The 113,875-nt window shown below is 37.4% G+C and overlaps 2 protein-coding genes across 2 annotated transcripts; one reads left to right on the top strand and one right to left on the bottom strand.

Annotated features, from left to right (window-relative positions):
- Nucleotides 1–1,109: 1,109 nt before the first annotated feature.
- Nucleotides 1,110–4,327, top strand: Fabp2 (fatty acid binding protein 2). Its single transcript, XM_003476843.2, has 4 exons — nucleotides 1,110–1,269; nucleotides 2,522–2,694; nucleotides 3,616–3,723; nucleotides 4,031–4,327. Exons 1-4 carry the CDS (start codon nucleotides 1,203–1,205, stop codon nucleotides 4,079–4,081), a joined length of 399 nt encoding a protein of 132 aa, XP_003476891.2. The 5' UTR covers nucleotides 1,110–1,202; the 3' UTR covers nucleotides 4,082–4,327.
- On the bottom strand, nucleotides 4,162–108,070 carry Usp53 (ubiquitin specific peptidase 53). The gene is made up of 17 exons (XM_063260711.1): nucleotides 107,821–108,070; nucleotides 87,510–88,210; nucleotides 80,201–80,293; nucleotides 76,216–76,350; nucleotides 74,411–74,524; nucleotides 74,250–74,332; nucleotides 71,723–71,828; nucleotides 70,909–71,055; nucleotides 69,963–70,112; nucleotides 65,001–65,163; nucleotides 64,372–64,524; nucleotides 62,802–62,948; nucleotides 61,084–61,813; nucleotides 60,066–60,142; nucleotides 35,652–35,742; nucleotides 32,757–33,755; nucleotides 4,162–9,230 (listed from the first exon to the last, which is right to left on the bottom strand). The coding sequence occupies exons 2-17, from the start codon at nucleotides 87,651–87,653 to the stop codon at nucleotides 9,209–9,211; spliced, it is 3,354 nt and encodes a 1,117-aa protein (XP_063116781.1). The 5' UTR covers nucleotides 87,654–88,210; nucleotides 107,821–108,070; the 3' UTR covers nucleotides 4,162–9,208.
- Nucleotides 108,071–113,875: the final 5,805 nt, after the last annotated feature.

The raw sequence follows: 113,875 nt of genomic DNA, 5'->3' as shown, positions 1-113,875 counted from the left end.
CCAAAAAAAAAAAAAAAAAAAAATCCTCATAAGTACCTATTGTGCCTTGCACTCTGTCCAGTGTCAGGATTTTTAGCAAGCTACTGGCAACCCTAAATGCAATGGGTTTAGCTCAGCAGCATAAGCGCCTGCCTTGCAAGTGTGCAGTTGTGAGTTCGATCCCTGGTACCGATAAAAAGGAAAAAGACAAAAAGAAAAAAACATTTTCAGAGAAGTCCCACACGTCCTCCATCATATGTGGAGGCTACCACAATTAACCCGAATGTAAAATAACTGAATATTGGGGCAGGGAGAATGGAGGGTAGTTGGAGCCCGCTGGGTTTGATTAGGTGTGTTGTACACGTATCACATGAACCCACTAATATGTACAGCTAAAGGTTGTTAGTCAAAAATATAATATTAAAAAGAATGAAGTATTGATAGATAATATGAAAAACATGTTCAATGAAAGAATGCAAGCATAAAAGGTTACCTACTATGTTACACTCTCTGTATGAAATATCCAGGATTGATAGATAGATTCATAAAGACAGAAATAAAAAATCGCTGCTTTATACGTATGGGGGCTTTTTTTTTGTGGGGCAGAATGATGAACCATTTAAGAATACAACCCTGGTGATAGTTGTATAATACTGTGAATAAATGTAAAAGCAGTGAATTTTACACTTTAAAAGAATATGTTGAATCTTATGTTCACTTTATCTCAATAAAAATAATATAGAAAACAAATGAAAATAAAATTTCAGTCTCAGTAATCATTAAATTTAGCTTTTCAACTGTTTTTATCATAATGTCTGACCTTACAAGGCAATGAAACAAAGAAAAGGAACAGGTCTTTACAACCTTGTTCCCCACATGCTATTTGATATCTGCTGCAAATTATGACAGCCCCAATACAAAGTGCACTTTGAACCCACAGGTAGAAAAACTATTTCTAATTCTTGAAATAAATATTTCCATACATTGTAGTTTAAGACACACTGGATATGCTCCTCAAATTTTAGTGCAGGTGACTTTCAGAACATATAAAAATTATGCAAAGAGACACTAACGTGGTTTAGTGTAGAGGGGTTAGGCGGTCTCTTGAACTTTGAACGTCCACATCGCAGAATAGAGGTGGTTCTAAGATAAGAAGTAGAATAAATTCTCTCCTGAAGGCAGGACTGCATTGCTGCTTCCGCGAGCCTGCCTCAGGTGCAGTCATGACATTTAATGGTAGTTGGAAAGTGGACCGAAATGAGAACTATGACAAGTTCATGGAAAAAATGGGTAAGGACTGATTTCATTCTTTCATTGGTGGCTCGTTCTTTGCTCTCTCACAGACATTTTTCTGTCTTAGGGAATGTAATTTCTCATAGACATTTTTTGGCTTAGAAAATTGTCTAGCTCCTGATGCAGTGAGGCCCCAGAAGCACAAAGGGAGCCCCTTTCTGCATTAGTCAGAATACATTGTCTGACTCATGCAAGGAAAAATTCTTTGAGTACCATCCTCTGAGACATACACACAAAATCTAGATGTATTTCTGTCACTCTTTAGCTGTGGATTGTACCTTATCGTTGAAAATTGATATTTTTATTTGTTCAGAGTAAGAACATGATATAATAATGATAATGTCCAAATTCTAAATTGTAGAATTCTAGGAGATGAAGAGGCAAAAATCATAAAATAATGGAAAAGTATTCTATCCAGATGCTTTATATAGATTAAATTCTATTTTCCCATGACTTATAAAACCTTACAAGTAAACTCATAAAGTCATGTATTGTCTTTTGGGAGTTTAACTATTTTATGAATTTATAACAATATTCTGGAAGCGTACACACAGTACAAGGACAGACAAACTAGTGTCACTCTTCCTAAGTAAATTCTGCATCAATTTAAGCTAATAGTTTAAGATCTCAAGTTTAAATTCATAGGAGTTTTATATCCATATACTAGTGAAGTTGATCGTAAACTGTGATCATTTTTTCTATTTTTTGTGTGTATGCATCTATCAGTGATGCCACAAAAAGCAGAGGGAATTATACATTCAAAATTTAGAAGCAGAGATACAGCTGTAGCTCAGTGGTGAAGCACTTACCTCACAGGCGCAAGGCCCTGGGTTCAATCTTCAGAACTAAAAAAATGAAAAAACAACTCTAAGCAGTAATAGAAAGAAAAGTGATATTTTTAAAAATTAAACTTGTGTTTCCTTATAAATATATGAATATACCTTTTGACATTTCTGGAATTTGATTTATTTAACACTGAAAGTTTATTAATCTTATTTAAAATATTCATGTCTAAGGTCCTATAATTCTGCACTTAATTTAACTTTTGCTATTTCTGGAATCTCTTACATTGATGGAACTTGAACTTTTTCTACAGAAATACTGTTAGTGCTGTTGTGCCTAGGAGATGCTTTCAGGTTTTTTTCTGCCCTCAAATTAAAAATAAAAAAGCAAATAAAATAGGATTTAGAAAGACCAACATTTGCTAGGGCATTTTGATTTTATTTTCTTTAATTTCTTCCTTTTGCAGGGATTAACGTGGTGAAAAGGAAGCTTGCCGCTCATGACAATTTGAAACTGACCATCACACAAGAAGGAAATAAATTCACAGTGAAAGAATCAAGTGTTTTTCGAACTATTGAAGTTGTTTTCGAACTTGGTGTCACTTTTAACTACAGCTTAGCAGATGGAACTGAACTCAGTGTAAGAAGCTTTTTGTTTGTTTTGTTTTTATTCTTGATAAGCAATGTATATTTGACTCTTCTATCCACTTGTAAAACAATCTCTGCTTTACCTCATTGGGTGGTTTAATTAATGTAGGTCTTTTTTATTTATTGAAGGACTTGGTGAAGTCTGCCCACATTTTATATTGCAAGGATATTTAAATAAAACATTTTTATTCTTCACACATACCTGTGAAGAATCTAGATTAAAAACTTAAGTTTGAGTGATTACATATAGAGCTATTTGTCAAGAAATTCAAAGCTTAGAGTTTTCAACTTTATTACATACCTGTCAGAGATAAAGGCTGTTAGAGTTACGTAATTAACTCTAATTTTTTAGAGTTAAACATAATAGCTCTTGAGTAAATATGTATTAAAATAATTTAAAAAATATTTAACCAAATGGAAATATCTAACACTACATTGTAGTTCATTGAGAATGTACCGTTTTATATTTAAGGTAAAAATTTTTAGGTACTCATCATTTTCAACCAATTACTAAAACTTTTCTTAACCTCAGAGTTTTTCTACTTATATATGTTTGTAATGACTATTTATCAGTTTAATGTTTTATCAGTTTGTCATTTATTGCCTTCAGCCTGCAAAAACTCTTAATGGAGGTAAGCATAATGGTTAATGACACAAATACTGTAGAGCCCGAAAGCATATGTACAGTCCTGGCTGTGTGACTTTGGGTGAAAGACTCTGTCCTTGAACAGTTTCTTCAGCTGTGAGATGGAGACAATAGTATCTATTTCACAGAGTTTCTATGAACATTAAATGAAAAAGTAGTTCTATAGAACTCAAAACAGTGCCTTTAACTTGTAAAATCCTAATAAATGCCTTATTGTTAATTATTACTATCACCATCATCATCATCATCATCATTGTTATTATTTAGGGGAGCTGGAACCTTGAAGGAGATAAACTCGTTGGAAAATTCAAACGTGTGGACAATGGAAAAGAACTGACTACTGTCCGAGAAATTATAGATAATGAACTAATCCACGTGAGTTATTGCAAAAGATTTATAACCATTTTCCAAAGACAAAAAAGATTACATAACAATGAGTTTGAGTTATATCATTAATAAATAAATTTATTTCTTTTCTTTAAATGATTTAAAAGTAGAGATTTTTTAGATGTCTATTAAAAAGTATTTATAACAAATGCATCAATGCCTATTTTAACTACAAATGTAACTACAGCCAAAGTGTGTTATTGGGTATATCCTGTATGCACTCATTCAATGCTATGAAATATTAGTTTTCTTAATTCAGATATTTCTTAATAGTAAATTCTTTTATGGTTTTTAGACTTACACTTATGAAGGAGTTCAAGCCAAGAGGATCTTTAAAAGGGAATGAGCATGATTCTTGGAGCACAGAACAGAATACTCACTGGATGGAAGATCAATGTTGTGGAAAAACTTTTTCTATCCCCTTCCAGTACAAAGTTACTGACATATTTCCAGTTTTGCCAAAGCAAAAGAAGCAAAAGATAATTAGGATTTAATCTTTTTATATTAAAATATACATTTATTGGTGTTTGAAAAGAATCTGAAATTTTTTGGAAAACAAAACAATAAACATTGTTCCCACATTGCTTTATAAGTAGCCTGTCCTTGAAAACGTAACTGTGATGTATGCATTGATGTTTTCATTTTTGTTTTTACATTTAGGAAATTAAAAACATAGGCTCCATAGGTATCTTTAAATCTTGTACTCTTTATGAATAATTTCCTGGAAAGATTTATTATTATAAAATTAACACCATCAGAAAATTTAGAAATAAGAAAAGCAAATACAAAACAAATATTGTCATAAACCCACAATCTGCAAAAACCTGGACTGTAATTTTTGACACTGTTAGTGATTTCTAGACCTAGCTAGAAATCAAGATTACCTGAAAAACAACAACAAATTTGCATTCCTAATCTCTACTGTCAATCCATTAGGTCAAAATCTCTGAAAACAGAACTAGAGATTTTAGAAGACTCCCTGGTGGTTCTGATGCAGCCTGTGCACTAATCAGTCTTTGAAAAGGAACCACAGGGCCATCAGACAACAAAATGCATGTGTGTGTGTGTGTGTGTGTGTGTGTATGCGCGTGCGCATGGGCGTTTGTGGTACTCGGTATTGAACACAGCATTTTCAACATGCTTGGCAAGCACTTTGCTACTTGGCCAGGCCCCAGCATGTTACTTTTTATTGTCATTGATACCCTCCATTTTTTTCTCCCATAAACACATACACTACCAAATTTGCCAGGACCCAAAACTTTCCTTTCACTCACATTCTCATGTAATCTACTATTTTATGTGCTTTAAGCAATTTTATGTTAGCAGCATATATATTATGGGGTTAAGAATTAAGCATTTGCAAATCTATGGACTTTTGCTTTAACAGATTCTTTTTCTTACTAATACAGACAATAGCTGACATTTACACAGTTATTACTGTATGCTATATATTGCTCTAAGAGGTATACACATATGACAGACACCTTACAATGTGGGAAAATATTGGAGCACACAATGGAAATGAGTAAGCTAGAGAATAATCTTTTACAAAAAATCTATTGTTTTATAACTTCATAAACATCTTCACATAAAAAATATTTAGGTTTTCACATGCTGTTTTGCATAAATGTTCAAAGTGCTTTTATTTCTTTTGCACCTCACTGGCTCATTTTAATGGTTTATTAATACATGTTTGCAATATATAATGTACACATTCCTTGCATGGAGTTGGCCCATATACATAACACATCTTAATTCTTTTTCTTGCTCCCTTTTCCTGTCCTCCCTTCTCCCCTCATCTCTTGATCCCCTTTCCATCTAAGAAAGACTTATCTCTCTACTTCCAATTATCTTTTATTTTGCTCTTTATTTATAATTTGTGCTTCTCATATAAGAAAAACCATGTGATATTTAAGCTTGTGTGCCTCATTTATTTCACTTACTATTATGTTCTAATCTCACTTGTCCACATATGTAAAAGAAGGAAAGGCCAGTATCACCTTCTTTGAAAGCTTTGACAAATGCACAAAGAATTTTATTGCCTTGTCTAGTGCTGTATAGAGTCCATATTGAACAAGACGGATGTGTAAGTCTTGACTTTTAGTCTATTATATTGTGATTTATGCTATTACTTGCCTATAATAAACAACAAATATCTTTGGAAAAAATTTCCTTAGTTCCTTGGTAGTACCCAAGAATAACACTCCAAATGAATGAAATTAAACTATAAAATAACGGCATGTCAGTGGTTAGAAACTTTTCTATTCTAGCTTCACCATAAGCTTTCTTTTTTCATAACTTGTGTCCTTTCTGATATTAAATTTCTGCTATTTATTAGTATTGTTCTATTACTTGCTAAGTCATGCCCATTTCAATAATCTCAATTCAGGATAAATGACTTTGTCAGTGCACCACACACCATGCCTGATCCCAGCACAGCCTGTCTCCAAAGTTGGGCAACCTTCAACCTGCGCAAAAGAATAACAGCTACTAACTGAACCCAATGGACCTCTTTTTAGGGAGTTTGAATTTGAAAAAAGCATAGCAAGTGGCTGGTAGAAAAAAAAGTGTTTAAGGAGGGCAAAAAGGACAGACAGTAGTAGAAGTGACGAGCGTATGAAACTATGGAAACACAGAAATCATAAAGAAAGTAGATTAGAGGAGCAATTAGAAGCAAGTGCAGGAGGAAGAGCTGAATCGCTTACACATGCAATGTAGTATCTGGGATTTGCTTCAAGTCACTTTTCCCCATTCTTGGCTTGGGGAAAAGTGCAAAGCGCTACGCGTGGAACACAGCTGGTCACAAGCTGACAGCATCACAGGCCGACAAGTGCTAGCACATTGGAAAGTGCCAGACACACGGTAACAGCTGAAAGGTTCACAGGTACCTAGTAAAAACATGGGGATTCATTTATTCTTCTCCTATCTTTGTATGTATTAGATATTTTTCATGACAAATAATTAAAATAGATCACATAAAGAATTACAATGTACACACAAAACTCTACAACCGAACTGCTTCATATTATTTTCACTGTTACCATCTTAGACTGAGACAGGATTATTTTTCACCTGGCTTATGACCAATAGTTCCCAACTTCTATCTTTTGTGCTCTGCCTTCTTTGTCTCCTTTTCTTTTCTCTCTCTTCTTGTGTGTGTGGGGTACCGGGAATCAAATTCATGACCTCACGCCTGCCAGGCAGTAGTCTCTTTTTCAATACAGCAGCCAGAAAGATTCTTTAGATATCGTTTCTGATTTTCATTCAGAAAAAAGGCAAGTGGTGTGGTTTGTAAAGGAGTATCTGAAAGCAGAGCATCGTAAGTGAAGGGGACACCCCGGCGCAAGGCCCTAAGACAGGGACAAGCCTGGAAAATTGGGAGAACCCGGAAAGTGCCCCCAGATCACTCACAGCTGACCAGAACCAAGACCAATGTTCAAGAAATACAAGTTAATTTCAATCTTGTAGAACTCAGAAGTGATATTATGTAAAGATAGTGAGTGCTGGAATCCCCCACCTCCCTAAACTCATCTTTCCACTCTACTAATCAAAACTTGTTACGACTTAATTTTCTTGTTTGAAAAATGGAGAAAATAGTATTGCTTTTCTGCTGCCAACGACTTATATATAAAACATCTAGCATGGTGTCTAGCATATAGCCGGTACTCACTACATGTAAGTAATGCAAACGTGTCATTTTCTTGCAGAGAAAACAGAACAAAATATGTCTTAAGTAGATGGGAAAATTTTTTTCTTAAAACTCCTCAACAAAGGAATGCAAATTAGTAGAGCCACTATGGAAAACAGTATAAAGTTTCTCTAAAACCTAAAATATAATTAATATATGATGCGGCTGCACCACTCCTAAGTGGATACCTGAATGAATCAAAGTCAATATGCTACAGAGATACCCAGATACCTACTGTTTCACATAGCACCAGTCACAATAACTAAGTTTATGGAGTCAGTCTCCATATCCATCAACACATGAGTATTAAGCAGTCATAATAAACAAAATACTGCAGTAATTTTTTACCTAACCCTTGAGGAAAAAAGACAACATGAAAGAAGGGAGACATTAAGGAAAAAGGAAGCTAGGAGGATGGCAAAAAAGGGTAGGAGAGTGTTGTAAGAAGGGTGGATACTGTAAAAACATATAGATGTGACAATAAAACCTATTCATCTGTACAAATAACACTAACATTAATTTTTTTTTTTTTGGTATAGAATCAAAGTCAAGTCATTGAGATTGCCAGGCAGGGACTTCTGTCACTGAGCTATATCCCCAGCCCCTAACATTAAATATTAAAAGCAAAGTGAGGCTTGGCCTGGCACATGAAAATTCTTAGTTCCAGGCCAGCCTGTGACACTGGGGGATTTCTGGAGAGCCACTTAATCTCTTTGGAATGTAGCTGAGTCATCTTTAAAATGAGTGAATTGGGCTAGATCTCTAAATTTCCTTCCAAAGATAAGATTCTACAATGTATGGATGACATTCTGTGATTCTTTTTTTTCCTGAGCAGCTCTTTCAGAGTGTGCCACAGGGGAGAAGGCATTGGAATGATGGAGGTTGGCATGGGGAGAAGGAAATTGCAATCATGTATGAGTACACAATAACAACTTGTGCAGGCTAATGAGCTGCTGACACCCTCTCAAAATTCTCCATAACTTTTAACAGAGGTTCTTGGATTTTCATTTTACACTGGCCTAGGAAATGATTTCATCAGTAATATCCTGGGAGTTATTAATAATATAAAAGATATTTTCCTATGAGTAGCTACAGAGACCTGAACACCTGAAGATATGTAAATGAGTTGGCAAGAGTTTTTTGGAATAAAGTGGAAGTGAAAGGAGGTTTTATGGAGACAAAAGGGACCAAGAAGATACATAAATACTGTTATAGTTTGTGTCTGTATGTCCTCCCAAAGTCTCATGCAGTCACGGGGAGAATGCTTTAATAGGCAGCTGAAACTAGCTTGTGATTGATTCTTTGTCTAGTGCTGATATTATGGGTGTGAGTGCTACACCCACCCAAGGGTGCATAGCCTATATATAATGCAAGGGAGGGAAGAAGGCTTGCTCTTTTGCTCCTCCCATTTTTGCTCTTATTGTTTTTCATGTCTTCTGCTGCCATGAAGTATTGCCCCTCAATCATGTCTCTCTAGCTTGAAGCGAGCTGATTTTGGACTGAAACCTCCACAAACTGTGAGCTAAATAATCTTTCCTTCCTTCATTTGAGCATCAGGTATTTCGTTTCAGCAAAGAAAGGAAAGTAAGTAACACAGACTTGGTACCAGAGGAGTGGGTAGGCAAGGGGGAAGGAGGCCTGCTCTCTCACCCCTTTTTTGCTCTTGCTGCTCTTCATGTCTTCTGCTGGCATGAAGTGTTACCTCTCAGTCAGGTCACTGTGCCAGCTGATTATGGATTGAAATATCTACAAACTGAGAACTAATTAGTCTTCCCTTCCTTCATGTTAGGCATCAGGTATTTTGTCTCTGCAATGAGAGAAAAGTAGAGAAGCCAGATATTTTAAACAACTATGAAATGTTTCTTTACTTTCTGCACTTACTTGCTTTCTTTAAACTGTAATGTACAAATGCCACCTGCTGGACACAGATATGAGTTCTTTCAAATGTTTCCAGTGCGGTCTTAGAATTTTAGTATCTAGACAATGTTCTCCAAAAGTGCAGCACACCATATTTTGCAGTTTGAAATGGCAATTATTAAATGCCTCTTTAGTTCTAAATTCCATACAGAAAACTAACATAAGAATTTTTTCTTTCCCCCTGAACCTCTAATACTGCTTTCATTTACTAAATAAAAACTAAGTGTTTTACAAAAATACTATCAGTCATCAAATATGCAATACTCAGTTCTACTGGGATAGATATTTGAGTCATTAAGAATTTTTCCCAAGTGGATCAAAATTCTTAGGACCACTTTGATTCTAAATGAGAACAACATTACATCTTTAAAACTGGATGGTCATCAGGGATACAGTGTACTTTCATTCCATGTGTGCTGATACACAGGGTGATGCATATCTTTAGTCCCGGTGACCAACTGCTAGACCTGTTGGTGGGACAAATATGACCTGGAGAACTGATTGGAAAAGAACAGAAAGTGATAGTAGGATATGAAAAACATTAGGAGGTTTGGAGCCAATTATCAGTCATGGACAAAAAGTAGAGCTTCTCTCATCTACGTCCCTACTGAGGATTCCATTGGACTAAAACGGTACCGGAAGTCCTATCTGCCGTGTAATCTGGATTATCAAAGATAAAAGAGAATTTAAATTTGTGCTTGTTTAGTATTTAGTGTTTAGAACTGCTGGGAAGGTGGAAGAACAGTGAAAATTTGAAGGGGAATAAGCAGTTTTTCCCTGTGTCTCAGCCTAGTTTCAAGGCCACATTCTTGGGTAACCTAACTGGTTCTTTTCAAACATTTCTGGCACATGCACTACACTCTGAGGAAATATCTGAGCAGTACTCTGGAAGGCAGGAAGAGAAACTGATTGAGATGTGATATGGATATGTAGCAATTCCCTAAGGTGAGTCATAATTAATATGAACCAAAATCATATACTAAAAACCCAAAGAACAATATTCTTTTTTAAACTTTAAAAATTAGGTGAAAGAATATATGCTTGGTATTAGTTTTTAATTTTACTTTAATTTTTCACAATATATGTTTTTAATAAGGATGTTGAAGGACATAGCTGTGACCCGGAACTTTCTGTATTTGATATGCCATTAGTAAAGAAAAATATCAGTGAGAGTAAAGTTTACTTAAGAGGCCAATTCAGAACTTTTGTCCTGTGTATTCTTTAAACCCACTGTGTGCACCTCTGTCAAGCTATCAGTGGCTATCAAGCCATTCTTCTGTCTTGTTGTGTAACTTTGTTAGTGTGTTTCAGGAATGAGGTTAGTGTTACATCTGTATTTCCCATGGGAACCTTCTAACAAACATTAGACATTAATAACTGCAGTTAAATGAACAGACAATTGAGCGCACTGGAGAGTCCTTGCATCAGAAAGCTGGCCTCCCCTATCCTATACTGTGAGAATATCTTATACAGAGAAGTTCTATGAGGGACTCAGTCCTACTTGTTTGTACACAGAAAATCTTGATTTGAACCAGATCAACCTACCCATACCTAATTAAGCATCATCCATGGGCAAGTAATTTCTATACTTGAGAGCAGTTTATGGTATGAAAACTTTGTTCAAAACCAACAATTCTAATTAATTATAACTAGCTAGGGTATGTCTGTTGGAGTTTGATTTCAATACACAGAAAAAAGTTGTTAGCTAGTAATAATGGGCAGAACTTAAAAGACATGGACGGAAAAGCAGGCAACAAAACCCATGAAACGAAAGTGTTCATGCTCAGTACAGTAATGACAAAACAAAACAAAACACAACCATTCACAACAATAATCAGTTACTAGTGTAGACAGCAATTGTAAGAGTATGTCAGTAATCCAAGCTTTCCCTACAGCCAACATTTTATATGGCATTACACCACCTGAAGCCATGCTTTTCTGCAGGAGGTTCAAGACCAAGCTAAGATGAGACCTGAATTAAATACAATCAGTTTCTTACTTTCTCTCAAGGTCAGTTAGGGCTCCTCAGGAATTATCCTAGAACCATGCCCTGCACCCCCCTGCTATTCCATCAGTGTCAGCCATCACGGTGAGTCAGGGCCATTGTTTGACTCAGTTGCTTTCTATGAAAGCTTGGGAGACTTTTTTCTCCTGGTGACTCTCCTTTAGGAACACCATACATTGAAGATCACTTTCCTCTGAGGTCTCATAATCTTGATCAGAAGACCAAGGACTCACTGAGTATCTTAGAATGACACAAGCAGAGGTTCTTTTATGTCCTGGGTCCCCACTCACCTTGAAGGGCTGGGGTCAAAATATTGGTTATCCTTTTAGCCTGTCTGCCTCCCTAATTTTTGGTCTCTAAACCTCAGTTTTTGAACATCGAGGAGAAAAGACTGATAGCAATACAACATATTACAGGCAGTAAGCTTAACATTACTATCTTATCTAAATATGATGCACCTTAGAATATTAAATGAAACTTATTTTCTACTATCCATAGATAGTTTAGCATTTGAATACCTACAAAGCGTTAACAGTTACATATTTTACTCAGTAAATCAAGATTCAAAACCATACATATTATTGTATCATGACAATCATGACATTCTTGCAATAATCCAAATTCCCACTTTGACATAAAATATCTCTTTTAGTCAGTAACCCTTATCTAATATACAAGAAGATTCTATTCAACTTATTGATCTTTAGTGGAATGTGAATCCCATGAGTCTCTGGTACCAGCAGAGGTCTGAATATGAAACAAAAGTCTATTACCGTAAGTAATCCCCACTTCACAATGTGGGAGACCTATGCATCTGGAACCATGAATATATCCAGTAAGCATCAAGTTGATAGCAGTCAACTGCCATAGCTATATGAAACCTTTACACAGGCATCTTTAAACCAAAAACACTTACTGTATTATTTCTTTTGATAATGACCAATGTAAACATATAATAACAATAACATATTTTATAACTTTCCTGGGGTATCTCCTACAAGACCATGAAGATCACTGGGGCCTCTGATCAGTGAACAAGAACTGGTCAAAAAATGTTACCAGGCAGCTGCTTCCTATTAATCCCCTGGAGTGCTGTCCAACAATCCCAACCCCAAGAGATTTTGTTTATTCATCCTAATAATATTATTTTTCTTTTCTAAATAATGAGACTGTCAAGTCCATGATAAATAACAACATATTACACTTATATATCCAGTCTTTGCATCATTTGGACTAGCTGGCAACCAAGGTGAAAGCATGCTTTGTAAATCTATAATCCAAATGAATTTTTTATCAAATGATCCAAAAATGTATAAGAAAAAAGGGAAAAATTGTTGAGCTCAAAATAAAAGGAACAGCTGTTCACAGAGCAGGCAAATAGACAGATGATCTGTACAGATTCAAACAAAACAAACATAGAATCAAGCACACAGCCCGTCAGGATCTGTGAGAACTCTCCAAGTTCCCCAGGGGCCATTTATGTACTTGTACCACATCCCTTTGCTAAACTAGCTCACCTCCTACACTTGTGCTCTCAGTACTGCAACACGCCCTCAAGGAATTTCCCAGGTGTTCTGCGCCACTTGGGCACTCCTGTACAGGCATTTTTGCTTTCTGCTCTATGTGTGAAGGATCACTAGCTCAGCAACTCCCAGCAACTGCTTACAAACAGACTGGACAAATGAACAACAGATACACAGACAGACTGACAAACACCTTACAAAATCAGAGTGCACTCATATACATCATTAACCAAACAATTAAAATAACTTCTTGCAAATTTAGAATCTACAACTATAAATAGACCTGTTGGATTTGTTATAGGCCAGTCAGCAGAGATCTTGTATAAAAGGATCTTGGAAAGGTTGGTAGGGGTTATGCAAGCAAAGGAAAAATAAAATGAGATATACATCAAGGGTCAGTAAAATGGTGGCCGCCTAGCCAGTGTAAGCAAGTAGCTTTCATTTAAAGTACTACCAGGCAAGTGGGGTAAATGTAATCATTCAACAGTAAATACTTGTTGCTCTGGATGGCAACAAGAGCTCCTGTGAACAAGGGGGCTAAATGAAAAATTATTAAGGTAAGAGAGCAGTCCTTTGGGACTGGATCCACCATAGCTGTGCTCTGAAGGGCCTGCATTAGAAGGAGGGTCAGAGATCACATGAGCAGGATCTGTGTGACCCCGTAAAGCATTGAATAGAGAAGCTAAAACCTGAAAAGGAAATGTTGTCAATAGTTAAAGAGAGGCTTGGGCATTCATCTCCCAGAGGCAGCAGCCACCACAATAGAGCCAAATTCGTGATTTCCATGAGCAACATCATGAGCTTTAGAGGAGATATAAGATGAGAAAATTAGTTGAGCTACAGATTCAGAAACATTTAGTTCAATGGGCAAGAGAGACCACATTTGAAGCAACAATATCCCAGTATAATCAGCATCAATGACATCAGGAATCACAAAAGTGCCTCTTCTTGATGCCTGTGAATGGGGAAGAACTAGGCCAGTTGTCCCAGGAGGTAAAGGACTAGGAAAAGTAGTAGGAACCTTATAAACAGTACCAGGCATTTCCAAATTGATAGGTTCAGCTAATAGTAAATCTTCGCTAGAGTTCCCCTTGGTGGCATGAATGGTTTGTTGGAAGGAGGTGACATGAAGGGAGTTCCCTGTTGTTCCTGGGTCAGAAATGTAACTGCCATCTTGTTTCCCAATGATTGACTGTGTTCATTATTATTTTTATTTTTATTCTTATTTTGAGGGTTTTGACTGCATTGGCTGGCCCAATGATATCACTTTTTGCAAATGGAATGGGACATGGGATATCTGGTCTGTTATTTTTAGATTTTGCCTTACAATCTTTGCATACATGTCCTGATTTTCTGCAATTAAAACAAGTAGCAGGGAGCCATAAAATAGCAGCCAACAATTGCATTTTATGTGCTTGAGTTGCTATATTTTGGCAAGCCAAAATCATTTGCGCCAAGGTAGTAGCAGGTTTCATATAAATATCTGTTAAACCATTTTTGAAATCTTGGTTTGCATTTTCACATGCCAATGACTTTAACAAAATAGAGGCTGCTGCTGTATTGCCCACCTGGCATTCAACAGCTTTATTTAACCTCTATAACGGTAAGGCAATAGTCAGTGGCTTCCTGCTTAATAGGACTAAAGGAACTTGAGTGTCAGTTGCCTCAGGGATTCTTTCCCAAGCATTTAAATACATTTGAGCCATTTGAGAATAAGCTTAGGGGCAACACAGCCTGCTTTAGGCTGTGCTTCAGACAGGGAATTCCCCATCACTTACCCAGGGAAGGGATTTTCTGAAGAAAATGAGGTAAAATGAGGTAGAAGAGTGGGGGCCATGTTTCACCATAAGAACACAGTGAAGGTAAGTTACCCTCCACAGCAGACATCTGCATGGTCACATCCCTGTGCAGGCACAGCTGTTGGGGTCTATGCCTACGTCCCCAATCTCCTAAACAAGTGCAAGGTGAAGGCCCAAAGGAATGAGACAAGTGGAATGATCTTTAGGGCTCCAGGAGCCCTAAAAAGGCTCTGTAGGTTTCATAACTCTGATAGCTGACTGACCAACTATCCCTAGGCAACCCGTATTTATTCAAAACAAGGAAGGAGTTGAGTGGAAAACACAAGAAACCTGAGCAGGATTTTGGGAGGGGTTTAAGGACCCCTCACTGAGCAACAGACAATGCTAATTAAGGAAAACTATCCAGAAAGTCTCCAGGTGACCTCAGCTATGGCCTATCTTGCCCCCTTGCAGCATCTCCTCATTCTCAGTTCAGCCATACCTGGGCCATGCCACAGCCCCACATGTGTATTCAGCTTCAATGACTCCAAGTCTGAATTTAGGGCTCTGGGAAGGAGCTGCTGAACTAACTCCAGAGGAAAGTTCTGTAGTAACCTGGCTAAGGTGCCACTATCCTGTTCTGTAAGTGTCGTTACCCTGACCTGTGTTTCAAATCTCATTTCTTGTGAAGTATCCCCTTCCAGAACAGCAATTTTGTCCCTGAACCAACTGACCCTTGGTTGTAAAACATTTGTGACCACTGATTGTAAAACACTAGGTTCCAGGACCAACTGGCTCTGGTTGTGAAACATTTTTGCAGAGATTAACTCCCTTTTTGTATAAGCTCCCTCCCCTTTTCCTGTGCTTTATTGTCTTTACCTTTAAAAAATGCCATGTAACCTAACCTGGTCACACAGTTCTGCAGATTCCAATGCAGGCTGTGTTGCTGGGTACCAGCTAAAATAAAGCACTTCTTTTTAAAGATGTCTTGCCCTGTTTTCTTGAACATCTTGGGGCCTCGTTTTTTGCAGCACAACAGTCCTAGTCCAGTTTATTGGGCTGTGTGTTTTATGGATAGAGTTAGTGGGATGGGCTTAGGTGGAAGTGGGCATGAAACTGGGGAAGCCAGGATGGCTGAGCATGTGCCTATGGCAATGGCTAATGCCTGGACTTAGATGGCTGGAAATCAGCCATTCCCAAGACTTGGGCACTCAGAGTTTATCAAAAGGGGATTAGATCTATCAAACAAAAACCAGATAGAAGAAAATTGAGAAAAGTTTTTTTAATGTGAAGTTAATAAATTCTTGTTTCCAGTGTATAAAAATATACCTTGATACTAAAGTTTTCTTGGCTCCTAACTGGCTGAGAATATGTATTCCTTTAACCAAATATAAGCTGAATATCTGCATTGTGTTGGATATAACATGATTTTTAGCAGCGAACAAGACAGATCTATTTTAGTCTCATGAAGCTCCAAATCTGTCTTAGAAGCTTTATAAATGTAAAGGTGGAAAACTTATACTGAACAAGTAAAAATAATTGTGATGTTACACAAGAGTAGTATAAACTGTCATAGTATTAGATTTTGTTATATAACTATAAATTTTTACCCATAGTTCAATCTGGAAAATTAATAGTTACCACACTGTATCATTTTCTAGATAATACGTGATGTTATTGGTATTACTGATTGTATTATTTTCACCAAGGTGATACAGTTGCTGTGATCAGTTGTTGTTACTTGTGTCCCAATACTGAGGTTGCCTGGGATCATAAACAATGTCACAGTCTAGCATCAAAAATCAGGTTAGGCCAAATAGGCAGCAACTTCTCATCTCTAATAAACTAAAGAGACAAGCTCTTGGGGCAAACTCAAACCCAAACTCAAACCCACTTAGCGGACATCTCTGAAAAGTAGTCATTTCCTAAAGAGGACTCAGTACTAGTAACATAAATATGCGGTCAGAAAAAGACTTGTTAGATGTAGCACTTCCTGCTTCTGTAATGGCTGTATCTCCATAAAAAATGAGACAAGAAAGGCAAGGAATGCAGTACTGACTACCTCAGACACTTAAAAGTTCCTCACTTGACCCTGAGTGTTCTGCTCAGCTAGCAGAAGTTCTAACTCTGATAAAGGCCGTAAGTTTACAATTCAGTGAAGAACAAAAAGTCAATATTTATACAAATTCAAAATTCAAAACTGGTTGACCCAGCTACAAAAGAAGCTGCTCAAGGTTCCCATTTCAGATCCTCCTGATCTGGGAAGGATCCTTTGACTGTAGTCAACCAAAATATTTCTCAGTCAAAAATCAAATCAGCCCTCTCCCATAGGTCAGTTTTTTCCACCAGGATGGTTACAATTAGATAATGGTAAATTGTTCCTTCCTGGTTCTAGTCAATAAAAAATTATTAAGTCTTTACATCAAAATTTAAAACGCGGGAAGAGCAAGACACTAAAATTATTCATTAAAAAAGAGACTTTCTAAGACAACCAACAGATAGTTAAAACATGTGAGCTCTGCTAAAAGAATAATCTTCTTAACCAGACTGCAGCCCCCCAGGTATACAGAAACACAGAAAATACCCTAGAGAAGTTTAGCAGTTTTATCTTACTCATATGTCAAACAGTAAGGGACTCCAGTGCCTATTGGTCTATGTAAATACTTTGATTAACTGGACTGAGGCACTTCCTTATAAAAAAACAAAACAAAACAAAACAAAACAGAAGAGGTGGTAATGATTTTGGTCTCAAGAATCACCTTCATATTTGAACTTCTATGAGATTTCAGAGTGATAATGGGCCTTCTTTTAAAACAACAGTCACACAGGGTATCTCCAAGGCACTGTGTACTATCACCTTCATTGGGCATGGAGACCACAACCATTAAGAATGGCAAAAATATTAAATGAGATCTGAAGAAATACCTTCACACGATGGCTCAAGAAACCCCCTATAGTGGGCTCACCTACTATTTTTAGCTCTTCTCAAAGTAAGAAATACACCTCCAATTCAATTCAAACAGGGATCAAGCTGTTTAAAATGCTTTATAGATGCCCATTTTTCACTAATAATTTTCTCTTTGATAGAGAAACAGTTGCCTTCCTAAAAGAGGTCACCTCACTGGCTAAATTCCATCAGACTCCTCAATAGCTAACAAAAGTTCAACCTAAAGCAAAAGGAAATTTTATATTCCACCCTAAAGATTAAGTACTGGTAAAATCTCTTCCCCCATTGTCTCTTTCTCTAGGACCAATTTGAAAAGGAAATGCTGTCAAGGTAGCAGACCTGGACTCTCGGATACACCACTTTTGATGCAAGCCATGGAAACCAGACTGTTGCTGAGTACAAGTAACCATTCAAATACTCCTATGAACTCAGAGAAGACTTAAAGTTCTTGTTCAAAAAGAAAGCAAAGTCTTCTGAAAATAATCTATGAAGTTATGCTTATGTCTTTTACTAATTACTTTACCACTTAAGGAGAGTATAATTACTTTCTAGTGTGGGCAGAAGAATATGCAGTTATTACCACAAATGTTTTACTAGATATGTGTCCTGCTCCCCTGGTCAAATCATTAGGACTTCTTTGGTGGGTATCCTCACTTCAAGGATATGATTAACATAAGCTACAAGAGCTGGGGACATAGCTCAGTGGCATAACCTCCTGCCTAGCAAGTCTGTGTCATGAGTTCTATTCTTGGTACCAAAAGAAAAAGAGAAAAGAAAAGCTACAAGTTTACATTGACAAGATATAAAAAAGCTCAGTGGTTCATAGGTTAGCCCACCATTACAAGGTAGCTGAGTAGCTAATAAATTCCACAGTCAATGATTATAGAAATAATCAATTTTTTTCTAAAAATGTCACTAAAGCCTTTGTACAAACTCTAGTAAAACCCCTACTAAGTAAGGGTCCTATCATGAGAGCTACCCATCATAGGTATCAAATGGCTACGTTCAGATATGAAATGATTATATGTGGTTAACTCCCACTATAAGACAACTTAATAAAAAGTCTTCCTTATGCTAGAAACAACAAGAAAACCACTCCTATCCATTGGCTTAATTCTAATTCTACTAAATACTTAAGATGGATACTCCCAAAGCAGTGGATACTCACCAAAACTTTACAAGTCAAGACTGGCTTATAATGGACTAGTTTAATCAACCTAAAATTAGATAAAAGCCCTTAAAGACACACATTGTCCCTGTGAAACCAATTTGTGGCCCAGCTATACCCTGGATGGATAGAAAGATGCACAGTGGGATTTGTGTGATTACAAGGCAAAAAGTCAAAAATATCAAGAAACCTACAAACATCCCATCCATGACATCAATGGTCTAAGTACATTTCACTAATATGATCATTTGGCTTCTATCTTTGTCCCATCCCTAGGATTAGGAGATGTCATTCAACACATCAAGGCCTTGGCTGACTACATTCAATGGGCCTTAAACTACATGTTAATTGGTCTCTCTCTCCTACAGAAGTAAAATTAATAAGGCAAGCTATCCTCCAAAATCAGCTGGTATTAAACATTCTAATACTAGCACAAGAAGGTGTTATACAATGTTGTTTGAAACTTCCTGGTCTTTCTATTAATATCTTGATGGTTATTCAAGATTCTAAATGACAGGTTATTGCTGTGTCAGACTCTAAAATTCCCTAGACCTTCTCCTTCCCCTCTTGTGGCAAGCTACTATTGGATTCTTTTGGTGGAAACGTCTGCTAGTTATATTAGTGATAGTGTTGTTGATATTATTTGGCCCACTGTGGGGCACAGGCGCTCAACACACCCCGCCCGGGACGATAAGACCACATCAGCTTCCGCAATGCGTTACGTCCCTCTCTAAACTAGCCACCCCGTGCGCACCTCGTGCTCACTCCGTATTCGCCCCATGCTGACTCTGTGGCAACCCCTGATTGGCCACAGCTGGGTATAGTAGCCAGAGCCTGCGTCCCATTCCCGCCCTGCTTCCTCGTGGCAGCCTGTGATTGGTCACGGCCGAATATATAAACCAGAGACCACGTAAATAAAGCGGCAGTTCCTGTTACCCACAAGAGCATCCTCTGTCTCATTGGGGGGCTGCGCTGGTCAGCCCACACATAAAAATATCTTTGACATTGTTTCCTCCAGACTGAAAGCTATACACTAACCCAAAACAAGAATGCCTGGCATCTATTGAGGGTCTTTAGATAGACCCTGTAGAGAGTATTCCTGACTGCCAATCACAACTATACCCCCTTTCAACCAAAAATACATAGACTGGTCATCACCCCTAACCCCCTCACAACAGTTAGGGAAAACACTTCAGAGAGGGAAATATTATAAACAACTAAGTTATGTAAAAATATTATAGGTAGTCAGACAGGATTAGGCCTTCAGGGAATCAGTAAAAAAGATGAAAACACATTACAACTGTGGTTACAGACGCATCTGTCAAAGAGCAGGTCTCAAGGTGAAAACAAAATGGCCAGGCCTGCATGTCTCCCAAATGTGGAAGACAACACCAGTGACTCCCTTTCAATCCAAAATAATTTCTGTGACTTTGATTACTTGGAGACTCATTTCCTTATACTGATACGTAAAAAGCTGGCTAGGGTATTTCCTTCTCTCTTCAGTTGGCTCTAAGCATTGCAAATAAGGCTAGCCGAGGTGCTAATATGCAATCTCTATAGCCAACAGACAGTCCTGTTTCCTTGCATAGTGTTCTCCAGTACAATACAGTTATATACAGGACTGAGCATGCAAGATGTTAGAGCCAATAGCTCCAGGAATGTCAACCAGGTACAAGCCTCAAGAGGAAGAGGCTATGACTCCCCAGCGCACAGGAGTTTGCATATCACAAACTGAATCACAGGAGTTTGCATATCACAAACTGAATCGAGAGCCTCCCACAACAATTCCATTACTACCCTAATTGGATTATGTAAATTGAGCCTTCCACATATCTTTATCTCAGCAATTTACAGAGATGCAATTCTTGCACCTGGCCAGCCAGTTCAAGTTACTCACATAATTCCCGCCATCCTCACTGTCACTCATCCCTGAGCCACCCCCTTTCTTCACAAGATAATAAATTCTGGGAGAGGCCCAGGAGCAGGGCCTTTGTCCGCATGTCCTCACGGGGGTTGGATTTAGGACCCCCGGGCTGCCCTTGACTTGGAATATGTCTTGGTGTTTTTACTCTTGCTGTGGGTTGTATTGGTGGTGGTAGATTGAAATTAACTTGCTGGGATTCCAATAACATCTCAAAGGGATTACAAATATAAGCTTTTGGATTGTGAGGAAACCTAGAAAAAGGATTACAGTACTTGGATGACTGAACTCTCTTTGGGTTTACAATACCAAAGAGATAATCAATAAATTAGATGATACTGTGAATGATATCACACAATCCAATAAGTCTAGCTAGACATCAATCACCCAAGTGGGAGGACCTTTTGATTCATTCCTTCCTAGAAAGGTCCTTGTTCTTTCCATTTTGTACATGACTTGTTTCCCCATTAGAGCAATATTACCTAAGTGACTGTACTTGTAATCTCATTGGTTGATCATTTGCTCTGTGAAGTGGGGTCCATAGCAATCCACTTTGGGGTTTCCCGCTGTCTCTCAGGAGTTCTCTGTCAATAACTTTTTCCTACTCTTAACCTCCATTGTTCCTTAAAATTCATTCTTTGATATTAGGAAACATGAACTTGGCGTGTCTGACATCTAACAAGTTAATAGTTACATTATTTGCCCTATGTATATTTATCACTTGGTTGTGGTAATGATTTTAATATACAGTTGGATTTGGTTTGCCCTTATATTTTAATAATTTTTGTTTCTATATTCATAAATATTAGACTAATTTCCTTGCTTTTTTGTGGCAAAAGCACATAATACATATCATATGAACTCCTTTCAAATGTACCGCTTAATAATTACAAATATATTTAGACCTTCGTGAAACAGATCAGAACTCTTTGAACTTATAAAACTGTACTTCTATATCCTTTAAATGACTCTCCCTTTTTCTACTCTATCCAGCTTCTGGTTAGCACTATTCTGCTTTCTGTTCCTATGACTATGACTTTAAATACTTCATATAAATGGAATTACGGATTATTTTTTGTCACTGGTTTATTTCACTTAATGTCCTCACAGTTCATCTATGCTGTAGCATGTGACAGGATTTATCTCCTCATAAAGTTAACATTCTCTGGTTTACATATAGGAAAATTTCCCTATCCACTCAACTGTCAGAAGTGGGTTGCTTCCATCTTGATTGCTGTGAAATAGTTCTCCTGTAAAACATGAGTACGAAAACGTCTGTAATTTGGTGATGGCACTATCTGGCTTTGGTATTAGGGTGCTGGAGTCCCAAAGTTAGGAGATTTTACTTCACTTGTATTTTTGGAGAGAGTTTGACAAAGACTGGTATAAATTCTTCATAAAATGTTTGATAGAATTCACTAAAACTTTGTCTGGTCTTGGGATTTTGTTGGAAGATTTTGATTATTAATCCAGTATCTTTACTTATTGTCCTGTTGAGATTTTTTATCTAAGTTACCTAATTTGTTGGTATGTAATTATTCATATTATTCTCATAATTTTTCAATTTCTGTAAGATGAATAGTGATCTATCTACTTAGTTCTGTATTTTAGTTCTATTTCTGTATTTGGTCATCTTTTCAAAGAATCAGCCTCTGGTTTCACTGATTTTTTTTGGTCACTTTCATTTACATTAATGCACATTTTTACTATGTATTCTCTTCTGATAGCTCATAGCTTTCTTTCCTTTTCCTACATCCTCAAAGTGTGAAGTTAGGTACTTAATTTGATACCCTCTTTTCAAATATTTTTAGCTATAAGCACTCTACACACTGTCTTCACTGCAATTAAAAAATTTTCCTATATTTCATTTTTATATATCTTTATTTTTTTAAGGATATCTTCTGTGACCTACTGGTTGTTTAAGAGTATGTTAAATTTCCAAATCTTTCCAGTGTTTTTTGTGAGATTCCTTCCACTTCCATTTGACTATGGTCAAAGAAGATCCTGTGTATGATTTCAATAGCTTTAAACTTAACTTGTAGGTAGCCCAATATGGTTTATCTTGGAGACCATCCCAGATATACTTGAGAACATGTATTCTACAGCTCTTAGATGGAAAGTTTCATAGATGTTAGTTAGGTCCAGATCCTCTATTTTCTTACTGATTTTGTCTAAATATTTTCATTATTAAAGGGAGGGTAGTGAGGTGTTAATTTTTTTGCTAAAGTCTATTTCACTCTATTTCTGATACTTCATGTATTTTGCTTCAGCATTTGCTTGGCTCTTGGAAACCTATGATTGTTTTCCTTAGTTCTAACAAAAGCACTTCAGATGTTTTTTGCTTATTTTCCATTTTCTGTAGAAAGATGGGAACATAGGAGTTGCTATTCCACAACTTTGAAAGTGGGTCACCCAATATGACTTTTTAACAATTCTCTAGAACAGAAAACAAAACAAACACAAAATGGGGCATATTTATAGATATGAAGAAAAAAACTGAGCTTTACAGTAGACACATGATGCTCCATTTTCTATATCTGTCTTTTCTCTTCCATGTTGACCCTTGAGTAATCCTGAGGAATTACAGAGCCTCAAAAAGTGCGATTTGAAAAAGACTGCTGTAAGTCATTAAAATTCCTTGGTATTTATGCCCATAATGTCTGTGATGATGTCAGAAATACTTAAATAATTATCTCTTGCTTATTTTTGGACTTGTTTTTAAAAAGCTTGTAACTTCTAGGTAATGTGTTTTCAGTAACAGTTGGTAAATACGGATACACAGGAAGAATAAAATTATCTGTGATCTCATCTCCCAGGGATATTTGCTGATATTTCTCACATCTGTAAAGTAACTGTCATTCTGACCAATATTTTCTTTGTCTCAATTACTACAATGGTATCCATTTAGTTACTTTAGGTCACATCCATGTTTCTATCTGTTTGGAAGTATTAAGTAATAGGTCATGTCTTTTGTTATATGTGTTATTATAAAACAGGTCGTGTCTTGTATTAAACTTTGAATTCAATCCTCAGTGACTATAATCCAACACAATTTCACAGAACAAATAACAGGTTGGTTGCCTAGTTGATATGTATAATAAGAGTTCAAGGCTGCAAGTTTCAACATCTTCTCATCCACACCTACCTGGTAAACTTTGCTCAATTTAAACTTTAAAAAGCAACAAGATGGCTTCTTTCAGGTCAAGTCTGTATATGTATGGTAGAGGGTGAGGATGGGTAGTTTTCTCATAACTTGTTCTGCTCAGCCTTCCAAAGTTTCAAATTACTGAGCACAATCACAGCGGTCAGTGACAGAGCTTGAAAACTTCATTGCTGTTTCAGATATATTCAGTCAGTACCTGTAATCAGTTGGATAGCTACTGTATCTCTTATCTTTTATGGCTCCTCAAACAATACTTCACTCATCTTAGGTAATCAAAAATATTTTACTGAAATTAAGAAAGGGAGTAGGTAAAATGGAATAGATTAACACATATCTATTTTTTTCACGTATCTATTATTAGTAGGTGGGAAAATCTCAACAACTATCCATGCCAAGAGTGGTAGATCCATAGTCTTAGATTCTGGGGGCTTTATTACAATATTGTGTTCTAAAAGATAATTTGATAAGCATTTTTTGACTAGGATTTTGATAATGGTAATAAAATATAATAGAATAAATATTGCTATTCTTCAATTCTCAAGACACTGAGGGATTGTAATGGCAGCCAAGATGGTAAAAAAAAAAAAAAAAAAGCTTCCTGAAAGAATACTTAATATCATAATGAGGAGAACTAACATATAATGTAACATATAGATGCTACCAGCTATTATGCCAAGAAAGTTCCAGTGCTTTTTGAATTGATGATAATGACAACCAGTCTAATATATAGGTGACTGTTATGAAATGTACAAAGAATAACCGGTGCTAAAGAAAGGTAAAAAACTGTGAAATAACTATTTCACTCTTGTGATTTTGAGAAATTAGCCCTTTTTTTCCAAGAAGAAAGCATGAGAAAGGTTAAACATTAAGTTTTTGCAACTAGAAATTTTAGAAATACCAACAACAAAGAAATCAGCGTGAATTGTAGTGAAGAGAACTATGAAGATGGCCCTTAAGCTGGGTGCCAAAGGACGAGTCGGATGTATGGGCAGATAAAACATCACAATTTAATCAGAACAACATGCAATAAGCAGAGAAATCGAGAAGGTTAGTGCAAGCATAAACAAAGCAACATAGGTGGTATTTGGAATGTCAAGATAAAGAAGATATAAGCCACAACTTGATTTTGATAGTATAGACATTCCTCATTTAATAACCAAGTTCGGCTCCTACTCCTCTAAGTCATTAAATAAGAAACTGTGTATATTGTGTATAGTACAATATACATTCAAAACAAAGAAATCTCTAACTTGATGTCTTTGCTTTTATTTGCATAACTCTTGCATGCAGCAGTGTATAACATAAAACTGCAGTACCTATAATCAGCAAAAACCACAATACTGTATAAACAAGGCGTAAAACCACAATACTGTATAAACAAGAAAAAGGCACAGAGGCTCTATCACCAATATATACACAACTGTACAAAACAAAAATGTTGGATCTTAAGTCTGACTGGCAGGTCATGAATCCAAATAGTGTGCCTAGATCATAAATCAAAACAGTTGTTACTCAGGTGGGTTAAGTGGAAACATCTGTGCAACTTTCAAAGCAAACTACCAAGGGATGCAAAGTAGTTATGGATAGAAAAAAAAAAAAAAAGGATCAAAAGAAGAAATAACTGTACCAATCAACAGAGTTCTGGTTAGGACAGGTACCCAGTTTGAAAAGATAAAGGCACGAAAAAGATGACCTACCACAAACATTTTTCTTTTGGATCAAAATTAACTTCTCTATGACTGGAAAGGGTACTCCATAAAATTAATGTCTAGGATGAAGATAACGATGCTTGCTTGCTTTTGTCGTGCCGAGGATCAAAGCTATGGCTGCTCTGTCACTGAGTTACAACCCCAACTCATTTTATTTTTCATTTTGAGGCAGGATTTTGGTAAGCTCCCCACGCTGGCCTCTGAACTTATCCTCAGGCCTTTGCTCCATGAGACGCTGGATTTAAAGGGCATTCCCTTCTCTATCCCCTGCTCCCTTTTCGCAAACAAGTCCCTCCCTAAAACTTTCTTCTTGAAATCTCTATTTTATGACTGAGAGACTTCAAACGCAAGTATTTTCAGGGGCCAAGCAGCAAAGCTAGTGATAAGGAAATAACAGATGGCAAAGACAGTGCTGAGCTAGAAAATGGTATTCTAATTAAGATTTTTAAAAACCGAAGGGCAAACAATTTATCATTTAAGCCAAACTGCTGCCAGATTATCATCTTGAGACTTCCGCATCTTCCGGACAGGCAGATTCATTTGCATATCCTGTCATTCCTATCCTATGACTTACAACACAGAAACGCCAACCTCATTTCCCATTTCCTCACTATTACTTATGGGTGGGGACCTGGGAGAAGTGTGCTGTGAGGAGTTCCACCCTCTCTAGTTTCTGCTACAGCTGTTTCTTCCTTGGAACAGCATCCTCTTTTTCTCAGCCAGTCCGGGTTATGGAGGAAGTCCCCGCGCGACACCACCCTTTGCTCAAACCCACGCAACTAGCACTTCCGGCCCGGGGCGGAAGTGGGCGGGCCCTCGCGGGCCGTGCTGGGCGGGGCGAGGGCCGTGGGCCGCAGGCGACGCCTGCGCGCTGGGCGGGGCGCATACGGGCCAGTTTCTTGGGCTCGGGGTGCAGCTGTCTTTGCAGTCGCTGTAGTTCAGGTTCCAGTGCTGCCGTCGCGGGCGCGCGCGCCTGAAGTGCTCGCGGGTGCTGGGGCGCAGCGAAATGGAGGCGGAAGGCCCCCAGGGTCCCCGGGAGCGGCGGGGTGAGGCGGTGGCTCAGAGGCCGGAGCAGAACCATGTGCAGCCGCAGCCCACGACCAACAGGCTTCCCAAACACACCTACTGGCTGGACCTCTGGCTCTTCATCTTTCTCGACATAGTGTTGTTTTTCTTCGTGTATCTTTTGCCCTGGTGAGTAACTGAATGCAGAGTCGAAGAGGTGGAAGGCTCGGAAACCCTTGAGTTGGGTTCTTCTGTGGGAGGCGGTGAGCACACAGCGTCCCAGGAGTTGATGTGGCCCTGATCACGTAGCTGCGGAGGGCAGAGCCAGGTAGAGGGCTGGGGAGCACTGCCTGCCAAGTTGTCCTCGGCATCTTCAGGGAGCCTCCAGGGGGCCGTGGAAATACTTGGCTGCATAAAAACAGCAGGGTTTGGGTTGCTGCGCCTCCTGGAAGTCGCCGGAGACCTATCTCCTGGCAGCTTTATTTTACCTACTGTTGGGATCCAATAGTAACCGCACAGTCAGGGTGTAGTTGAAGTTAAATGAGATAGTGATTCATCTAGAGGCGGTATGTAGCAGTTGTAAATAGTCATCTCAGGACGTGGTCATTTCATAACTATGAGAAGTTTATCAAACTTGAAATCGAAATCTGAACTTAAGTTCGTAGGCAGATGTTTGCCTTTCAGTGTTTCGGTATCTCTAAACTTCAACTTTGCCCAATTACTATGCCTGGAAACCCAGGACTCTTCTGCCTACCACTTACACACACACACACACCGAAGAATCCCACCTGATGAGATGAAATTCTACAGTGTGCTCATGTAAGATCTGTGCCCCCATTGTTGTTGCCACATTCTGAAAAGGGATAAAGAGCCAAAAGAAAGGGGAAAGAAGAGGAACAGGAAGAGGGACACAGGATAGAGATAAAGGGCAATTATTTCTTCTCTTTGAATTAAGAGAGACCAGGAGAGAAGCCCAAAGACAGAAAGACCCTCTGACAGAAAAGCTGTGCAGCCTGTTTCGATATTAAGCTCTCTTGGACTTTGGAATTGATATCCATGTACTGGAAGTTAACTCCTCCCAAACATCGTTCTCTTAAGTTAATTTTTTTTTTTTTTTGATAGGCAATTCCTGTCTTTTGCCCACAAAACTGTCCTACATTTTGTCAAAACTTGAGAGTATCTTACACTTCATTATTTCTGGTTTCTTGGATGGTATGGCAAATCAGGAGAAAAAGCTGAATGAGAGAATGGTGAAAGGGATGAGCATTTCTGTAAAATTCTCTTCCAAGACCACTGGTAAAGGGAGTTTCAATTTCTGCCACCCCACTTTGATAGGGACAGTGATTTTTCTTTTTCATGTTCTTCAAGTTAGAAAATAGAAGACTTGACAAAATAGTCGAGGCTTTTTTTTTTTTCTCTCATTATGTAAGTCATTTAGAAATAGAAAAATCAAAGGTTTCAGAGCTTGGTATAAAGTGTTAAAATAGGGAGATAAAAGGAAAGGAAATGTTGCTGATAAATACTCTTTTCTTGCAGACTGGTTTGCTATCTCAGGAAGTTGCCTCCTGGAATGAATTCTACAAATTTCTTGAATAAAGAAGATATGATTGTGCCATAGCAGATTTTCCAACTTCTAAAGGGACTGTCCTCACATTTAACATTTTAATGTATTGGAAAACGAGTAAATAGTGATCACATTTAGAATGGGGTCTGTTGGTTCATGTATAAAACTTTCCAAACATCTGTTGGCTTTACAAAAACTGGATGTAAAAGTATTTGTACTTAGATGTGTAGTATATTAAAAAATATGTTAATGTCTGTAACATTTTAAAGGTTGGCCAGTTTTTGATACAATATGGTGTACAAAGAGATGAAGTACTTACACATTCAAAAGCAGCTTAAAGGGATTTTGAAAGATGACAGGAAATGTTTTTAGATTGCATAAAGACTATAAATAACAAAAGCTATACAAAAAAATATGAGCCCACAGTGTATTGGCTCTGAAAGTTTAATTTTTAGATCAAGGCTTAGGAAATCATGTGTGGGTTATAGCTTGATACACAGACCTAGAGAAAACAGGAATCAGAATGTATGCTACCCCTTAATTCCTTTTAAACTCCTGAGTGCCCTAAAATAAGATTATTTCAAACCTGTTTCTTATTACTATTGTATTAAGTATGTGTGTAGCTGGAACATATTTTTATAATGCCTGCAACTTTGTTAAATATTTGAAAAATGTCAGCTCTGATACTTGCTCATTCAGCAGATACTGGAGCTCTGTTGCCCAAGCATTATTTTAGACACAGCAGGGAACATTCTTCCTACTTTCTCATTTGTTTTTTTCTAAAACTCTTACCTTATTCAGTAAGAACTTACATACCATCCCATTATGTACTCATGTGCTGAAAACATGTACCAGCTAAAAAAGTATTTTAAAAAATTTACATTCCAAGATGATCAGATGGTATTTTAACAGAAAAGCCACACACAAAGCAACTACTATAGAACCACTTGGGAAGCCAGTCCCTTTAGCACTAAAGGCTTTATATAACGAATATTAGAAATTGACTCCTTACTAAAACCAGTGCCGTTTGATATACATGAACTGTCTGAAATATTTAGGGGTTATTCCCTTCCCTATAAGACATGAGATCAAGTAAACTTTATAGTCTCATGATTCAAAATGGGTCTTACTACTAGAATCAAGCCTGGGATTGATTTTGGAGGATTTTATGGCCATAAAGCTAATTATATATTGTGGATGTTTCATGTACCTGAAGAGACTTTCTTGAAGGTGTGGTTGAACCTTCTAGTATTTCACTAAATAATTATGTGACTTATTTTTGTGCTACTTACTAATTATGTTGCCTAATAAATGTTTACTTATATAACTGAATTTGGTTTTATTGTGTATTATTGTTTGGTGATGAGTTTAGTATGACTAATAGTTTTCACGTATCTGTTAGGTCACAAAGACATCTGGTTCTCAGGCCTTCAGGTTTGGACTGGAACCACACTGCCAACTTTCCTGGTGTTGAGCCTATAATGGGAGCTCATAGGACCTATGAGCTTCAAAAATCACATGAGCCAGTCCTTCATACTACCTTTCTATATGAGTAATGTACAAAAATAGTGGAGTATGAGGGTTGAAACTCCCACATTAAACTATGTACCCTCTGAACTGCCATTTCTAGTGAACTGCTTACAGTGCCTGGTGCCTACATTTTAGAAAGGTGTAAATGGGACATGCAGAAAATTTGCAAATTTGGTAAAACAAAAACAGACATCATGAGTAACCAGTATGATTTTAATCTGATAAAATCTTTTAGAAATGTGTAAATGGAACACCCAGAAAATTTGCAAACTTGCTACAACAAAAACAGACATTGAGAGTACCCAGTATGATTTTAATCTGGTAAAACCTTTTTATCAGTTTCACATACTTGATTTCATACAAGTAAAATGACTTGTGATAATTAAATGAGTTGGGTTACAGCTATAAGGACAGTTTGGAGGGGCCTGTTAATTTGAAAGTCGGGATGTAAAGAGCTCCTAACAGCGAGGCTCTGAACAGCACAGGAACACATCTGGAGAGAGACCTGCATAATATTTACAGTAGTAAATACTACTGAATACAGAGTATTCAGTATCGATGATCCTTTGGACAAGGTCAAGCCAGGGCCACTGGGCCAAATCTGGCTTATTGGCTGTTTGAGTAGGAAGGCCTTTGATCTAAGTGGAGGTTTTACATTTTAAAATGACTGGAAAATATCAAAAGGCTTTCAGGACACGTGAAAATCATACGCAATTCAGATTCCAATGGGCATAAAGTTTTATTGGACATTAGGCATGTTTCTTTACCTACCATTGGTGGCTACTTTCAAAGACAAAGACAGAACTCTCGTGTTGCAGACATGGTCCACAAAGCCTAAGTCATTACTACCTCACTGTTAATGGAAAGTTTGTCTATTTCTCCAGCAGTTGAGCATTAGATTTTACTAGAGTTTTAATTTAGGAATATCTTGTGGAATTCTAAATACTTTGAACTTTCAATTGACTCACATTTCCTATAAAAATGAGAGGGAAATACAGTTCATGAATGCAAAGAAACATCCAACCATATTAAAATTCAGAACCAAAAGAAGGATTTCACATGAAAATATATTCTAAGTATTTTAAACATTGTAACAATTGTTGGTTACATTATTTAAAAAATTATAAGTTCATAATACATCTATAAAAGTAGGCACCCTAGAAGTAAAAATTTTATATGTGAATGATTAGTAAACATATATATTGAATCTGTAGGAGTGCTGAGTCAACAGAAAAATGGTCATCTCTAGTTTGGTACTAAAGTACATGATTCAGGAGCCTTTAATTAGATAGTACTTTTAGAAATTTGAAGAGATAATGACACTGGTTTAAGTACAGCAAATTATATGTTTCAAATAATATAGTTCCAACTGAACACTTGGACAAAATAGAAATTAAAATACAGAGGTTTTGGGAAACTATAAAAAATACTTGAAGCCAGTTTTTCTAGTATTTTACAATGTTATAAAAGCAGTAATTAAAAACATTGATATTTCAAATACAACTTTACAAACTACATTATTTACAAGACCACTACTTTAAAAACTTAAAAAATAAGCTTTCTTAAAAGATAAAATTTAGTGTTATTCAAGTATTTCTACCTTAAGAGAACAGTAATGATCACCAAGTCTTAGCTGGAGAAGGCTAGCAGATAGTTTTTTACAGGGGGGATAAAATTTGACCAAGGTTTCATAAATGGTAAGGTTAAACTTTTATAACCAATTATTTTCTATTTACTTAAAAGTATTCTTTTTAACCACTTACATTTTAGAATATTTTAATGCAATTTAAGGAACTGGTCAAAATACTAAATTTACTAGTTTAGTGATTCATGAAGTTCTATTTCTGAAGTCTACAAAGGAATGTAAAGAAAACTACAAAATTCTCAATTCTTTGGAGTAGGGATTATAAACCTTCTAAATTACAATTATTTTATCAGCATAGTACAAAATAAAATGATAACTAATGAAATAAGGCCATTAAAGTAAGTCATTTTCACTTATAAGTTCACCAGAATAATGCAAATTCCTTCAGTTTTTAAATACAGCCTTCTCCATGAAGGTAGTTGGTATAAAATTACCATTTGAGAAAAAGTGGGAAAGATGCCCAAATTAAACATTTCATCAAAATTCAAACCTCTATCGAAAGGCAGAACTTTATCCCAGAAACCCGTAATGGTTCCAGAAGATAAAATAAACTGACAACCTAACGAGCACAGAAGATTAGAGCAGAGAAATGCGGGCAGTTAACAGTGAGTCTCACTAGAGGGCCCGAGATTAATGCCTAACACTGAGTTTTAGCAGCCCAAAGTCATTCAAAATAAAACCTTTCACATTTCATATAAAGTAGGAAAAAATGTAACAAGATAAATAAATATACTAAAGTTAAGCTTACACGGTTGAAGTATTTATGAATACATAAAATACTCAAAGGCCTAGTTTATGTTAATTAGATATTCTGAAGATAAAAGTTCTAAGAACAAAGTTAGTTCTACCTGACCCCGACATTTTAATTTAAAAATTGTTATTAAGGCATTTTCCCCTAAGTGCTATCAAATTCATGGGTCAATTTTTTAGACACTTGAAGGGATCATACGTGGTAGACTATCACAGAAGTCAGGAACAAATGGGTGATGCCCTCTGCTGGTCACCCATTAGAAAGTGCTCTTCAAAAAGCCAATACTGCTTTAACTAGACACATGATCACCTGGCATTTTTCAAATAGCATAGTTTAACAATATATACACAAGTTCTGGTTGGCTTAATACTTATGGGTCTATTAGTTACTTAATAGGGGGTGGTTTTTATTTGAAAGTTACACATGGCAAATGAATTATATATTCTGATTTTGCACTTTTCATGGCATGCAAAAATACTCAAAGGAAATTTCTAAACCATCCATGAAATGAATTAAGTAAAACAAGTGTGTAAGACAGACAAGTGTGCATGCTCACACACTCCCACACACAAAATTAAAGTGATTAATTTTAGATTAATCAATTTTTAAAAGCCATGGGTTTTAATTTTAGGTATCACTAGGTTTGCCCAATGGATACACTACACTCTAAGAGCCTGTAGGGTAAGCTTGCTGATTTTATCACCTACCTATGACAGTGTAGGCTGGGTTTATGTCCTTGTTCAGCAGGGCGGCTTGAACCGAGACTGCTATGTAACACAGGTCCAACCTGTCTTTCACTCTGCGCTAGTGAATTATTAGAGCTGTCACTGCTTTCTGGAAAACAGAGTTTGGGCCTCTGATGGTATTTCAATCTGTACGTGTCAGTCATACAGTTATCAACCGAAAAATAGGTAGTTAGTGAAACTGGCTCATCTGGGCTCACTGAACCGGAGCCTCGTTCTGGCTGGCAAAGTGCATCAACAGCGGCGCCTGAGCTTCCCGGAAACTTGCTACTTGAAGCTGAAGAGCTGGCGGGGTAGTTTTGTGGGATGCCAACAGGCTGTTTAACTTGAATTGTTCCTTTACATCTTTCACCACTCACGTGTGTACTTGCTTCTAAGTTTGGTTCTGAAGGCGTCCTTAAGTTATGCTTTGGAAGACCGGAAGAAGTGGTTTTAATAAACACATCTGGCAGTTTGACATCAGATACAGAGTCACTTTGCTCTGGCTGTGGCATACTGAGTGTAGCGTATTTCTTTGGTGGCAAGGGAGGTGGCAGATTTGGGCAAATAAAATTTGGCATCTGACAACCTTCCGATCTGCAAGCTGAGTGAATTATATGTTCCCTGGATAGAGAGTTCACAGAGTGACTTCGTTCCATCATATGTTGCTGTGGGGGGAGGGGAGAAGGTGAAGTTTCTGGCTTTAACCCAACAGTTCTCAAATGTGAAGAGCACGATGGAGATGGTGAGATTATTTCATTTCTGTCCATGCGCGCTGCAGGTGCAGAACTGTCATCACTATGAAAAGGCAAACCTGGTCTCTCAGAATTTTCTTTAGTAAGCCGTTCAGAAAATCTGCATCCATTTGGTCTTTCAAATTTCTGTTCATCTGATTGGTAGACATGGTCTCCTGCAGTGTGTTCCTTGAGTACTTGTAGGCTGGATGAAGGAAATAACTTTCCACCGATTTCATGGATATCTGGCCTGAAAGATGAAAATAAAAGACAAAGATAAAACACCATATAGAGACATGTGAAACTGGAGGAAAACAGACCTTTTTAGTTTGATTTTCCCAATATATGGGAGAGGCGGTGGTAGTGGTGGAGGAGGAAGAGAAAGAGGAGGAGGAGGAGGAGGAGGAGAAAGAAGATTTGTTAAGATTATATTAACTTCCTTTTTTAAAATTTTATTTTAAAAAGAAAAAACGAAATTTTAATAATTAGAGGGTAACAATGTATGTACATTGGGTATTGTTATCTTCAAATCAGTTAGAGTACAAGACACTTATATTTAATCATCTGAACAATACTAGCACAAACCTTTCTCCTCAATGAACTCAGAGAAATTATTATAAATATCTTAACTATCTTTTATATATAGTTTCTTTCAGCTTCTCACACTAGTGAGACAATTTAATGCTTCCATGTGTCTGATTTATTTCACTTAAGACTAGTATTCATTTTCCTATAAAAGTCTCAAGTTCATCCTTCTTTATGGCTGAGTAGTATTCCATTGTACAAAGATAACCACATCTTTTTTATCCATTCCTCAGTTGATGGGCATTTACATTGTTTCCAAGATTTAACTATTACAAATTGTGCTGCTATGAACATGGGTACACATGTATCTCTTGTGATATGTTTTTAATTCTTCTGGGAATATGACCAGAAAGGGAATAGCTGGGTCAAATGAGACCTCCAATTCTAGTTTCTTAAGGAATCTCCACACTGATTTCCATAGTGATTGTGCCAATCTGCACTGCCACCAACTGTGGAGAAGGTTCCTTTTTTCCACAGCCCCTCCAGCATTTGTTATTGGTTGATTTCTTAAAAACAGTATTCTTTCTGGGGTGAGGTTGAATCTTAGTGTTGCTTTAATAGACTAACTTCTAAGATGAAGATAAATGATAGTATGTTACAAATTATATTTCTCATACGAGCACCCTATTTTTCTACTACAAATCACATGAACTTCAATTAGAGCATAATGGTTTGGCTAGATAAGTAAAATCTAATAAATTGGCTAGATCAATAAAATCTGACCCCCACTGCTTCAAGTACATTACTTAATCTACAGCTCAATTTTTAAAAAGTAAAATACAGTAGTCCCCCCATTACCCATGGTATTAGTTATGCATGGTCTACTGAAGTCTGAAAATGTTAAACGGAATTTTTTGGTTGTGGTACTGGGAAATATACCTTTAGTCTTCACACTGAGCTACATTCCTATCCCGTTTTTTAGTTTTTGAGGCAAGGTCTAAACTGTTAAGTTGCTCAGGCTAGGATTGAACTTGTGATCTTCCTGCCTTAGCCTGCCAGAGTTGCTGTGATTACAGGCTTGCACCTGAGCCCAGATATTAAGCAGAAAGTTCCTAAGATGAACATTTCATGAGTTTTGAATTGTACACCACTATTCTAAGTATGAAGAAATCTCATTTGTTCTTCCTAGGATGTAAATCATTCCTCTGCCCAGGTTATCTACATTGCTTCCAATATCCACCAATTTAGTCTCTGTGATTAGAACCACTGTTATTGTAATTATATCACAGTATCTACAAGAAATCATATTTCACTTAACAGTGGCCCTAAGGCATCAGCATAGTGATGCTGGCAACTCCAATATCCCTTCCGCCTGTACCTCCTACCTGCCTCGTAAGAATGCTGTGAGTATTAGAACAATCCAGTACTGACCTGCACCTGCAGGGACTTTGCAGGCCCTTTACTCTGAGGTCCACATTCTACGAATGATTCCCAAGAAACAGATACAAAATACCATAGACCTACTAATTTTTATATTTATGCCCCCCCCTATAGAGAGTTCCTATAATACATAATACATTTAGGAAAAATGGTTTCAAAATTTCCAAATATCTACGATTACCTTTTAGGATTTTTTATATGTAGATGTGGCTCTGAATGGAGCTCATGAAATTTATAGCCTGCTTCCAAGTCCTTAAATTCTTTTCCATAACCTGGGACAGGGAGAAGGGGAAAAGAGGAGGAAAACAAAATTATTGAAATGATGTTACATGATTAGATAACTTACATTTACATGAAGTTTTCCATATACATGTAATTCTTACCCAATTAAAAAAAATGAATTCTTCAAGACTTAACTAAAAATAACATGTCCATAAGCTCAGTGGTTCTCACTTTATCTCACTCGAGGGTTCAGGACAGTGCTGTTCCTACTGGGTCACACAGCACTACACATTTCCCCATAGCTGGAGGGAAATCTTGTTGGGAGCCGCAGCCCCGAGCCCGGTCGCCTCACTTGGCGGACGTGAGGCCTGTAGTAAAGAGTAAAGCCTGAGGTAGATTACCCCTCCCATCGAGCACGTTAGTTTCCTGCTTACCGCGTAAGCAACCCGCTCAACAATATAGTCTGCCTGGCAACTGATGATGTTAGCCAATCAGCTTGCCTTGCTTACTTTAACATGATTGGACACTATATCCGTATATATACTGGTGCCACCCCTGGGGGGGAAGAAGAAGCCCGGAAGTAGAAGCCCAGAAGGAGCCGCGGGGAGCGGACCAAAGGAGGCTTCGGCTGGGAGCGATCCCAGGGCAGGCTGTACGGAGAAGGAAAATAAAAGAAAAGGTTGTCCACTGCCAGACTTTGTCGTGTGTCCTTCCTGCCGGCCAGGAGCGACATCGACATTTGGTGGCCCGTACGGGGACTGATCACCCCCGAGACGTGACAGCGGACAACGCTCCAGTACAGAGCTGCAAGACAGGTGAGTTGGGGATAAGCCTGGGCTCTGGGTGGCGCGCACCTACAGGGCTTTTAGACTCCCCTCAGGCTCACGCGTAAGTGGCGGATTCCTTGGGCCTCACGCGGTGAGTAACATATTAAAAAATGGGAAACATGCTAGGTAGCAACACTAAGAGCGAGGGTGGTTGTGGAGAAAGCTCTCAAGAGCTTACAAAAGTACGCAGGGTATTTGAGCAGGCCCAGTCAGGGAGCTCCCGAGAGGGGCCCGTCAAGGGGAACAAAGATGCTAAGGAGGAGGACGGGGCTCTAGCCTCGGAGTCGTCTGACTCCGAGGACGAGGGAAAGTTGAATGGCAAGGAGGCCAAAGAGACCAGCTGTCAGGAGCCTAAGTCGCTCGATAAGGAGTCGCAGGGTTCTTTCCCAGCGTTGCGCCGTGAATTGCGCTCCGCTCAACTTGGTCTGTGGAGGAGTAGAGAGCTCCTGAGCGCTCCCCGGCGCGAGAGGGAGGCGAAGCCTTCCGCCCCACCTTGGGGGCTGTTCCCGGAGGCGATCCCTCGCCGCGAGGCGGCCGCCCGGGAGCTCCCTTCCCCTTTCGCCAGAACAGGAAGTGATGCACGGGCCCCCATTTTCCGCCCAATCACGGCCGCCGTCTTATGCTCCGCCGCCGGCGGGTCGGTATTTTTACAGGCGGCTTTGGCAGGGGGGACGCTTGTCTCATGAGGTACATCCACCTGGGATAGATAGTGGCCCCTACGGGATATTTCCTGTACAAGTAGCTATGGGCCAGGGACGCAATGTATGGGAGCCTTTTGAGATAAAGCAGATTAGAGAACTTAAAAATGCAGTTACAACCTTTGGGCCGACTGCGCCTTACACCATTGCCATGCTGGAGAATCTGTCTTCTGGGCCCCTCACCCCCGCGGACTGGATTCAGCTGGCAAAGGCGTGTCTGCCCTCGGGTAGTTACCTGGATTGGCGAGCCTGGTACGCAGAGTTCTCTGCAGAGCAGGCTGAGAGAAACGCCAGTCGGGGAAACCGGGGGTGGAACAAGGAAATGCTTATGGGAGAAGGTCGGCACGCTGATGATCAGACTCAGTTCCCCGGCGCTGTCTATGAACAAATCAACGCCATAGGGCTCCGCGCCTGGAAGCAGGTAAGTGGTGCCGGAACAGCCTCCTTGTGTCTTTCAAAAATAATTCAGGGTACCACAGAGCCATTTGTTGACTTTGTGGCCCGAATGCAAGATGCTGCCGATAAGATATTTTCTGATCCGGGAGTGGCTCGACCGCTGGTAAGGCAGCTGATTTTCGAGCAATGTACAAAGGAGTGCAAGGCAGCGATAGCTCCTCATAAGAACAAGGACCTCAACGCCTGGATTAGGATATGTAGAGAGATAGGGGGGCCGCTCTCCAACTCGGGAGTGGCTGCTCTCCTGGCCGCGGCTGTACAGCAGAGGGGACCTCGCGGGTTAGAAGGGGAATGTAAGGCTAAAGGGTGTTTTGCCTGCGGGGAGCCAGGACACATTAAACGTCATTGCCCAAACAATGCAGATGCTAGGCCTCGCCCTAGGAATGAAGAACCATATGTTTGTGGGCGATGCAAGAAGGGATCACACAAAGCTGAGGAGTGTAGGTCGGTCTTTGATGCTCAGGGCAACCGTATTTGTGGACGAGATGCTAGAGGGCCAAAAAACGGCCAGAGGGGGCCCCCTTCACAGGCGGGCCCCCGCCCCAGAGACAGGACAGCTCAGGATGGCAGCCTTCAACAAGGGCCACCCCTGGGTCAGCAGGTGTGGACCTCAGTGTCGCCTCCAGACTTATATTAGTGCCTGATATGGGTGTTCGAGTGGTTGAAACCACCTTTAAGGGACCGTTACCCGAAAATTCCGTGGGTCTGGTGATCGGGAGATCCTCCACGGCCCTTCGGGGTCTCATAGTAGTCCCGGGGGTCATAGACTCAGACTACACAGGACACATTAAAATTATGGTTCAATCTCTTGTAGGTACTATGGTAATCAATAAAGGAGACAAGATAGCGCAGCTCTTGCTGCTCCCCAGTCTCCACAAGAGATTTCCCTCAAAGCAGAAAATTAGAGAAAGTCAAGGTTTCGGTTCCTCAGGGGAAGTCTTCGAGGGACTCCATATGACACTTGATAAAAGGCCCATGCTCTCACTTAAGGTCAATGGCAAGAATATAACAGGGCTCCTAGATACAGGAGCTGACCGTTCCATTATCTCCAAAAAGGTTTGGCCTTCCAACTGGCCCACCAACACTGCAGATAACACGCTGCAGGGCCTGGGGATGGTGTCAGCTCCTCAGGTTAGTGCTTCAACCCTGCTCTGGTGCGATGAGGAGGGTCATCAGGGCCATTTCCAACCATTTGTGTTGCAGTTGCCAGTGTCTCTATGGGGAAGGGACATCCTCACTCAGATGGATGTCACGCTTACGTCAAACTGCTCCCCCCAGGCTAAGGATATACTCAGGAACCAGGGATATACCCCCGGCAAAGGCTTGGGCAATGCCCTACAGGGTCGGACATCCCCAATACCAGTAGAGAACAAAAAAGGTAGGCAAGGGCTGGGTTTTTCTTAGGGGCCGCTGAAGAAGCTCTCCTACCCACTTCGATCAAAATCACCTGGAGGTCAAATGATCCGGTTTGGGTACCTCAGTGGCCCCTGCCTAAGGAGAAGCTATTAGCCTTGTCAGAAATAGTCAGTACACAACTTAGATTAGGACATATTAAGCCGTCAACCTCCCCATGGAACACCCCCATTTTTATAATTAAGAAAAAGTCTGGCAAGTGGAGGCTGCTCCATGATCTAAGGGCGGTCAACGCGCAGATGCAGTCCCTGGGGGCGGTCCAGAGGGGGCTGCCAGCTCTCTCAGCCATCCCTCAATCCTGGCCAGTTTATGTTATAGATCTTAGAGACTCTTTCTTCTCAATTCCCCTGCACCCAGAGGACACTCATAGGTTCGCCTTTACTTTACCCACCATTAACCAAGAAAGCCCTGATCTCAGATACGAGTGGGTAACGTTGCCCCAAGGTATGGCCAACAGTCCCACTATGTGTCAGATTTACCTTGATTCCCTACTGGCCCCCCTACGAAAATCCTTTCCCAAGATAAGATGTGTGCATTACATGGACGACCTTTTGCTCAGCGGCAGGGACCCAGACATGCTAAATAATATGCTCGGCCAGTTGGTCGAGGCCCTGAGACAAGCTAATCTGCATGTTGCCCCCGACAAGATTCAGGGAGGAGAAATGGTGACCTACTTAGGCGCGAGAATCTCCCCTATGCTAGTCTCTCCGCAGAAGGTCACCATTAGGATGGATGGCGTTAGGACCCTAAATGACATGCAAAAGCTATTGGGAGACATTAATTGGATTAGGCCATATTTACATATACCAAATTCAGATCTCAAACCCCTGTTCGACCTTCTAAAGGGAGACCCAGATATAGCCTCCCACAGGAGGCTCACTCCTGAGGCAAGAGCTGCCTTACAGAGAGTGGAAAAAGCCTTAGGTGGGGCTACCTTACACAGAATTAAACCAGGGCGACCCTTTGATGTCTGTTTGCTACAGACTAGTCTACAGCCCACAGCGGTGATTTGGCAGAAAGGACCATTACTGTGGATACACCCTAAGGTCTCACCTGCAAAAGTCATGGAGCATTACCCGGAGGCAGTCGCTTCATTGGCCCTTGAGGCGCATGATAGAGCTGTCCAACATTTTGGCTCAGGACCACAAGCCATCCGAGTACCCTATACCGCCAGCCAGATCAAGACCCTGGCTGCCTGCATAGATACATGGGCCATTCTGAGATGTGTTTTCCATGGGGATATAAACAATCAATACCCTAAAGACCCTATCTTGTCATTTGTCACTCAGCACCCTATAATTTTTCCAAAGGTTACTGCCTCTGAGCCATTAGTCCCAGCAACTACAATATATACAGATGGCTCCAAGACGGGGATAGGCGCCTATGTGATCCTAGGCAAGCCCCCGGTTACCATACAATTTGAACCAGATCAGCCTCAGGTGGTGGAACTGCAGATCGTTAAAATGATTCTTGAACGGTTCTCAGAAGCCATTAATATTGTCTCCGATTCTAGGTATGTGGTCAATGCTATGCAAGTGCTTGAGACTGCCGGTTTAATTAGATCCACTTCCACAGTGGCTGGGCTGTTCCTGTCTATCCAGACATTGCTTCAGAACAGACACCATAAGGTCTTCACCACCCACATAAGAGCACATACATCCCTGCCAGGGCCTATGGCACAGGGGAATGCGGCTGCTGACACTGCCACTCGCCCGTTATGGATTTTTACCTTACTAACACCAATCGAGCGAGCCCGTGCCTTCCATGATAAGTTTCATGTCAATGCCAGGACACTAGCAAACCATTTCCATGTTTCCAGAGCAGATGCACGAGATATCGTGCGACTATGTGACTCCTGTGCCACATACAAACCTGCCATACCGATGGGAGTAAACCCTCGAGGTTTGATCCCTGGTGATGTTTGGCAGATGGACATCACACATATACAGGAGTTTGGGACTCTTAAATATGTTCATGTTTCCACAGACACCTGTTCTCACGTCATATTCGCAACAGCAGAAACAGGTGAAAAAGTGTCTAATGTGATCAATCATTGCCTGGCGGCTTGGGCCGCATGGGGCAAACCAAAAATATTAAAAACTGATAATGGACCAGCCTATATAGGCAAAGCCTTCAATGAGTTCTGCAAAATGATGGAGGTTCAATTAAAACATGGTATCCCATACAATCCCCAAGGTCAAGGAATCATTGAGAGGGCTCATAGAAGCCTCAAAGAAATTTTACAAAAACAAAAAGGGGGAGTAGGCCAAGGCCTGGCCCCAAAGGCACGATTATCCATGGCACTATTCACACACAATTTTTTAAATTTAAATAATGATAATTGCTCCCCAGCCGTGGAGCACTGCAACCCTTCCCCCAACCATAAAGGGTGGGTGAAGTGGAAAGATGTCCTGACAGGACAATGGATGGGCCCGGATCCAGTGGTCAGCTGGAACCGAGGCGCGGTTTGTGTTTTCCCACAGGAACCGGGACGAGAACCACTGTGGATACCGGAGAGACTGACACGGGCAACAAAGCCCTCGACTGAAGATCAGACCTGCCCTACCGGAGATCCATCACAGACCAACCAACAAGATGAATAGAAATAGCGATAGCCCGAAATGGACAAGAAGATCCTCAGGCATATGCATGGCTCGCTCGCCTAGCCTACGACCGAGTCTAGGGACGGTGAGCTTCCCACACTCCTCCTCTAAAAAATTATGACATAGCTGGGTAGGAGAGTCAATGACGGGTAAGAGCGTACTCCCCCGGTGCGACTCAACCTAAGCCAGGCCCTACCCCATCCTGCACGTAAGCCGCTGGACTGTTAGATGCTGCCCAGGTCTAAATTTCTCTCCGAGGGGATTTCTTTACGGAGAGGAAATGAGTGCAAGCTTGTGTGCATCCAGGTTCCGTCCAGTTTGTGCCTGGCCCTAGAAAAAGGACGAGGGCCTCAGGGCCTTGGCAGACCATGGGACGGCCGACCAGGGTCTAAGCCAAGGACCTACGGTGGGCCTACGCATAGGGCATAAGCCTCTGCACCCAGTCCAGGAAGGGCTACGATGCGCACATTCATAAAAAATAAAAAAGGGGGAGATGTTGGGAGCCGCAGCCCCGAGCCCGGTCGCCTCACTTGGCGGACGTGAGGCCTGTAGTAAAGAGTAAAGCCTGAGGTAGATTACCCCTCCCATCGAGCACGTTAGTTTCCTGCTTACCGCGTAAGCAACCCGCTCAACAATATAGTCTGCCTGGCAACTGATGATGTTAGCCAATCAGCTTGCCTTGCTTACTTTAACATGATTGGACACTATATCCGTATATATACTGGTGCCACCCCTGGGGGGGAAGAAGAAGCCCGGAAGTAGAAGCCCAGAAGGAGCCGCGGGGAGCGGACCAAAGGAGGCTTCGGCTGGGAGCGATCCCAGGGCAGGCTGTACGGAGAAGGAAAATAAAAGAAAAGGTTATCCACTGCCAGACTTTGTCGTGTGTCCTTCCTGCCGGCCAGGAGCGACATCGACAAAATCTAACTAAAAAGAGTTAGACTCTTGAGGGAGTGTAATGATAGGAAAATCCTACATTTGAAGATAGATGGCTTGGGTTAAGTTTAGATTCACTTATGAGCTGGTAACTTTGTCAGGTCCTTAACCACTCACAATCTGTTCACTCATTTATGAATGAGGTCATTTACTTACCTCACAGCATTATGGGAAACATCAATTGAATTAAAATTGAGTGAGCATGTATCATAACAGCATACAAGATGTATCACTATTATTTAGGTACCTTTTATTAACACCTTACTCAATTTGTAAACAGTTGATCTTTTATTGAAGATTATGAAGGAATTATCATCTCCATTTTATAGATGAAGAATCAGAGGCTTAGAAAAGTTAGAGAGTTTATTCAAAATAACATATTAACAAACGAGAACTAGACCTGTAAACGTCTAAGGTCAGTGCTTTTGTTTTTATTTGTGTATGTCCGAGGTACATGATGTTTATATTCATCTTAGGGAGTGGCTTTACGTATCCAACATATCTTGTTTCCTCTTATTCCGCTTTCTATCCCCACCCATCTTCCTCCACTCTAGATTTCCTTTCCCCATTTCCATTATTCTTATTAGTTCATGTTTACAAAATACAATGTCTGCACTCACTGAAAGTAGTTGGTACATGTATATGATAAATTTTAAGCCTTTTTATGTTCCCTTCTCTGTCTTCAAATGGCTTCCTTCCCATTTGCAAAAGATAAATTTCCCTGTTTCTTATCAGTTTTTTATTTTACTACTTATTTGTACCTTGGATTAATGCGAGAAACTATTAGGTATTTAAGCTTGTGTGTCTGATTTATTTCACGTAACATCATTAGGTTTTCAAGGTGTATCCACTTTCCTATATGTATCTTGAACTTACCTTTTTTATAACTAATACCTTATTATGTAGATAACACACTTTCTTTATCCATTTGTCTGCTGATGGACATGCAGACCACTTACAGGATTTAGCTTTTACCAATTGTGCTGCTATAAACACTGGTACGTACCTGTGTCTGTGTACTATCATGTCTTTAGCTCTTTTGGGAAAATACACAGAAGTGAAATTACTGAGTCAAATGGAATTTCTAGTTTTAGTTTTTTTAAAGAAGTTTCCATCTGAGTTTCCATAATGATTTTACTAGTTTACATTCTAATAAACAATGTAGAAGAGTCACTTTTTCACCACAGCCATGACACCATTTATTATTAATTTACTCAACTTTTTTTGTTGTTGTTGTAAGATGAAATCTAAGTACCATTTCAATTTGCAGTTCTCCAATGACCAGGCATGATGAAATTTTTAAAATATGTTTACCAGCCATTTGTAATTCTTATTCTGAGAAGTGCCTGTCCATCTCACTTATCTATTTCTTGGCACTTGGGGCAGTGTCTAGTGATTCTCAGTTCCTTATATATTTTAGCTACTAGTCCTCTGTCTGAGGAATAGCTGGCAAAGATTTTTTCCCATTCTGTAGCTTTCTACTTCATTCTGTTGGTTGTTTCCTTTGCTGTGTAGCCTTTTAATTTGATGTAAATTCACTTGTTGATTGTTCATTATTTCTTGTCCAAACGGCATTCTGTTTTGAAAATCCTTGCCTACTCCAATGACTTCAAGTTTCTCCTATTTTTTCTTCCATTAGGTTCAATGTTTCCCCTTCTAATATTGTTAGTTACTTTTCTCTCATTGCTGAAATAGAATATTCTACACCCCAAATGAAGGAAGCTCACAGTTTATGGAGTTTTCAGTCTATAATTGCTAGTTCCAAGGCAGGTGGCACAGCACTGGGGTAACAGCTAAAAACCCCAATAATAGCCATACCACAGCCTCAACATTCAACTGCCTTGAAATTGCTTCTGCCAGATTAGTTACACTGCCATATTTAATCTTATTCTCAGGCAAAGTCTCTGGACATGAGCAAAATGCAGGCAAACTGTTTGCCAAGCCATAACACACATCATCTGGACTCCAACAACCAATGCAGTCCTTCCCAGCAGAAACCTCTTGAGCCTGGACTTTACTGGTTTTCTGGTCTTCTGAGCTCAACAGAATCTCCCATACAAAGCAGTCTAAGGTGTTCCAGCTCTGCTCTTTCAAGTGACAACTCCTAACATTTCTAAACTCTCCACATAGGTCATTCTCAAAGGTCCTGAGCCACTTGGCCACATACAGTCACAGCAACAACATCCCTTCTCCGGTACCAAATTCTGTGTTACTTACTTTTCTGTCACTGCTGGGACAAAATATCCTACACCCAAAATGAGAGAAGGAAAGGTTTATTTAGCTCACAATTTGTGGAGGTTTCAGTTCATAATCAGCCGGCTTCAAGGCAGGGTGGCACAGCACAGAGGCCACAGCTCAAGGGGGCAGAAGACAGCCACCTTGGGTGGAGAGAAGACTCCTTCTGTCCCTTATATTTTGGATGCAGGTCACCCTAGGGAGGGTGTATTCACACCCATTCACACCCATAATCCTAGCATTGGATCATAAATAGACCACAAGTTCTATAAGCCTGCCACCATGACTGCATAAGGCTTCGGGAAGATACCAGACACAAACCATAACATATATTTAGGGCTTTGATCCATTTTGATTTTAGCTTAGTATATGATGAAAGACATGGATTCAGTTTCAGTCTTCTGTGTATGCAAATTAGTTTTCCCAGCACCATTTGCTAAAAAGGTTGTTTTCCTTCATATTTTTTGATCCCTTTATCAACAATGAAATAAATAAATATGTCTGCAATTCTTTCAGCATCTTCTCTTCTGTTTCATTGATCCACATGTCTGTTTTTGTACCAACACTGTACTTCTATTTTTGTACCGAAATTTGCTGGTTTTTAATCACTGTATCCTTGGAATATAGCTTGAAATCATATATTGAGGTTTCCTGTTCTGCTCATTCTGCTCAGGATTGTTTTGGTATTTTAATTTTTTTCTGGTTCCATATGAATTCTAGGGTTGTTTTTTCTAGCTTTGTGAGGAATCCTGTAGGTGTTGGAAGAATACCTACTTTGATATTAGTTTTTCCTATTCAGGAAGAGGAGGTATCTTTCCTCTTTTTGATGTCCTCTTAAATCTCCTTTTTCAGAGTATCATAGTTTTCTTTGTAGAGGTCTTTCATTCCTTGGTTAATTCTTAGGTATTTAAATTTTTTTAGATGCTACTGTGAATGGTAGTGTTTCCTAATTTCTTTCTCAGTGAGTTCATAACTGGTGTACAGGAACACTATTATTTTGTGTCAACTTTGTAACCTGATACATGCTCAATTTGCTTACGAATTCTAGGGCTTTTAGTGGTATTTTTTTTTCTTTTGGTCTTTGGTATTCTAGGTGGAGGAAACTTTTTTTTCTCATTCCTGTTTATTGTTTTGAGTACTATGTTGAACAAAACTGCCAGTGGGCATCTTTGACTTGTTCCTCATTTTAGAGGAAAAGCATTCAGTTTTTCTCCTTTTAATATGATGTTGGCAGTACGTTTGTCATAAATGGCTCTCATCAGACTCAGGTAAGGTCATTTTTATATCTGTTAGGATTTTATCATGAATAGGTGTGTTGAACTCTCAAATACTTTCTCTGTATCTACTGGTATAACCAACTGTGATTATGTAAGTTTTGTCCTTTTATGCGGTATATTACATTTATTGATTTGCATATGCTGAAATATCCTTGCACTCCCAAGATAAATCCTCCTTGGTTATGATGTATGATCCTTTAGATGATTTGTTGCATCCTATTTGCCAGTACTTTATTAAGCACTTTTACACCTGTGTTCTTTGAGGAGATTGGTCTGTAGTTTTCTTTTTTGAATGGGTCTTTGGTTTTGCGGTCACAGTGATTCTGGTTTCCAGAAAGGAGTTTGGAAGCATGCTATCCCTGTCCATTTCATTGAAGAGTTTGAGGAGGTCTGCTGTTACTGTCTTAAAGTGTTTTGTAGAACTCAGCACTGAATCCCTAAGATCCTAGGCACTTTTCTTGGTTGGTAAGTTTTTTCCTGCCTCAGTTTCATTGCTTGTTACTAGACTGTTCAGAATTTTTGTATCTTCTTGATTTAATTCTGATAATTTAATTCTGGTAATTAGTTGTCCCTATTAATTGTTCCGCCTCAAATATTTTCAACTTGTTGGCATACAACTTTTTTTCCTGCCTTAGATTTGGGTAGTTTCTCAATTATCTTGAGGCTCATTATTAGGTTATTTGGCTTGTTCTATTTTTCTAATGTGAGCATTGACGGCAATAAGTTTCCCTCTTAGGACTGCTTTCAGTATTTCACGTAGCTTTCGGTGTGTTGTACTGACCTTTTCATTTGACTCCAAAAATTGTTTAATTTTCTTGATTTATTTTGTGAGCCACTGAGAGTTCAGGAGTGCTGTTAAGTTTCCAGTTGTTTATAAGTTTTCTGTACTTTCTTCTGTGATTGATTTCTAGTTTCAGTGCACAATAGCCTGATAATAAACACAGGGTGATTTCAATGCTTCTGTGTTTATTTAAGTAGGCTTTGTGGACTGGTATGTGCTCTCTATTTTTCAGAAAGTTCCATGTGCTGCTGAGAAGAATGCATATTCTCTTGCAGTAAGGCAAACACTTTGTAGACATTCATTAGTTCAAAGGTGTGGTTCAACTCTGGTATTTTTTAATTTTTTGCTTGGTAGATCAGTCTCTTTGTGAAAGTCAGGTACTGAGGTTACTCATTATAAACATATTTGTATTTACTTGATCTTTCATATCCTGCATTATTTGTTTTATGAAGATAGGTGCCCCGGCAATGGGTGCATATATATTAACACACGTTCTAACTGCCGGATTGTTCCCTTAAGTAGTATATTGTACCTTTCTTTGCCTTGTCACCAGTTTCAGCTTCAAGTTTACTTTCTTTGAGAGCAAACTTGCTACCCCTGATGGCTCTGGGGAGTCCTGAGGTATGAAATACTGTTTTTCATAGTTAAAGTTTTGGTCTATGAAATTTTTTGATTAGCTTCTAAAATGGAAGACTGTTGGGCTCCATTTATTGATCCAGTTTGCCAATTTGTGGCTTAAAATGGAAGCCACTGGGTGACAGTACTGAAAAGTGTTTATTTCTAACATTTTATTCTTTTTCTGATTACTCTTTTTGTTTACCTACTGCTTTGTTTGATGTATTCATGCCATCTGAACTTTTGGCTTTGTTGTCTCTGTCTAGGATATTGAGTATTTTCTGGAGTGCTGCTTTGACATATTTCATGTATCTCTTGTTATTCTTTTTTCATGAAATTACCTTTACTCTCCATCTACTTTGAAAGAAAGTTTTTCAAGATATGCTAAACTGAGCTGGAAGTTGTCTGCTTTTAGGGCTTAAAATACTACATTCTAGGTTTTCCTAGCCTTTAAAGTTTGTGTTGAGAAGTTTGCTACGTTCCTGACAGGCTTATCTTAGATTTGATGTTTCAATTCTGATCTTCTAATGTTCAGTCTTTTTGTTGAACATCTGGAGTTTTGATTAAAATATGTAGTGAGGAACTTCTGTCTTCATCTGGGTTGGTATTTTGTAATCCTCACTTATCTACCTGTTGAAGTCTTTCTTCAGACTTGGAAAGTTTCCCATTATGATTTCCAAGAGCAGATGCCTTATTCTGTGTGTGCTGTTATTCTTAAGAGGTATATAAGTGACTAAGACCTCAGAATAATGCATACAAACCAAAAAATTGAATTTACAAAGTCAGAAAAAGAAGTAAAACATAACACAATAGTATGGCTATGGAAAGCTGAGCTGAAGCAAAAACTACGGAGACCATAAGAGGAAGATAAAATAAAACACTATCAAAGTTCTGATGGGAGCCCAGGTTAAAAACTCCAATGAATCTATGCTATTCTCATGTGACCACTATGTCAAAAACCCTGAAAGTTCACACAATCTCTTCTCGCTTTAGTTGTAGACGCAGCCGTAATTTCCCCTTTCTTCTTGAACTAAAAACCTGACTTAATTGTCAAGGGTTTCCGTCTCCAATCAGTCTCTGGGTTTGCTGTGGAGACTCCTCCCTGTCAGAGCCTGCACTGTGGAGTCAGGGGGTGTTGGCCAGCAGACAGGGCCTGCGGGAGTTGATGGGCACCTTTGTGCTTTGCTGAGGGTCCACAGGATGTGCAGGCTTGCTCCAAAGCTGGGGTCCACGGAGACATAGGGTATGGTTGTGCTCGGGGAGTGCAGGTACCTTTACTAGCAGCTGGGGGACGAGGGTCCGCAGGTGTCCAGGGCAGTGCCGTCCACAGAGTTCATAGGCCTAGTCTGGTTTTTCATCCTCCCTTGCCTGTGATGAGCATGGGAAAGATGCCCGGGACTGCAGCATCCTGGGCGCTCGCTGGAGAGGCGATGGGAAGAAGGGGACGGCGGATGCCGAGGCTGCCCTGGGAGTGCAGCCTGTCCTCTGTCCCGCTCTGTCCTTTCAGACATTTGGGCTGCTCCCGGAGCAGCGCAAGCTGAGCTGGTGCCAACAATCCAGATACATGGCTTCATCTACATTTATCCTCTTTCTGACTTGTTTCAGGCTGTGGTCCTTCCTCCACTACAACGTACCTACAGCTTCTGTGCATCCTCTGGGAGCCCAACACAACTCTGGTCCACCATGTCGGATCGCACGGGTGCTCTTCATTGAAAGCCATACTGGCTCCTTGTGACTGAAGCTTAAATCATCAAAGGCACCAAGTAGCTTTTCAATTTAATTTTAATAAAGTCTTACCAAAAAAATCACACTAATTTACAATCTGACCCTTGTTGTTTCCAAGCTTAGTACATTATAAGATTTCAGATTCAAATTAATCATCCCACCACTACTTTTTGAACTACAACTAGTTAGGATTAGCGTCTACAGAAGATACCGTATCTGTTATTTCCTTCTAAAAAATTATTCTGCGACAGTTAACTGGAGGGCTTTAAACAATATTAATTTTCAGAGAGAAGCATTACCTGCATTTTGGTATATCTGTATAAAATTTTACTTTAAAAAACTCTAATAAAAATTACTATTATCTTCCAATTGTAACATTTCTAAATAAATTCTATTAGGGTAAAAATGAAAAAAAAAAGGACTTCTTTTTTTTTTTTTTTACAGTTTTCCTAGGAACATCTAGTTTTTTATATTCCCTTATTGATAAGGAATGTTTTATATGTAAGAATCTGAAAATCTATAGGGAGCTATTTCCTTTGCTAAGCCAGAGGGAGATGAGGTTATCATCCACTGATTAGAAAATTTGCAAGCACCAAGGTATAAACAAAACACAGAAGTAAATTTGGAGTTTAGCAAATACTCTGTAAACACTATATCACCCACTTACCTTAGAAATTAAAACTAAAAAAGTGTAAAATTTAGTCTTCATATTATATTTAATGTTACAGTAGTTCACCTTAGCAGTTCTCAAACCATGGCCATTGACTCTCCAATGTCTCAAGATGCCTCCTGGGCCAGTGAGGTCAGACTAACTTTCTAATGCTAAATATTACTGCCTTTTTGAGGATGTTAACATTTATACCAACCGAGCAAAAACAATGATAGATAAATCATTCTGTCTGCATAAAACAAACTAATGACATCAAACTCTACTATTAATAATTGTATTCTTCACTGATAAACAACTGTGTTTCCAAAAAAGCCAGTTTTGTAATATCTGATGCAATAAAAATGATGTACTCCATTAAGTTAGTTTATGTAATTTTTTATGTTGGTGTGAGAAAAAGGAAAGTGTATATAAATCTTCACAGGACATACCCAAGTATGATACAGTATTTACAGGAATGTTTAAATTTGTGAACAGGTTTGGTCATGGAATACCATGTTTATCAGATAACAGACAAATTGTGAGTATTCAGAGTTGGATACTGGAGAAATTTTGGAGACTAAAAAGAGTAAGCCAAGCAGTTTAAGGGAAAAAAAAAAAAAACTGCAAATATTTATTGTCAGTGGCACGTTCTAACCTTTAAGTCAAAGAAAAAATTCTGGGGGAAAAGAGAAGGAAGGGATGAAAACAGGAATTAAAATGTGTTAGATTTACATATCAACTCCACAAAAGGAATTTATAAACATTATGCAGTGCAAACATGTACTAATAAAAAAATGAACTTAAACAAACAAAAAAAGAATTTTGGAAAACTTGTACCCAGCAATGTGACTTTTGCAACCTCCCAATACTTAAAAAGACCTGTTGATATTTGCCATGATGTTTTAAAGACAGTATATAATAAAATATTTTAACATTTTCAAATAACTACATATGAATGTTATAAAATACACATGGGTAAAATTCACTCAAAGTGTTAGTGGGATCAATTTAATGTAATGGAGTATGAAAAGTTACCCTATAGTGGTTTCAAAACAATTAACCTTAAAGAAAACTATTACTTCTTGGAGTTGTGGTAGAAGAAAAGAATGTTGGTAGTTTCTAGAAAAAGCTACAAAATATTCCTCCATTTTCCAACTGCGTATCTGTATGAGGCTAGATTTTCTTTATACATGAGAAAACATGTATAACATACAGTTGGAATGTAACACTAGGGATAAGAATTCAGTCATCTAGTCATTAGAGAACTGGAAAGTATAAATCAATGCCATTCATCCAATTGATTTTTATTGCCATTGTTTTAGAAATAATTATTTCTTGGTAAAACATCTTGTATACTATTACGGAATAGATATACTGTTCTCTATGTGAATACACACAACTATACACACACTCAAACTTTAGGGAGGGTATAGTTAAGTGTGGATGGAACCCAGAACCTTGCACATGCCAAGCAAGCGGTCCACTACTGGACTACATTTTCACTTTAAAATTTTTTCATCCTGATACAAGGTCTACCTGTGCTGCCCAGTCTGGTGCTGAACTTGCCATCTTTCTGCCCCATCTTCCAGACTAGCTGAGATTACAGTTATGAATAAGAATTTAAAATTTTTCAGTTTTGATGACTAATATGTCAACTGCTTGCAGCTGTTATCTATAGAAATCCATAGAAATAAAAGCTCTGAACTCATCCATTTTCTTATAAGCATAGAAAGACCAGGAAAATTTGAAATCTGCTGTTGTAGCTGACTGACAATAGTCCTTTCTTTTAAATCTCAGTCACAACTATTCTGTGAAACAATTTCCATTTTTATACTTGGAAAAACCGAGGCTCATAGGAATTAAGTGACCCAACCACACTGCTAGTAAGAAGCAGCACTCAAATGAATCCAAGGCCAACTTGCATAGTTTGTATTTCTGCCACTAAATGTGAGCTCTTTTGCATATGCAATTAATATACAAAGTCATTATACTGTCTCATTTTATGAAAATAGACTATTCCTGTGAACACCAAGTAACATTCTCTAACAAGGCTAATTCCATTCCAAAAGACAATGAAATTGGGTGCATGTCTGACTCATGATTCGCCATTAGGTGGCCTTGAAGCCTTATAAAGTTTTCACTCATTAATTAGAAAGGCTTTATTCTGGGCTTCTTGATATGGAAATATTGGAAGCTAGAGTATATGAAGTTTTATCCAAATATTTCAAGGAAAAAGACAGACACTATGGTAACTACTATTAAGTCGGGTTATATGGTGGTGAAGTACTAGGTTGCTGAAATAGTCATGCTTTGACCTCTATTGTTATATTGTTATGTCCTGTTTTATCTCAATCTCCCCCTTATTCTTTTAAAAAAAAATTATTTAGTCATTTCTTATGTTTGTCTTACTTAAGGGAAAAAATTTTAAAAATTAGGATATATAAATAGTAACTCTTTTGGATTTCCTATTAACTTGTTTTGAAGTCCTGTAATACTCCCACGATCTTGTTTTGACTGATTAGACTCTGTTCCATTCTGTATGATAGTATCAAGTTTGAGGATATAGGCAACTACTTTGAAGGCAATAAGATTCACTAAGATGCCCATTCTGGTTTGACTATTGTCTTCTTTGGAAGTCCTGTAATGTTTACAATGCCTAAGTTTTATTGGTCTTGTTCTCTACTGTTTTGTCCAACTTTATAATATCTAATGAGATAGACAATTCTTTTTAAGGAAACAAGAGACAACGTTGATAACCATTGTTGATAACCTTGTACTCTGTTCTACACCATGTGCTATGTCTATCCTTAGTTTTGACTGACAGCTTTGTTTTGCCATATTTGACTGTATTCTCTCCCCCCCAAAAAAGTAGTAAGCACTAAGGAGTAATAAAATCCAAAATGTGTAAATTTTGTTGTAAAAAAGAGAGGGGAAAAAAAAATAAAAAGAGCTCTAACGGATATAACAGCAAGTGTGTTTAGGGGTGTTAAATAGCTGACTATATCAATGTTTTTGGATCATTGTACACAGCTGTTTGCAGTCTCCCTGTTTGAATGTCCACCTTGTATTCTTTGATACTGTGATTTGAGCAACTATTTTCAAGATGATAATATGTAATCTATTAACAGGTGATTTCTTACTGTTATGTTTTTTTTTTTTGTAGTTCTGTATTACGTGTACCCTTACACCGCTTTGTTTTGTTTTGTGTTTTTCTCTTTTTCCTCTTAAATAAAATTAAAAAAAAAACACAAGACAATGAAATGTACAACATTAGCATGAATTGTTAATCTCCTGTATTTCTGTACACTTTTAGCAAGTTTTTCTGTATTCTCCCATATTTTTAGTTTACCTTTTTATCATGTTATCTCACTTCCTTTTATTCTCTTGCTTTTAATGTACTATATAGCATATCTATGAATTAAAGAGTATAACTAAACAAAAGAAAATAAAAACTAAGGTTTTTAAAGGAATGACTTATTTTTTAAAACAGTAACAAGTGCTTAAGTGCTGTTTTAATCCCTAAACTGAAATTTTAGGTAATTAAAAACATGGTTACTCAAACTTAAAATGGAATCTATAGTTTATTAAAACTTGTATTATTTTATGAAAATGTCAGTGTTTGATTAACATCAGGCTGTGTAAGTTAAGTGTTAGAAGGAGTTTACAAAAAGGTAAGAAGTTAACTATATTGGTTTAAACGTCCCATATATTTATTTAAAAAATGATATTAGCCCTTTGTGCCTAATAAATGTACACAACTATAATTTGTTTGGTATAGTAAAATTTTTAAAAGAGAAAGAAAAAATTTAATTCTAAAAAAAGTCATTCTTTACTTTTACTAAAGTTAGGACAGCAGGAGGCAGCAGAGGCTTTATAAACATGGCTGAAATTTTAATGTCACTATGGCAGACATTCAACCAAGTGGTTTGAGTTCAGAATTCCAACTTAAAAATAGATGTGTTATTTTTCTCCGCTGCTGACATAGACATTGATGTGTTTTCACAGGGAATTTTGGCCCCAGGTTTTTTGTAAATCTAAGCCCAGTTTTAACACTTAACACAGAAGAAACCTCAATGTTGTGGCAAAAACTTTTCCTTAATTTTGAAATTACATGACAAAAGCTACAGCTAAACAGGCAAGAAATCAAAGTGTATATTTTATCTGCAAAGTTAACCCTGAGTTTCAAACAGATTCATAAAGTAACAAAACCCAACTGCAGTCTAGACAATGTAATTTTCACTCTTGCTGTGTAAGATTATAGAATGATAGTTATAATTTTTATTTATATAATTACAAATCCTAAGCATTACAAACCAGTAGTTTAATCACAGACTCAATTTAAAAAGTAATATACTTTAATAAAACTTGATGTTTCAGAAAAATCACGAAAACTCTGGTTAAAATTCAGCATCTCTGGTTAAATTTACCGTATAATAAAAACAGCTGAGAGATAATTTAATCTATAGCAATCTACTGGATAGGTATGGTTTAGAATTTTATAAAATAAAAAGGCAGGAATCAGTACTTCTTTTTATTGGGATTATAATTTAAAGGAGAAGCAAATATTGTTATCTTGCTATAAAATTTCAATATTGCAAGTTTATAGTTACAAAAATACAACAGCCTTCCACTGATGTTGGGTCACAGTGATAGAGAAGGAATTAAAAGCATTAACAACTGCCTTTCAATAGTTTTTAAAACTCTTACAGAAAAAAATTTAAATGCACAGTAACAAAATCAACTAGTGAATTATCTTGTGTTAATATATTTATTTTAAAAGAAAATAATCTGTAGTTTGTAAAAAACATTATCAAACTTAGGCACATAGGTAAACTCTTCCCAAAAATGTTGTATTAATTCTTGCATTTATTTTATTTAAGGAAGAAGAAAATACTGACTTTTTTAATAAGAAGAAATAAGAGAACTGACAATGTTTTTCACTGCCTTTATTTTTATTTGTTATTTCTAAGAAGAGGACACTCACCATGATCTAATCTTGATTTTTAGGGTCAAGTGACATGAAGTCAATTATGGCAGACTCAACAAGTAAGAGGCAAATATCTGATGGTTCCTTTGTGATTTGTTATTCCTAACCTGTACATATCCTAAATCATATATTCATCTCAGTGAATAACCTTACCTCATAGTGAAAAAAGTCCACTTGGTATGAATTATTTCAACTAAAGCAACTGATAAAAAATAACCCACACTGCTGTCTTTTAATTCAAAGCCTCTGTATTCGTTACTCCCTTACCTACTACCTCAAGGAACTTAATCTATCAATTATTGTTCTGTTGTGCTGGTCACATCTTTTTCTTCCGCACTTCGTCACTTCTTTGGCTTCTAAAATATAAGTAATCCAAGAATTTCCATTTAAGAAAAAAAAAAAAACCCCGCAAAACCAATCCAAGCACGTCACTTTATTTTTCCTTTAGGTACAGCCTCTTTTGTTGTTCAGAATGATGATTTTAACAAAATCTACTTTTCGCTTTTTATTTCCTTTTAATTCTACTATAACCTTTTATTTTTTCACTTTCATTTGAAAGTAACAGTGCGGAATCATAACAATACCTAAATTCCTTTAGCCAGAAGCGCCTGCTACTCACATTTTAGCTTTCTTTTTCCTGAAGCATTTTCAAGTTACAACACGGCCTTTCTAACTTCTGCAGATGCACTTCCACCGTGTTTCTACTTCTCCTGTCTTCAGCTCCGCTTAGCTACACTGGTGACTCCGCAGCCGGGCTGCTGCTTCTCAGTCCCCACCCGGCTCCGCGCGTGGCCCGCTTCCCTTCCAGCCTCCACCCCGGTTTCCGGCTAACTTCTGCTCCGGATTCTTCACGGCCTTCTGCAGCCACTGCTCCCGTCTCTGACTCAGCTCTCTTCCTCAGCAAAGCCCAGCTGCCCTGCTTCGTCTACTCTCCCCTACGATGTGCGCTCTTCCTGAATGGTCTTGGCCATGTATGTGGCTTTCGATTCCCAGATATGCTGATGTTTACACCAAATAAACACCTTTTCTAACCTCTGTATTTATGTTCCTAGCTGCTTAATACAATCTATTACCTAAATGCTGAAATCAATGAATTCGTAACCACTCATGTTCTCCCTCCACCCCGTAAACCTGCTCCTTCTCCCTAGAGCCCCATTTTGGTGGAGGTTGTGCAACCCCCAAATATGGCCATCACTGCTTTCTTTCTCTTCCTCATTCTCCGCATACATGCTTGTCATCTCTCAAATCCTCTTTCTCAGCACAGGGACCGCCTCGGTTCATGTTTTCACTTTTTCTTCCTAAGGCTATGATAATAATGATCTAATTTTTCTTCCACTGCTCAGACTTTACCCTCTACACTGCTACCAGTCTTCTAAGATGCAAATTACAATCTGCCACTCTCCTTGTCCTTCTGTACCTTCTCGTTTCTGTAGGACTAAAAATAGCGCAAAGTTTCATCATGATTTATCCTTCTTGCTATCACTGCAAGATTTCTGTGTGTACACTAGCGTTACATATACCAAGCTACTTATGTTATTCAAATACATGATACATTCTTTCTGATCAGGCTTTTGTATCACTTCATCAGTCATATATATCATTTCTTCTTTTTGTAAATTTAAGACATTTGACATTCCTTCACTAGAAATTCTTTTTTTTTTTAATACCAGAAATCAAGCTCATGACCTCGAATTTGCCAAGCAGGTGCTATACCACTGAGCTATATTCCTGGCCCCTGGAAATTCATTTTAAAAGACTCTCTAAAACATTTAAAATGATACTGTGGTACTTTCTCTTTTTTTTTTTTTTTAACTTTTATTTTATCGGTACCAGGGATGGAACTCACTCGACTGCCTGCTTGCAAGGCAAGCGCTTATGCCGCTGAGCTAAATCCCCAGCCGCCCCTCCTTTTTGATACTGTGGTACTTTCAACAATGTTCTCAAATAATAAATACCTCTACTCAGTGTAGGGATAGTTTTAGCAGCTGAATCATAATGCCATAAGCAGAAAAGCCTGCATTAATATTTCTGTTAATGAAAACAACAGAATGATCACAATGACATTAATACAGATTTTGGGTCTTAGTATCAATACTTGTTCAGATTAACATTGAAAACTGACTTAAATGTCAAACAAAGTAAGAACAAATTATAAGGCTCTTTAAATTTTAAAGTCTTCTAGTCTCTGATAGAAAATTATTCTATAGATCAATAATGTTAGAAGCTTCAGTTTGTAAATAATAGAAGAAAATCAAGAAAATTACATACAGTGACAAAGAATTAAATTTTTCCTTATGGATAGAAAAAACCACATGGGGCAAGTTTTTAGCTTGGGGAAAAATCTTACATCATTTATCATATATTGTCAGTTCTAGGTTAGGGGAAGGAAACACACAAAGAAATATTACAAATTTCTTCATTAACAAAGGTTCTCAAAGCAAGGAGGAGCACAGACAACTATGGTAGTCTTTGAAGTTTATTTTAAAAAATAACTTCAAAACAGTGCAATTTATGTAGTTAAATGACAAGTGGTTATATAAGTCACTATAAGGTATCTATAAAAAATTAGAAAAGAAGAGTTGGGAAAGATATGGGGCAATTGGAACCCTCGCACACTGCTGGTGAGACTGCCACATGGTGCTGCTATGTGGAAAACACAGAGGTTCCCCAAGACATTAATTACAGAAGTATCACTAGATCTAGCAATTGCATTTGTGGGTGCTCAAAAAAATTTAATATAGGGACTGAAATAGGTATTTTCAAACTGATGGTCACAGCAGCACTAGGCACAATAGCCAAAACAGCTCGAATGTCCATCACCAGATAAACAGGTGAACAAGATGCAGTATATCATATGATAGGAATTGAAGTTCTGATGTATGTTACAAACACAGTCAATATGCTGAATGTAATATAAGCCAGACAGAAAAGGACAATACTGTATAATTCTAACTATATGAGGCATCTAGAGGAGACCCACTTAGAGACAGAAACAAAAATGACTGTTGCCCGGGGCTGGGGGAAGGGAAGAATGAGAATGAGTTGGTTAATGGGTGAGAGGTGGACAGTGGTGACAGGTGCCCAGCAATGTAACAGTACTTCATGTCACTGAACTGTACCCTTAAAAAAATCAGAATGGCAAATTTTGTTATGTCCATTTTACCACAATGAAAGAAAATTTTAATTGGTGCTTTACATACATACTCTTTCATATTTATGGGGAAAACTACAAAACTCTTAGAGCAATGTACTCTTGGCTGCTAAAACCTCTATGACCTTGTGTTTTTCTAACTATCAGGAAACAAGCACCGTTTACTTAACTTGCAGGTATTGTTCTAACTCAGTGACTTTTGCTGTGATTGCTAGCCAAGCCTTTACTGTTTCCTGTAATATTTGGTTACTGACTTTTATCAGATTTGTTAAGTAGGCGAAACATTTTAATATGGGAAAGGAAAGTTATTTCCTTACATAAGTGTTTCCTTCTGATATTATATATTTGATGAAAACAAAATAATTGAACAATTAATTATATTAATCATGTCTATAACTTGAAAAATAATCTCTCTAAAAACTAAGGATGATAAAGACTACAAACTTTAAAGTTTGTTGTTCATGGCTGATTCTTCTTGTGAAAATTACATTCTTCTCCCTCTGAATTCTAAAACTTGAAAACACTGCCTGTGATTACATCAGTAACTCCCCTGTTATTGCTCCCCGCCCCAAATTCCTCAGGTATATCTTTCCAATACCAATCCTGTATCCTACATACATTCAAACTTATTTTTTGCTTATAAGCTGCTATGTGTTGCTAACAGATCACTTCATATAATGCCACATGATCACATATTATTTCTGCACTGAGTTTTTCCAGAATGCTGCTTGCCAACCTTTCTTAACTGCACCAACCCCTATGTCAAACATTAGACACACCCTTCTATTCACCTACAAGGTTGCACTTTTCTACTCTCCCTGAAATTAGGCCTGCTCAAAAGACTTGCCTTGGCTAAGAGGACATAAAGGTAAGTGCCCTGTGTCATTTCTGGTTTGAAGTTTTAAGAGCTTACAAATAATTCCCCATGTTGTACCCTCCTTCAACTCCCAGCCCAACTCCATTACTAGTGTGGGGCCCAGTGATGCCTAGGAGACACTCCATACTCTCCTCCACTAGACGCAATCAGGAGCAAGGAATAAACTTACGAAAGGACAGAGGAATCCTAGAGTTGCTGCCACTGTGTGACCTAGAACCTAGACCCCTCTACAACAGTTTCCTTTTGCTCACGGCCTGAAGTCTTCATTCTCATCCATAGAAAGCCTTCAAGGGCAAACTCCACTACTTCATTCCCTCTTACTCATAAACTCACCAGCAACAGGACAATTGGATTTTGTTCTATTTTGTTTCTATCTTCTTGAGACAAGGTTTCACTACACAATTCAGGCTGGCCTTGAACTCACAGTGATCTACCCGACTCAGCCTCCCAATGCTGGGATTACAGGTGTGTGCCACCAAACCCAACAACGGGAATATTCTTCTTTATTCGTAACTCAGGGGAAAATGGACCATTCTTTGTGTACCTATTTCACGTATCTGTTATTTTAAAAATGGAGAGGGGAGATAAAGTAAAAAAAGACCAATCTATAAACCTTTTTCTCTGCAAACATAAGGACATGCCACTTTTTAGTAAAAGTACAATGTTAAAAAGCAGGATATGCATCAAAAGTAATGTATTGAAAAGTCTCTCCTTATTGGAAAACAAACGCACATTGCTGTGGCGGGGTGGTGGTAGATATTCAAAGATTATCATCTATGTAGAAAAAGCAAGCATTCTAATACTTTTAATACAAACATTATGTATATGATTCTAATGTTTGTCATTAGATTGGTAACATTAAAGACATACCTAAAAAGTACACTGAAACAGGCTACAAACTTCAAAAGCATATTTTGCCAATCAAAGGTATAAAAAATACATCATGGATAGAATATAGTAGTTTTATTGCTTTCTTTTCATACTTTATCACAGTATGATATATTGTCTTAATAAAAATAATTCATTTTTTATATTTAAAGTTATTTAAAAAATTTTATTGCCATATAGTGCGTTTTCTTAGGTATCTCATAACAAAAAACAATAAATCACTGCAATTATTACAGTATAGTTAAGTAACACTTTTACCTTCTAAGTGGTTTTTGCTCTGATGGGAGGTACAGTCCACATGTTCTACATGTATGCTCCCTGTCTTAACTTGGTCACTAGAAAAACAGAACACACCAAACACATCAATTATTATGGATTAGATTGAGAAAAAGAAAGGAAAAACCTTTTTAAAATTGTATGTCACACAATATCCTACAGGCTTGTTGTATTTTAATTTACATCCCACATCCTTTAAAATTAGTTAACAATCAAATTAATTTGCCCAATAATTAAAATGCAAGTCCATTTGCTTACAAAGTCCTGCTCTTGCTACTCTTGCTGGCTACTTCTTACCAATAAATGTCATAAAATTACCCTGCCAAGGAAAACATATCCTTACTTTTTTATGGAAACGATTACTTCAATAAAAATAACCAGCTAATTTTTACAAATCTAGTTTTTTATTTATGAATGTGGTCAAGCACTAGCTAGTATGTTTTAAAAGATTAAAAGTATAATTAAAAAGCGGTAAGCATTCAGCCACTAACCTAGAAGCAAATTTTAGAAGTTATAAAAAGAAGTCCAAATATATTATCACTTAATCAAAAATTCATTAACTGAACGCAAATTTAGTTATTTGGCTAAATTTTTAAAAAATATTTGTTAACAGGACAATATCTCTTCTAGGGAACTGGATTGTGATGGCTGAAAACAGCCCCAGTTCACAGTTAAAATGTTAGCAATGAGACAAAGAATTTCATGTAGATTGAAGAATTAAACAATCAGCTTACTGTGATGCCAATGTAAATCTACACTTTAAAATTTGAAGTACAAATCAATAATTGACAGCAATAGAAACAATGGCCATGTATTTCCATACTCTCCAAATTTCCTAAAAATAAACGTTATTTTTGGAGTCAGGAAATAACTAAAAACTGAAATATCTTAGATTTCTTCAATAATCTTTCCATTATACTTAGTTGATTGCAAACTTTGAAAATTCAAATAATTAGTAAGAAGGGAATATGAGGAGAAAATCATTCAACTTGTGCAATACCTGACAGATTGCAGTTCTTTAGCACCACTGACATCGGCTACTGCACCACTGCCATCAGTAACAGGTGAGTCCAGACCAACAGACCCATTACTGATATGATCACTGCTTTCGTATCCAGACTCGGTCCTTTGCATCTGCCCGTTTTCAGCATAAATTTTACTCTCTGTGATGTCTTTATTTTTCTCTGCTCCTTTTCCATTGGAGTCCAGGGAACTTCTGCTTCCTATTTCCTGCTTCATTTCATCTTCAAATATAGTCATTAAACCTTTCTGCTTTGGATTCTCTTTTGGCCCATTATTAAAATTCTGCTCTTTGCTCCCTTTCGGTTTGTGGTTGCCATTTGATTTATGTCGCGGACTATGTTGTCTTTTTTCACTTTCACTAAAAACACTATCGACATTTAATGTTTCCCTCATAGGTCTCCAACCTCGGTTCCGGTTTTTACTGTTGCTGTTGCAGCCGCTTCCTTTATCCCTAGAATCTTGGCTGCTGTCTGTATCGTATCCAGTGCCAATGTCACTCTTAACTTTGCCTGTTATTTTCTCTCCTGGAACAAGAATTTGAGATTTGCCTGAAGCTATTTGTTCAGAAGTTCGACCCTGATGGGAAATTCGGTCGTGTTTATAGGGTCCTCTTCCTTGACTGTGATACAGATGTGGATTCTCATATTGTCTAAAGCCATTTGGGGCAGGAGGTGATCCAGACTTGAAATGTGAGAGGTTTTCATCAACTAAATTTAAATAACAACAATGATATGAGGATTAAAGACACAAATGAACTACCCATTAAAGCAAAGTTATAATCACAAGCTAAATAACTTGAGAAGCCAGACATCACAGGTAAATAACAAAAATTAAATGATATACTACTGCTTTGAGATTTGAAATGTGTTTTACCAGTCACATTTATACTTAATTAGAGGCACTAGAGAAGGCTTTTGGGGGAAAAAAAAAATAACCTCTAAGGTAGATCATATGACAAAACAATTTTTTAAAACTAAGCATTGTAAATCATAATTAATAAAATCATAAAATATTTTCCACCTCTTACACTGGTAAAGATTTAAAAGTGTATAGAACCAAATGCTGCTGAATGAAAAAATATGCAATCACCATTTGTGGGAGTGCAGACTGGTTTAATCTTTCAGGAGGGCAAGTAAGTTCTATTATGTCAAACCAGAAATAAGTGTATCTGGCCAGCAAGCCCTCTGCACGCATTGTGTCCTCTGACTAGGCACACGAATGGACAACGGCATAGGTGCAAGGACGCCATCAGCTAGTCCATGTTTAAAGTCTGTCGGTATCAATTAAATTATGCGGTGCCATAAAAGAGGAGTTTAGAGCCATAAAAAGACTTATAAAGAAAACTACAGTAAACAGAGGGAAGGTCAGCGGCTGCGTCAGTTTTACAACTTCCCTTATTATTTGAGTACCACATATAAATGAACTGCATTTATAACCAAAAGTCAAGTTAAAACATCAAACACCAACACTCGTGTCCAGATTAGAATTAAGTAATAACAAGGAAAAGTCTGCACTTTTAGACTTAGTATAGATACATTAAAGAAATCTGAAAAAATATAAACAATATAGTAAGTACGTAATATACAGAATATAAGTAAATGCACAGATATTGTATTAAAATATATTAGTTATAAAACTCACTTTAAATTGAGACTTCTAGCACTCCCTTTAAAATGAACACTATTAAGCTCTTACCTTTGTTTTGACCTGCATCTTTCCTTTGTCCCTTTTCTAAATCTCTCCTTTGTGAAGAAAGTAAGTTTTTCTGTTCAATGGCTTTCATAGCGCATTCTCTGAAAATTTCTTTTATCTTTTCCCTTTGATCATTGTGGCTTAATTTAACTGTAAAAGAAATCATTCTTCAGATGATATAGATCAGTTTTCAAATTGTTCAACAAAAGTAACAATTGAACTAAAAATGTTGATTCTATTTTTTTAAAAAAATAAACTTGAACTCATCTTTATGCGTAAATAAAAATTCAACTAATTTACCCAGATACATGCTATCTTTAAAGAAAGAAAAAAAAACCTCAATTTCTTGTATAGTCTCTGAAGCAAGATTAGAGAATAGAAGAAGCTTCCAATTAAGACAATAATAGATCAAACTAACAGAGTTAGCACTGGGCAGCACTGTGTTTTACTGATAAAATTCTCTGAGGTAGGTACAATTGCTATTTCTACTTCAGATAAGGAAGATGAGGTCAGGTTCATGTAGTTTGTAAATATAGACCTGGAAATATGAACCTAAAATATATTTTCAAAGAGCATACACACTGTTTCTAGGCTAAAGTAGGCATCTACTGAAAAAAAAATGTTTAATCTAAGAGTATCAACAATATAGAAGAAACAGATACAGTTTTATTAAGAATTTTTTTCTTGGAGATGTTAAGGACTGAACTCTAAGCAAGCTAGGCAAGTGCTCCATGACCAAGGCTACACTCCCAGACTTCATTAAAGTTTTTTCAGTCTTTGCTACAGCTTTTTGTTGATAATTACTAATTTTGCCTAACACTCTTGAGTAAATGACTTACATTGACAGACATTTCATTAATATAATTTAGAAGCTGCTTATAAAATCATATTGAGTACTCAAGAATTTTATATACTTTTATTATTAAATGTTTATTCATTGTCTTAAAGAATTTTATTTTTAAACCATAATTATACATAGAACTGTGATGACACATTTTAGACCCTGTGAAAACTACAGTCATAAGAGGCCCACCGTGAGAAGTTAGTAAAAGTGAGGGTAAGAATAAATTACAGTTAGAGTAACTTTGAACTACAGTTACATTCACTAGTGATAATTTTAATTTTGACAGGAAAGCCACATTATTAACTCATGTGCTTATTTTTCAAATTGATTATTAAATCCTTGCACAAAAGGTCACATTACAGCCTTCTTTAGCAACCACTGAGGTTGCTTCAGGCCTCCTGCAGCTCTGAGTGCTGGAGAAACGCAACACCTTGTCTAGTCCAATTGGTCTCATAAAACTATAGCTGTCAGACAAATACAGACACCAAAAGTCATAAATCGAGTTTTTTTCTTTTTCTGGCCAAGGAAAGCTAGTTTAGTACTCTTCTTTTGTATAGTTATAACCAGGAATTACAGATTCAGTAACTGAGGAAAGAGTGGAATCAAAAATGCAAACATGTGGGGACTAGGGATTTAGCTCAGCGCATAAGCACCTGCCTTGCAAGCAGGCGGTCATGAGTTCGATCCCCCGTACCAATAAAAAGTTAAAAAAAAGATTCAAACACGTACCTGGTCCTCTACCACCACTTGTCTGAATGTGGTTCCGATTAAATGATGAAATATTTGTGGTTGGAAGTTTCTGATTATCTCTCTGTTTTGCCTGATCATTAAATTCATTTTCTTTTGAATTATCAAATCTATAAATCACAGGCTTTTCGCATCCTTAAAAAGATAAACAAAATGTATTATTCCCTTCCTTCCCATTAAAGGAGGTATTTCAATCATTTTTAAAAGATATTTTTAATAATGCCAACAAAATTACTTAAAACTTAGGGGAATGAAATGCCTTAAGGATTTCTAGAAGCTTTGTGATGTATCAAAAAGTGGCCCAGCTGCTTTGTACTGGTACTGTTTACGAAATCATTTTACATCTCAATATTTGCCACTACCAAGAGCTATCAGCGCTCTGCATGCCTGTCTGCTGATTACAGTGGGTAACTCCTAAGGGTGCTTCTGAGGCTCTGACAGCAAAAGCTTCCTCTCAAAAGAACTACAAGGAGCACTGTCATTTTCTTGACCCTACTTTTCTGAAACTCAATTTTCAAATTATTCTCAGAATTCCCTTTATACTAATGTAAGTATTCCTCGGTGATTTTGACCATCGAAAGACACCAAAAAATATTTATAAAAAGAATTACCCATATTTTGTGCAACAGATTTGTGATGTGGCCAGTTGACAACCTGCCTGAGTGCGTCTTCAGTAGAAACTGCCGTGCCATCTGGGTTTGCATAGAACAGAAGCAGTGGCTGGAAATGGCACCGAATGCACTTAGAGACCACATCTTTCCACCGCGTGCCAACCTTTTAAAAAACACAATGAACAGAAACAAAACTTTACAATCCATGTGCTACATAAAAAGAGAGGGACTTTCTATTTTATTTTGTATTTTAAAAATTTTAAAGATATTCGGATGTTGGCAGTTCAAACATATAATTAACTTTGTATAGTAACTAGTCTAAAAAATCTTTTTAAGATCTTCATTTAAAAAATAATGGGAAAAAATGGCAGACTTTTTATATCAAGATTTAATCATCAGGGCAGGGGATACAGCTCAGTGGTAGAATGTTTGTCTAGCATGTGCAATGCCATGGGGTTCAATACACAGTACTAAAAAAATAAAAAAAGGTTTAATTATCAAAGTTTTAAAAGCCTTCCCTGTACATGGTTGACTGACTTTTCAAAGAGTCCCATGCAATTCAATGGAGAAATATTTTAAAAGTCTGTTCAACAAATGATACTGAAAAAACTGGGTACCCATCTGAGAAAAACTCTCACCCCATTACCCATAGAACATAAAGAATAACTCAGAATAGATCACGTCAAAATTATAAAACTTACAAAAGAAAACTAAAGAAAACCTACAACCATGGGAAGTCGTAGATTTCTTAAAATAGCAAACAAACTGTGAAAGGAAAAAAATCATAAAATGCCCTCAATCAAAATTAGTAACTTTCTTCTTGGAAGGATAAACCATAAGAAATTAAAAAAACAATACCATACATTTAATAAAGGACTAGTGCACAAAATAAAGAGTTCCCACAACTCATTAATAACATAATTCATTTTGTTTGGTTTTTTTTTTTGGTCTTTTTCCTTTTTATCGGTACCAGGGATCAAACTCACGACTGCCTGCTTCCAAGGCAGGCACTTATGCCACTGAGCTAAACCTCCAGCCCCCATAATTCATTTTGAAATCTGGCAAAAACATTTAGACAGACTTCACCAAAAAAACCTCAGGCATGGCCAATAAGCACTTGAAAAAAAGCTCCATTTTATATAATGGAGTATTACTCTGCCATAAAGAAGTATAAACTGGAGATTTTTATAGGTAAATGGATGAAGCTCGAGGCCATACTCCTAAGTGAAATGTTACACCTATACGTGTAAAATCATCTTGCCTCACTAGTGAGAAACTGAACGAGTAAGTAAGATCCAAAATATACAATAGACACTGTGAACTAGGAAGACACTGCTCAAAAAAAAAAAAAAAAAAAAAAAAAAAAAAAAAAAGACAGTGATGGGGAAAGGGGAAAGAAAAAGAAAAAAATATATTTATACACATGATAGTTAAGATACAGCTAGTGTCAGTTCACTGAAAAGAAAGGTTTGGGCTAATATTGTTTGGACAAGATATTTTGCCTGTATCTTGGTCTCTACTTACTAGGATGATGACAATACACAATGTATCAATTATTATAGCTCTCCTACTAACCTGTTTTGAAACTTTGTTATTTTCATTGTTTTCACTTTAAAAGAAAAAAAGCTCAAAACTGTATCATTCCCAAGAGAAATCCAAGGTGAGATGACAGTACACACCCACTAGAAGTCTGGGAAGTAAAAAGACGAACCACACCGAGTGCTGCTGAGGCCTCAGAAATTCTCATGGACTGCCAACAGGAATATGAATTGGTACAACTACTTTGAAAATCAACTGGGTAGTTTCTAACAAAGTTTAATATATACCACACACAAAAAACCCCCAGATCATCTAGAAGCAATGGGGAAAAATACACTCAAAGATTGCTTATTCCTCAACAAGTGAATAGATAAATTGTTATAACAGCCATTAAATGAAACATAACAATAAAAATGAACTGATACAAGCAACCTGAATGACTTGTAAGGACATTTTATGCTGAGAGAAAGAAGTCAGATTCAGAGTCCACCAAAAAATGTATACATCAGGAGGAACAATTTGCATAAATATTTTACACTAAATTTATTTAGATATCCTGAGATTAATATAAGTCACTGTTGGCCTCTACAATTACAAGAGGTGCTCAAAGTGGAGGCCATCAGCTTCCAGGCATAATTAGTGTGGTGAACTACTGAGTACATATACATTTTGTGGGTGAACTCTGTCTATGGTGAGTGAGATCTGTGGTTTCCCGGGCCGGAGGTGAAGTGGAGAGCTACCAGCAAACATGCATGAGAGAATTTTATGAAACTGCTCGATAGCAGTGAGAGTGAATCCTTTAGACACTGAGTGCCAAACTGCAACCCAAAACCCACTTATCATGAAGGGCAAACAAAACAATTAAACCTAAATACTGAAGTTTCAGTTTAGAAAAACCAATTCGTACATTAACACTTCTGTCTTAAAAGAAAAACACAGTAACATTTGTGAATAGGTTCACCACCACCGCCGTTCTATATACTCATCATGGTGGTTATGGGGGTGTGTACCTCTACTGCAAGTCAAATTATAAAATTAAAATGGACGCATTTTAATTTCTGAAAATTATACTTCTATAAAATTGATTTAAAAATTAAAGACAACAAATGAACAAATCACAAAGAATCCCACCATACTGGTTCTTGCAGGGAAAAAAATCCTCAAGCACTTCAAACTACAAATACTATTTATAAAGCCTCTTCATCTGAGATTCTAATAAATTTGAAGAGATGATTTGAAAACAAAACAATGAAAAGACCTCACAGGGTGATCAGTACACCCAGTTTTTCCCTATATTTTGACAGTTAAAACTATGTAAATACAAAGTATGAGCTCTGAAACATTGCTACTTATATTAATAAACAGTGACTTATATTAATCTCAGGATATCTAAAGGAATCAAGATAGAACTTCTTAATAATTCTATACCAAAGCACTAGGTAATGCAAAGTGTTGATTTTCAAATAAAAACAAGAACATTTTATCATCAGCTTTACGGAGACATAATTTACATAAAATAATCTAGCTCAGTGTACCAGTCAGTGTGCTTCGACAAATGTGTATGATCATGAAATCTGCAAGCCCAAGTCTCCCCGTTGCCCCTTTGCAGTCCCTGAAACACTGATCTACTTTCCAACTTTATTTCCTTGTTTAGATTCCATACAAATGGATTCCTAGTATACAGTCCTTTACGACTGGCTTCTTTCACATAGCATACTGCTTTCATTTCTCCACATCAGCACATTCGTGACTGACAATTTACTCATTCGCTTGCTGCTGGACATCTGAGCTTGTTTCTAGCTTTTTCTATGGACACTGAAGTACAAGTTTGGTGTGAACACATGCTTTTATAGGAGTGGAATATCTGGGTTATAGAGTAATTGTGTACTTAAATTTATGAGGAACTGACAGACTATTTTCTCAAATGACTGTTCAGTCTCAGGCCCAGGCGGCTCAGGTGACAATCTACTTTGCCACATCCTTGCCAATTCACGGTATGTCAGTGTCTTAATTTACCTATTATAAATGGGTAAATACTGCAGACTCGTGGTGAACTATTATTTGCATTTATCGTGTAGCTAACAATATGTTGAATATAATTTCAAGAGTCATTCATATGACTTCTTTGATGCAATGTGAAAATCTTTTGCTAATTTTTAAAAATTAAACTGTAGATTTTAATAATGAGCTGCAAGATTTTTAAACATATTCTGGACACAGTCTTTACTAGATCTATGTCTAACAAATATTTTCTTCTAGTCTACGGCTTGTTTCATTCTCCTAATAGTGTCTTACTAAAAAGCAAGTTTTATGCTTCATGTTTTTCATGAAAGTTTAGTTTTTCAGCCATTTTATGGTTCACATTTACTGAATGCTAAGAACTCTCTCTACAAAATAATAGTGCTGACAAATGGTCCTTCAATGCATTAAAATTAAATAAAATTTCTTACCATTTCCTTACAACATACTAAGGAACACCTATTTTTATATACATTTACTGCTTCATAACACAGTTCTCAAAGCCAGAAAGTTGAAATAATATTTCTACAATCAACAGTTTTTAACTATGTTCAGTCTGAATCTCCTGAACAATTTAAAAAACTTTAATTACTTGTCTCTATTTAAGTTAATTCAGAATTCAAGACCCAGGTACACTGTGCTTATTAAGAAGTTCCACAGGTGATTCTTCCCCATGAAGAAATATTGCTCAGCCTGCTATGCAGTTTGATGCAAATACTTGTAAAGGCAGCTACTAAAGAGGCTGCAGCAGGAAACAAGTTCAGTGCCACTCTGGGCAACTTAGTGAGAGTTTCTGCCTAAAAATAAAAAAAACTTCAAAAGCTGAAGATAGAGCTCAGTATCCAATAGTAGAGTGCTTGCCTAGCATGCATGAGACCCTGGATTCAAATTCTCAGTACCACTGAAAGAAACAAACAAGTGACAGAAGAAAAGACAGAAAGAAATATTTTCACTACTTGACAGTATTATAATGTTTACATACATTATTTATCAAAAAATATAAATTATGAACCATATACACATCTAAATCGCCCTGCTACATGCAAACTTTGAAAATGGGTCAAAAGAAAAGCAGTACATTTCCATTACAAGTTATACAAAGCAACTATAAATCATCTAAACAGAAACACATGTAGTAATTATACATCAGACAATAGCATCATTGACATAAAAATTACTAATAATTACATATTTGTGTATTAACATTTATTAGTCAAATTTTCACTATTCTAGAAACTGGTTTAAAAGTTGGCTTCAGAATAAGTCAACTTTCAATAAAAGTTTGAATTGAACGCTATCATCGTTATATTCATTCATTATCTGTTATGTATCATCATTTTGTTATTATTTATTACTACAAAGTAGAAAGTCACAATAATGCTAGGAAGTGAAACACTTACTTACCTCTTTCACATTTGCATCATCAAAAAACACCCACTTGGAACTCTTAGTGTGAAAAGCAAAGGCACAGTAATGTCTGCTGCTGTAGCAGATCATACCAACAAGGTGGAGTTCACTGTTTTTGGCATTTTCATCAGTAACTCTATAGAAAAGCTGCTTAAAAAATAATAATGTATGTTTAATACTATGTCTTATGAAACAAAGGACAATTTGATCAATATTTTACTCATGAAAAAAATTTGCATGCATATTACCCCAATGTTCTACAGTATTATGATACTATTACTAAAGGCACCACTGACTGCATCATTGACAGAATTACTACTTTTAATTAGTCTATAGAAGCTTTAAGTCCCATAAAATGAATTCACTACAATCAGTTCAATAACACACTATTTCCAGTAACATTTGACTAATATACTAAAAATACAAGATAAATTACATATTCTTGGTAATTCTTGAGTCACACATCTGGACAGCCTAGAAAGGTATCTAAATTAAAATTTTCTGAAATTTGAATTGTAATGTGAACCAAAATATATTAAGAAAATAATAAGCATACTGAGATCAATGCAATTTTGAGTTGCAATTTTAAATAAGCATTGAGATCAATGTTGTAATAAGCATATTGAGATCAATGTAATTTTAAATCTTAAACCATTTTTTGGATTAATATTTATCATATAAATACAATATCATCATCATCATTCCAGATTGAAAGAGCTTAAGACAGTTTAGTTTGTGGTCAAAAGCCATTACTTTATGTCAGAAAAGCATTCCAGTTAACCTGATTTGATTAAATTTATTTGTATTAAAGTACATCTGGATATTATTACTTCCTTTAAAAAAATTTAGGTTCTGAAAGGCAAAGTTAAATGTAATATGATACATACAGAAATTTTAGAGAAACTTAAAATAAAAGGAAAAAAAATAAAAAGAGTTACAATACCCCAGGAAGATAAAGGTAAGTCCCAAGATTCCGAACAACATCTTCAGTTAAGTCAGAATGCTCAGCATCCCAGACTAAACCAATGGTAACAATCTCCGGGCAATTCATTAAAACACGACGAATTTTTATTTTTTGACCACAATTACTCTACAGGAAAACAGAAAAAGCATGCATTGAAAAATCAAAATAGACATATCACAGACAAAAGTTACAGTTTATATTACATAATGATAGTCTTAACGTATCTGAAGTCTTTCAGTTTGTTAAAATTTACTTCTAACTAGCTATTTGTCTTAATCATTGATTAAGCAAGAAGTTATTTTAAGTTCTTTTTTTTTGTCTCTCTTTTGGTACCAGTGATTGAATTCATCACTTTGCACTTATCAGGCAGGTGCCTATGCCACTAAACTAATCCCCAGCCCCAAGAAGTTATTCTAAATCAAAGTATTCTTTGCTATTTTTGTTAGATTATTCTTCTAAGAAAAACAGAGAGCCCTTGAAATTATTAACACTAGAAAAGAATATAATTTATCCTGGTTATTCAAAGGAAAAAAATCTTTATTTAAATGATACATTTTAGAACTTCAAAAATTTTAGTCAACATACGGTACTTTAAATCCTTCACAACCTAAGAGATTTTAAAGAAATATTGTGAAAATAAATAGCTCAAATGGTATAAAGCTATTTAAAACAAATTTAAATGATAAATTCTTAAAATTAACTTTATATAGAATGTTTACATGATAATTTTTGAATACCTAGTTTCAAATTTACAAATACAGAAATATACCAATATTCTTCAAATCGCACTTACTGGACATTTCCTATAATCATCTACTGTATTTGCTGCTTGGAGTAATTCTGCAAACATTTCAGGTTTCAAGCGTTCATGTCTTTCCATCATTCTTTCAACTTCACTGCTACAAAAGAGAAAAGCAGGCTCAAATTCAGTCTATGGACTTAATCTAATAAACCTAATAGATCTAAAGATTTATTAAATCTAACATCTAATAAATTACATATAATAGATATGAAAAATTGTCAATATGGGTGAGAATTACTTCTGTTTAAAATATGACTTTGCCCAAAAAAAACCTGACCATAAAGTTTCTATAAAGTGAAAAATATTAAATTTGGCAATCCTATTATAAAAAAATTAGGACAAGTATAGAATAAAACAACATGAAATTTCATACTTTTGTCTGGGACTACATGAAGATAAGATGCTTTATCTGGCAGTAATTCTAAGACAATGCTTCCTTTGTTGTAAAACTTAGTAAGTAAGGACTTTCAACTCTGTCCTAACAAGAATGACAAAACTATAGGAAAGATTCATCTCTTGCCCAAAATACCAAGAAGCAAAGTTATGAATTTCTTCTAGGAGATGGCCTTACGTTGACAAAATGCACAAGAAATAGCCAAGGTTAAGTCAAATAAGTGCCTTCATTTTTAGTATGGATTCTAGTTATTTTATTGGAGACTACAGTTTTAATACATTATGGGATAAGTGTATCACTAATTAGCCACCCTTCCTACATCATATTTTTACATATCAAGGTTTTAATACAGTAATTTTAAGCAACTATTTAAATAGTTAACTTTTTAAAAGGAATGTCAAAGCTGAAACATTTCTACTAATTTCCATTTTAAATGTTCTGGTTCTGTTTAGTAGTAATGCAACTTTCATGGATATAGTTTATAGTTTAATGGCTTAAGCAATTTAGAAGTACTCAATAACTAAAACTAAACTAAAAACTCTTCATAAGCATACTACAAAAGCAATAAATCTGATAAATTCATTTAAACTGCATACAATGGTTTTATAAAACTCACAATTTAAGAATAGTGGCTACCTAGACAAATTCTGAAGTCAAATAGGTCTGAATTCAATTGTAATCCATCTACTTGCCAGATTAACCTCATTAAACCCATTTCTTCTTCAATGAAAGTTTTTTGTTAACATTAAAACCAACAATTTACCTACAGCCCGGAATACAGTAAACATTCAATAAATGATATGCAATACTAAGTACCAGTAAAAAAAGTTTAAATTTTACAGTTTTTAATTTAAGGTCTGTCCTTGCTTAAAAACTATCCTTTTGCACAATTGACTATACTTGATGGGAGCTTAGAATGAATGTTTCTGTAAACCAGTGTTTAGAAATTTCATTTGTAAGAAAAGTGCTTATACTAAAATAACCAAACAAGAAATAGTGCTATATTCAAGAAATACAAAATTTTAGTAATATGAAATGGATGAACATGTGACATTCACTTTGTGCATGGACAAAAACACTGACATCATGTCACCTAACTCATGTACTGATACATTCTGTTAATTATCAATGCATGTTATGTGTTTTGTATAAAAATTTCTGGTAACATTTACAATCTTCATTTTTCTTTTAAACCAGGAATGACCCTCCGCTATATTACAGGCATCTTCTTCATTTTTTCCTCCATCAATGAGTTATACTCTCAAGTCCCAGGAAAGTACTCTATCTCTATTATGTAAATCCAGGGATCCTTCCTGGATCCTTCACTAGCTAGAGCTTCACAGACAGAGAGCTGATAAAGGGGAGGGGCAAGCAGGACAGCATGACATATTTTAACTTAAGCCGAGTGTTGAGGCCTCAAATATGATCATCTAAGTGAGGATTATGTTCACAGTTTTCTTTTTTTCTGCTTACCCCAGCTTTTATCATCATGAAGGGATGTAGCAGAGCAGACAGGAAGCATAGCTACTACAAAGAGAGCCACTTAAAAACAGAGAAATCATTTTGCAGTTCAATTTACCACTGGTTGTCATTTTAACCCCCTTCAGAGTTCAAACTAATTTGTATATATATCTCTAAATCGTTCAATTACAGGTTGAGCATCCTTGATCTGAAAATCAAAAATTTCAAATGAAATTTTTTGAGTTGCCAGCATAAAGCCACAAATAGAAAAATCACAAACCTGACCTCACTGTGATGGGGCTGCAATCAAAATGCAGGCAAACTAAACACACTAACAGTACCTTCAGGCTATGTATATAAGATGTACTCATACATGAGACCTAAATGAATTCCATTGCTAGACTCTGGCTCTGTCCCCATCTATCTCATTAGGCATAAATGTAAATATTCCAAAATCTGAAACCTGAAATAATTCAAGTCCAATCGCTCTGGATAAGGGATACTCAACCTGTAGTAAGTCTAGATTACAAATAGTATGCAAGTGAGATAAGTATCTCTATCTCTTATGCTATTTGGAGGATAATACATATATGTTATTGTTTCACAGAATAAATGTTCAGTGTGCTTAAATGTGCTGTTAAATATGCTTTCATAGTTCCTTACCATAGGGCTGTTGTAGAAATGTACCGCACAAATTCTGTAAACGGTAGTGGATCTGATGACGCTCCACAGCTACGACACATACACTACAGGTAAAAACATATGTTTAATCTAACAATCACAAAACACAAATATAATATCTAATAAAATAAGTAAACCATCACCTGTTCATACAGAGTCATAGCGAACTTCCGGTGAGTGATACATGACTTAGAGGTGCACATGTCTGCATTTCCGCTTGGCACTATGTGAAAATGAATCCTCTCCAAGATGTTTTCCTGATTTAAAAATAAAACAGACAACTGAGTTGCTAATGTTGCAAAGAACACTTCAAAACACAACTCTCTCCAGCCGAAAAATTTTCAAAATGTAAGTTTAGGAGTGGCATACATGTTGTTAGCCTTTCAGCTTGCTTCTCCAGTCAGCAGTTCAAATGTTCACCTATTCACTGTTAGTAGTATCAGCTAAAAATAAATGCTTAACAAAGTGTAACATAATCGTAACAAAAATTTTAAAAATTCTTTTAAAAACCAACTCACAGTGACTGACATCTAGAATTTAATTTTAGAAAACATAGTTTTCTATGTTCCTAACATTTTCATGTTAAGAAAAAGCAAGTAACTTTTGCTGGATTTCCAGACATTGTATGGATTATCATTAGCATGTATTGACACACTAAGTAAAATCACAAAGTGAATATATTGTACAAGATATATGTTTATGTAGTGAATCAACTGTAAGTAGAAAAATATGAAAAATGTGTTTCATGGTTGGGTGTATTGTTATTGGTACATTTTAATCGTGCAGAAGCATGCTTGGCATTGTATTGGTCAAGAAGTTTCTATTGAAGCCCAGAAACCATAAGATGCTTATTTAGAGCAAGATAAAAACACGTTTATGCCAAATAAATTCCACAAATAGTACAGTCTACAAAAATTCAGGAAATTGATTAAAGTGGTTTCCTCGTATCTTTTGTGATAAGTTTAATTTGATCTTTGACATATAGGATGAAATAGTTATGAACATCTCAGAAACTTGAACAAAGGCTGTTAAACAGAAATAAAACAGAGGTAGGGAGAAACAGAACGGAACTATCACCCTAAAAAAATTCAGAGAGAATGCTGAGATAATTTTGAGATTAACTGAAAAAGGCCTAAAACATCAGAAGAAAAAGTCTAGATGTGAATTAAGAGCAAACATTAACCTGAAGAAATTTATATTAATTTGGTAGTCTTAGAATAAGAAAAAGTGGAGGTAGGGAAATAATACAAAAAGAAAACCTTTAAAAGGATTTATGCAGGAAGAATTTACAGAGTTTGCAGAATAAAAAAAGGAACAATAAAAAGAAGTGGTTACATCTTAAATGTAGGTGATATTACCAACACATTTAATAATCAACACATATATTTCAGACGCTGTATCAGGTCTGTCCCTACTTATTAATGCTGTGGTAACAAGAGCCATGATTGTCAGCATAGTGAGTAGGTTACAGAAATATTGACCCTGATAGCTGCCTTGTAAGACCCTCTTCTGGTCCACAAATCATTCCAGTAAATGCAAAATATTGCTACATGTTGTACATGTAAGTCCTGTGGAGACAGAACACTAACTTAAATGATAATATATATACTTTGCAGTATTTTTTCTCCAGTAAATAAATATATTGTTGTAGGCTACCACTCAGTGAAAACTGAAGCAATGCAAATAATCAGCCAAAAGTACAACACAAAGCACAGATGAATTTAAACTGAACACAGAAGAATGGGTAAGCGACGCAAATAATCAAAAGCAAAAGTACAACATAAAGCATAGATAGATTTAAACCGAACCCAGAAGAATGGGTAAGCTATGGATCCACTGACCAGGTCTGACACTTTAACATTTTTATAAATTTTTGTTTTATTTGTCTCAAAATATACATATTTAAGAATTAAAAAAACATAATGTGAAGATTATCAGAAATACTTACAAAGCATTCTGCAGCATCATCCATAAGGCCAAGCTGAAATCGCTGCTCATCTTTGAAGCTCTCTGCAAGAGCGTGCCTCATGTTATCCGAGGGAAGCGCTTTTTCCCGACTGTGCTGAAACTGTGCAAATATTGTCTGGGAATCAAACGTGCAACAAACAGTAAGTTTAATGCCAACAACTTTAAGCAGATCTTTAAATAATTTCATTTCAACAGCAAGTTCAAAACTCGTACTTTAGAAACCAAGACAGAACAGTCTTTTGCTCTAAAACTCCACACAAAACTCTATTATTTGTCAGTGAATATAGAAACGGTTGTAGCAGCTTCTTAAGTATTACAGTGCATGTAAGTCAGACATAAAGGGTTGTCAGAGCTGCTCTCAGAGGGCTGAGGTGACCCCAAGGCCTCTGGGTAGGCCTGAAGTGACGTCCATTTCTGAACTGTTCTCCAGATGAGTCTGATAAAAGTTGTTTAAGGAACAAAGTTTAAGATTAAAATCATGCTAACCAAAATAAACATACAATCACATAAAAATGAGAGGAATTTGCTCGTCTCTTTTTTAAAAAGTCTAACTTTTTTAAAAAAGTTAGGATTGTTTGTATCTTTTCCTGGTAAATTAAATAAACTTCAGAAAATGACAAATTGATTTTTTAAAAAGTTCAGATAATATTAACGGAATGACAATTTCTATGATTATACTAAAGATGCTTTTTAAAAAATATATATGTACCTTTTACAAGGAGTCAGGAGAATCAAATAATTATTTTTGATTTTTTTTTGAGAATTCCACTCACCCCAGTTGTCTATTTTCCTCTATTAGTGAAGCTTTTAACCTAACCCTAAGAAACCATGGAAACATTATTCAAGATGATGCGATGAGGAGGTGTTTACCTCAGTTTCATTTTCCTCACCAAATTCAAGTGTAAAAGAAACTTTGAGTTGCCTGTGATGGCACATATCCATAATCCCAGTGTCTCTGCGAGGCTGAGACAGGAGAAACACAAGTTTTAGGCTAGCCTGGGAAACTTAGTGAGATACTGTCTCAAATAAAACAAAAGGAGTACAGCACACGCCTAGCATGTGTGGGGCTCTGGGCTCAACTCCTACCATAAAGACAAACAAAGCTTTCTAATAAGTTATTTTTATGATGATCAGGGGAAGAGAATAGGAGACAAAAAGGGAAATTTTTGAACAAAAACATTCCAAATAAGAATTGTTCATGTTCTGTATCTCAAGGGGTTGTACTATCTCGGGAAAAACACAAAAGTTTTCTTAAAGCCAACTTATTGTATGCTAGAAATAGCACTAATGCTGTTTCAAGAATCTGTTCTCTACTGTAAAAACTTTTTTTTTTTTTTTTGTCTTTTTGAGGCAGGGTCTCACTATGTAGGACAGGCTGGCCTTCAGCTAATGTTGTAGCCCAGGCTAGTCTCAAATTTGCAATAATTTTCCTGCCTCAGCCTCCCAAGTGCTGTGATTACATGTGTGCACCAGCATGGCTGGCTTACCATAAAAACTTTTAATTTATAAGTAAGAATTAAAAAATAAAATGCCAGCTGGGTACAAATACCTAATCCCAGCACTAGGGGGGCTGGAGCAGGAGGATCACCGAGAGTTCAAATTTGAGTTGGACACACACATACACAAAAACAGAAACAAATAAAACATCCAATGCAAAAAAAAGCCAAATAAAGCTGGTTACAAATGATAGGATTCACTATCCTTTTTTTTTAAAGTTAAGGGACTATAATGTTAGCCATTAGAATAGCTAAAATGATGATTATGAAGATAAAAGGACGCACATTTTACCTCTTATTTAAATAATTAACTTGTCTAGGCAATGTTTAAGATATCAAACCTATTACACAAGATTGTTATGCATTCAACACCTATTCCTCACTTGCCTAGTGTAGGCCAGGCATTGTTTGACACTGGAAAACAGTAACCCTGCCCTCAAGGAGCTTACATTCTAGTATAGTAATGCAAATGCAAATAAATAATTATATAACATGCCAGAATGTGATAAGATAAAGACAAGTGAAGAATCCAGTATGAGAGAAAAAGCATTAGAAAGGGGATCTGAATGCTGGTGGAAGGACAGAGAGATGCAGCTTACCTTTTACCTAGTCAGGAAAGGCTTCAGTGATACAAAAAAAGAAGAGGCATAAAAGAGCCAGCATGTTATGGCCCTGAGAACAGTAGGAAGAAAAGTACTGTAGGCAAAAGGAGTAACAGTGAAAAGACCTGCAGACAGGAGCCAGCCCTGAGAAGAGACCAGTTTGGAGCAGGGTATGTACCGAGGCGCTTGGGGGAGGGCGCGATGCAGGCTATGAAAGGGTAAGGCCGCGGCTAAGGGACTGAACCATCCTGGATTTCACCACTGGACAAATCACTCAAAATTTACCATGCAGTAAATCAAAAGTGATCCTGTAATTAGGCCTAGGTTCATTCTTCATCTTCTGACAGTAACACTATTCTACCATGTTCAGAAAAAGAACTTAAAATTTTCCACTTTTGGTAATCCATTCAAACAGACTTCCCAGGAACATAAATTAAGGCATACAAATTTTTAAAAATTTTCCTATGTATTATGAGAACATTCATTAACAAAATTCAAGAATATAGAGGAATAAAAACATCTTTTAAACACGCTAATTAAATCTTAACTTCTCAGGCCAAAGACTTTAATGACAAAAAGGAGGGGAATGTAGACTACACTCCCCGTTTCTGCCCTTGTCTCCCTTAGCTCAGCAGACAAGGGTCTAGTTCAAACAGATTATATCACCTTCCAATTGAAAATAACCCTACAACTTCCCAAGTTACTGAGAGGAAAAGCCAAGATTATTACAAAAGCCTATAAAGCCATATACAATCTGAACTCCTGTTCTGGTTATTTACCTCCTTGTACAAAACCACCCCAGAACTTAGTTACAGGAAAAAACCACTCATCGGTCTTGATTATGGCTCATTCCTGTTCTACCTGCGGTCATCTGAGAAGTTGTGAATGCTGGGACCTGGGCTAGCAGCTGATGCTAACGGCCGGCCAGGACTGCTGCAGGAGCTACGTCCAGAATGGCGTGTGTCTTTCCACAGGGCTGGGTGGCTTCCTCACAGCCTGGTGGCTCCCTTCCAAGTACAAGCCCCCTCAAGGGTCAGAGCGGGTGAGGACTCTATTACCTTTCCAAATCCAACCCGACCTCAGACGTCTTGCAAAATCAGTTCTGCCACACTCTATTTGATAGGAATCAGTCACTGAGGCCCACATTGTAAAGTAGCTCATGTATAAAAAACTACTTTACATGGGAAAAAAATATAAAATTACCTACGGACACCTTTTCAATCTATCACACTCCCGTTATCACTGTTCCTCTCCTGCGCAGCTGTCGGCACTCACGTTTCTTCGCCATTTCTTTTGTGCTCACCCTCTCACAGGTTGTTTCCGTCTGCCTGGAAGCTCCCACAGCCTTCTGCTCACTCCATCACCTCTTCCAATCTTGAGTCAAGTGTCAGTTTTGCAAAAAGGCTTTTGTAGCCATTCAACACACCCTGGTCTCTTTCTCTGACTTATTTTTCTCTTACCATTGAACAAACTCCAAATGGTGCTTATTTATTGTCTCTTCCCTACCAGAATACAAACTCTGTGGAGATTTTGACTTGTTTTGTTCACTGCAGTAACCCCCGCATCAACAGCTATAGCTACACCTCAGTGGTAGCTCACAAGCATTTGCTAAAGAATTTTTTCAAAATAATAAAAGGGCAACGTTCCCAACAGTTTCATACTTCTTAACTGGTTATTTTATAACTGTTCTAATAAAAAAGTGGAAAATAAAAACAAAAACCTAAGACACACTTTTAGGAATTAACTATAAAACTATGAATTACTTGACAATGAATTTAACTACAAATGAATTAATCAAATATATCAAGTATCAAAATTATATTTTTGCAGAAGCAATACTAATTCCTGACAACTATGGAAAGTTTACCTTCAATGCACAAAATATGCAGGCTTCTCCCTGACAAACATGTCCGGTCAGAACCCGAAGGCTTCGTCGGAATATATCCAATTGCCATAAAACCTAAATTGAAGGAGAAGAAAGACAGTGAGGTTTTTGTCACTGTGATACATTTAGGTATTCTAAAAACTGAAAAAAATTAATAAAATACTTTCTTTCAGTCTCTTGTACATAATCAGATACACAAAATCATTAGAAACAGTAGCAAGTATAAAATGACTACATATATGACATGCATATAGAAAAGATGGGTTCAGAAGAAATTCTTACTGACTCACTTGAAAAACCATTACAGGCCTCGAGCAAGAAAAACTAACTCCTCAGTTAAAGATCTGACATGAAGAGGAAACGCAGGACGCTAAATATGGACTTGGAAGAGACACAAAAGAGGAAGTGATTCGAATACCTGGACAAACTAAAATCTAGGGAGGAAATACAACCAGACTTAAAAGGTAGGTTATACTAAATAGAGGTCAGCAGGTTATAGCAAGAAAAACAGGTGATCAGATATGTGCGGTCCCTAAACAATGAGAGTTCATATCTATGCAGTAATGAGGGCACAGCATGACACGCTGCAGGAGTTAAGGAATAACCTGAAAACACGTGCTGCAATTAGTCCTAAATCACCTGCTACTAAAAGGCAAGGATAAAGAAAAACAAAACAAACACTCAATAACTGTTGAAACCAATCAGTCCAATCCCTAAAAACCATTCTGGAAAATGTGAACTCTATACACTGCAATCAGATAGTCCTCCCTGACACAATTCTTGCATGGATTAAACAATACATAATAGTATGTGAAGTGTTTAGAGCAGAAACTGGCATATAGTTGACATACAATGAATACCTACTGCTACAATAAACAAATGACATCTTCAAGTTTTCCTGTAGTTATTTTTCTCAAATACATAACTTAAGAATTTCATTTATGGGCTGAGGATTTAGCTCAGCGGCATAAGTACCTGCCTTGCAAGCAGGCGGTTGTGAGTTCGATCCCCGATACTGATAAAAAGAAAATTTCATTCATAAGCTCTCATTTCTTCTAACTAAAAACAAGATTTTAGTAAAAGGTGAGTAAAAATAAATTGATCTTCAAGTTTTCTGTATGTTTAACTTCTCAAAAACCGAAGGGCATTTCAGAATTTCTCTTAAACACTTCTTTTTTTCAAGCATAACATCTACTTATTTTTCATACATCATTCTGTTTTGCAAAGCATTCAGTAGTGCTTAGAAATTGTTGTACATCATCTCATCGTACCATAAAAAATTTCACATCGAAATTCATTTTCCCAGCAAAAACGAAGGTAAATGACAACTGGACCGCTCAGCACGGAGGCCGATGGTGCCTCTCTGGAGAGGGGCTGCCTGGTCTGGCTGGCTTTACTCTTCACTCTCTTGGACAACACAGACAAAGCACTTGTTGAGACTACATTCCCAACATCTTGCCCACCACTTACAGTTGCAGGGTTCAAATAAATATAATGAGTAGTGTTCACACAGACGTCTACTGCATATAACTTTGTTCTAAACCTGAGAATTCAATGCTTTATCGAGTCAAACCTACTTAATTGTACTGCTTTCCAGATACGAGTTCAAAATATTCAGCTAGCAGGCTGCCTTTTATAACTTTTATAGTTAGAGAAGTCTTTCAAATATAACTAACGTTTTCTGGGAGTAACAAAATTTGGAAGTCACACTGGAGCAAACTACAGAAAAAATATTTTATGTGACTTTTAAATACTTTTCTGTATATCACTCATCACAATAATGTAAAACCTATTTTAGCAAATCTCTATTGCAAAATAATTTTTAATTATGGTTAATTCTTATCCTATTTCATTTGAAAGTATTGATTACATTCTACTCACCTATTTAAAACATTAAAGTCTATGCTAGCTGTTGGGTGAATTTATTAGTTTATGCATACTGGTTAATTAGTTTATACATACTGCAAATCAATACATCTGTGCAAAAACATTTAATAAAGATATAAATCTCTCACCATGTTCCTCACTTCAAAATAATATGAAGTAACTTAAAAGTAAATAATAAGAAGGCATTTAAATTTTCTTTAATTAATGATAGATCCATATTATTTTAACAAGATTTACTTTTACTAATTTCATACAGGATATATTCCATAATATTGTTCTTAGCAGTTACTTTTAAAAACTCACCAAATTGCATATTAACGTTTGTATTCTAAATTTTAACATGAAATCAAGCTTTTGTGACATAAAGCCTATTTGAATTGTTTTGTCCTGAGGATTGGCTTTGCAAATCAGTTTATACAGATATCTTAACCAGAGGCCAGAAGATGCCCCTAGAACTACTTTGCAGAAGGACTGCACAGAGATAATTTTATGGATCTACACAGGGACTCCTTTGAATATTCCAGCAAGCAGTTTGAGAGAACTACTGAAGGGCAGGAAATGAAATGTCTAAAAAGATTAGAGGAAATAATGCCCAGAGCTCACACAGACCTATTTCTAGCAGCCAAAGTGGAAAACTAAAATTCACAGAGCAGTGGTTAAAAAGTCTCAAGAGAAGAGAAATTAACCACAGAATAAGCACAACTTGTCCTGCCTAACAACATAATAAAATGATCTAACTTTTTCCAAATAAATTAACCTTGTTTTAAAACAAAGTTAAGACTGTTTTTAAGACTATAACAATCTCTGTAAGGCAACAAGTTAAAATCTGTCATTCAATTAAAAAAATTATCAAGCATTACAGAAAAAAATATTGCAACTTTGTGTCATACTAATAAGAAGCTAGAGATAAGACTCAGTAGAAGCATGAATGTTAAGTCTTACATCAAAATTCTACAGATGAAAACTACAATATATAAGATAAAGAATACAATGGATGGTATTGCACATTGCAAAGAAAAATATTAATGAACTGAAGACAGAAATAGAAGCCACACAAAATGAAGCAGAACCAAAGACTGAAAGAAAATAAAGAAAGCATTAGTGAGCTATAGTACAATATTAAATAGCCAACTATACATGAAACTGGTGTCTTCCAAAAATGAGGAAAGACAAGCTACTTGGAGAAATAACAGTTAAATTTGATTAAAATTCTAAGCTTACAGAACCAGTATGCTTAACAAACCCAAACCAAAAAGACATGAAGAAAAACTATGTCAAGACACATCATAATTAAATTACTTTAAACAAAATTTTACTTCAAAAATAATCTTAAAAACAGGCACAGAAAAATAACATTATACACAGAAGAACAAAGATCACAGTGATAGATTTTTATTAGAAATAATGAAATCTAAAACACAGGCAAAATCTTTTAAGTATGGGAAAAGACAACTGTCAGTTTAGCTCCTCTGAATGTGTTAAAATACCATTCAAAAACAAATGTGCAATACAGATTTTTTCTGGAAATACAAATGCTGAAAGAATTCATCATCAATAGGCCAGAAGAAAGAGAAGATAAGCGAAAGAAAAGCATACAATGTGGAAGCACGTATCTATACACAACAGTGATTAGCACATACAGAATTATATAGAAAAGTACAGCCTTCAGAGTAAAGCTCAATGCAATGCTTATTAAATTAAAAACAAAAACGAGTATATCATCATAGGAATTTTCTACTTTTTTCACCATGCAAGTTTCCTTACTTAGAATTTTCTCTTGTTACAATATGCTTTTTATTACAGACAGTATTTTGAGAGCTAAAGAAAGTATCATGGTTTATGTCTGTGGCCCCTAGGCCTCATGAGTTTGCATTGTGCATTTGTGATGGTTCATTGTCTAGTGATTGGCTTGATGTGTCAGTGCTACACCCACTTAGGGGTGGAGCCAGGATGTAAGGTAATGGCAGGAAGAAGGTGTGTCTTGCTCTTTGCTGGTTCCTACTTGCTGTTTGCAGCTGCCATAAACTGCTGCTCAGCCATGCCTGCCTGCCTTGGAGCCAACTGAATATGAATTGAAACCTCCAAAAACTGTAAGAAATAAACCTTTCCTTTCCCAACGTTGGGCTACAGGTATTTTGTCTCAGTGATGAGTAAAAAGTAACTAAGACAGAATTTGGTACCAGGAGTGGGGTCGTTTGCTGTGACTATACCTGGCCATGTCTTTTGAGAGGCTTTGGAAATGGCTTGTGGGCAGAGTTTGGAAAGGTTCAGACATGTCGCCTGGATGCATAGAGCTGGAGCAGCTTAGGCTATTCTGTAGAGGAGATTCTGGTCAGAGCTCAGGAGACCAGAAGGCTGATAGCCTCATGATAAAGATCAGGTTTGGGAGGTTTCTGCTGGGAAAAAGGACTGCATTGGTTGTTGGACTCCCCATGATTTGTGTTACGGCTTGGCAGAAAGTTTGTCTGCACTTTGCTCATGCCCAGGGACTTTGCCTGAGACTGAAACAAAGGGCAATGGACTGATTAATCTTGAAAAAGAAATTAAAAAGCAATCAAATGTTGAGTCTGTGGCATGGGTATTGTTGGAGGGTTTTAGCCGGCTTTATGTTGCAAATCAAGAGCAAAGAGCCCAGCAGGATAATTTGCAATACTGTGAGTTTGCCCAGAAGGAAAATGCCAGGAGGCTGTGGAATGTAAAGACAGAGTTGAGATTTTGATTGCTGAGGAGAAACAGAGAGATAAGAAAGATGGCCCTGGGGCACCCTAGGAAGCGGGTCCCCACCCTTTGCAGCCTCACTGCCAAGGTGAAAGAATTTGCTCAGAGGAGAAAGCTGCAGAGCACTATGCTCCATGACAGAGGCCATGTGAGGTTCCAGAATGGCGACAGAGGCCACTTGAATTTCCAGAATGGCGGCAACACAGACAAGCTTTTCATCACAATCAGGTAAACAGAGCCCTGCAATCCAGGCAACTGACCCCTACAGCCAAGAGAGAGAAAAGCCTGGCTACTGCTTCAGCTGGCAGCAGACCTTGGCGGCATCCACAAGGCGCTGATTTTAGGTGCAAGGAAAATGCACAAATTCTGAGGGTAAGATGGCTTCCACCTCGATTGCAAAGGGCCTGGGAGGCCAAGCAGTGTGCCCCTGAGAGGGCAATTTGTGAAGATGTAAAGGTGAAGCCGAAGGTGCAGTGGAGACCCCAGAAGTTTGGAAAAGCCAGGAACGTGGGTGATCTAAGGAAAGCTGCAAAAAGTGAGCAGAGAGGATTTAAGAGAGAAGCTGCAGGGGCTGATATCCCTGGAAGTGCCATGGGGGTGGAATCACCCAAGCCTTTTGGATCTTGCTACCAGATTGCTTCAGATACTGAGCACGGAACTCTAGGACTTAATGTTTGTCCTGCTAGATGCTGGACTTGCCTTGTTTCCAATGCTTTATATTCCCGTTTGTAACTTTTGGAATGGTAATGTTTACCTCCTGACTTTGCATTTCAGAAATGTTTAACCTTGTTTCATTTGTACAGGGATTCACAGTTAAGAGTTTGCCATAGATATTGGAGGAGACTTGGGACTTGCACTTTTCAGCAATGCTGAAACTAAGGACTTTGGCAACTCTTGGAGGTGGAATAAATGTCTTTTGTATGAAGGATGTACATGAGTCTTGGGTACCAAGACTGGAATATCATGGTTTATGTCAGGCCTCATGAGTTTGCATTGTGCATTTGTGATGGTTCATTGTCTAGTGCTTGGCTTGATGTGTCAGTGCTACACCCACTTAGGGGTGGAGCCAGGATATGATGTAATGGCAGGAAGAAGGTGTGTCTTGCTCTTTGCCAGTTCCTGCTTGCTGTTTGCAGCCACCATGAACTGCGGCCCAGCCATAACCGCCTGCCTTGGAGCCAACTGAGTACGGATTGAAACCTCCAAAAACTGTAAGAAATAAACCTTTCCTTTCACAACTTTGGGTTTCAGGTATTTTGTTTCAGCAACGAGTAAAAAGTAACTAAGACAGAAAGGTATAGAAATAGAAGGAAAAATGTAGAGGTGAAAAACAGTAACAAAAGATCTGATATGATACAAGTCCTTTCTTTTAATCTAATTCAATCAAAGGTATCTAATTCCAGGTCCTATGGTACTTTATAATGTTCTTAAATTCAGTGACATTAAATAAATATATTCTTTTTTCATAATACTTAGTACCAGTGACATCTTTAAGGGAAGGAAAAATACTGACTGCTATTTAATTCTCTAAAGTAAATTAGAATTCAATGCAGGGCTGGGGATTTAGCTCAGTGGCATAAGTGCCTGCCTGGCAAGCATGAGACTGTGAGTTCAATCCCTGGTACAAAAAAATAAAAAATAAAAAAATAAATGCTTTTCTTATACAGTGGTGCCTTGATTCACTAACTTAATTTGTTCTATGATTTTGGAAAAGATGGCCACATTTGTCTCCGTGAAAAAAGAGGATCACAGATGTATTCATTACCCAATGCAGAGTTTGCAAACAGAAACAAAATTTTGTCAAATGCTTCTGTTTGTGAACCAAACTGCAGAAACAGAAAGTATTCATGAACAAAGGTACCACTGTAACCAATTACTTCTCTTTCCCTGGGTGAGTTAAAAAAATTTCAGCCATGACATGTGATCCAAGAAGAGAGCAACCAAGATGTCTGAGAACTGACTGAGTTCTGAATGGATTTATTTGTCAAATACATTAAGCAATATTTCTCTGTCTCCTCTCAGCTTTTAGGAGTAGAGTTGTCAGATAAAGATCATATTACACAGAAGAAAAGCTATTAAGGCAGAAAAATAGATTAAAATAATTTGTTAACTACAAGAATTTTAGCAAATATTGAGGCAAATGGATTGAGCTTCAATCTAAAAGAAAGTACTCTAATGATGACTGCAGAGGTAACTTAAAGACCACAGAGACACGTGTAAGGAGTCTGAGCACTGTAATTCAAAAAAACACATATATATTATATATATTATACATATATATATTATTGTGGACTCATTTCAAACTAAGGGGCTTGCTTCTTGCTGTTCTATGTACTGAGAACTACAACAGATTTTTGATTCATGTCATTTGTTTTTTATTTTTCTAGAGGAGAGGGGATTCTTAGTAAATAAAAAGTTTCCATATTTTTACAAACATTCTTACTTTACTAAATATTTAAGTAAAACGGTTTTCATATCACAGTAATATATCATCCTGTCGACAAAAACACCATTTCCGTTTACTATAAAAACTAAATGTCCAGCCAGAATACTTTTTGTTCCCATTACAAGTGGTACTAAAAGTTATTCCAGCTAATAACTGTTCATAATTTAGTAGTTAAAGAAGTATTAAAGTATTTCCTGAAAAGTATTTTTTTAAAAATGTAGTCAGTAATTATGGTCTCACCTGTACAGCACTATTAAGAAAGCAGCTGTTCTGTCCTGGTTCATTTAACAAGCCTTTGGTAGGGGCTAACGATAGCATACTTCCAGGTTGGTAAGCTTTTCCAAGATTGCCACCAGGTTTCCGTAAGAATTTTACCCAGGCCATATTCAAGCAACTTTGTTTGCATTAAAACTAAGAACTGTACACTTATGTTATATTCCTGATAATAAAGTGGATGATGTCTTGAATTCGCCAGTTAAATTCACAATAGTCTGTTTTAAGAAAGTAAGTTTCCAAGTTCATAGCTTTCCTAGTGCAATAAATTTTTGAGAACTTCAACGAATAAAAATGGGGTAAATAAATGTTGAAGGTTTGAAAGCTAAAAAGAAAGTTATAAGAACTTTCTTTTAAAAAACAAGGCCTTCAAGATATTTATGTATTAATTTTACTGGAGAGTTGTACACAATGAGATGAAAAAGAGTTCTTTAAACTGCAAAAAGTAGTACCGATGAACAAATTTTCTTTCATGTAAAATCAGTTGCCTTGATGGGCTAATAATACAAATGGATGATAGAAAAAGATGCAGATTTGGCATCTGGCATGATTCCTTTGGTCATTTGTTTTCTTTATGCTTTTTTTTAATAAAAAATAACACTGTTTCTTTCCCAGGTGAAGTTATCAACGGTGAGTACAGGTCATTTCGGTGTGATCTCAAAGCAGATCTACAAGAAAAGAAAAGACATATTTAAAAATAAACCTTTTCAGGAAAATGTCTATTTTATAATTTGAAAACAAATACTCAATATAGAATGACAACTTATCATAAAAGGATTAGAACTCATAATATTCTGATATCAAAATATAATATTTCATCATTTAGGGTATTTTTTGGATGTTAACATGACATTAATCACTTTCTACCTCCAATTTTAGTGTTCAAAGAAAGGATTTGTAAGGAAAATATTCTACAAAAAAGAAACCTATAATTAAATCAGGTCTCAGGTTGTATTCTATACCTGTCAATCTAAATTGTTTTACTAAACAAATATGCAATGTACATAGTATATACTGTGTTATCTACCTTCTACACAGAATCATATTTTTCCAAGAAATGTAGTAGGTTTTATGTAAATTAACATGCACAGCAACTCTAAAGAAACCTTTGAAACAGAACTTAGTGAATTAAAATAAATCTCCATCTTTTCATCAATGCATGCTGCTGGTTAATGTACTTTAAATGTTAAATTTTATCAACTGAATTTTGTTCCTGGATTCTTTCATTCAACAAACACTTACTGAGCATTTGTGTACTGTACCTACCAAGCACTGGAACTGACATAGTAAGAAAAATCAGACAACAACATATACCATGACACCTCACCACGCTGTAGAGTGTCCTAGAAGGGCTACACGCTAACTGCTAAGAGAAAAACAATGTCAGGAACAGGATCGGAAGTACCAGATGTTCTTCACATTGCAATAAGACAGTCGGGGAAGGCCTTATTGAGAATGTTGCATCCACACCAAGATTTGAAGGAGATAAAGAAACCAAGTGCGGGAAGAAGCTCCTGGTAGACTGAACAGTAACTTCAAATATATTGAAACTGATGCATACTTGGCATCCTGGTAGTAAGAAGCCCAGTGTGGCAAGGGAAACTTAGTAAGGAGCAAGATGAAATGGAAGGACAAGAAAGAGACAAATTACACAGGGTCTTGCAAGTCCTTTGGCTTTAAACTCTTGACTTCAAAGTTACTGAGCACCATTTTCACAGTACAGAAAGAGACACACAATTGCAGAGATCAGATCAATATCACAGATCAAATACTCACAAGATAGCAAATCACTAAAGAACAAAGAAGAAAAGGATCAACATCTAAAAAAGTTAAAGCCCGTTTCTAGGCCCACTTTACCTCTTTACCTTAAAAATGGGGGTAACAACAACAGCTCTCTTAATGATGGTTAAATATTCTGAGAATTATAAAACTTTTGTCAGTTATTTTCTTCTATTCTGATCACCAATTTACAACCACCTCTGAGTGATCTAAATGATTCTGAAATTTCATTTGTATTGTTTTTGCTAAATTTAGTCATGTTGTACAATACTAAGTGAGTGACATTACCAGTAAATCCCTATTTTTAATGGAATCATCCTTTTAAATTGATGTACTTTCAACACTTATTAGGCACCAAGTCTGTAATATAAGTCATTTTAAAGTATTACAAACAATTACTATCATTAAAGAATTTAGTTTGATGAGTGTCACAGACACAAACAGATAGTTGAAACCATAGCTCCCATTCTTGCACAAGATGTCAAAACTAGTACGTGTTCCTGACTGCCTCCTTCAACCCAGTCCTGAGGATTACATAAAGGAAAAGTACTCTGAGAAGAAATGTTGAGAACACTGAAAGTGACTAGCTCCTAAAATGGGAGAGAAACAGCAGTCAAGAGATGGAGGGAGCCCAGTGTTTGCCTGGGAAAGCTTTTCTAGCTGTGAACTCTTTCCACTCCGTACTCTGTTCTGGCCAGAGAATTCCCACCCCACACAATGCAGGCAGACAGAAAAGCACTGCTCTTTCCCCAGTGCCATTGAGAGCTTGTTTCTGCAGGAAAACACAGGAGCACAACCAGTTCTGGAAGTGCTGAAAGACAGGTGATCTACAGGCCCCTTTTGGCTCTGACCTCACCTGCTCTACACAAGGACTGACCTGGAGAAGAGAGGCAGGGCCACAGGAAGGGCCTTTACTTTCAAACAGCATCATCCTGAATCAAGCCCTTATATTCCCACTTCTACTCCCTGAAATCAGATGCCAACAAACAAGTGACAGTCTCATCCTCATTCTCCCAGGTAAATATTCCTAGCTTAGAACTTGGTACCTCTGAGGGAAATATAACCAGGAGTGTATAAGCACTGTGACAGAAAGGAAACAAACTGAACAATCTAGACAACAGAAAGAGAAAGAATAGACACAAATTTAAAATAAACATGAATACCTGCTGTAGTGGTTGATTAATTACATCAATTTGAGAAGTTTACAAACAACTACATCAGCACAGCAATTCTACACCCTGGGGTATAGAGGACCCACCTAGGGCAGCTGTTAGCACTTGTGGTATAAAAGGGAAATGAGAGGGGCTGGGGATTTAGCTCAGCAGCATAAGCGCCTGCCTTGTAAGCAGGCAGTCGAGTTCGATCCCCGGTACCGACAAAAAGTTAAAAAAAAAAGGGGGGGGGGAATGAGGCAGGAAAGACTGTCTCCTTTTCTTCAGAGGAGCTCCAGGCTCAGCCTTCAGCTTGAAGGTCATCTCCTGTCTTCTAGAATGGACTTCAGCTTCTGCCTTGGATCCTTTAGCGCTCTACTGCAGATCCACTGGCTTCTTGATACAAACTCGCACAGGACCTGCAGTGAACTCCAGACCTTGCCTGAAAGCGTCAGTCTTCAATATGCAAACACCCTCTGCACTCTTCATCCGATTCTGTGAATGACCATCATAAGCCAGTCTTATAATTTCTTATATGTTTGTATATCTTGTGTTGTATCTGTTTCTCTATTAAAACACTGATTGATAAATTTTGGTACCAGGAATGGCTCTACTGAAACAGAATTATAATAATGAAGTTATTTAATACTTTTGGGGTTCCCAGAGTCATCTCTCTAATTTGATGAGACCGAAGACACTGCGGTCTTTCCTGCTAACTGTGTAGGGAATATCGATGTTTGGTGTGAACTGTTTAAACTAATACACCATTTAGATCCATTTGATTATCCTAATTCACCACTTGTGAGATGTCAGGAATTCAGTGGCTCCACACATGAACATTCTGAGTATCTTTGGCACAGTAGGGAACATAATCATGCTGGAAGGGTGGTCTTGGCATCGTTAGACAAACTAGTGAAGGAAAACAATGAGCTCAAAACATTCATAGGAAGTCTAAAGATTTCTGGCTAAGAGGACAAGTTAATAAAGGAAAATAAGATAAGAAATTTACAAGTTTTTAAGTGTATCCTGAAAGAAAATCTCTTTTAGTCACAAAGCCAAGACTGTAGAAACACAAACACAGACACGCATAATTTGACTGGCTAAACCACAATGTAAGTTTAATGCTCTTCCTCAAAGGGTATCTGAAGCAAAGATGAGGACACTGATTGGAAAAGAATAGGATGGGGCTGGGGATTTGCTCAGTGGCATAAGCGCCTGCCTTAAGTGTGCGGTCCTGAGTTCAGTCCCTGGTACCAATAAAAATGAAAAAGACAAAAAAAAAAAAAAGAATAGGATCCCATAAACTGGGATGCAGACATGTGGGAGGAGCCTGAGGAAGCTGAGGATTTCACATTTCTAGATGCTAATGAGATTATTTTGCCAGAGGAAGAGATTTTCCCATCACAATGGCACAGGCATCCCCACCTCCAGTCTCTGCAGTGTTGGCCTCTTCTAGAATACCTGGGAAAACTAGCCCTGTGTTGACCAAGTACAACAGTGCTGACACTCCCCTCCATTTTTTCCCAAAGACATATAACTAGACTCAAATCATAGAAGGCTCCTAAAGTTGAGGTCTACAGTGTGGCCAACCCGTAAGGAGGTCCACTATTCTCTCAAAAACTTCTTGAGTTTTCAAACTCTAGTAAAGCAGAGGCCTAATGAGCAAGCATGGGAATGGATTGTATGGGTTTGAGATAGTGGTAGCAAAAACACACAACCAGATGAAGCTGAGTTTGTTGACATGGGCCCATTAAGTAGAGATTTGGAGCTTATGTTGCAGCTCATGGAGTAAAGAAAGGTGTTAATAGTTTATTTGGCTGTTTGGCAGAAGTATGGATCAAAAGATGGTCCACTGTGAATGAGTTAGAGATGCCGGATATTCCATGATTTACTGCTGATGAAGGGATCGAAAGGCTCAGAAAAATGGGAATGCTGGAGTGGATCTGTCATGTTAAAGCTAATCCTCCACACGGGAATGATCCAGAAAATGCAGCCTTCACTAACGCATTGAGAAGCAGAATTGTGGGCTGGGGATTTAGCACAGTGGCATAAGCGCCTGCCTTGCAAGCAGGCAGTCTTGGGTTCAATCCTCGGTACCGATAAAGAAGAAAAAGACAAAAAAGAGAGAAGCAGAATTGTAAGAGGAGCACCAGAATCCCTGGAGAGCCCTGTCAAGGTTCTTCACTGTATGCCAGACATTATGGTGGGGACCACTGTTGCTCAACTGAATTTTAAGGGCAATGGGCTTGATTGGATCCTGGAGTGGCACAGGTCGAGTGGCAACACTTAATCACCAAAGGCAGTGTCCACGCTCTTACCATAATGGGACAACAGAAGCAGACTGATGACCAGAATAATCTGACACATGTAGCCCTGTGGTGCTGGCTGACTGGCCACACTGTTCCCAAAAGTGATACAAGTTTTACTAGATTTATATAATTGAAAAATTATATAAGGCTGTATAAGTTTTACTAGATTTATATAATTGAAAAAATTTAAGGGCTAATGAATGGAAACCTACTTCAAATCATGGTAATAGGGAATCATGGCCTCTCCACCAGTTATTGGATTTCAGCCAGTTTACAACCCCAGCACCCTTAAATGAAGGGGAGGTTGGGTCCTCTTAGGGAAGGACCCTGATGCACCGAACATTTATAGAGTCAATCTTTTCCCCATCCTTCCCCAGAAAGATCTGAGGGCTTTTGCTCAAGTGACTGCACACTGGAGAAAGGAGAATGTCAGACATTCAGTGATGATTGCTCACTGGTTCTGAACTAACACTGATTCCAGGGATCCGAAACATCACTGCGGCCCTCCCTGAGAATAGGGGCCTATGGAGGTCAGGTGATTAAGGGAGCTTTAGCAAAGGGCTGACTCACAGTGGGCCCAGGATGTCCTCAAATTCATCCACAGTCATCTCCCCTGTTCCAGAATGCATGATTGTACTCAGTACTTGGCAGAATCCTCACCTTGGTTCCTAACCTGTAGTGTGAGGACTATTTTGGTTGGAAAGGTCAAATAGAAGCCATTAAATTACCTTTACCTGGAAAAATAGTAAACCAAAAGCACCCGTGCACATCCCTGGAGGGACTAGTGCCACATGCAGAACCTGGAGGATGCAGCGGTGGTAGTTCCCACCACATCCCCATTTAATTCTCCCATCTGGCCTGTGAAAAAGAAGGATGGGTCCTGGAGAATGACAGTAGATTACCATTAAAATCAATCAAGTGGTGACTCACATTTGCAGCTGCGGTAACAGATGTGGTTTCCTTGAGCAGATTAACACGACTCCTGCTACTTGGTATGTAGCTACTGATTTGGCAAATGCCTCTTACTCAGTATCTATCCATAAGGACCATCAGAAACAATTTGCCTTCAGCTGGCAAGGCCAGCAATATACCTTTACTGTCCTACCTCAGTATTATATTAACTCTCTAGCCCTGTGTCACAATCTCATTCATAGGAATCTTGATCTTTTTCTCTCATGAACTATATCACTGGTCCATTACATTGATAATATGCTGACTGGGCCAAGTAAGCAGGAGGCAGCAATCACTACCGATTTGTTAGTAAAGTACTTAAAAGCCAGAGGACATAAAATAAATTGAACAAAAATTTAAGGTCCTCCTACCTCAGTGAAATTTCTGGAGTCCACTAGTGTGGGGCACACAGAGATAGTCCATCTAAGGTAAAAGATAAATTACTACTCTTTCTTTCTCTACAGCCAAAAAAAGAGACACAATGCCTAGTGGGCTTATTTGGATTTTGGAGGCAACACTTTGGACTATAACACTTAGGTGTTATATTCCACTCCCTTTCTAAAGATACCCTTTGCATGCTTTCTCATCCAACTCTTGGGTTACCATTATAAGCCAATCTTGTAATTTCTTACACATTTGCATATCTTGTGTTATATCTGCCTCTCTAGTAAAATACTGTCTCATATACTTGCAATTTGTAATATGACAGATATACTTTGTAATAAATATAGAAATTATTCTATATATAGAAACATAGAATTATATATATAATTTTAATTAATTATATATTATATAACTATATAAATTATATATAAAATATAAAATTCTATATAGAGAAATATAAAATTCTGTATAATATATAACCTTATACATAAAATTCTATATATAAAATTATTCTGTATTATATTTGGGAGAGTTACATGTGTGGGGAAAAAGCTAGTACAGCAGTATTTTAATAGCTCAAAGGTGGAAACAACCCAAATGTCCATTACGTTATGGATGATAGAGATAAATAAAATATAACACAGATGCAGAGGAATATTTACCTACAAAATGAATGAAGTACTGACATGTGCTACAGCATGGATAAGTACTGGAAACACGCTGGTAAGTAAAAGAAGCAAATCACAAGAAACCATGTACTGTATCATCCACCATACAAAATATCTAGAACCAGAAAATCCACAGATAGCACATCAATGGCTATCAAGGACGGGAGAAATAAGCGGGGCCGTAGGGCTGTAAGGGCAGCTAAAGGCCACAGAGTTTCTTTAAGAAGCCATGAAAATGTTCTAAAATTATGATAATAATTTCTGTGAAAATATTGAAAACCACTGCATTGTACAATTTAAAAGGGTGAATCATATGGTAAATTATGTTTCAATTAGGAGATTTTAAAAAAGATAGCAAACCTGAGTTTGCGATTCTTAGAATGGCCTGCTCCTAAGACTGACCTTTGAGAACTTAAAATTTTGGAAGGATTTGACAACCCTAACTGCTAGTATGTCACTGTCCCCATACTATGTAAATAGTATTATTTCTCCTGAACATCTCTTTCCTTCAGGAGGTCTGGAATTTTAGAATGTCTGAATGACCACTCCCCCAGTGGAAATGCTGGGCCCTGAGTCTCTAAGGAGCTTTCAGAGGACAGCGTTTCACACACATCGTAACAATTCATTGCTAGAGGTGTTAGTGTGTCTAAATGTGACTCCACTGGCAGAAGACTGCTGGAAGTTCATTGTAAGACTGCTGATTTTGCTTTAGACCCTGAAGTGCACTGAAGTGCAATGAATCCTAATGAGAATAACTATATGTCGAGTGATGAATCTTCCTGGAGAATGACCACAACCTGGTGAGTGGGAGGGTTCTCCAACACAGAGGCACAGTAGTAAGAGCTACTTTGTTTCCACAAGACTAGCCAAAATTTCAAAGTAATACTGATGGTGGGAATAAAAGGAAAAGTTTATTTCTTCTACTGCTGATTAATGCAAAAAGTAATTATACTATTAAATGCTCTGGCAATCTATCAACTTAGCAACAGCTACTAAAAGTAAAAACATAAACATACTTCAACCCCAGAAATGCAAAGATAAAATTTATTCTCCCAAAATAAAGACAGTATTTTACTGAGATATAATTAGGTAGTAGCAGCAAAAAATGAAGCAAACAAAATGAATGACCACTGGTATGGACACACTTGCATAAAGAAGGTTTGTCCTAAGTTCCTGTAATTGCACGTTGTCTCTGCATCTGTTTTCCACTTAAGCTGAATTTTCTCATATCAAAGCAGGGCTTCCAGTTCCCCGAGGCCTCCTCCTCATTCCTCAGTGAGCTCAATCCTGATACCTATCTTGTACAGATGCTTCCTTGTGACCGCCTCCTTCTTTGAGGCTGATAGCAGATATAACAACTTGCTGGCTCTCCTGATGCTGACCCTAAGCCCTAAGCGGGTTGGGCAGACACCTGTCAGTCACAGCATGACTCCATGGAACTTGTACCAGACTGCTCTCAATTCATGCCTTAGAATGCTCTAAAAAACCCTCTTGGTTAATACCCAGCGCCCCAGTCAAGGCTTAGATCCTCAGGCCCCAGGCTTTCTCTCATGCTTCTCTCACGGGCGGAGTGTGCATGTCTTGGGCGGCACCCTTCCTTCCTGTTAGCACCATGAGCCACGCTGACCTCTTCTCTGTGGGTCTGTAATAAACCGCTCCTGTCATCTGATATGTTCTGTCACCTGATGTGTTCTGGTGACTTGCCACCTCTGTCTCACCTGTCCAACACGCCCAAACTTGACTTCCTTCCCTGTTAGGGGCCTCACAGAGAACAGTCACCATGGCAGGGATAAACTGGACATGGGTCAGGGGAACCACAAGGTTTCTGTCAGGATAAACACATTTCCAGTGGGAGGGGCACCTGGTCACCTGGGCACAAGTCTTGGACAGTGAGGCTGAAGTCATATACCAGCTTAAAAAGTATGTGGTGGAAAGTGCCAAAGTGCCTATGACCTAAATCATCTGGAGGCCTATCATCTGGAGGCCTGTCAGGGCTGCACTAGAGTTTAAACACACGTGCACACACACACACACACACACACACAAAGGGAGAGAAAGAGGGGAGGGGATCAACAAAATTAGAGAAAAACCCAGAAGTGTTTTGTGTACAAAGGTATTATATAGAAACAATATGACCCTGTTTTAATAAAACAATGTATGCTTGAAAACATATGCTTTTATGATGCCCTGAGCAACTACATGTGTATCTGAAATGAGGTTGGAGAAGACAGCTAGAAAATAAAAGGGAAAAGCCTACATACACACACTTGTGTGCACACACACACATACATACACAGACACAAAATCAACTAAGATATGCATGCTAGTCACTTTTATGTAATACATAGTTATATGTATGTGTGTGTGTATATATATATATATATATATATATACACATAACTGTAGAAATAAAACACAGACAGATTTACCAAGAAATATAAACCCAAAGAAACAATGTAGCAATTTTAAACTGAGTTAAATTGATTAAAAGTGAGTATTATGGCATTAAGTATTAAAAGTGAGTATTATGGCATAAAAAAAATATGAAGTTACAATAAAAAGTTAATATACTAAAAAGTATATATGATTTCAGAGCATCCCTAGAACAAATGCAAAAATCAAATACAAAAAGAAACCTCAGCAAACTCAGTATCAAACAGTATCATATAGCATCATCTATAAGATGAACTAAAAGTAAAGAAAAAACTAACACCGGTTAAATAGAAAAACATAAGGGAAGTTATTAAATATACAGAACTTAATGACGAAACAATATATATTAAAGCTTATAGAAACTGCTAAAATACAACATAAAGGCAATTGGAATTTTTCAATGCAAAGGAAAGCCAGAGACTGAATACAAACCAGCCCATTTGAAAGGACTATAAAAATAAGCACGAAAGCAAACCCTTTTTTATGGAAGGGCAGGCTTGCTGCAATAACTTTAACCACAGAGAATGACTAACATAAAATACACAAGGACACTTCAGTCTCACTATCCAAAGTCAAGAAAACAAAGTATAACTGAAAAACAAGCATGTCACAAGTGACAATGCAACAGAGAAAATCAAATGGCTAAGAAATACATATCTCAATCTCAGAAAATTGCAACAGCAGTTTGTACCCATCAAGCCTGCAATAGTTACAGTATTATCGTAAGGCTGTTATGTGGGAAAATGAGAACAGTAATGGTGGAACAGTAAATCAGTCTTTCTGCAGCAGAATCTCCTGATCAGACTGACTGAGTGCTAGTACTCTATATAATTAGGAATATACACAAAAGGTAAAATTCTGTCTGTTGGCAAAGATCTGCTCTCCCAGGCCAATGAGGAAATGATACTCATTTTCTTTGGTTACAAAGAACTGTTTAACCCAATACAGGCTCCTAGTACACTAAGCAAAATGTGAAGCACAGAAAGACTGGAAGGTTCAGTGTCAGAAATATTAGACTACTGTTACACAGAAATATAAATGTTAAATAAAAAGGAAATGATATTAATAATAATAATCTTTTTTATAAATTGATAACACATACTCAACACTAAGTGGTTAGAGTGTTTCGAAGTACAAACATGAACAGCGAATCAGACGGAGCTGTATGAAATATCCACTTGTATGTGCCTATCAGTGGAGGACACACTGAGAAAGAAGGCGAGGCATGGAGACTGAAAATAATGATTCATAACCCGATGATTCTGATTAACTCAACCACACGCTGTTGAGTATAAAGGAAAAAAAAAGACAAAATATGCAAATATGTAAAGTCAGAGCCATGCAATATAACATGCAATATAACAATGTGTGATCATGTGTGGAAGCAGAAAGAGCCTTTTTTCGGAAGAGGTCACATCTTACATAATGAAAAATGAGTGAGGCGCTCACATTTGTGGTAGGAAGGCTGCGATGTTCAGGAAGCAAATGAAAAAACTAAACCACATACTATAAAGTATATGTTGGAAAAGAACAGGGGCCATTATGACTAGTTTTGGAGATCACTCGTGATATTTACCCTTTATTTCAGAGGTGGCGAAAAGTTTTGTTGGTTATAAGCAAGGAAACGACAATGTGAGTTGTGCTTTAAACAGACTGGCAGTGAGGAAGATTATTTGAGGTGGGTAGATCTGCACTTAATCATCAGGAGGCTGGCAAAAGAATGTGGAAGGGAGATGGCACGGTTCTCGAGGAGGGCAAAGGCAGCAGGAACGAGGGATAAAAGTTACACATCTTACTGAAGTCAGAAAAATGATGATGTGGGAAGAAAGTTCCCAGGGGACTTTCCTAGATCCCCCACTGGAAGAAGAATGGTGGCACCAATGCAGACAGTGTACACAGGAGAATTAGCTGGTTTCACAGAAAATAGTTCCATTACAGACACAATGAATCAGTTTCTACAAAACGTCAGTGGGAGAGAAATCTGGTAAACATTTAGATTATCAAGTTAGTTTTGGCAAAGTGAACATAATGGATTTGTATGTGGTGAACATATAAAAACATAGTAAGTCAGCCAAATGTGGAAGGCCAGCATTCTGGGAGCTGGGAGCAGAAGGACTGCAAGTCCAGCTCAGGCTGGGCAACTTAGCAACCTTCTGTCTCCAAATTTAACATTTTTCAAAGGGGAGGGGATGTAGCTCAGTGTAAAATCCCTGGGTTCAATCTCAAGCATCATTTTTTAAAAAAAGAAGTAATAGATGAAGAAAAGAAAACATGCAAGTGAGGTAAGCAGTGAGTTGAAAGAAGAAATCAGAAATACCGGTTTTAAGGTAAAAATTATTATACTGGCACAAAAGAGACAAGAATATTTCTTTAGTCCTTATTTCATAAAATAGCACAATAAATAGATAACAAACACCATAATCATCTATGCTATGCACAAATGCTGCTATAGCTGACAGAAGTCAAGGGCAGAAGTTGTCCAGACCCCCCAGTTTTGATTTCCAGGTAAAATATCTGGTTGACAACAAGGAAAGCAGACCCGAGGATTCGAACACTAAGCGAAAGTCTAGAGGCTCAGCTGTAATTAGCTCCTTCCTCACTGCATTAAACTAACCCTCCTACACACAGGCAATTTCCTTTCTTGACTTTCATGTTTGCTTCTATTTTTGTCCATTTATTAGTCAATAAAACAAAAACTAAACAGTTCAGAAGTCACTAGTACCAATTTAATTTCCAATTCAGTATTTTTATATCTAGGAAGCTTTTCTAAGGTGTAACACACATTTGATAAACTTTATTCCTTTGGTGTACAGGTTAATCAATTTTGACAGTCAATCATTCCTACAACCAAGCACCTCCACCTTGAAAAGCATCCTCCTGCTTCTTTACAGTTGATACCTCTCCCCGTGCGCAGGTAAATTCAACAGTGCATGCACCCCTGGCCCTAGATTACATACGCTACCCCCTGGGCCCTGTAAATATGACAAGATAGCAATATGGTATGCGATATGGCACAGCTGACCTTAAGATTTGGAGATTGAGCCTAATCTAATCATGAGAGCCTTAAGCGAGCAGACTGCTTTCTCTGGCTGGTGGCAGGAAGAAGTTGGAGGTTTTCACTTTTGAAGGATGATGAGAAGGACTTCATGTGCCACTGATGCTCTGAAGATGGCAGGGTCACGTGAGAAGGAAAGAGGAAGGCCTTCAGGACAAGAGAACAGATGCTGCTTGATAAGACCTGGTTCTATAAGGAGATGAATGTGCCCCAAGTACTGGTAAGTACAGAAGTAGATTCTCCCCTTGGGCTTCATGCAGGAAAGAAGTTAGCACATTTGACATTTTGACCTCAGTCTGGTAAGACCCAGAGGAGCTTGTCTGGACTTCTGACCTACTAAACCTGTGCACTAACAAGCAGGTATTATTCTAAACCATGAAATTTGGGGTAATTTGTACACAGTAACAGAATACTAATACATTCAGCTCTCAGCACACATTTATCTGCTTTCTCTCCCATTTCAATTTTTTCCAAACAAATAAAATCATACAGTCTTTTATGCACAGTTGGAGTAATATTTCTGAGTTTCACCAATTTACTGCATAAATCAGTAGCTGTTCCTTTTTAATACTGAAAAATATTCTTTTGGGTAGATATATCAAAATATTCATTTACTAGGAGAAACATTTCAGTTGTTTCCCGTTAGGGGTAATTATGAATAAAACAACTATGAACATTCAAATGAAAACATTCTCTGTTTTCATTCCTCTTAGCTATGAGTAGGATTGCAGGGCTGTACAGTTTTTTGTACAACTGATTTTATAAGAAACTGCAAAGTCCCTTCCAAAGTTTCCCATACTATATAATTCTTAACTCCTACTACTCACATATGAGAGTTACATCTACTCTACCTCTTCACACAATTGATACTGTTAATCTTTGTACCTGAAGATATTCTAGTGAGTATGCAGCAGTATCATATTAATGTACATTTCCATAATAACTATTCTTGTTGAGCAGCTATGCACATGCTTATGTGTCATTCATATATCTTTTAAGAGAAATACATATTCCAATTTTCCATTTGTTATTTCACTGGCTGTATATCTTACTGACCTTTAATAGTTCCCTAATTTTGAGGTAAAGGTTTTAATTTTGATGAAGTCCAAATGGTCAATATGGTATGTTACATGGCACTGTCATTTAAAAAAAAAAATTATGGATTGTGGTTTTTGTGTAAGAAACTTTTATTGTAAAAGTCGTCACTGATATGCTACCACTGTGGGTCTTATTAGCAAAATAAGACCTATGGTCTTATTTTAGATAACTAGATAGCAAGCAGAAGAGATATAGTACGTTAAAATAATACAAAAAATCTTTTATCACAGAAGTATCTTCATTTTTATAAAGCTAAAGGATGATAGTAAGGGAGAGATAGGTTAAAAAAATATATAGATTCTGATATACAAAAGCACTGTTACTCTACAAGTTGAGGAACTGGAAAATACTCCATTAGAAAACTTAAAACCCAGAGTGTAGCATGTGCACTAAGACAAAGGACTCTCAACAAATGATTTATGACACTCTCGTGTGTGTATTTGTGTGTGTGTGTCTGTCTGCTTCTTGGATCTCATGCTATAGGTTGGCCACAAAGAGCTCTGTTCTGATATTGTGAATTATTTTAGGTTGGTGATTATAAAACACAAAGCTGGAGACATTTTTGTACTTCTCGCCAAGTTCTGGTTGTATGGAATAGAACACAGAGCCTTAAAAGTATCCTCAGAAACAGGGCCACTTCTGAGAACTAGGTAGCATGGGAATGACTTGGAGTACACTGTTTAAGCCCACACTTCTATGAGGTTAGAACCTAGACCATCTCACTGATCTACCAGTCAAACAAACAATTTCTTCCAGAGCCATCTGCAAATTTTACAGCTGCTTCTTCCTATGTAATTTTGTATAGATTTCAGTAAGGAGATTTTTCTATACATGCATGTATATAAGCTCATCAGCTTGGAAGTGTTTTATTCTTTAAAGAATAATTAACGTGGGGCTGGGGATTTAGCTCAGCGGCATAAGCACCTGCCTTGCAAGCAGGCGGTCGTGAATTCGATCCCCGGTACCGATAAAAAGAAAAAAAAAATGATTAATGTTAAGCAAATAATAAAAAAGGAGAAGCCAAAAGAAGTTAGATATATGATCTCCAATGAAAATGATTCCAAAGCAGGAATAATCTAACATTTCCCTGCCATTACCAAGCCCACTGTGAACTCTGCTTGGCCCACACATTCTTCCTATCTAAGCTGATGGCAACTTCATCTTTCCAGTTGCTTGGAGCAAACCCGTGGGTGTTACCTTCAACACCTCTTTCCCTCCTATCTGGGTCAGAATCTAACCTCTCCACCCCCAGAGCTACAATCCCTGTTCGGCATCATTACATCTTATCTGAGTTATTAGATTAGCCACCTTGTTTTCTCTTGGCTTTTACCCTTGCCTGGTAGTAGAGCCCAGGAGATCCTCCCAAAATTAAATTATCTCTTTCCTTTGCTCAAAACCTTGCTATGGGCCTTTATTACAACCAGATTAAGAACCAAAGTATATTTAACAAAGGCCTACAAGACTCTTGACTTTACCTACTCAGGCTGCTATAACCAAATATCTTACATAGAGTAATTTATAAATAGAAATGTGTAATTTACAGTTCTGGAGGGCAGAAAATCCAAGAAAAAGGTATCTGGTAAAGACTCAACACACTACTGCAAAGAGAATGCCTCCCCACAGCAACCTGTTGTGGCATTACCTAACAACAAGCTCCCTGTAGCCTCTTTTATAAGGGCACTGTTAGTAGTCACAAGGACTCTGCCTTTGTGACAGAATCACTCCTCAAAGCCCTACCTGGTATTGCTATTGCAGTGGGGATTGGGTAACAATGTTTTATTGTTTGTTTGCTTGCTTCTTGATTTGTTTTCTCTTTAAAATTAAAAAAAAAAAAAGTTTGAATTTTAGGGCATTACAAACCTTCCCAAAATACTGGTCCTACATTGCCTGCCCGCCACCCGGACCTCTCTGACCTCACCTGTATGTGACTTTCCATTCCAGACATACTTCCCCAGACCACTTCCTGGTCACTCCCGCACACACACCATGCAAACTCTGAACATTATAGCCTTTAAAATGGTTATTCCTGTCTCGAATGTATTTACCCTGACACATACATGGCCTTGCCTCCCTCCCTTTACGATTACTCTGGGAAAGAAAGAAAGAAAGAAAGAAAGAAAGAAATGGGCTTCTAAAAATTCTTAAAATTGCAAACTACCATAACCTCCATCTCACATTTCTAATTTCCTTTACCTGCCCTACTTCTTCTTTTCTCCTTTGGCACTCTTGACACTCTAACACATAACTGACTTACTATGTTTCTTGTTTATTGTCTCTCTTCAGTCCTCATAGAATGTAAAGCAAATCCCCACAGAATACAACACAAAGTAATCATGAAATGTTTATTGAAGGTAGCTTAGAAAAAAAAAATAATTTCAAACTCTGAAAACAGTGATCCTAACAAAGATGACCTAAAGCCCCGCAGAACAGGACACTTTTCCACTTCCGCTAGGCCAGTGTCTATACCACAGTGAGAAGGCAGTAAGTAGTGTTTATCATGCCCATGAAGCAACATATACAGGAGGAAAATGTGTGACTCCAACAACCTATCCTCCTACATGACAATGGCCATCAGAAAGGAACCGGGTTCACTATTCGGGATGGGAGTTTAGAAGAAGCTAAAGCACAAAGTAAAGCACAAAACAAATGCAGGCCAATTACAACACTATTTTTGATGTAGAACATAACAACTTTACATATAATTTTATAATATAATTTTAACAATATAAACAAAAATATGAAAAAGTAAAAGTTATATTACATCTCATTTTGCTATCTTTCTCTATTTCCTTAAAGAGTAACCTGACTACAGTTTTAATCCAAATAAATGAGATCAGATAAATTTTACAATGAAGTGTCACTTTCTTAATTTTAAAACTTAGTAGATGAGAAGCAATTTTGTTTACAAAGCCATCTTACGTGTACAAAAACATGAAAAAATTTTATTTATAAAATGAATGTTTAGGATATCTTCACTTTTTCAGAGAGTTCAGTATAGTACTGTATTTATTATTTTAAACATTCATTGTTTTACAAAATTTTTGAACTAGGGAAGAGGAAGAGATGTTGGGTTAAAATGTATCAGACAGATACATCAGAAACACAAAGCTGAATAGTAATGTAAACAAAGAAATTCTATATAGAAAAATGTAACCAATATAACCTTTCAGAAAAAATAGCTATGATCTTCCTTAATGATATTTCAATTAATACAATAACATAATGATACATCTAGCCATATAAAATGAGGGTACCCAAAATGCTCCTTGATATTGCTCATGCCTCTGATCTTTGAGAATACTCTTTCTCTGGTCTGTTGCCCCTTGTCTATCCATCCAGTACTATCTCATGGTTCTTACCATGACAATGGTAATCCACATATCATTCTCAGATTCCCTGAAGTATTCTGTCTTTACAGCAACACTGCATTTACAAGATAAACACAGTACTGTGTAATTCTCTACCGATGGAACACACAAAAATACAGTGATAACACAAGGATGAAGTAAGTACTGTCCTCCACTAGATCAAGATTAAGGTATGGCATGAGTAATTCAAAGAGGAATGAGGAGAAAAGGGAAACAGAATCTTGCAAAAGGCAAGTAAATTACAAAAAAAAAAAAAAAAAAAAAAAAAAGACCTTCACCTTTGTAAACTCAGTGTTATTGGGGACAGGTGAGAAGAGCCAGCCTAGAAGCTTAGAAGAGGGAGAATTATTTCTTATGATTACTTGACCATGGTCTTATTAAAAGTTTGAATCAGTATTGCCTAGCACACAACAGCAGGTCAGTAAACATATACTACACAAATCTGCTAGTTTAGAAAAGCACAAAATGCAAGCGAAAAATTTCTGGAACAGTATTTCTTCAAATGTCTTCTTTTGCAGGTCACTATATGTAAAATAGAAGATTAATATAATTATCCTCTGGCAAGCATGAGGTCGTGAGTTCAATCCTCAGTACCAAAAAGAAGAATGCAGAGTATTTATGAAATACCACAATACCTCATATAACTAATTTTTAAAATTAAAATAATTAAAAGTGAAATAAGATTTGTTACATTTTTATTTTATGCTCAATTACAAATATGAATAGATGAAACGATTTTTCTGAAGCCCTGTTTAAACAAAAATTCTTTAACCAGATAAAATGACTTGAAGTGTTTTGCTTTGTTTTTCTCATGTGTAGACACTTTTGGTGGCCTAATAAAGCCTCTTCTTAATTATGTTTCTAAATGTATAGTCAAATGAAGAAAAATCATAATATCACACAGAATATCAATTATATTAAAAGTGAATTGTCACCAAAGATCATATTTCTAATATAGACCTTCACTTTAAGAACTGGTATGAGACTATAAACTAACTTGGGAAAGCACAGTACAAATATTTTTGCCTAAATATTCAAAAGAATTGTAACTTGCCAAGATTAGAATATTAACAAAGTTATTTAATATTTAACCTTCAAGGACTTTGTGGCAGAGAAAGCTGCATTTATTTCTTGTTCCTATTTTGTGCATACGTTTAAAGCAAAATTTTCTTAATTTCATTATTACACAACTAATAATACAATGCTATATTTGTATCACCACCAATTCCTACCTAGCTTTTCAAAGATTAGACAAATTAGTATAGTTCCTTAAAATAAAGGCTCCTGAAAAAGAGCTTCATATCTAGCACTGTTCAAAATAAGCTAACTTTCTGTACATTGTCTTTAGGATCTACAATTAAGAAACTCCTTATAGTTAAAGCTGTCAAATAACACGATCTGCTAAGTATTTTAGTAACAAAATATCTTTGCAGGAAGAGTCTAATCCACCAGTTCACAGAGCTCAATATATTTCTGGAAAATTTTAGGATAATATTTCCTCTAGCATAGAAAGTAAACTCCAAAAACCTCCAGAAAAGAAAGCCACTATCATTTTGACCACTTATGGCGTATACCACCTCAAAATAAACATTTTCATGTTTTAATTTTGTCTTAATAAAACAAAACTGTAACACATATGGTATTAAAATTGTATTTCTTGACACTACACAGTGTAACAAACACTGCACCTAAACAACATAAAAGATCTTGAATCCTACTACATACTTGACAGGTGGAAAAAGTGTAGCACACCGATAAAACAGCTATTTTTTTAAAAAAGTAACTTTTGCATTTTTTACAGAAAATAATATTAATGAATTGATCACTGTGTCATGGTCCGTGTGTTTTATACAAACTACAATTTTACAAATACTTAAAAATTCATAGGAAAGGGAAAGGCCTGTTCTCAATCTCTTACTTTTTTACACTTTAGGAAGAAAAAAATACACAACTACCCGTTGCTGTCATTTTAAAGCAACTTTAAATAAATCACTTTCATAGTTTGTAACCAGCAATCATAAACCTAGACAAATCGTCCAAAGGAGCTCACTGTAAAACCCTCTAAAATATAAAACAAACACCTTGTGTTTCAGACTGTAATTCCTTTCTACAGTGCATCTATTTGGAATTCTTGTGATAACTTGTGATGCATTACTTTTAAGAATTAAGTTTTGTTCACTTCGCTCTTTTAAAATTTCTGTTTAGCAGGATGAAGGGTCTTTTGCCTCTAGACCATTATGGAAGACAGAAAAAAAAAAAAAAAAAGCAAACGTGTGCCAATTTAATCCAAAATTCATTTGTATCAGAATTTTATAGAGAATGAGATCTTAGTCACAAAGAACTTTCCAAATATACAGTTAAATCTACCCCCTAAAATAACTCTTGGTAAGAAAACAGATGAAAACTTCGCTGCCTAACAGATAAAGCCCTGCGGTGCATTTTGCAAGTCTTAATCAGACTGCATTGATAAAGAAAACCTTGTAGCGGGATAACAAAACCTCAGCACAGCTCAGATTGCAGGCTCTGAGAAACCCTCCCAGTCGCACCTGTACAAGCACTTCCTGTTCCCCAACGCGTCTAAAGGAGTTAGCAAAAGCTCCTTAAGCCCGGGTTTAGCAGCTAAATATTAACTTCATGCCTCTACTATCACGGGAAAACGACCAATTCTCAAATTCTCACGAAGCTAGTCCACTCTCCACTTCAAGACGACAAAAAACCATCCTGGAACCTGTCAGGAGCTCGTGCCCCGGAGAGGCTGTGCGGCTGGAAAAGTGGCGGCAGGCGCCCGGGAAGCCCGACCTGCAAGCCTGGTGCCCGGGGAGGGGGCAGTCGGACCGCAGGTTCTGCCCCTTACCGCCCTCAACCCGGCGCAACTACCGCGCCCCCGGGCACTGCGCCCTCCGCCGGGCGCCCCGTCCCGGCAGAGGCAGCGCCGCAGGGCCAGACCGCGGGCTCCCATCGGGCGCCGGAGTGTAGAGACTCCCGGAGGGGAGCCGAGGACTATGAGGAGAGCGCCCCGGTCGGGCCCGGGAGGGTCGCAGGTCCTCGGATCTCCATTCTGATCCTAGTTTCGGGGACCTACCGTGAACTCTCCTCCCCCTGCGCCAGGAGCGTGCGATCCAGGTAGGGAAATGCGGGCCTTCCACTCCCAGAGAGCTGCCTCGCGCTGGCCCAGCTCCGCCTCACGCCTACACCGGACTGACACACAACACCGCCACCGCCGAGGCTCACCGGGAACTGGAGCAGAGGCGGCGGGTCTCCGCGCCCAGAGCCGACCTCGCGCGCCGAGCATGCGCACACACCCAGCTCTCAGGGGCCAGTGGGGGCACTGACACCTGTGATCAACAGGTCCGGGAGCCCCGCCTCCGGGTCCCGCCCTCTGTCTGGCCCCGCCCCACTCTCTTCAAGCTAGCCCCGCCCCCGCGCGCGAATTCCCGGCTTTCCCGACTTGCAGACATCTATTCCCGCGGGGGTTCGGTGAGACGTGAGATCCCGCGAGAGCAGGAGCTTGAATCCCATTCTGCGTGAAGCCGGAGCGCAGAACTGGGCGGCGTAGCTTTAGGATGTCTGGCACTCTTGGTGGTTTGTTCGTGCTTCCTAAGCTCGGGAACTCGGATCCACCAAGCAGTAAATTTAGGTTAGGTGTTAGCACTTGAGGAAAACCGGACAGAGGTATGGCCAGGCCCCGTGCCGTCGCGCAGCTCCCGTGAGCTTTGCAGATGGCGTTCGTGGCTCCCTGCGGCTGGAATGCGTGGTCTGCGGCGGGTGTCCCAGCCCAGTAACAGGAGGACAGCTTTAAGCACATTGACCTGATTAACAGTTAATTATCAGAAAAATGTGGCTGCCTGTTTTGTCTGTGCTGTCGAACACGTTATAAATTATAAGCGGCGGCTGAGACTTGCACTGTTTTGTTTTAAAAATAATTTGAAGAAAAATTTCTTAGGAATAGTGATAAAAGATAAACTTGTCCTCGTCATCGTTAGCAGTATCTTTCAAAATTAAAGTGTGAGAGCTTATTCCAAAACTGGCGTAGATACAAGGTACTAATCACAAAAATGGATTTAGATAAGTTCATAGGATGCGCTAAAATTTATCTGAAGAAATAGGATGAAAAACTTTGCAGGTTGAATGGAAGCAAATTCAGATACTGTAAGTGTTTGCCCTGCATCTGTGAGGATTTATTGAGTATTTACTACATTTCCTATGTTGAATTAGGCACCAAAGGGAATGAAATGAAACTACAGTTCCTGTCTGTAAGATAAAAGAAATTTTTGGAAGGGAGAGGGGAAAAAACTCTACTGTTTTTTAAACAGCAAGAACATCTTTAACTCTTTTGTTCTTTCCTTGTTTCCCAGCTACGTCTCTGGTACACTTTGTTTTGTGTATGTGTGTGTGTCCTCTATTGCCCAGCACTCCTTTTATTAACATAATTCATTACATCTTCTTGAGCAGCCACTTTCTCATTAAAGACTTAGCCCATCAAGTATCCTGTGTCCAGGGATTCCCCGTTACATATCATCAGATCAGACCCTTTAAAGCAATAGCATCTTTGTTCAGATTCCATATGGATACATTAAATATAACCCAAAATTTATTCCTAATGCCATTTCTCTCCCCACCCCATCTGCAACCTAGGCCGCTTCCATTTCCGATTTTAAATAGTACGCCCCAGGTGGCCTAGAGTCAGAGAACTCCAAAAGTGCCTCTTACTTTCCCTTCCTCCCCTCTATTCTAATACCAGGTTTTACTGACTTATTTCACTGCATGTTTCCCAGGCTGCCCCTCTGTTCAATCTCTACTCTTACTGTTTCAGTCCTTCAGGTCATTATCTGTTCTGACTCATCTTCCTTGGACCGTTGCAGTGTCTACATGTCCTCCAGTTATTTCCTATTTCAGTGGAGCCTCCATTCTATTTAATAATTTTTCTAATGTGAAAATCTGGTCATGAACAACTTTTTCAGAAATTCTCTGACACCTGCAGTGCCTTTCATGATTTAACTGGAGATGATTAACCCCATCACCCCATTATTTCCTACTTCACACCAGCCGTTCTAAACTCACTCTTCTATGGTATTATTAGTTACACCCGAGATCTTTCACGCCTCAGTTGAGTATTTATCTCCTCTATGGATCATTTTGTAACTTCCTGAGACAGCTTAAACCTTCCTTCAGCTTTTTGGAACTTACTTCTATTATAAAAGTTACTTCGTAGTGTAATAATTTCAGTGTAACTGGCAGGGGACCTGCCATTTCACCCATGAGGAATAAAATAAATTGTGGATAACAAAGGCTTTCACAATGTCCTTTCCTCATTTAGGGATTACAGCAAAACACCCTTTTTGTAACCTGCTCAAAATTTTGATTAAATCTTAACTGTATACTTTTTAAATTATAATTTCAAAGTTTCTAGTATATCTGAGTATACCTAAGTACTGATCTTTAAATAATAACATTAGGTCCCAGTTAAAGGATCAAGAAGGCGGCATCTGAAGCAAATAGATTTAAAAGGGGTGAGGGGTTTCCTCATACTGGCAAAGAGATCCTGAAAGGGAGTGGGCTTGAAATACCAACGAATACCCCAAACCAAACATCAGTAGCATATGTATATTCTTAGTGTTATCTTGGATTGTTTTCAGCTGACTTTGGGAAATGTATATCCTGTGTTTACCCTAACACAGATGACTGGTAGGAGCAGCAACATACTGTTCTGAGGAGCTATGATCCAGTACTTTCCTGAGTTAATCAGCAGCCAAAGGTGTGGCAAATCATGACTGAACTGGGTGGGGCAGACTAAAATAAGAATACAGAGAAATAATACCCAAAAGACTGACTCAGGATTAGATACTAAACAAAGTCCTTTTCTCCTGAATGCATTATTGAGGAGGATTGAACAGGCCAATTCCTTACTAAACTAGAGAGAGCAGTAACCATAGTACTTTTTATTATACTTCTAGGGCATGGCCCAGTGCCTGGCAGCAGTGCTTAAAAAATACAGATTTAGTGAACGGAATAAAAAGTTTGGCAGTTTTACTGATTTCTTTTTATATAAAACATCTGTTTGTATCTTATTGGATTTTATTATGTACAATAGTATAAGCAAAAACCTTTTAAAGACAAGGAGATTATACAGAAACCATTGTTCATTTTCTGTTAGTCGATTCTAAATACTCTGTAATGCTGTCATTCTCTTAAATGGTTTTACATTGTTTTGATATACTTAATGCTACAGTATACGAAGTTGTACTCAAGGATTTCAAAGAAAGAGACAATATGGTAACTACTTTTAGGTTAGGATTATCTGGTGGTGAAACACTATTCTGCTTAAATGGTTATGTTTTGATCTGCGCTGTTTCGTTGTTATGCCCTCTTTTATCTCAATCTCCACTCCATTATTTACTTTTTTATCTTTATCCTTTTAATTAAAGGAAAAAAAATAGCAGGATATATTATAATAACCCACTTTGACTTTCCATTACCTTGATTTAAAGCCCTGTATTACTCTCACCATCTGGTTTTTAACCGGTGTTCCCCTATTCTGTTTTGCTGGATAGTATCAGGTTCGAAAGTTTAGGCATCAGCTGTGAAGATAATGAGATTCATTATAACGCCCATTCTCATTGACTTTTATCTACTTTTGAAGACCTACAATGTCTCCAATGTTTTGGGTTTGTCGGTTTTATTCTTTACTGTTTTGTTCAATTGTATTATAACTAACGATATAGGCAATTCTATTAGAGATAGCGGGAGGCATTATGGTAACCATTGTTGATCACCTTGTATTATGTTTTTACATTATCTATTATGTCCACCCTTTTGACTTGACCGATTCTGTTCTATTATGTCACATTTGGTTTTACTCTCTTCCAAAAAAAGTAATAAGAACCGTGGGAGCAATGAAACCCAAAATGTGTAATAGTCATGGTACAAAAGAGAGGAAAAGAAAGTGCTCCAAACTATATAACTGCATGTATATTTAAGTGTATAAGATAGAAAATGATATCACAGAGTTTTATTGGATCAATGAACAGAACTGTTTGCAGTATCATTGATGGAATGTCCACTTTACAAGCTTTAATTTTGTGACTTGAACAATTATTTCTAAGATGACAATATGTAATCCATTAAGTAGTGATTTCCTACTGTTCATTTTTTTCTGTAAATCTGTATAACTTGTACCCTTTCCCTGCTTTTTTTTTTTCTTTTCTCCTTAAATAAAATTTTTAAAAAAAATCTGTTTGGGCCAAAATTGTTGGTGAGGGCTCTGTGGAAGATCACATTTGAGCTTCAGCTTCAGAGATTCATAGCGGATGTGTTTGAAGGCACAGAGAAGGAAATGTGACTCTTAAGTGAGAAAAGTCCTCGAGACACTAATGGGCAATGCAGTGCTGAAATGGGAAGCCTTTGGGTATTGTTGAACGGCATGATTAGTTTAAAATAATATATCAAGGATCATAGAGGAAATGATAGCGATGCAAGAAGAGAAATCAGCCTGTGACTCAGCGATGAGCTACCAGAAAAATCTAGTCAGGATCAACCACTTCCTTCTTGAGGAAATCCTCAATTATTGCAACATCCTCCTTACACTGGCTGCTTCTCCTTCCCTGCCTGCTCCTTCTCAATCTGCTTTTCTTCTCTCCTTTTCAATCCTACACGATGATGTGTCTTGGTGCATGATGCTGAGATTTCATTCACCCTCAAAGAGAATTTTGGATGTAGTGTCTTGCTAAATTTCTCAAGCTCATCTCAAATATATCCCCTTGCCTAGCTTTTGGAGTAGATGAGATTATAGATGTGCACCATCATACCTGCCTGAAAATACATTAAAATGTATACACATCTTACCACAATTTATGTTGTTCAGTGACTTACCATTTATACAGAATAAAATCCAAAACTTTTGCCAGGGCCTACAGATATTTAAGTGATTTGGTTTTACTAACTCAAAAGATCCTCCTGCTATTCCATACTTTGGTTATTTCCCATGTTTAGAAGAGTAGTTCTACAGAATATTAAAAGCTGTTAGAGATAAGAAACAGACAAACTATAAAGGAAGGCCCATCAGAATAACGGCAGACTTCTCGACACAAAACATCAAGAAGAGGCTGGAGTGAAATATTCCAAGCCCTGAAAGAAAATAACCTCCATCCCAGATTGATAAACCCTGCTAAACTGTCTCTAGAAATTAATGGAGAAAAAAGATGCTTCCAAGACAAAGAGGAACTTGGGAAATTCACAACCACCAATCCAACTCTACAGAGAATACTGCAGGGCATTCTAGAGAGAGAGAAAAGTACTAGGATTCCAGGAACAGTGACAGAGAGGCCTCAAAGAATGGAGCAGAAAACAGAATGAAGAAGGCAAGCAGACAACTGATGGCAGAAAAAAGAGCATAACAGAAATGAGGCAGAAAAGACTTTATTAAAACTGATAGGATTGATAGTATCAAGTCTGAGTATAGGCAACTACCCTGAAGATGACAAGACTCTACGATACACATTATGGTTTGATAACTGCCAGTTTTTGAAGTTCTATACTATATACAAAGTTTTGTTTTTATTAATACAGTTATGTACTGATTTATACAATTATACTATGATGATATAGCCAATTCTATTGGAGATAAAAAGAGACAACACAGGAGCCATGGTAGAACTCTTTGTACAACAGTCTTAAATGTTTTTTTCATTTCATGTGTTTATAGGAAAGTTTTATTTTGTTTTGCTTTTTTTGTTTCTCCCTCTAATATAGAAAGGATAGAAATACATGTTAAGACTCATGCATGTGTAGAATCTATAAACAGTTTATGAGAACTGATGACACATGATGAAATGAGCAAATACTTTGAAGAAAAGAGATACTAAAATACCCACTGCTGATCCTGGAGTGTCATAATGTGAAACCCAGTAGTAGTATTATTTTTGTTCAGAGTGATATTAGCCTGCTCGAGTTTATTCAATCTCAACATAATTGAAGATATGGATAACTACATGTATGTTTAAGTGTATAGAGTTGATAACAATATTTCAAAATTTTCACTGGATAGTTGAATAGAACTGGTTATAATCTCACTGTTTGAATCCCCACTTTATATGCTCCACTTTAATATCTTGATTAACTATTTGTAAGAAGACAATCTG

Source organism: Cavia porcellus, unplaced genomic scaffold (genome assembly GCF_034190915.1).
Source record: "Cavia porcellus strain 051 isolate PalLab524CR breed Dunkin Hartley unplaced genomic scaffold, mCavPor4.1 scaffold_14, whole genome shotgun sequence".
Taxonomy (NCBI): Eukaryota; Metazoa; Chordata; class Mammalia; order Rodentia; family Caviidae; genus Cavia; species Cavia porcellus.
This window is presented reverse-complemented; position numbering and strand designations above follow the sequence as displayed.

Coding starts and splice junctions, on each gene's coding strand:
- Fabp2 (XM_003476843.2), top strand. CDS start 1,203: ATGACATTTAATGGTAGTTGGAAAGTGGACCGAAATGAGAACTATGAC. Junction 1,270..2,521: donor CAAGTTCATGGAAAAAATGG/GTAAGGACTGAT, acceptor TTCCTTTTGCAG/GGATTAACGTGGTGAAAAGG. Junction 2,695..3,615: donor CAGATGGAACTGAACTCAGT/GTAAGAAGCTTT, acceptor GTTATTATTTAG/GGGAGCTGGAACCTTGAAGG.
- Usp53 (XM_063260711.1), bottom strand. CDS start 87,653: ATGGCCTGGGTAAAATTCTTACGGAAACCTGGTGGCAATCTTGGAAAA. Junction 71,829..74,249: donor ATTTCTACAACAGCCCTATG/GTAAGGAACTAT, acceptor TCTCTTTTGTAG/CAGTGAAGTTGAAAGAATGA. Junction 9,231..32,756: donor CCCAGCCTACACTGTCATAG/GTAGGTGATAAA, acceptor CTCTCATTGCAG/AGACAAAATACCTGATGCCT.